Source organism: Euleptes europaea, chromosome 3, assembly GCF_029931775.1.
Source record: "Euleptes europaea isolate rEulEur1 chromosome 3, rEulEur1.hap1, whole genome shotgun sequence".
Classification (NCBI taxonomy): domain Eukaryota; kingdom Metazoa; phylum Chordata; class Lepidosauria; order Squamata; family Sphaerodactylidae; genus Euleptes; species Euleptes europaea.
In genome coordinates, this window is record NC_079314.1 from 6,945,564 (window position 1) to 7,074,402 (window position 128,839).

The following is a 128,839-nucleotide window of genomic DNA, read 5'->3' on the forward strand; positions in this document are numbered from 1 at the left end:
CACAATGAGCGTCCTCCTCCCATGGACAGCTATGGCGAAGTCTCTCCTACGACACTTGGGTGGAATACAAAAATCTGTCAGCTGGGGCCTTCATCCATCATTGGGGTTATCCTTTTCCAGGGTAAGACTGGGTTTCCAGCAAGGATGGACTTTGCCCCACAGTAAGCTCACGGCAAATAGACCCCACACATAAGCTGGAGACAGACTGTACAAGTTTTTTTTCCAGAGAGTCAGCAGTTATTTGACGGAGGATTCACAGCTCATAATGCCTGTATTCCTCCCGCTTGTAATACACTTTTTAAAAACATTGTTCCATCAGTCTGGAAAGTCTCTTTCACCAATGGGACAAAAGGAAGGCAGGAGGGCACCATGGTAAGCAGAGCCTCTGTCGAAGCACATTAGACTCTCTTATGAATCCTTTTCAGCCACATACTGGGAGCGCCCGCTTCCCATGATCCTCCTGATATGTGTGGTCACCATGTTGTGTGAACAGGGATGACAGTGTATTTACCATGTGGGTGTACAGCTTTGGGTCATGTGAACGTGAACCCTGAAAAATCCCAACGCCAGTTTGCGACGAGCAAGGCTGTACACCAGGGTGGGGAACCTTTTTTCTGCCAAGGGCCATTTGGATATTTATAACATTATTCGGGGGCCATACAAAATTATCAACTTAAAAATTAGCCTGCTATGTTTGGTCAAACATTTGGCCAAGAGGCATGACCGGAGACGGCTCCGAGTGTCTGCCACATAGAGCGACTCGCTTTTGAGCTCTGCTGTCCCCAGCTGGGCCCAAGAGATTGAGGCAGGGCAGCATCCTTCTGAGCTAGAGATCTACCAGGACCCATGAAGGGCCAGACCAAATGATTTTGAGGGCCTTATACGGCCCCCGGGCCTGACGTTCCCCACCCCTGCTGTACACGCATGGGAAAGATTTGCGTTGCCCTGTTCACACAACATGCCGACGACCGCACGTCTCAGCACGATTGTGGATAGCACCCGCTGCTGTTATGAAGATACCCAGGACTGCAATGTCTGGAAAGGGCTTCTGTTGCGTTTTGTTCTTGAAAGGTTGATCTGGCCAGGTCTGTCCCTTGTCCCAACACACAACAGCAGGGAAAGCGGCACGAAAATAAAAGTTTTGTCTTGCTTTGCTTGACGTTTGTCAGCTTTCTGCAGGACACACCTGGAGATCGGGGCTGGGGGAAACAGTCGAGCGCAGGAGATCTCAAAATAGGGGGAACCGAGATAATTAAGCAAGCACACCTTTAGGTTGGAGATAAGGTGTTAGTGCGGACCCCACCCCGCCAAGGCGTGTTGGCCCCGCCCACGTGGCGCTGGCCGGGCAGGCGGCAGAAACTGCCTCACAGTTAATGTTTAACGGGTTGCCGGCAAGCGTGTCCCAGTTTTGCGGATTAGCTCTGCCCTTGGGTGGAGGAGGTGGGAGAGGCCCGGCTGTTTCGGCAGGAGGGCGAAGAGTCTATCCTGGGGCCTGTATCTTGTGCACACACGCAGTGTTTGCCATGAGGGATTACCTCAGGGCTAGTCCCGCTCTGGGCCCGGCCCCCATAAAGGCACAGTTCAGACCTGCCCTTAAAGGGACAGGTGTGGAGCAGAACCTTCCGGAGAACTGGGACGTGCCGACGAGGTTGGCAACTGTCGGCATTAAGATATTTTTTTTAATTAAAAAAAATGGAAATAAACATTTCTCTTCGGGAGAGATGTCCGCTCAGGCCAAAAGTTAGTCACCTCAGGTTGCGAGCCAGCGTGGTGTAGTGATTAAGAGCGGTGGTTTGGAGCGGTGGATTCTGATCTGCAGAACCGGGTTTGTTCCCCCACTCCTCCACATGAAGCCAGCTGGGTGACCTTGGGCTAGTCACAGCTCTGCTGGAGCTCTCTCAGCCTCACCTACCTCACAGGGTGTCTGTTGTGGGGAAGGGAAGGTGATTGTAAGCCGATTTGATTCCCCCTAAGTGGTAGAGAAAGTCGGCATATAAAAGCCTCTTCTTCTTCTTCTTCTTCTTCTTCTTCTTCTTCTTCTTCTTCTTCTTCTTCTTCTTCTTCAGAAAATGCTGCATTATCAGTGATTGCATTCATCTTTTCACTGGTGCCGTTTTTGAACTTAGGTGTGCAAAGTTCTTGGGCCTGCTGGCAGTTGGGCCCTATATGATTGTCTTGCAAAATTGCAGCTTTTTTGGTCTTTGTTTAAAGGCCTGCTTGGCGCTTGCAATTCCCTCGCTCTTGAGGGAGGCCATTTTGTCTGAAGCAAACCCTGACAGAGCAATCCAGTTTGTGGGACGAGAGGGAACCTCTTTGACCTAAGTCACGTTTGTATTATTACATACACACTGTCCTCCCTTGTCTATGCGGTAACCTCACAACAACCCTGTGAAATAAAACGAGAGTCCAGTGGCACCTGAAAAACTAGCAGGTTATTTCGGCTCTTTCAGGGGCCACTGGACTTCCATTTCATTTCACAGGGTTGTTGTGAGGTTTTAATTCATAGGATTGCCATAAGTCGGAAGTGACTTCATGGCACGTAACACACATATACGGAGGAGAAAAGGGTGAAAGGGAGGTTAGGCTGAGAAAGAAAGAGAGAGCGTGGAACTGGTCCAGGGCTAGCCACCAGGCTTTTGTGGCTGGGAAGGGATTTGAACTCAAGACCTCCATCTCCCAAGTTTTCATCTATTTCACCACAGTGATTTCCCTGGCATTAACATACTAAACTTTGCCCAGGAAGGGATGAGGGAGGCAAAGTCAGTACTCCTTGCAGAGGTTTTAGGTATTCATTATGGCTGTTAACTCAGCAATACCTCAGAATTCTTGATAATTCTTTTGGTTCTGTTCTATTTTTGTTGAAGTCCCCGCAGCATCCGCAACTTCTGCATGCGCACAATGCCCAGTTTGGGCCCCACCCTTCATGGCTCCCTCATCACGATAAGAAAAAGGTTTTGCGATAAACGGCTTTTAGTCCAGTGTCGACGGCAGCTGCCAAGAGTGACCTGGAACCGAGCCAGCGTCTCATGTGGGGAGAAATCCAGAACGAAGCAGAAGAACAGAAGCTTCTGCCTGCCCTGGAAGCCACTCTTGGGACTGGGAAAGACTGTATATGTTTGCAGATTCTCCTTTTAAATGAAAAAAAACAAACCTGTTTTAGACAAACACAGCATCCCCAGTCTGAGTCGAGGGCTGCATCTACCACACCACGCAGTGTTGTTTCATCCGTCTGTAAATATACAGATCGGAAAGTTCTGCGTGAAAGGTGGTTTGGAAGGGGTGGGGAATCCTGTTCTTGAATTTTGCATACTGAACCAACAGGTCGAAAGGTCTTTTTGCTGGCAAGAGACAAGAAGGGGCCATTTGCACAGTGCTGATACCCTCTGAGCAGTCCCACTGGATCCGACCAAAGGGGCTGTCTGGTCCAGCATCCTGGATCACACTGTGGCCAATCAGACGCTCCTGAAAGCTTTCAAGTAGGTCATAGAGGTCATAGAGCCACCCCTTCCCCCAGGTAGTGGCTTTCCAGCACTGCTATTCAGAGATACTACTAAACAGGGAGGTTTCCTGCTCACTGTTCTTGATAACATTTGTGGGTGCCGGTGAGGGTGGCAGGGAGAGCACCTTTGGTATGGTTGACTCTCAAGAAAGAATTGGTTGCCAGCCTTCAGGTGGTGGCTGGAGCTCACCTGGAATTATAACTGATCTCCAGGTTACAGAGATCAGTTCCTCTGAAGAAAATGGCTGTTTTGGAAGGTGGACTGTATGGCATTATATCCTATTGAGGTCCCTCCCCAGGCTCCACCCCCAAATCGCCAGGAATTTCCCAGCCTGGAGTTGGTAACCCTATGCAGGGGCTAAAACGCTGAACTTAGAGCTGGGTACGAATCCCTGCTCAGAGCCCCCCCCCCCCAAGTTGATAAAGGTAGAATGACTCAAACTCGACTGACGCTGCCCTCAACCTCTTGGAAAGATGATGATGATGAGTATGTGCTGTCAAGTCACAACCAACCTATGGCAACCCCGTACGATTTTCAAGTCAAGAGATGAACAGAGGTGGGTTTGCCATTGCCTGGCTCTGTGTTACAACCCTAGACTTCCCTGGGGGTCTCTCATCCAAGTACTAACCAGGCCCAACCTTGCTTAGCTTCCGAGATCTGACCAGATCAGGCTAGCCTGGGCCATCCAGATCAGAGCAAGAGACAAACAGAGGTGGGTTTGCCATTGCCTGCCTGTGAGTCGCAAACCTGGACTTCCTTGGTGGTCTCCCATCCAAGTACTAACCAGGGCCCACCTTGCTTAGTTTCCAAACTTTGACAAGCTCTAGCTAGTCTGGGTTATTCAGGCAGCTTTTTGGAGGAAAGGCAGGATTAAAATATACTATTTGCAGGATGAGGCATTACTGTGATAGCAAGGCGTCAGAAGAGGCATGAAGAGTTCAAATCCTCGGTAACGAGGTAGGCAAAGCTCGATGAACAGCTTGGCTAAAACCTGCCAGGGAGATGCACAGCTGAGATCTGAACCGGGGATTCTCGCTGCGGTTGGCGTGTGTTTGCCCCACAGGCTCGCCACATCCTGCCTCCTACCAAATCCCCCGTCTCTAGGATCAAGCCCCCACCTCCCACCCTGCCGGCTCCTTGACACCGATTCTCCTGCCCCCTTTTCAAAATATTCATCTGAGAAGCTGCAGGATGGAACAGGTTAAGGATTGTAGCAGCGTGTTATCTGCGGGGTGGGTCCCCTCTGCAACTCCACCGCCACCGTCTGTTCCCTTATCTCCGTGCGTCCTTGGCCCACACCTGTCATCGTGGTGCCGTCCAGTTGATAATTAACCAGGACTTCCTGTTTGCTGCTGAAACATGGTCGAAAGACCCAGACTGGGGATGCCGGGGGAGAAGGACAGGAGGCAGGCAGAGGGCCCAGCTCTCCAGGAAGAGGCCTGTCTATCTGTTGCAGCAAAACAACAAACAAAAATTATGATGGCTTCTCATGGCACCTTCCAAGTTAGAAGTAAAACTGGGTGGTCTTTAAGGTGCCACAAAACTCTTGCTTATTGCCAAAAGAGTACCAATGTCAGCCCTACTTGCCAAAATCTTTCTGGACACCCTCATAGCTAGAAGACCGCACAATGTCTAACCCTGTGTGAATGCAGCCACTCTGCCTTTCCAGAAAATATAATGAGCAAAGGGATCGATCGACAGTATTGCCAGATGCCCACACTAAGGTTGCCAACCTCCAGGTACTAGCTGGAGATCTCCTGCCATTACAACTGATCTCCAGCCGATAGCGATCAGTTCCCCTGGAGGAAATGGTCGCTTTGGCAATTGGACTCTATGGCATTGAAGTTCCTTCCCTCCTCAAACCCTGCCCTTCTCAGGCTCCACCCTAAAAATCTCCAGGTATTTCCCAACCCAGAAGTGGCAACCCTGGCCCACATCAATATGCCTGCACCCACCTTTGGGGCAACATATCAGGGGAAGGGGAGGAATGGTGTACCCTTCGTTGAGGGTTTTACAAAATTGCAGCCCAACTTTCTTTTGTTTTCTCTGTACCAATGAGTGGGAGGGAAGGAGGCATGGTTTAACCCGATCTCATCAGATCTTGGATGCTAAGCTGGGTCAGTACTTGGATGGGAGACCATCGAGGAAGACAATGGCCAACCACCTCCATTTCTGTGTGAAGCCAGAGTGTGTAGTCAGTAAAAGGTTGGGATGCAAGAGTTTGGGAACAAGAGGGGAAGTAACCCTAGAGCGGGGGGTTCCCAGCCTTTTTGAGCCTGCAGGTACTTCTGTAATACTGATACAGCATATTGGGGGCAGCTACAAAATGGCTGCTGCAGGAGGCTGAGCCAGGTGCAATATGGCTGCTGCAGCACACCTTCAGGCATACAGGGCAGATCCTTGTGCTGTGGTGGCAGCTGCTGCCAAAGCAACATTTTTAAACATCTGCACAGCTGATCAAATTTCCATTGGCGAATCAGAAGACGTGCTGGGCAAAAGCCCCACCTGGCCCTGCTCACTTTCTATAAACACTCGACGGCCACAAGGAAAGGTGTCAGCAGGCATCGTGGTGCCCACAAGCACTATGCTGGGAACGCCCGGCCTAGAGGGTTTTCACAGCTCTGCTGGGAGCCCCTGACTTTGTTCTGCCCTCGGGAACTTCCTGTATTGTCTAGTGGGTCAAACCAGCCCCTCGCTAATGGTTTCACTCAAAGATGGAGCTTCCTTGGCCTTCCAGCAGAGGAGTTGGCCGCAGCTAGGGTTGTTAACCTCCAGGTACTAGCTGGAGATTTCCTGCTATTACATCTGATCTCCAGCTGATAGAGATCAGTTCACCTGGACAAAATGGCCACTTTGGCAATTAAACTCTTTGGTATTAAAGTCCCTCCCCTCCCCAAACCCCACCCTCCTCAGGCTCTGCCCCAAAAACCTCCTGCCGGTGGCGAAGAGGGACCTGGCAACCCTAGCTGCAGCTGAAGCATCTTGTGGCTCCTTAAAAGCCAATACGTTTCTTCTTGCTCACAAAATCTTCTCCCACACTGAATTTGTTAGCCATTAAGGTACCACAAGATTCTCGGCTTTCTCAATGGCAGAGAGTCAAGCTAGCCTGAGCTTAAACAAGCAACCCAGGATCCAAAGAACTCCTTCAGGAGAGACCTTTAGTGCCGGCCCCTTCAGAGCCTTTGAAGGGCACACCCGGCCTCGCCACATCATTAGCTGCTTTTCGAAACTCCCGTCAATTAAAAAAAAAAGCTTGCCATGAGGCATTGAGGGAGCCCCTGTTCCACAAGCCGATCCCCATCGCTCCCTGTGAGTGTGGAAGTGGTGGGTTAAAAAAAAAGTCTGCCACATCTTCAAATTACTTTAGATAATATGAATACAGCAGCAGCCATTGCTGAGAGCATTTGTGCAAAATGATCACCGAGGGCCGCATTAGGAAATGGAGAAAGTGTCCCGTCCCCCCGCAGGGTTTCAGATTGAATGCAATTGAATGCAATTATTCCTCTGCATACCAGTAGCTGTCTATTTATTTAGAAACATGACAAATGCTCTATAAAATACATTTTTGAGGGAAATTCCATCTTTAATATATCCAAGAGCCTCAAGAAGTGAATCCTGGTTGTGAATTTTGCTTTCCCTTTTACTGAAATAGCGCACCCCCAGAAAAAAAAAACCTTGCAAAACTCTAGACTGCTCTACTTTATGGTCTTCTCACTGTGCCGAACTTGCATGCCGTCTGGCAGAGGCATTCCACTCGCTTTTCTTGCCCGAATTGAGGACTTTGCACCTCGTTTTTTGAGAAGTTATGTGCATCTGTTTGTAACTCTCTGCCAGGGATTCCAGGTGATCCCCTTTTTGCAACATGTCCTACAGAATCTTTTCGGTGTGCCAACCAATGGAGAAACCATAGTGTGGTACCCATTTTGCTCTGACTTGGAAACCACAGCACCCAGGCAATTGGGGAAGCATCGCCCCCTGCTGGGCTTGGATGAGAATGTCCACCCAAGGCCGTGTTATGTTTATAAAAATCATGGAAAGCCCCCAGAATAACCTCTCTGCTGATACTCCTGCCAAATTTGGTCCCAGGAAGTCCAGGGCTTAGTCTATAGGTAAGAGAAGTGCTGGGGCACTGGGGATGCCAGCATCCAGGTTGGACTTCAAAATTACAGCTCATCTCCAGATTACAGGGATCAGTTCCCCTGGAAAAAGGGATACTTTGGAGGGTGGACTCTGTGGCATTGTACCCCACGGAGGTCCCTGTCGTCCCCAGGCTCCATCCCTAAATCACCAGGAGTTTCCCAACCTGGATCTGGCAACACCACCCCCCTAACCCTTCCAGTGGCCGGGGGGACCTGGCAACCCTATGGGACACTTTTGTACCTGGAAGTCACATACAATGTTCTGACGTTGTTCTGCTCACAATCTCAAAAGATGCAGGTTCATCAGAGATTTCTGTCTGTACCCAGGGACATCACCGTTTTCCGCTCCCTGTCTTCTGTAAATAATTAGTTTGAACTTCATGTTACCTGGGAGATCAGTGATCAGATCTACCAACTTTTTAAAAAGCAGGCACGGGGGCTGTTGTGAGAATAAAATGAGGTAGAGAGAGAACCAGATAGACCACCCTCAGCTCCTTAGAAGAAAGATTGCAATGGCCAGGCAATGATTTTTTGGGACTATTTTTAGCTGAAGAATTAATGTCCTCTTTGCTGTCGAATTTGTTGCAGAGCAGAGATCAGCCTGGAAGCAGAAAGCAGGCCGTGGCTGCAGTGGTTAAGAGTGTCAGATTGGGGAGGCCGGGGCTTCAAAGCCCTTCTTAGTCATGAACCTTTCTGAGTCATCATCTTCTAACCTACCATGCAGGGTTGTTTTGAGGACAGAAGTGGGCGGATACCACATATGCTGCTCTAAGCTCCCTGGAGAAAAGACAGTGAACATATACACACACAGATGAGATTAATTTTAATCCCATTTTACATGGAAGATTTTAATATATTAAAAATCACAAGAGGGTTGTTATTTTCATTTTTCGTAATGGGTAGGACTCACTTGCATTTGCTCAGAGGAATCTCAGAGGTTCCTTGTATTTTATTTTCTAAAGGTGGGCATTTCTACGCCCAGAAGAGATATTAGTAATTCCCCCTCCAGCCTTCTTCGGGCTGTTGCCCTACAATTCAACCGGTGTGCACTTTCTTTTCAAACGTCTTGTTCGGGATGGAGCCTTCAGGGCGCATGGGATACTCTCCAACATTTTGCCTAGCTCTTCTCACCATTGCCTTGCCTTTTTTTTTCTTCTGAACTTGCTCCTGTGGCTCATGCCTGAAACACAGGAACGGAGCAAGCAGAGTCCAAATGAAGTCCCAGGCAAGGAGTGCCTGCGATGCTCCTCTGCATGTTCAACTTCTGAACAGTCAGACACATACAGACCGGCTCTCATTGCCTGGATTCCTAGGTAGGCAATTGGGCTGGATACCTTCCTGCTTCCAAATCCAGACTTGGTTTCCTGGCACAACCAGCTTAATTTCCTTTGTGTTCTTGGGAGATGAGTCCCCTAGTCCCAAGAAGAGAAGACGCAGATGGGAATAGGGAAGACACCTTCCCCCCTTCCCCAATGCCCAAGCTGCTTAAGCATGGTAGACTTTAACCCAAGCAAGGAGGTCTTATTTGCCTTAACAAGGGAGGGGGCTGGGTGGGGGAGGTTCAGGCTGCTCTGTAGGGAAGGCCTGCCCACTAGAGCTCTGGAGCTCTTAGCATTGTGGGGCATGCCTCCAGAAAACATAGCGCTCGGAGCCAGAGTGCACCTTGTAAGCTGCCTTAAGCCTCAGGGAGAAAGGGGGGCTATAAAGAAGCTAATAAATAACATAGAGCGACACAGGGCCCCATCCAAATACTCTTAAGTACAGATCTTTCAAATCTGAAACATGTTATTTTGTCTGTGCTGTACATGAATCTTTATCTGACTGTTTGACTGAACCTCAACATTCTGTTTGAGCATCAACAGTTTAGGGGTTGGGTGAATCAGCATACAAAATTACCTTAATGTAACAAGAGCCCTGCGGGTTCAAGCCAAAGTCCCGTCTATGCCAGCATCCTTTCCTGCAGCTGCCAACCCTACAAGTAGAGCACCGAGGCCTTCCTCTATTGCTGCTCCACTCCCAGCAGGTAGACTGCCTCTGAACATGGAGGTTCCATGTAGCCACACAATAGCCACTGATGGCCCTCTCCTCCACGAATTTCTCTGGCCTTCTTTGTTAAAAAGGTCTAGTTCCCAGCTTTCACCCTATCATATCCTGAAGTATTTCTTATCCAGACATCTACATCTGCCGGGTACCTCTAATTTTGAATTTTCAGAAACAGAAAGGAGGGGGATGATGGTGGCTTTATCACCAGTGACCACAAGGGGGCAGTGGAGCAACAGAAGTTCTGGGCTGCAAATGCAGCTAAAGACACTATTCCCAGTGTTTTAAAGCAGGGGTCCCCAACGTGCTGCCTGTGGGCGCCATGGTGCCCACCAACACCTTTTCTGGCACCCAACTGTTCTTAAGAAGTGGGCAGGGACATGTGGGTCTTTAGCCCAGAATGTTACCCTTCGTGGGAATTGAACTATACACTTTGTAATTTATTATCAAGATGTGCAATATAAGAGGAAAATGCTTGAAGGACTGATGAAGAATTCAAATTGTCAAGAATTTGAAACGGCCGTATCCTCCATGAAGTTATTCCTCCTGAATTAATATTTATTACCTCTACTTACCTGCATGGGATGAATACTGAAGACTGTTGAGCATATCTTGAGAGAGACTGCAACTTTTTATTGAACTTTTTCCATTCACCACCATCCTAGAGATGATTTTGTGTATGTGTGTTACAACTGTATGAATGGTTCTTTTTGTATATTTATGAAGTGCGTATTGTATTAGACACGGTAGCATATAAATATTTGTTTGTACTTATAAGTATTCTTCGCTCCTGTACTGAACATAGCACAAGGAGCTTCACTGTGTTACTGAAGCTAAACTGTGGCCGCCATTTTGCGGCTGGCTCCGCCTCCTGCGGCAGCCATTTTGCGGCAGCCATTTTGTGACTATGCCCACCATGCCATGTCAGAATTCCAAACGTGCCTGCAGGCTCAAAAAGGCCTGTTTTAAAGTGTCAGACTGTGGAGACTGACTGCTTCAGATTTAAGTCCTGTTCCCCTTTGCTTTCAGCCTAGCCCAACTCACAGGTCTGTTGTAAGGGCCAAACACAGGAAGGGAGAACCATGTGCCGCCATCCTGAGCTCCCTAGAGGAAGGGCAGAGTAAAAACATAACAGAATAAACTTGAAAAGATCCTATTGGCTTTTCATAGCTCAATAACAATTTACAATTAATTTAATCCCCCTTTTCAAGAGAAATGGAATAAAAAATTAGGTTATGAGTTAGATGGAAAAAAATGGAACTTTATACTCACAAAAGGTCTAAATTTTACAATAAGTCTTGCATTCAGAGAAAATTTATTTATGAATGCACATAAGTGGCATCTTTCTCCAAGCAGAGTTCAAAAAATGTGTAACTTGGACAAAAATTCTAGTAAAGGTTGGTATTGTGATTCAGCTGGCGCAGATTTTCTACATATGTGGTGGAGCTGCAGTAGAGCCCAAACATACTGGATGAAAGTGATTGAAATCATATCCAGCGGCCTTGAAATTGTTATTCCAGTAAGACCAGAAACAATTTTATTAAATTATTTTCCACATAAACCAAAGGATATTCGAGTCATGTTTTTACACATATTAACAATGGCTAGAACAAGACTTGCAAGATATTGGAAAAGCAATAAATTCCCTGATTTAAATAATTGGTTTGATAAGGTTAAAGAAACCAATGCTTTAATTAAATTGACATATTATATTAATGAGAAAAATAAGGAAGAACTGGACGCTCGCTAGAATGTAACAATCTCAAGGATGGAAAAAACACTCCAGTGTGTAAATCGAAGAGAGGGAGTGATGTAATTATCATTGGATAACTAGAGAGTATATTGTTTGGCTCACTGGTATAGATATTTTAGTTATATTGCAGCACAGTTTTCGTTTATTTTCAAGAATTTGTAGTATGTGTATTTTAGTAATGTTGTATTTCCATTTTCTTTTATTGTTATATTCTCATTTTCTCGTAATAAAATAATTAAAAAAAACAATTTACAATTAATTTGGTGGAATGGGAGTATAATAATTCCCACACAACTGTTTCCCAGTCACATAATTTATTCTTAGCAGGTTAAGAGAGTTGTTTGCATTTAACAGCCCCTTGACAACGGGCCAGTGCCCAATCTCACATCTCGTGATACCCAGTGCTTATAAAAAGAGTCAGTCCACAGTTTCTGCTGCATGTTCTTTCCCTCAATCACCCAGCAGAATCCAGAGGGGTTATGGACACAGCCCGGACAATTCCAAGTTTGCTGGCTTTCCAGACTGCTGGACCGGCTCCCCGGAAGTCACCATTCCTGATCAGACAAGTCCAAGCTGGCTGGCTGACAACCCTGACCCGATCCCGGACCCTTCTGCCCAGTCTCCAGTCTTAGCGCCAACCCAAAGGGGACTGATCCTGCACAGGGTTCCCCTTTATGCCAACGGTGCACTTAGGCTGCTGCTTCAAGAAGTCCCGCCTTTCTCTGGCTCTCCGGTTTTGGAACCAGATTTTCACCTTGGAAGAAAAAGGAGAAATCATTTGCCATGGTCTGTTCCAGCCCTTGGAAGCTCCCCCCCCCCCATTTCTAGGGTGATGCAGAAAGGGGCTGATACAAAGGGGGAAACGAGGGCGATGCACCCTCCTGAGGTAAGAAAGGGGCAAAGGTGGGGTTCCAAACAAGGTCTACCTGGCAAGTCCTGTTCAGTTAGTAGTTTTGAGTCTCCCTCCTCCCAATAGGTAATGGTGGTATGGAGCTAAGCTTGGGTTGCCAACATCCAGGTGGTAGCTGGAGATCTCCCACTATTACAATTGATCTCCAGGTGACAGAGATCAGTTCCCCTGGAGAAAATGGCCACTTTGGAAGGTGGACTCTATGGCATTGAAGTCCCTCCCCAAATCCCGCTCTTTTCAGGCTCAACCTTCAAAATCTCCAGGTATTTACCAACCCAGGGCTGGCAACCCTAAGCTAAGCAAAGATTCAAGAGGCCAGTGTAGGAACAGGTCAGGGTCTCTGTGCCAAAGATAAGAGGTCACCAGAGGAATTCAGGAGGCAGGCAGCCAGTTCCCCCTTGCTTGGACAGGGGCTGCCCAGAGATCCACTGAAATTCCAGGAGATTTCCAGGCCCCACCTAGAGGTTGGCAACCCTAGACTGTGGCTGAGGTCTCCCTCCAGCTGGCATTGGTGGGGCCACCAGAGTAATTGCAGCAAGGGGCTAGCCACAGGGCTAGTACCAACCTCAAGCTGGGGCCTGGAGTTCTCCCAGAATTACAACTGACCTGCAGACACCAAAGGTCAGTTCCCCTGGAGAAAATGGGTGCTTTGGAGGGCGGCTTCTGTGGCATCACATTAGGGTTGCCAACCGCCAGGTAGAGGTGGAAGAAATCCTGGGTTTACAACCAGTCTCCAGGCGACAGAGATCGATTCAACTGGGAAAAGTGGCTGCTTTGGAAGGTGGACTCTATGGCATTATACCTCATTGAAGCCCCTCCCTTCCCCAAATCCCACCCTCCTTAGGCTCCACCCCCAAAATCTCCAGGAATTCCCCATACTGGAGTTGGCAGCCTGCCTCGGCGCCCTCCCACAGCTTCAGAAATACAGCTCTGGGGTAAATCCCTTTCCTGAGGAACCATCACCACCTCTTCAAAAGTAATTCTCTGTCTCTGCAGGAGGCGTTCCAGGTGGGCCAGCAAGCTCTCTCCCCCAGCCCACCCCCGGGGAAGGCTGCAGGGGGTCCCAATCCCTGCTGGAATGGGAGGAGAGGCTCTCTTACCCGGTTCTCGGTGAGCCCCAGAAGCAGCGCCACGTCCCTGACCTGCCCTGTGCTAAGGTAGCGGGTCTGTTGGAAGCTGCTCTCCAGAGTCCCCAGCTGAGCTGCAGAGAAGGGAACGCGGGGGCTGCGGGAGGCCGGCCGGGAGCTCCCCACCCGCTTTCTCTCTGCAGGGAAGACAAACAGGGAAAGACCGAGTCAGTGCCGAAGAGGCAGAGCTTCTGACGCCTCAGGGGAACAGGGAGGGCAACCTTTCAGGGAGGTGCGGCACCCAGGACGGGGGATTTGCCATCTGTCCAGGCAGGGTAGAGATCCACACCCCACCCCTGCCCCTTTCAACACATTCTGGTCTGGGACAAAGCTGACTGGGCAGGGGAGGGGGAAATGGGTGCCACAAATATACGGATGATGTAAATATTTCTCCTGGGTCTTCTAAGAGAAGCGACACCATATGATCATCAAAACCGGGTTCGAGACAGCAGCTCAAATGCGCATTGCTAATCACTGGCAGAATCCTAAGGATCTGAACATCCAGCTGGGGATGAATAAAGTTTGGCAAATCATTAACCCTTCCAGCCAACCCAACAGCTTCCCTTCCTCCCGCTGTGTTGCCAGCAAGCAAGGGGAGGTGTCAGGATGCCAAGGGCTGGCATCACAGGGCACCTGCCTAGGCCTATGCCTAGATGAGTCTCCACCTCACAGTGGCTTGCCTGCCCACTTTGAATGGGCAAGCAGTGCCAGGAGTGAAGGGGGGGGATCGGACCCAGAGGGTGGGGCTAATTCAAGGTACGTGGCTGCCTCAAGAAAGTCACGCCCACTTCCTTTCTCTACGTTCCCCCTCCCCCTCCCCAGCCAGGTCCAACATTAGCCCCTAACCAAAGCCACCGGTAGCGTGGAGCAGAGCTGGAGCCAGAAGGCCATGCCTGTCGCCTCCCACAATGGCCACGAATGAGATAAGTCCCCGTGGGGCACCAAAACCCTCATTTTTGTGACCCACCCCCCTCCAGTAGTTGCCTGAGCAGATTGGCCAGAGAATAGGGATGCCGGCTTCCAGGTGAAAGCTGCGCCCCCGCCCCCATTACAGCTCATCTCCAGACAACAGAGATCAGTTTCCCTGGAAAAAATGGATGCTTTGGAGGGTGGACTCTATGGCACTGCACCCTACTGTGGTCCCTGTCTTCCCCAAGCTCCACCCTCAAATCTCCAAGAGTTTCCCAACCTTGATCTGGAAACCCTATCTATCCCCCGTCGGTGTCCAGGTGGGACCCGGCAACCCTACCAGAGAACCAGCCATGCCCCCATCTGAATTAGCACTGCCAGCAGCTTAACCTCCTAATTTCACACATGCATGAGGGCTGCCAACCTCCAGGTAGGGCCCAGAGTTCTCCTGAAATTACAACTTATCTCCAGACCCCAAAGGCCAGTTCCTTTGGAGAAAATGGCTGCTTTGCATTCCATGGCATTACATTCTAGCGGAGGAGGCCCCTCCCCTCCCCAAACCATGCCCTCCATTCCCAAAACCTCCAGGAATTTCTCAACCCAGACTTGGCAACCATGGTGACCGGTGGGCACAGGCCCAGCCCAAGCGGCAGCCACAGGAAGGCCTGGCCCACCAGAACCAGCCTCTGCCTGCGCTGTCTCTCCTCTGCTTGGTTAAATGGGAATTGTTTGCTCCTGGGGGCAGAGATTCCGCCCTCCTTCTCTCTTTTGCACAGACGACGCTGCAAATATCCCCTGGCTGTGCTATGCCCTCTTCAAGCTGACCCGCTCCCCTTTGGGCTTCTCCAGCACTCACACCCAGAACGCTGTGCTGCAGAAGCCTTACTCGGCACAGCTGGCGGCTTGAAGCGGCTGCAGCGGACCCAGGCGTAGCCCTGAGGGGTCCCACCCCACTCCACGGTGCCCTCCGGCGGCTCCTCCTGGTTCTCTCTTCCCCCTTCAGAACCCTCCACGGCCAGGATGGACCGGATGGAGAAATCCACCACCCGCTGGGAAGGTTTTGTCCTCTTCAGGGCAGGGGGACCCCTCTGCTCCAGATGATCCAAGGGCTGCGTCCAGGAAGGGGGGGCGGGGAGCCCCTCTCTGCTGGGGAAGGGCCAAAAGGGAAGGATCCGGAGGCCGCTGAAACCACAGAGGCTGATGTTTGCCATCCCTTTGGAAGGCAGAAGGGAACGTTCCTGGCGTGATGCAGGCAAAAGGGTTGGGGGGAACAGGGGCCAGGACCCCAGCACCGGCTATTTATCCGCTAGTGGAGACTGAGGGAGATTTGCAAAGGATTTAGCGGGGCCAATCCACAGGGCTGCGCAGGAGCGATAACATCATCTGAGGCGGGCTGTGCCTGCTGGGGTCAGGGATGGGAGAGCCCCTCCTGCATGACAACCTCTCCTATTACGGGGAGAGGGCTTCAGACGGGACACCCAATCCCCCTGGGTCAAAGGAAGCTGGAGGCAATCAGAGACGAGGCCTCTCTCAGCTTGGCTTGGCACTTCAACAAAAGGTGCTGTGGCTCAAGAGCCTGTCTGGAAGTAAACAGGGGTTAACTTGGGGTTACTCGGAGGGAAAGGCACTCTGCACATGCTTTGAGTCACACACTTTGTTTTTCCGGGGGTCCCACGCCCAGGCTTCCAACCCTTGCTCTGGAACCAAGTGCTACTTTTGTGTAAAATCCTGCTTGTTCATGGATGCTGTGCAGGCCTTAGGAACCTGTGAGTGTCCAGTGGACTTCAGGGGCAAAAGATGACCCGGGAGGGGGGGAAGACGGGCCACAGCCACAAGGAAGATAATGCTGGGATGCTGTGACTAGAACTGTTGGGAGTATTGTGGCTAGGGTGTCAGACTAGGAATTGGGATGACCTGCCGCTCGCACTTTCATAGCCTAACCTACCTCGCAGGTGTGTTGTGTTGTGCGGCTAAGATGGTGGGAGGGACACAGTATACTGCTCATCCAATCCTCGGAGGAAGAACAGTATGACAAGCAGATACCTGGGGCTCTAACCATGCGAGTGGCACCCTCTTCCGAAGGCAATGGTGTCTTCCAGATGGTACCAGGCAAGCATGTTGCATGCAGGTTTCCTATGCCAGCTGCTTTAGGGTAGTGCCATCTTGTCTCAGATGGCACCACCTGAGAAGAGCCTCCTACAGATGGGGAGGGCAGATGAGTGAGGCCTTTTGCTGTAGATGGTGGGCAGCCCTTCCGGCATGGCTCCTTCCCTGCCAAGCCAAGCAGGGAGCTGCAGGCTCGCTCTGACTCTCACCCCAACAGCCAACCTTCACTTCCCCACGGACATTCCTGGGGTAGCAGCTCCTCTCCAGCCCTTTGCACCCACCCCCCTTGCAATATTCTCCTCCTCCCTCCGCACCATGTCCTTGTCACCCCGAATCATATTTCCCAAGAGGCTCCCATTACCTCTGCTGGTTCCCTGGTTCCCATGGTGTTGTCAGGAGAACGCCTGATCCAGCCACCGGTCCCAGGATTAAGGGCCCAGAAGAGGCACAAAAGAAACCCAGGAAGGGAGGTACAATTAACTAATTACCTCCTCCCCTTCTAATCCCTGGGAGTAACCCAATCTCAACTGCACCCCATTATACAATCAGGCTCCTAGGAAACCAGTTGGAAGCAAAGATGTGGATGGAACATCCACCAGGCAGGGCAGAAAACGACATTTGGAGGGTGAAGAACTTTTGCCAAGAGAAGTGAATCCCGGTTGCACCTGGACACAACCCCAGCTGTTTTGGAATCTAGAGAATAAGGGAGGGGTGCCCAACACGGTGCCCACCAACACCTCTCCTGGAGCCCACCACAGGGTTGCCAACCTCCAGGTGGGGGCTGATCTCTAGCTATTACAACTGATCTCCAGGAGACAGAGATCAGTTCACCAGGAGAAAATGGATGCCTTGGAAGGGGGACTCAATACCTTCTCAACGTCCTGCCCCTCCCCAAACTCCACCCTCCTCAGGCTCCAGCCCTAAAATCTCCAGGTATTTTCCAAACCAAAGCTGGCAATCCTAGCCTACCAAGTGTTTTTAGAAAGTGGGTGAGACCGGGTGGGGCTTTTGCCCATCAAGATTTCTATTTGGCCACTAGAGATTTGATTGACTATACAGATTTTTAAAAGTGCTTCTTTGGTGGCAGTTGCCTGCCACCATAGCACAAGGATCTTCACCATGGCACCCATTTTGGGGCTAGCTCCACCCCCTGTGGCAGCCATTTTGGGGCTAGCTCCACCCCCTGTGGCAGCCATTTTGGGGCTAGCTCCACCCCCTGTGGCAGCCATTTTGGGGCTGCACCCACCACACTGTGACAGAATTCCAAAGCTGCCCACAGGCTCAAAAAGGTTGGGGACCCCTAGAATAAGGCAGTGAGGGGCAGTGGTGGTGGATCTACATTTTTGGGGCCCTGAAGCTTGAACTGTTATGGGGGGCCCTTTGCAACCAACAACAATAGGACAACATCCAACAAGATCCAAAGGGCCTTGCTACCCTTGCAAGGACCTTGAGGCCCAAATGGTGGAGAACAGGTCGGCGGGCAGCCAGGTGGATTGGCGGGGATTTGCCCGCCACCACCTGGCACTTGGCAACCCTAATGAGGACCCAGGCAGAGTAACAAACAGTTTATTAAAGAGGTCTAATAATAATAACTCAAGCCGCAACAGGATGACAGAACCAGTCAAGACAGGCAATCAAACAAATAAAAACCCTAACGCGTCTATCTTTACTGTCCCTAGCCGTCTCCGGCCACGAGGCCTCAGGCTAACTCTCCCTTTCCTGGATGAGGGATCCCTCCATCTACAGTAGCCTCTCCCCAGCCCTGCTCCCTAGAAGTGAATCAGGCAAGGACTTTTATTCCTTCTCCCCAGGCATCACTCCCTTACCCCTAATTGGCTTCAAGAGTAAAGGCTTTTAGCGATCAATTTAAGCAAGGATGGAGAGAGATTGTAGAACGCATGTCCAGCCCTCATTGGAGACAAAAAGGGAGAGAGGAGAGTGACGGGAAGGAAGAGTAGAATTTTGGGTAACAAAAGTCTTTTATGCATGGCGGTTTCCCTCGCCGTCACCCCTCCAATGACTTTGGGTCTTTGTGTTGATTATGCACGGCTCTTCCAACTGTCAGAGGTTGCCTCGCTCTCCTCCTGTGTTTCCCCACATTTTGCCCACGTTTTCAAATTTGAGATAAAACAAGTGTCTGAAAACATGGGCAAAACATGGGGAAAGGCTCTTGCTGGATAATAACGAACGGCTGATCTCTAAGATATATAAACTCTTACTAGAAATCTACTGTGAGCAAGAACGAATTAAACCAACTATGATCAACTGGGCACAAATGCTAGGCCATGATATCCCTTTGAATAAGTGGGAAAGATTATGGACTCGAGATCTAAAAGGTATTTATGCCCAATCGTTGAGGGATAATATCTATAAAATGATGTATAGGTGGTATTTAACACCTAAAAAGATGGCGAGGATCTACAATACGATGTCTCCTAAGTGTTGGAAAAGTAATACAGAGATTGGCTCATTTTATCATATGTGGTGGACTTGTGATAAAGCTAAAGAATTTTGGGACATGATATACTATGAAATCAGATTGATATTACAGAAGAATATACCTAAATCACCAGAGTTGATGCTACTTAGTATAATACCAGACACTATTTTAACTCAAATAACTTTTTTGATTTATGCAACCACACCTGCAAGATTGCTGTACCATATATGCCATATATATGTACCATATCTATATGTATGTACATATGTACCATATATATATACCATATATATGTACCATAAACCATATCGGTTTATAAGCCGACCTGAGTATAAGCCGAGGTGCCTAATTTCTCCCCAAAAATGGGGAAAAATTAGGCACCCGCGTATAAGCCCAGGGTCGGTTTATAACCCCTCTCCCCCCCCCCCGCAGGCTTACCTGACTGGACTCCTGGCGGCGGGAAGCGGTGCGGGCCCAGCAGGGGCGGCGGTGCGGCCTCCATGCGGCCGCAGGAGCTCCTAGAGGCCGCTCCCGGCCGGGGAAAGGCGGCGGGGGTGGCGGTGCGGCCTCCATGTGGCCGCAGGAGGCTCCTGGAGGCTGCTTCCAGCCGGGGGAAAGCGGCGGCAGCGGTGCGGCCTCCATGTGGCCGCAGGAGGTTCCATGCGGCCGCTCACAGCCGGGGAAAGGCGGCGGGGGCTACGCGCGGCCTCCATGCAGCCGCAGGAGGCTCCTGGAGGCCGCTCCCGGCCGGGGAAAGGCGGCGGGGGCGGCAGCCTCCATGCGGCCGCAGGAGGCTCCTGGAGGCCGCTCCCAGCCGGGGGAAAGTGGCGGTGGCGGCGGTGCGGCCTCCATGCAGCCGCAGGAGGCACCTGGAGGCCGCTCCCAGCCGGGGGAAAGTGGCGGTGGCGGCGGTGCGGCCTCCATGCAGCCGCAGGAGGCTCCTGGAGGCCGCTCCCAGCCGGGGAAAAGCGGCGGCAGCACGGCCTCCATGCAGCCGCAGGAGGCTCCTGGAGGCCGCTCCCAGCCGGGGAAAAGCGGCGGCAGCGGTGCGGCCTCCATGTGGCCGCAGGAGGCTCCATGCGGCCGCTCACAGCCGGGGAAAGGCGGCGGGGGCTACGCGCGGCCTCCATGCGGCCGCAGGAGGCTCCTAGAGGCCGCTCCCGGCCGGGGAAAGGCGGCGGGGGCGGCAGCCTCCATGCGGCCGCAGGAGGCTCCTGGAGGCCGCTCCCAGCCGGGGGAAAGTGGCAGTGGCGGTGGTGCGGCCTCCATGCAGCCGCAGGAGGCTCCTGGAGGCCGCTCCCAGCCGGGGGAAAGCGGCGGCAGCACGGCCTCCATGCGGCCGCAGGAGACTCCTGGAGGCCGCTCCCAGCCGGGGGAAAGTGGCGGTGGCGGCGGCGGTGGTGCGGCCTCCATGCAGCCGCAGGAGGCTCCTGGAGGCCGCTCCCAGCCGGGGAAAAGCGGCGGCGGCACGGCCTCCATGCGGCCGCAGGAGACTCCTGGAGGCCGCTCCCGGCCGGGGGAAAGCAGCGGCAGCAGTAAGTTCCCCCTTCCCTCCTCCCCCCTCTACTGTATTGACCCGCGTATAAGCCGAGTTCGGCTTTTTCAGCCCTTTTTTTGGGCTGAAAAACACGAGTATATACGGTAAATGGAAAACGACGGACATTCCAGAAAAAAGAGACTGGATACTGAAAATGCTAGAATTAGTGGAAATGGCAAAATTAACTGCATTGATAAACCAAAGAGATAATGAACAGTTTATGGGAGAATGGGAGGTATGGAGAATTTATTGTGAACATGAATTACATTTAGGGAAATTAGAAGGTTACACACTGAATTGACCCATTAGGTATTCTCTGATGACTAGCTATTAGATTTTTGTTTAATATTAGGGTCAATACTATAAACGTAAGAAATACATTAATCTATTTTGAAGCAGAGGGAGGTGATGGGGAAGTCACTGTTTAATTCATTACTATGTATTTTTAACAACGCTACAGAGATATTCTTTTATGATTGTTATTACAACAGTTGTTAAATGGATGTTAAATTTACTTTAAAAAAAAAAATTATTAAAAAACAAAACATGGGGAAAGGCAGGGGGAGAGCCAGGTGACCTCTGATGGTTGGAAATGGCATGCATAACCAACACAAAGACCCAAAGTCGTTGGAGGGGTGAAGGCAAGGGAAACAGCCATGCATAAAAGTCCAAAGGGACAGCAGTAGGAGTGGACAAAAGGAAAGGTTAGGGAGCATACTATACTATCTCTCTACTGCCCTCCCCTGTAGGTTCAAGGCTGCACTAGCATTAAGCAACATTGCACAGTCCATTCCTTCCAACAGATTCATCGGAGACAATCAAGCTTGGGCTTAACAGAGACTAAGGGGAAGCAGACATTTGCCTTGAATTGTATTTCTGAAGAGACTCGATACCTCTGCCAGTTCCCGTGGTGTTGTCAGGAGACCTTTCTTAACTCAAACGTCCCAAGCAAGCAATTAAAAAATGATTTCATAATTGTTTCATTGCTTGCTTGGGACGTTTGAGTTAAGAAAGATCCCCCTGAAGAAGCTTATGTGAAATGTGTTGGGGCAATTCAAATGTTAAATACTTTTCCCTCACACCAATTGCTGTTTTTTGCCTTTGCTTGGTTTGGTGCGGCCCTCTTTCCTTTTGTTGTCAGGAGATTGCCTTATCCAGTCACCAGTTCCAGGATTAAGGACCAGAAGAGGCACAAAAGAAAGCCGGGAAAGGAGGTGCAATTAACTAATTACCTTCTAATCCCTAGGAGAGAAGAGGGAAAATGACAGTCTCTTTTTAGTGTTTATATACACCAGGGTGTCGAACTCAATTATTACAGGGGCCAGATATGACATAAATGTCTCTTGGTCGGGCCGGGCCATGCCTCACCAGCCCAGACTGGGACTGGGGGGTAGCTACCTTGGCTGGCTTGTGGGCCAGATAAGAGTACTCAAGGGGCTGGATCCAGCCCGCGGGCCTTATGTTTGACACCCCTGGTATACACTTTCCATCTAGTTCAACAAGCTGAGTGCTCTTATCTTATCTAGTGTTGAACTAGATCATTGAACACCCTGTATGATCGGGGTGTGTATTCCTTTGACCAGAATCTGCATTCACACACACTCCCATTGAATGGAGTGTAAGCACCTATTGCCTGGCTGGCCCCAGTTTGTAATGTCCTCTCCTCCATATTTCTTCCATCTGGGCTCACACACATATATATTTCTGCTAGCTGAAGGAAGTGTTGCATGTGTCTGGTTATAAGCTGCTCTGGCTGGCAAAAGCTTCTGCCACAATAAATAAGCATTAATCTTTAAGATGCCACAAAACTCTTCACTGTTTTAGTAGCTAGGCTGTTCTGCCCCCCTCACTGAATAGCTGTTGAACACAACCATCTGGGCAGATGGATTCTGTTACAGCTCACCCCCCCCCCTCTACTTGCAACTGCTAGCAATTAGATTGTCAGAGGGTGGCAGTTATAGCCACGTCCCTCCCCCCCACTCCACCATGCTCAGGTCCAGGTTAGCTGATTATCCCTTTCCCAAGTGCATTCCAGCGTAATTTGTATAGTTTTTAAAAAATTCTGATGAACTGTTTTGAGAGCCAAAGTTAGCTGAAAAGAAAGAAATTATACATACATCTGGACGCTGGCAACCCTACAACAAACACATAACAATGGTAGGTGCAGAAAAATCTTTCCTTTTGACCCCTGTTCCCTGCAGAGCTACCTCACATGACCCTTCTCTTTCTTATCAATTTGTTAATTTAAGCCATGCTAACACGACACATTCCCAAGCGTTTTGCAGATCTGAAGTGTGGGGCTAGCAGCCAGCTCCATATAGCCGGCCTCAAGCCTGGGACTTGCAATCCATTTGGTACATCTTTATTCCGCCACTCTTCAGTATAAGAACTCAGGACGGTTCTCAGTTCACACGGTTCTCACTTCATCTTAACCACAACCCAGCAGGGTAGGTTAGGCCAAAAGAGAATGACTGGACCAAGGGCACCCAGGAAATGTCATGAGGCAGCCTATAAATATTGCAAACAAATACGTAAATTAAATGTAATAAAATAAGTAAAATCAGGGTTTAAATGACCAACAGTCAGATTTTGATTCCCTCTGGTGAGTTAGAACCTTTAGTTTGAACTAGGGTTTCCAGATCCCTCCTGGCCACTGATGGGGGATGGGTTGGTGTACGGTTGCCAACTCCAGGTTGGGGAACTCCTGGAGATTTGGGGATAGAGCCAGGAGAGGACAGGGACCTCAGCGGGGCACAATGCCATAGAGTCCACCCTCCAAAGCATCCATTTTCTCCAGGGGAACTGATCTCTGTAGTCTGGAGACGAGCTGTAATTCTGGGAGATCCCCAGGTCCCACCTGGAGGCTGGCATCCCTTGTTTGAACTGAGGTCCAAGGTTAACAGGGCAATCAACCACAAGTCAAAGGTCGTATTTAAAGTGTGGAGGGGCGGTCAAAGAAACATGTGGGAGGAGGAGAAACCAGGCATAACTTATGTTGGCATAAATTAATTATTGGAAACCTACGCAAAGTAGATTTCCCCTTTCAGGTTCAGAGAAAAAAGACAGTAAAAAAAAAAAAATCCCCACCCTAGTTAGCGTTGTTAAAATACGAGGTCAAATGTCACAGAGCGATGAGATCACTGAGACCCCACAGAATTTAAATTCAAGCTCATTAAATTGCAGGCCAAATTGAGGCGCTCGTGGTTTTCGGAGACTCCGTTTCCCAGCATTCGTCGCAGTTGCCTGTAACTACGCAATTCCTCACAAGAAATATATTAAAACTAAAAAATAATTAAAAAATCCTTTTTTATGAAAATAAAGCTTATGATTATATATAGCCTATCAAAAAACGAGAATATCTAACAGACGTATTTCAACCACATATCTAAAACCTGAATAAAGATAAACGATCAATTTCTTTCTCTTTTTTTTAAGGAATTTATTAAAATTAGAAAACAGTAATAGACTCGCTTAAATGTTATGAAAATGATTTTGGTGATTAAATACAATATGTTAAAAAATGATGACTAAGCAAACTATGTTAGGGGTTAACAAAAGTATTTTCTTTATACTTCCCATACCCTTTTTCCTTTCCTGTATCCCCAGATAATTTTACAAATTAATAAAAATATCTTTAAAAAAAAAAAGAGAGAGAAACTCGAAGGGAAAATTTACAAAAAACAAAAACAAAAAACAAATAACATTAACTGTGCCTCCCGGAACTAACTCCATTATCCAAGACGGCTTCCGGTTAAGAAAAAGTAATACGCTCCAGACTTACCCAGCGTCCACTGCGCGACACGCCCGAGCTCTTCATCTTTAATGACTGACTGGCCAAAGGCGAGCAGCGCTGCCTATGGAGGGCATAAAAACTACAATACCCAAAATCCTCCGCTCCATGCGCACGCGCAGTAGTTAATACCGTTTTTAAAAAAAAAGAAATTTGGGTTTTCCAACATGGCGGCTTCCTGGAGTGCTGGTTTTAAAAAACGGGGAAGAAAGTAGACGGGTTCTGTGCGCGGAGGAGAGGAAGCATTCTCTCATTGGGCCAGCTGGTAAACCGGGTGCCGGCTTTGGCCTAGCGGTTGTTATGACAACGGAGAGATTGGGTGGGATGGAGAGCCATGAGGGGTGGGATGGAGAGCCATGGGGGGGGGGTTGAGGGCAAGTGGGGGGACGTTGCGGGTGTCGTTTAAAATAAACGTTTTCAGAAGTATATAAATAGTTGGAGATGATCCTGGCTGGGGGAAGGAAACTGAGGCCGGCAGGTTCACGGGGTGCCCCCGCACCTGGCGAAGGGATTCAGCAGCAGCCCAGGAAAGCTGCTTCTGCAATAAAAACCGGCTGGTCTTTCAGGAGCCACCATCTCCCTGCTCCGTTTTGGTCCTTCCTAAGGACCAACGTAGCATCCGCAGGTCGCCCTTTCCCATTTTTCATCTTCACAACAGCCCTGTAGGAAGGCTACCTAGTTTGCTTCAAGGCTCAATGGGGATTTGAACCCAGCCCCCTACTCCACACTCGGGGTTGCCGATTCTGGGTTGGGAAATTGCTGGAGATTCGGGGGGGCAGAGCCTGGGAAGGGCGCTAAGCAGGAATGGGATGCCATAGAAGCCACCCTCCAAAGCTGCCACTTTCTCCAGGGGAACAGATCTCTGTGGCCTGGAGATCAGCTGTAATTCTGGGTGAACTCCAGGCCCCACCTGGAGATTAGCAACCCAATCCATTCTCCAACCACCACACCAGCTCTGATATCTGGCTGTTGTGGTTTTTATCTTCCTCCCTTCCTCTGAGAAACCCAGACAACAAACATTCTCCTCTTCCATTTAATCTTCCCCTTGTTAAGTAGGTGAGGCCAAAAGAGAGTGACTCACCCCAAAGTCACTTAGTAAGCTCTGAGGCTGAATGGGGAACGAACCCTGTCTTCTGAGTTCCACACTCTAACTACTACATCACACTACACTAGCTTTAACCCAGGATATCTCTCCTGGGGCTCCTTACTGTAAGGATGCTGGAGGCAACAATGGGGTGTAGGACAGAGACACAAGACCATGTCAGAGTCTGTCAAGCGAGAAGAGGCCTGCCAGTAGCACGCGGGAAGCCTCCCGCATGATGCTGTGGCCTGAGAATTTTGGAGAGGGTGTCTTGGGTTTCGATCCCTCTTGTGGGCTGTAATGGTCACCAAGTGTCTGTTTCTCAGCCCATCCGTACTTCCAGAGCTGTTGTGATGGGGCAGGAATGGGATCTACATGTGCTGCGTTAAGCTGGTAAAGAGTGAATTGCTTTTGGCAACACCGATCCCCAAGCAAGCATAGATTCTTCAGTGCAGGCAACCTGTCTTTTACTGTTTAAAGCACCCTTGGATGTGGGCTCTATTAATAACAGTAAGACCTTTGCCGAGTCAAAGAGCTTGCAAGCCTTTAAGTTATGCAGCGTTCTTCAAGCAGAAAGGGAGGCTCCCTTGTGCAAATAGATCTAGCTCTTTGTGATAAGTTGTGTTCTAAAGCACAGAGCTGTGAGACCATCTGATATATTAAGAAGAGAATACTAGAACCTAAGGAGGGTTAAATGCTTAGTATTAGCTACTGTGGACGCGCCATTCAGGGGTATTCACTGACACCTTGCTGGTTCTTCTCTGCCTCCTTTATTGCAAATAACTCCAGCTGCAAGGGGTCAAATAAGAGTTGCTGCTACTACATGAGTGGGGAAATAGGTCTCAAAATACTGGTGTTTGGAAGGGGCCAGAGGAAGAGTCTCGGGTTGGAATGCACCAGTCCCTGGTGACTCCAGTTTAAAGGACGAGGCAGCAAGATGATGAGGCAGCAAGACCTCCCTAAACATTAGGAAGAACTTTCTGACAGTGAGGGTGGTTTGATGGTGGAATGCCCTGCCTTGGAGGGTGGTGGAGTCCCCGTCTTTGTAGGTCTTTAAGCAGAGGTTGGATGGCCATCTTGTCAGGAGCGCTTTGATTTTGGGATCCTGCATGGCAGGGGGTTGGACTGGCTGGCCCTTGTGGTCTCTTCCAACCTTGTGTGATTTTGTGGGTTTGATTGAGTATAAGGCAGCTTTATGTGTGTTAGGAAGAGCAAGTCATTTCCCGATGCAGCTTTACTAGGAAAGACTTTCCCTTTGGACATCTGAGCCTTGTTCTAACCACCATACATGCTCCTTTCCTAGGCCCTGCTCTGATCAACTAGATTCCATCCGCTGAACAGATTGAGCTTTGGCAGCCATGGCAAGCAGCAGCAGCAGCATGCGAGACCCTGGCCTCTCTCGCATGAGCATCGCCTCCCAGTTTTTTAGTGGTGAGGAGGCTGCAGGGATAGACACTATGACAACCTCCGAGAGGGTAAGAGTCCTGAAGGCCTCTGAACTAAGGATCTGGGACTTGTCAGCATGGTTGAAAACTTTCCTAGTGCCCAGTACTAGAGCCGTTTGCCCATATATGTTTACAAGTTAGGCTTGCCAGAAAATGCCTGTGTTATATCTAACATAGACTTTTTTCCTGTTTAACACCAAAACAGGTAGTGGATTTGCTCAATCAGGCTGCCTTAATCAGCAATGACTCTAAAATCACTATCCTCAAGCAGGTGAGTGGCATCACTGCCTCTATACTGTGTTGATAGGGTTTGAGCCCTGCTGTCTCCAGTTCATTGATCCTCTGCAGCAGAGCTAAGATCTGCATCCGCTTAACTAGCCATTGTGCTGGATGGGAGCTTTATTTGCCATGATCAGGCTCCTTTTGCAGCTACTGTGTTAACTGTGTTTTGTACTAATGGTGATGTCTGAAACCACAAGTCACATTTTGCTGAGTAGCATTGTTTCTTGCTGTTGCCCAGGCCCCAGTGTAGGCATGAAGCAGACGAATCAGGGTTTCTGCGTAAACAAAGATCTGTTTCTTATGTTTGGTAGACTGACCAGAATTTGCACAGCCATGGTCTAAGGTAAACACGGTTCATCAATCCAAAGGGGAAGCTGTGTCAAGTCAGTCGCAGCAAAAATAAACTGGAGTCTTGTGCACCTTAGTGGAACCAAATTTTGTGTTCTATCTTATATGTAGGAATAAAATATTGTTTGTCTTGATGGTCTACAAGACTGTGGTTTATCATGACACCTGAACGCAGATGGTTCAGAACTCTGGTACCAGAGCAAGTTGGTGAGCTGACTGGTGAAGCTCAAAAGCTGGAGTGCTCTCCTGCAAGTCAGAGGATGGTGCATAGCCTGCTGATAAGCCATTAGTGTTCTTCTGAGTTTTGCTTCCCTTTTTTTCCTTTCTTTCCTCTCTTAGGTCCAGGAGTTGATAATAAACAAGGACCCCACGTTGCTAGATAACTTCCTAGATGTGAGTATCGCCAGGTTTTGCTTGGAGGGGATGGGTGTGCCCATGTTAGAAATAACCTAATTGGCCTAGGTGTGAAACATTACTAAAGAGGGCAGCGTTCAGAACAACCGCTAGTCTCGGCCCGTTCCTGCCAGATTCTGTTCCTTGTGTTTGGCCCAGTTCAGAAATGAATGGGACTTCTCTGCCTCGTCATGGCAGGCTTGAGAGCTCACAGGGGTGCAGCTGGCCTTGACTTTCCCGCTCTTCTTGTGTTGCAGGAGATCATAGCCTTCCAGGCAGACAAATCTGTTGAAGTGCGGAAGTTTGTGATTGGGTTCATTGAAGAAGCCTGGTAAGGCCAAGGCCCTTCCTCAGAATCAGTTCTCCCTCGCTGCTTTGGGGCCTCAGTGATGACACATGAAGCTGCCTTCTACTGAATCAGACCCTCGGTCCATCAAAGTCAGTCTTGTCTACTCAGACCGGCAGCGGCTCTCCAGGGTCTCAGGCAGAGGTCTTTCACATCACCTACTTGCCTAATTCCTTTAACTGGAGATGCTGGGGTTTGAAGCTGGGACCTTCTGCATGCCAAGCAGATGCTCTATCACTGAGCCACGGCCCCTCCCCACACTATGACATACTAGGTGGTCCCAGGGGCTGGGCAGCCAGTGGGGCTAGACTGCCTTGTTTCCATCGCTACAGGAGGGCAAAATACGTGTCCATTTTCCACTTGGTGTTCTGCAAGGGACGAATTGTGGGGAGGGGCTGTGTGAGAAGGGAAAAGGTGAAATGTGAATGTCCCATAGTGTAGCCCTGTCAGTGAAGGTCAAGTAAAGAACTGAGGGAACGTTTGACCGAGTGCTGATCCAGATAACAGATAAGCTGGATCGGCACTCGGTCAAACGTTCCCTTCCATTCTTTACTTGGCCTTCACTGAACGGGCTACACTATGGCTCATTCACATTTCACCTTTTCTCTTTGTGTGTTTTTGCAGCAAGCCCTCCCTTCCAACCCAAAATTGGACATGCCAGTCTGATGTATTCTGGCACACTCTGCCTCTACATATTTGTGGCATTTAACCCCACCCCCTTGGTGGTGGAATATGTTAGAGGCTTTTCCCTTTAGAGGCTTGCTGACCAGAATTAAATGGACTGTCACTGGTGAGTGTGTTTGTGAACCCCGGATGGTTCACAACGCCACTTCATTCTCCGCCCCTCCCCATTCTGCCCTCTCACTACCAGCAAGCGGGACACCGAGCTGCTGCTCAAGCTCATTGCCAACCTGAACATGCTTCTGCGGGACGAGAACGTCAACGTGGTGAAGAAGGCCATCCTGGCCATGACCCAGCTGTACAAGGTGGCACTGCAGGTGAGCCGCTTCTGGGCAGCTGTGGTGGCGTGTGAGCGACCCTTGTGGCCTCCGTCCTTGCAAAGGGCATTTTCTGCATGCAACTCGGGTTGAGTGAAATGGCTTTTCCAAGGGCTTAATCTGAAGAAAAGTACTGGAAAGCTGCAAAGATAACACTATTATGCAACATATTCCACACATTTCATCACTTATTTTAAAGAAAGCTGAAATCGTAGGTTTGCTGCCTGTCTTGATCCTGCCCTCCCAAATCCCTCCCTTTCCTTGCCCTGCAGTGGATGGTGAAGTCCAGAGGGATCAACGACATGCAGGAGGCCTGCTGGGAGATGGTGTCTGCCATGGCCAGCGAAATCATCCTGCTGCTGGACTCCGACAACGACGGGATCCGCACCCACGCCATCAAGTTTGTGGAGGGGCTGATCATCACCCTCTCACCCCGCATGCCCGACTCGGAGGTGCCCAAGCGTCACGAGAATGACATCAGCCTCGACCGGGTCCCCAAAGATCACCCCTACATCAAATACAGTGAGGAGGCGGAGAGCGGCGGGGGAGGGGTGAATCTAGGGAGCAGCACTTGTAGCCCACTGCCCTGGTGTCCAGGCTGAATTAATCTGAATTAAACTAGGGCAGGGGTCCCCAACATGGTGCCCAAGGGCGCCATGGCACCTGCCAAATGTTTTTTAAAAGTGGGGGGGCAGGTGGAGCTCCTGCCCAACAGGGCTTCTGATTGGCCAAATGAGATCTGATTGGCTGTGCAGATTAAATCAACATTGCCATCCTATAGTGTTGGTTTTATTTTCTCACGCATTCCTTTTTCACAGTGCAATTTTTCCAAAGTCCTGCTCTTTTCCTCTGTATTTGGGCTTCTTTTGTTTGTGTCCCGGGGCAGCCGTTTTGCAGTTGCACCCACGCCCCTTGTGTCAGAATTTCAAGGTGCCTACAGGATCAAAAAAGTTGGGGACCCCTGCATTAGAGTATGGGTACTATAGAGCTGGTGGGGGAGAACACCAATTTTGTCTTAGGCAGGAACTATACAACTGGAAGAGACCAGTGTGCCTGCCAGCCTCAAGCTCTTGCTCAGGGATTGTCTGTCCAGTACCCCCCCTTTACCTTCTGGCAACCCCCTATAACCAGCTTTCCCCAATGTGGTGCCAGCATGTGTGCCTTCATGTGGCCATTTGTTGCTTGGTTCTAAAATCCAAAGCGTCTTAAATGAAACAGAAAAACCCGGGAGCCTCAGATTGCACTGCCTGACTAGCAAAGCACCAACCTCATCCTGGGCAGGCCCAGCATCATAGTGGCGGCCACAGAGACCACCTTTCTTGTGTTTCTGGGCTTGGCAGCCTCTTTATTCAGCCTTGCCCTTTGTTTGGAAATGGAAACCAAACAGCATCTCTTCCCACAAAGCAAACAGCCCGTCTCTTTTTGTGATCGGTCCTCCCGTTGTGTGGTGGCGCCTGTTGCTCTTTCTCGAAATTCCAAAAGTGCCCACAAGCTCAACAGAGTTGGGGATCCATGCCTTATGTGCTCAGCCTTGAAGAGTAAGCGCAGAAAGGCCAAAGGCATAATTCAAGCAATCCAAGCCACGTGGGCCAGGCAAAAGCAAAAAGCCCCTCCTCTCTTGTGAAGAAACAGAGCTGTCAGGAAGCAACAGGGGGAGAGATGGTGGTGTGCGTAGGGAGAAGGCATCCTGCTGGCACAGCAGGCACTGTTTGGTACTGCTTCTGCACACTTCTGCATGCAGAAGATGCCGGGTGGGGGGGCTCTGCTGCTAGCTGCATGGCTCAGAAGGTAGCTCTTCTTCCTTTTCACGTGACAGCTAACAAGATACTTAGCACAGGGAGAGAGCCTGTAACAAGCCCTGCCTAGAGCACGAGCAGTCTGAACCAACCGTGTAATAGGCCACTGGCATTGCTACCTGTAATGGGTGACGATCACTCCCTATCCATGAAGCTTTTCACTAACCGATTCTCTCTTACAACTCCCCCCTTTCCGGGAAGGCCACAGATGACTAATGTGGATGGGCTCCAGGCTAGGAAACCTTCTGCAAGTCTAGTAATGTCTGTAGACTTTATTTACGAGGACGGCCCAGTCCATTGTCTTGATTTCTTTCCTCCACCTCTTCTGTGGTGTCCTTCAGACTTCCTGTGGGAAGAGGGAAAGATGGCGCTGGAGCAGCTCCTAAAGTTCATGGTGCACCCGGCCATCTCTAGCATCAACCTGACGGCGGCGCTGGGCTCCCTGGCCTCCATCGCCCGCCAGCGGCCCATGTTTATGTCGGAAGTGATCCAGGCCTACGAGACTCTGCACGGTAAGCAAATGGCCCTTGCTGTGGCTGGAATCTGGACGGATGTCTGATTTTTAGTTTAATTTCTGGAGAGCAAGCAAATATTACAGCGTGAAGTAATAACTGAAAAAAGAGTAACCATTACAGCAGGACGCCATGGCACTCACCAATAACTTTCCTGGTGCTTGCCAAGTGCTTTTAGGAAGTGGACGGGGCTAGGTTGGGCTTTTGTCCAGCAGGGCTTATGATTGGCTCTGCAGATTAAAAGGCAACCTGTCAAACAGAGCTTCTGCCTGAAATGTTGAAGAGATACTATTAAGTAAGTAAAGGTCCCCTGTGCAAGCACCGGGTCATTCCTGACCCACGGGGTGATGTCACATCCCAACATTTACTAGGCAGACTTTGTTTTATGGGGTGGTTTGCTAGTGCCTTCCCCAGTTGTCTTTCCTTTACCACCAGCAAGCTGGGTACTCATTCTACCAACCGCAGAAGGATGGAAGGCTGAGTCAACCTTGAGCCGGCTACCTGAAACTGACTCCCGTCGGGATTGAACTCAGGTCGTGAGCAGAGCTTGGACTGCAGTACTGCAGCTTACCGTTCTGCGCCACGGGGCTCAGAGATACTATTAGAGAGAGAGATAATTGTGCTCCCTGAGATTTTGTGGTTGGCTCCACCTTCTGTGGCAGCCATTTAGTGATTGCGTCCACCACCCTGCGTCAGAGTTCCAGAGGTGCCCACAGGCTCAAAAAGGTTGGGGACCCCTGCTTTTTACATTGTTCTAAATGATTCTCAAATATGCTTAATTCACCCTGCACCATATCTCTATGCTATACATTTACAATCAGACCTGACTGAGTAAATTTTAGCTCTGTATTTATATATTCAACCCCGGAGCTACCGAGGGCCACAAAAAATGTCCTCGGGGGCTGCATACAGCCCCCGGGCCTGAGGTTCCCCATCCCTGAGTTAAAAGGACAAGGTGGTAGGTGATACGAAAGACCTCTGCCTGAGACCCTGGAGAGCCACTTCCAGTCTGACTAGACAACCCTGACCTTGATGGGCCAAGGGTCTGAGTCAGTATAAGGCTTTGTGTGTGTGAGATGACTTCATAAGAACATAAGAAAGGCCCTGCTGGATCAGACCAAGGTCCATCTAGTCCAGCAGTCTGTTCACACAGTAGCCAACCAGGTGCCTCTAGGAAGCCACTAACAAGACGACTGCAGCAGCACCATCCTGCCTGTGTTCCACAGCACCTAATATAATAGGCCTGCTCCTCTGATACTAGAGAGAATAGGTATGCAGCATGACTAGTATCCATTTTAACTAATAGCCATGAATACCCCTTTCCTCCATGAATATGTCCACTCCCCTCTTAAAGTCTTCCAAGTTGACTTCGATAAAGCACTCCTGGGGAAGTGGGTTCTAATCCACAAAAGCTTCTGCTGCAGTGAGCCTGTTAAGTCTTTAAGGTGTATGTTGTGGCAACAAATTATTGTGGCTACCCCTTCTGGAACAAGAATGAGCAGCTTCTGAGTTGGGCGTTGTGAACACATGAAGCCGCTGTATACTGAATCAGACCATTCGTCATTCAAGGTCAGTATTGTCTACTCTGACTGGCAGTGGCTTTCCGGAGTCTCAGGCAGGTCTTTCACATCACCTTCCATCTCATCCTATAAAATGGAGATGCCAGGGATTGAACCTGCACAGCAAATGCTCTGCCCCTGAGCCACGGCTCCTCCTGAATTTTCACTGCTTTGGGATGGCTTGCAGTGCCTTTTGTGCTGTCCTTTCCTAACAGCCAATCTCCCTCCGACACTGGCCAAGTCCCAGGTCAGCAGCGTGCGGAAGAACCTCAAGCTCCACCTGCTGAGTGTTCTGAAGCACCCGGCCTCCGTGGAGTTCCAGGCCCAGATCACCACTTTGCTGATGGACCTGGGCACGCAGCAGGCCGAGATCGCCCGCAACATGCCCAACCTGAAGGAGCTTCGCAAGCGTCCACGGGACGATAGTGACCCAGCCTCCAAGAAGATGAAGACTGGTGAGGAGGCGAGGGAAGGGTATTTGGGATTTGTGTTTGGGTGACAAGGGATTGCTCACGAAGCAATCATAAGCCCCTGGTGCACCCTGCTGCCTCTCATCCTTCTGCAGAGCCACCTCTCGGGGAGGATGACGAGGATAAGGACCTGGAGCAAGTGGCGGTCCCAGCCCAGAAGCCCTCCATCCAAACCAGCGCACAGTCGGACACTGACATAACAGCGGAGTTTCTGCAGCCCCTTCTGACTCCGGATAACGTGGCTAACCTGGTGAGTATCCGGCAGCTGGGAGAGCAGCTTGCCATTGTCTTTGCTCAGGGATTCTGCTGGAAGCAGAAATGGTCTGGAATTCTGAAGGTGGAGGAGAGAATCTTCCTGTTTGATCTGAGGGGGCTCTTGGGCAAGCCTGGTCCTTCCGAGCGATGCTGTCCCGCGCCCTCCCAACTCCTCTTCCTTGCTGCCCACAGGTGCTCATCAGCATGGTTTACCTGCCAGAGAACATGCCCGCTTCTTTCCAAGCTACCTATACTCCGGTGGAGTCAGCTGGCACAGAGGTCCAGATCAAGCACCTTGCCCGGCTCATGGCCACTCAGATGACCGCTGCTGGGTTGGGGCCAGGTACGTCTGCGACTGGCACTCCGGGAAAGTTGCCACGGGCTTCTGCTGGTAGCCCCAACCTCTGGTTTTATGCATCTTGCTTGCTAGTTTTTCTTTGTCACTGGCCAGTGAAAAAACGTTTGACACTGGTGACGCTGTGTCGGGGGGGGGGGTTAAAAACTATTCCATAAACACAGGTGGATGGCTATTTTTCTCCCATGCTGGTGACTGTGTGGGGGTTTCTCTTGGCAAAGAAGAACTCTTTTCCTGTCCTATAGGTGTGGAGCAGATCAAACAGGCCAAGGAAGAGCTCAAGGAAGAAAAATTCTTGAAGCCAGAAAGTGTGTTGATCAAGAGGCGCTTGTCTGCTATCAACCGAGGCCAGGCCATCTCGGTGGTGGGGGCCCAGGGCTCTGCTGCCTCCAGTCTCATAGAGTTGGGGGCGCCACAGGCCAAAAGGCGTCCGGAACCAATCATCCCCACCACCCAGCCCAGGTGAGAGTCTGTCCTTTGAGAGGGGAAGGTGAGTTCCGTTAGTACAGCCTCAGGCTTGAAGCCCCCAGCGGGGCTGCATAAGTGTAAGGTCTGAGTCCACCTGTCAAATCCCAAACAACAGAACATCCAAACAGAGTTGTCTAAGAAGCCATTTATTTGGGAAGGATAAGATGAAAGGCAGCAACTTACAGCAAAAGGGACGAGGACTCAAGTGGGGAAAGGCGGGCAGATTGAAACATATACATCCGTTATACATCAGAAAGGCACCGTTAGACACCAGGCTGACTCTGGTTCCCATGAAAGATTACAGCTATCGGCCGGGCCATCATAACAAACTGCTGAGCTACTCAACCTTGACTCCGGCTGCGCTCCCAGCTTGGAGCTCACAATAAGGGCAATTGCTAGGAGCAGTCAAATGTGGGCGGGATTCCTGATTTCATCACCCCCCCCCCCAAGTATCCATATACCTTCTGCTCCCACTGGGCAGAAGTTCTCTGGACTTGTTAGGTCAGGGGTCCCCAATCTTGTTGAGCCCGTGGGCACCTTTGGAATTCTGACACACAGCGTGGCAGGCACAGCCACAAGATGGCCGCTGCAGCTGACCTCCAACCACACAGGGCAGGTCCTCGTGCTATGATGGCAACTGCTGCCAAAGCAATTTTTAAAAAATCTGCACAGACAAATCTCCAATGACCAATCAGAAGCCTTGCTGGGCCAGAGCCCCACACGGCCCCGCCCACTTTCTAAAAACTTGGCTGGTGCCAGGAGAGGTGTTGGTGGGTGCCAGAGGCACCATGTTAGGGGCCTACGTATTAGGCTGTGTCCTTTGCTATTTCCGCTTTCTTGGCAGTACTAGTCAGTCTTCAGAGGCTGACCTTTCTGCTGCCTTCTTTTCAGACTGGCGGGTGCTAGTGGCCGCAAGAAAATTTTCCGCCTGAGTGATGTGATCAAGCCTCTGGCGGATGCACAGATGGAAAATCTGAAGCTGGCAGCTGTGAAGCGGATCCTGCGCTCTGAGAAGGCCGTGGCCTGCAGCGGTGCAGCCCATGTAAGCAATCTGAAACGTCCCTTTTTGCGGGCACCTGGTTGGGATTGCTGTAGCCACTTCCTTGCTCCTCTCCTCTTCCTGCAGGCACGAGTGAAGATCCTCTCGTCCCTGGTGACCCAGTTCGAGGTTCCCCTGAAGAGCGAGGTGCTCTCCTTCATCCTGGACGACATCCGCAACCGGCTAGACCTGGCCTTCGCCTGGCTGTACCAGGAGTACAACGCCTACCTTACGAACTACCCCTCCGGCTCCCTCAACAACTATGACGAGTGTCTCATCGGCCTGCTCTCTGGGCTGCAGGAGAAGCCAGACCAAAAGGATGGGTGGGCATGGCACTGTGTGGGGAGGAGAGGGGTTGGGGTAGGAAGGTTCCCATTGGTCTTTCTTTTCTAACCTCCCTTTTGCTTGGTGGATAGAAGCTGCCCTAGGAAAATATGGGAGCGTATGACTCTGCTTTATAGCTCATGAAACCCACCGGTCCCTCTAGGCCACTACTGTCTGCTCTGATTGGCAGAAGCCCTTCAAAGTCTTTACCTACACCTATAGCTGGGCTTGACAGGCAAAATCATAGCAAGAACTGAGGCCCTCCCCTGAAATGAAATATAGGAAGACGCCTAACACATGAAGCTGCCTTGGACTTAATCAGACCCTTGGTCCATCAAGGTCTGTATTGTCTGCTCTGACTGACAGCTGCTCGCCAGGGTTTCAGGCAGAAGAGGATCTTTCACATCCCCTCCTTCCTGAGCCTTGTAAAACTGGAGATGTCGAGGATTGAACCTACCTTCCACGTTCAAAGGCTCTACCACTGAGCCGCAGCCTCCTATGAAGTTGGACTGTTGGTCTCTCTAGTTCCATATAGAGTATTCTGGCAGCAGCAACTCCAGGTTGTCTGGCAGAGAAAGCTCTTTCCCAATGCCTGCTACTCAATCTCATTTAAGTGGGACTAGATGTAGGACCGTCAGTATACAAAACGTGAGCTGAACTACAGCCCTTCCTCTGGATCCGAAAATATGCAGTTGCCTGATACCTGCTAAGCCGCAGTCCCTCCAAAAATAGAATCCAGGCTAAGGCTCAGCACTGCCACCCCCCCCCCCCAAATAAATTAGCTAGCACTGACAATCATTCCAGGGACTGGAAAGAACACAGAACTGCAGTCTCTGCCTAGAGATCATACAGGCCAGGCCTATGGGCAGAAATTCTACTTGCACTAGGGGGTGAAGGGCACGCTGGAGCAAGGCATGAGAAATGTCATGAACCCAAATGTGCAAAAAAATTAAATAAAATTTAAATTGGCGCTGATGCCCCATTGATTAATTTTAGTTTAAAGTGAGAACACTTGCATGTGAAGAAGACTAACAATTCTGAAGAAAAAAGCATGCTAACGTTTTTTAGACAAAACACCTGCTTTGCAGCAGACTCTCTCTTAGAAGAGGCACTCCTTCCCCTGTTTAAGAAAGAAGGAGAAATGTCTCTTCCAAGATGGAAGCATGTGTGTTTCTATAAGCATGTGTGCTTAAAAAAAAAAGTAAATAAAAGTTTACTGTTCAGTTGGCTTTAAAAAGTTGATCCCACTTGGTCAAAGATTTTGACCTCCTGTCCCAACTGTTTCAAATTGTTGCTATGTGTTTTCATTCCTGCCTCTTTGGTTTTACACCTCACAGGATATTCACCAAAGTGGTCCTGGAGGCCCCGCTGATCACGGAGAGTGCCCTGGAGGTGATCCGGAAATACTGCGAAGATGAGGTCTGTCCCTGAGAAGGCGGTGTGTTGGGGTTCTGCATTAGAATGACTGCTGCAGTCCTGGGAGTTTGCAGGGAAGCAGAGACTAAGTGCTGCTGCAGTGAAATCGAGGCATTTCAGGGTGACCAGGCCCGGCACACACCCCTGGCACATTAGATATTTATGATTTTGTGGAAGGCCCTTTGTTCTGCTACAGGTTGAATTTAATCTGTGGCTCCCTCAGAGCCTGCAGCTTCCATGGGAACATTATTTGATTGCAAAGCCCTGCATGTGGTCAGAGGTTCTTGTGATTCCCTTGCAGAGCCGGACATACCTGGGCATGTCAACTCTTCGAGACCTGATCTTTAAGCGCCCATCTCGACAGTTCCAGTATCTGCACGTCCTTTTAGACCTCAGCTCTCATGAGAAGGACAAGGTGAGGCTTTAAACCTACCTGTCTCGTGCCGCAGCGTGCCATGGCTTCAGGGCCCAAGCGAGGTCGTTTGCCGCATAACCTGGTAGATGTGTCACAAACTAGTTTGACTGACCAACACTGTGCGAATCGCTTCTTGACGTTTTGCTGTTAAGGGGGGCTACAGTCTGATTTCATCATATGCTGGATTGCTGCATCCCTATTCAGTTGGGTGGCAGTAAAGAATTTGGACGCATATTGTGCATTTATTTATTTATTTGGATTTATAGCCTACCCTCATTCCCAGCCAGGCCAGGCTCAGGGGGGTGGGGGTAACAACATTTAAAACAATATAAAACCATAAAACTTCAACTAAAACAACAGTAATCCTAAAACAGCTATAAATATCAAGATGATATTTGCATAGAAGACCCGGTCGAGCAGCTAAAGCCCCATAAGTAAGCAGAAGTTGCGGGGGAGGCCAGCCCCAGTGTAAAAACTTTGCGGCTGTCCTCAGTTGTAGGCCTGGTGTAAAAGTTCTGTTTTGCAGGCTCTGCAGAACTCTTTAAGGCCCCACAGGGCCCTGATGTTACTCAGAAGGGAATTCCACCAGGCTGGGGCCAGAGGCAAAAAAGCCCTGTCCCTTGGCAAGGACAGCCGCGCACTCCTCGGGCCGGGGACCACCAGCAAGTTATTATTCATAGAGCGTAAAGCTCTCTGGGGGGTATACCAGGAGAGACGGTCCTGTAGATATGAAGCTGCCTTGGACTGACTTGGACGGATGCTCCATTGAGCCTGTACTGTCATTCAGACTGGCAAAAGGGGTCTTCTGCAGCCTGTTCCTAGAGATCTCCTTCTAAAGTGCAGATGCTGGGATTGAACTGAGGAACTTTTGCACTGACAAATATGGGCTCTTGAGCTTCAGCCCCTCCACTTGAGACTTGACATAAATCCTTTGATCTCTATATTTATTCTTCTGGCTTTTCTGGGAAGTTATTCCCTTCCAATTCTGTTGTTTTCTTTTCTCTGTTGCTTCTTCTCCCGCTCCTATCGATATTCACCAATGGAATACAGGGGAGGGGCCATGGCTCAGTGGTACAGTACCTGCTTGCATTGCAGAAAGTCCTAGATTCAATCCCTGGCATCTCCAGGTGAAAGGACTGGGTAGTAGGTGATGTGAGAGATCTTTACCTGAGACCCTGGAGAGCCGCTGCTAGTCTGAGTAGTCAGTATTAACCTTGATGGACCGATGATCTGATTCTAAGGCAGCTTTGTGTGTTCAATATGCTCACGGTGAGAAGTAAACCAAATTTAGATCTCCCCCTTCCATTCTGGGATTTTCCTTTAAACTTTCTCCTGCACTGTAAAACACCCTGATGAAAGCCGTCTCTGCCTGAATCTCAGGTCCGCCAGCAGGCGCTGCTCTTCATCAAGCGGATGTACGAGAAGGACCAGCTGCGGGAGTATGTGGAGAAGTTTGCACTGAATTATTTGCAGCTCCTGGTGCATCCCAACCCTCCCTCGGTCCTTTTTGGAGCGGACAAAGACACAGGTGACTATCGAGGCTGGTGGTTTGGGGGACCCTGGCCAGAAATAATTGTGGGATGCTCCAAAGTTCAACCATCCCTCCTCTACTGTTGGGGCAGAAAACTTCACACATGACATTGCTCCCTACATTGAGACACTGTAAGTGATTACGTATACTTCCCCCCCGTCCTCCCACGTAGGTACAAAACTGTCCTTCCTTAGACTTCTCTTCTGCTCTGCTCGAGTTCATTCATGGAGCCAGACTGAAGGACTTGTTAGTTTAAGAAGTCTTAATTCTGTTTGTTTGTGATGTCTGAAGTTAGGATTGATTTAGCGTCCCAGTTTGTGAGCAAAAATCAAACCTCAGTTTCTTAAGATGTCTGAATTTGTGGGTGGGTTGAAGATCTAAACTTAGGGTATCTTCAATCATGGCTTCATGAAGAGATTGGAGGGGAGAGAGCTCAAATGCTCGTTCATGATATTGGAATCGCTGATTAAATGTCCAGCTATCTTCCTTGCTTTCTTCCAAATGTGCAAGAACTAATAGACTAGCATTGCATGCTTGTTTCTTTCTGCTGCTGGGAGATGAAGCTTTTTCTTCAGTCTCCTGCAAGCGTGGATCGGCTTAAATGGGATGGAAATACTAGCAGGTGTTTTAAAATTGGGGTGGGGCTGTGTGGGTTCTGCCCCAGGAATGCTTTCCTCCTTTCTTCTGAGCTCTCGGTTGCCTGGTTGCCACCATCCTTCCCAACCTTCTGTTGCCTTGCAGAGGTGGCTGCCCCTTGGACAGAGGAGACCATCAAGCAATGTCTCTATCTCTACCTGGCCCTCCTCCCCCAGAATCACAAGCTGATACACGAACTGGCATCTGTATACACCGAGGCCATCGCCGACATAAAGCGCACCGTCCTCAGGGTTATCGAGCAGCCGGTGAGTTGTGTGTGTGTGTGTGTGTGGGGGGGTGTCCTACTTCCCTGTGGCTCCCCGTTCTCCAGGTTCTGTCCAGCTGGGTCTGTGTTTTACCCCACCCACCCCTTTCTCATTGACTTTCTTGGCTCCTCTCTCCCAAATGGCCTCCAGATCCGTGGGATGGGAATGAATTCCCCAGAGCTGCTGCTTCTGGTTGAAAATTGCCCCAAGGGGGCAGAGACCCTGGTGACCCGCTGCCTGCACAGCCTAACCGATAAAGGTAGGAGGAGCCTCTCTGTGTCTCCTTCGTAGCGCTTCCCATGGGGTGGCAGCCCCGTGGAAGCCCTCTTTTTTGGAAGAGACCGCAGGGCTTTGGGTCTGGGGCTGCACTGGGGCTTCACTGAATTCTTGGGAGCTGCCTGAGCCGAGCAGTGGGAATTCTATAGTGCAGAGAAAGTGGCTAGAAAGAGACCTTTAAAAAACAAAAACTAGAATTTGGAGGCACCCAGTGGTGGCTGAGGTTCTAACCGTGTAGTCTCATCTGTTTTTCCTTACCCAGTTCCCCCATCTCCGGAGCTGGTGAAGCGTGTTCGCGACCTGTACCACAAGAGGCTCCCAGATGTCCGATTCCTTATCCCTGTCCTCAATGGCTTGGAAAAGGTACCCATTTTGGAGGGCCAGCAATAAGGCTGGCTTCTGATCTGCAGCCCTTTAGCTTTTGTTCAGCTGGTTATCACTTCCAAACACGCAAGTGTGTTGAACTCCTCCACATTACAAAGAAACATTTGTATGTATGGATCTCACAGTTCCCCACCAGAAGATCTCAAAACGCATCGGGGATTTATACTCTTTTTTTTAAAAAAAAGTTACTTATTTTCCTCTGCATGTTTTTAGGCTTTGCCTGCCTTTGCTCTCTGTTTTGGGGTAGCCTCATACCCTCCCACACCAAAAAAAAAACACCGTGTTGGTCTGTAAAGTGCTCCTGGACTCAAATCTAGCTCCTCTACAGCAGACCAGCACGGCCACCATCTGAAACAAACAAATCTGAGTTCCTTCTCTGCTTCCCCCTTGCAGAAAGAGGTGATCCAGGCTCTGCCGAAGCTCATCAAGCTGAATCCCATTGTCGTGAAAGAGGTTTTCAACCGCTTGTTGGGAACCCAGCATGGTAGGGGGCCCAGCTGCAACCGGACCCTGGGTTGTGCAAGGTGGTGGCTGGCGGATCTGCCAGGGAAGGGATCGCCAGGTGGGGAGGAGAGGAGGGGGAAGAGACTGTCAAGTGGTTTTGGAGGTGATCAGCCGAACAGTTGGGCCGGCCTCCTAAGAGGGTAGGTGCCTGGCGGTTGCCCACAGTGATGGTTCTCCCTTGCCAACAGGTGAAGGCAACTCGGCGGTTTCTCCGCTGAATCCTGGAGAGTTGTTGATCGCCCTCCACAACATAGACTCCACCAAGTGTGACATGAAGTCCATCATCAAAGGTAAGGCTGCCTTTAAAGGAGGTGCGCCCCTCACTTGGCTGCCTTTAAAGGAGGTGCACCCCTCACTTGGCTGGCAGACACAGACGCTACAAAGCGTTCCAGAGATGAAGGCTGGAATTGTCCTCCACAGAATGGAATCAACTGGCCCGTTCCAAGGCCTGTTGTTTTGTATATCCAACATTTCTGTATTCCGTGGCTGCAAAGAGAAACTCCACATATTGTATTCTGCCACCGGTATTGTCCCCAAAGCTACATCCATGGAAGAAATTCTCATTTCTCGGTTGGCAGTTGGTTGTCGTTTGGGGATGGCACAGGGGTTAGAGTTCCTACATTCACTTAGTGTAAGGACTTCAGAATCCTTTTTCTCCCTAATTGGCTGGCGAAATGGAGATTAATCTCTGGCATCTCTTTCCCACCTTGTGGCTGTTGTTTTTAGCCCCCTCGTCTTGTCCAGCGACCAACCTTGCCCGTTCCCCTTTCCACAGCCACCAACCTGTGCTTTGCTGAGCGCAACGTCTACACATCGGAGGTGCTGGCCGTGGTGATGCAGCAGTTGATGGAGCAGAACCCTCTGCCCATGCTCCTCATGCGGACGGTGATCCAGTCGCTGACCATGTACCCGCGCCTCGGCGGCTTCGTCATGAACATCCTTTCCCGCCTCATCTTGAAGCAGGTGGGGGAGGGGGCTGGGTGGGGCCCTGTTTCTTGCAGCCGTTGCTGCCTGCCCACCCAGCACAGGCTCTCTCACACAGCAGAGATGAGCCCTCCTGAGCAACACTGACAGTCTTCCAGAAGGGAATGTTTTGCGAGATAGAACAGGCTTGTGTCTCGCTTGTCTTCAGAGAGTGGCAGGTGGGGATCGCTGCCCAAGAAGCGGTGGGCGCTGAGTTTCAGTAGCTTTTAAAAAACAGTTGGACAAAGCCTGTATCACATTTTAATCTCGTCCTTCCTCTGAGGCATCACTAGTTCGCCTTTGCTCCACTTTATCTGCACAGCAGCCCTGGTAGGTTGAAAGTGTGTGGCTGGCCCATGGACAAAAACTGGCAAGCTTCATGGTTGGGTGGGCATTTAAGTTGGGTCTCCCGTGTTCACAGTCTCCACGCTAACTGCTCTGGCTTCATATCAGTGGCTATTAGCCTCAACGAGAAAGGCAGATGATAAATGAAATAAAAATAGCTTTGACAGCTGACTGGAACCTCCATGTTCAGAGACTGCCTACCTTTGAGTACCAAACACAAGGAAGTGCTGTTTCCTTGGCTGTCCGCTGCTGGAAAGGTATGCATGGACTAGACAGGCTTTGGACTAATCGTGCAAGGCAGTTTTTATACGAGGGGGGGGTTTTGGGATGGGCTGGAAAGGGGGAGGCTCTGAGCAGGGATACAATGTTTCACCTCTCTGCTTCCCTCTCCAGGTGTGGAAGTACCCCAAGGTGTGGGAGGGCTTCATCAAGTGCTGCCAGCGGACCAAGCCCCAGTCCTTCCAGGTCATCCTCCAGTTGCCGCCTCAGCAGCTCAATGCCGTCTTTGAGAAATGCCCGGAGCTGCGGGAGCCTCTGCTGGCTCACGTCCGCTCCTTCACCCCGCACCAGGTACAGGCCAAGATGCTGCGGAAACCACAGAGAGGGTAGTCTTCCAGGGTGCAGAGTGTAAAGGCACTTAAAGCAAAATGAAACCAGGATTGTCCACAAAGGTGTAGACCATGGCAGACTTGGAGCAGCATCTGCTCTTAGCATTCAACTTGGGAGTAGTTCATCCCTGGCCACCACCTTCTGCGGATGATATCAGGGAAATACCCTCCCAGGATAGTTTTTAGGGGCTTGAGGAGGCCAGTTGCCTCATCTCCTTTTCCAGGAGCAGGTCGCAGCTTTGTCTGTAACTTGGCCTCATAATGCTGCTTTTGTGATTGGCACAAGCCCCTCCCTCTCTTTACGATTTAACTATACGAATAGTGCTAAAAGCCTGTTCCCCAAATTCTGTCTCATTCTGTTGTGGCCAAGACACACAGTCCAGGACACGACTCTGCAGGTGAAAGGGCTGTGCTGTGCAAACAGGAACAATCAGTGGGATCACCAGGGAGCCCCCATCCCAACAATGTCACTGAGCACTTTGCTTTCTCCCATATAAACAAGTGGTTGCCATTCATTCACTTCTGCGGAGACTAGTAAAGGACCGGTGCAGACAGTCGCTGAGACAACGGCACCTGCTCACCACCCTTGATTCCTCAGTCTGGCTCCTGTAGGAGCTGCAATATGTCTGTGCACAGAAGACCCCATAGGTCCTTGTCATGTACAAATTCCCACTTAGCAGCCCCATAATAGCAAACATGTTCCTGGCTAGGAATGGAAGATTGATTGATTCTCAGGGTTATGAAAATCATCCTGTATCAAGACCACAGGTAACCCTCTTTTGTTTTTGTAATGGAAGAGTTGTCAAATCACATGAACTCAGACTCACTCATGTTAACTCTTATTTTGGGAACTTGCTCTGGCCGATTCAGAAACTAAGCAGGGTCAGCCCTGGTTACTACTTAGATGGGAGACCGCCAAGGAAGTCCAGGGTCAAGGCAGGCAATGGCAAACTACCTCTGGACCTCTCTTGCCTTGAAAACCCTAAGGGGTAGCCCTAAGTCAGCTGCAGCTTGATGGCACTTGCTGCCACCACCACTCAAGCACAGTGTCCAGAGTGGAACGGAGGGAGGGATTTAAGAGGGAGAGGAAATGCCACTCAGATCGCAACCATTACTTGGTGCCTCCTTGCCCAGCGGGAGTAGGTGCCTTTTGTGGCAGTGCTGATCTCAACATCTGTAATGAGGCTGGCGCTCTCAGCCCTCTGCTTTTCCTCCCCCAGCAAGCCCACGTCCCCAACTCCACGATGGCCATCCTGGAAGCCAGCGGCAAACAAGACCTGGAAGGGAAAGACCCACAGCTGCTGGAGGAAGTGAGGGGCACTGCCCCACCCAGGAGCAGCAAGGGGCTGAGGAGAGAGAGAGAGGTTGGAGTACCGCAGGGGGCCTCTGGCATCATTGCAATAAAGGCATGCACATTTTGTGTGTTAGGGGGAGAGTGCTGGAAAGACAAGTGGGGGAAAGATTGCTGTGAGGGTCCAGGGGTCTTATAACCCGGAATTTGCAAATGGGAGTTTTTGTAAAGAAAATGCAGTTGAATCTTAGTTTTTGTAAACCTGCAGCATCTGCTTCATTTCAGAATGTGGTGGGTGGGCAGGGCTAGGCCAGACTCGGAGACCTGGTATTGCTGGCAGTTGTAGAAGATGCCATTTCTTTGCAATCTCCGTAAGTCCTGGGAAACTTCACAAAGGAAGGAGTGACGGTTATCTTACTGGAGATGGAAATGGAGGACCAGTAAAAGGGGAGAGGGGAGAAGCATCTTTCAAACTGGGGACACGTGAATCTGCCTGATACTGAATCAGACCCTTGGTCCATTTTGTTTACTCTGACTGACAGTGGCTCTCCAAGGCTCTCAGGCAGAGGTCTTTCACATTACCTACCACCTGATCCTTTTGCTGGAGATGCTGGGGATTGAACCTGGGATTTTCGGCATGCCAAGCAGGTGCTCTACCACTGGGCCACAGACATTCATAGTTGGGCATTGGGCCTCAATATGCCTGAACAAGCCACAACATGCGGGAGGGGCTTTACACAGAATCTGAATGTGTCCCTTATTCCCCCACAGGAGGAAACAGAGCCCCTTCCCCTCCTGCCTCGAGTGTCTCAGGATATGATTGCTCTGCGCTTGGCCCAGGAAAAGGCCCTCAAGCGCCAGCTGGAAGAGGAGCAGAAGCTGAAGCAGCAGCAGCAGCCCCCCCGCCCAGCGGCCCCACCCACTCCGCTTCCGGCCGAGGAGGCCGTGGACTTCCGCGAGGAAGTGCCTGAGGTGGAGACTCCCACCATCTTCATCAGCATGCAGGAGGAAGAGGAGAGTTTCGGGGCAGATAGTTCTCTGCTGGATTCAAGTCTGGAGGGGCCTTCGCCTGCAAAGGTAACGGCTCTGGTGCTCCTGGAGATGCTGGGAGTCAAGGGGCCAGTCAAGGGGCATCAACCCTCTCCCTGCCCAGCTGCAGAAGTATCAGGCTTCTGTCTTTGATTTCAAGTGTTCCCTGCTGGTAGGAGTGGGTGATATTGTGCATACTTGGTTCAAATGGGTTGGCTTGGAAAGTCAGGTAAATACCTGGGCTAGTTTCCTTGTGGCCAGAGCCGACTATGCATAGAGCTTGAAACGCAGAGTATAAGAATAATTGTGGCCTGGTGGTTACAGGAGCAGGGAAATCCACATGCCATGGAACTTGGGTGGGCCAGTTTATGTGTGTGAGTGAGCCAGTGTGGTGTCATGGTTAAGAGTGGTGGTCTCTGGAGAACCGGGTTGGCTTCCCCACTCCTACACATGAAGTCAGCTGGGTGGCCTTGGGCTGCTCACAGTTCTCTTAGAGCTCTCTCAGCCCCACCTACCTCACAAGGTGTTGTGGGGGGAGGAAGGTAAGGTGATTGTAAGATGGTTTGATTCTCCTTAAAAGGTAGAGAAAATTGGCATATAAAAGCCAACTCTTCTTCTTCTTGTACACATGAGCTCTTCCAAACTCTCTCAGCCTAACCTACCTCACAGACTTATTTTGAGGATAAAATAGGCACGAGGAAGAGCACAGTGTGTGCTGGCCATAATCTCCTTAGAGGAAAGGAGATTTTAAACTATTTGCCTGTCTCCTAGAGGCTAACAGATGGTCTATGAAAATGGACCCTCCATGCCCTGTTGCTAAAAGACTTATATTACAACATCGGAGAACTAAATGCCCACCTCCTGTAATCCAGTGGATTGAGGCCCTGACAACCTTATCAATATTTGAACATATGATATATAGACAACAATTATGCGTGGACATATTTTTAGATATTTACAGTCCAGTAGCTCCTTAGAGACCAGCAAGATTTTTGGGATGTGACCTTTGACTCTTAAAAGCTCATACCCCAAAAATCTTGTTTTCTAAGGTGCTACTGGACTTTAATGTAGCTGTTTTAGATATTTGGAAAGCTTTTTATGGATGCTCATATGTAGACTTGCTACCATTGTTATATTTTCTTTCTTTCTTTTGAAAAATAATTTAAAAAATATATCCTTGGAGGAAGGGAGGCATAAAACCCCAGACAGGTAAACACATCTTGGTCCAGTGTTGCCTGGTTTGAAGGTGGTTGTGTTTGGGCTGGGAGTTTTTAGCCTCCTGACGCTTCCTGGTTTCTCCCTAGGAGATACAGAGCAAGGAAGGAGGAGGTAGCAGCAGCAGCTCAGATGAGGGATCTGCCAGTAAGCCAACCACTGCCAAGCAAGGAGCCCTTTCTCCAGAGGAGCCAGCAAAGGACACGCAGACTTCTGACCCAAGCTCACCTACGCCAGAGGAGGAGCAGCCAAAACCCACCATAGAGCAAGAGAAGAAAGCAGAGAGCTGATGCTTCAGAGATGTAGAAGCCCCAAAGAAGTCTGGAGCAGAGAGAGACTTTGGAAGAGGGGGGAAGAGGTTGGGCCAGAAAGAGAAATTGCAGTGGGAAGAAAAAAATTAAGTTTTAGGTTTCTAAATAAAGAATTTCAGAGCCTCTCAGCTGGTTCTTCTGTTCAGGGTCTTTTCTTGCTCCCCCCTGGTTTGTGAGCAGGGCTCAATTATAGAGCACAGCATTAAATTGGCCTTACAGCTAGCTCAGAGGTGCTAAATCAGCCCATGCAGAGGCATCTGTACTTAAGAACATTAGAAGAGCCCTGCTTGATCACGCTCATGATCCATCTATTCCTTTCCTTTTATCCCTTAGAAGCTCCTTGATCAATTGATCTTGAGCAGCATATATCTAGTGTTGGAGAGATATAAGGACTGAAACAAATCTTGCCACTGACAATGTAGCCTTGGGGTCCCTGTCGCTTAGTAAAAAAGGCATTATGTCAGTCACAGAGGCATTGGATTTGTATATTAAAAGGGGGGAAATATAGTGATCCATCTAGTCCAGCATCCTGTCTCATACAGTGGCCAACCAGTTGCCCTAGAAGGCCAAACAGGGCATACAGGCCAAGGCCGCCTGCTGATGCCGCCTCCTGCCGTTGGTATTCAGAGGTTGCCGCCTTTGAATGTGGAGGTTCCCTTTAGTCACTCTGGCTAGTAGCCACTGACAGACCTGTCCTCTATGAAACTGTCTGATCCCCATCTATGCCTGGGGCCATCACTACATCCTCTGGCAGCAAGTTCCACATTTTAATCACTATGCAAAAAAGTATTTCATTTTGTCCATCCTGGATCTACTGTCCATCAGTTTCATTGGAAGTCCTCGAGTTAACTTACTCTGCTGTACAAATATGTGAATTGCTGTTGTATGTTCTCATTGCAGTTGATGGAAGTATTTTTAATGTGACAGGCTTGGTTTAGTAGCATGGACATAAGAAATACTTATGGGGTGTGGTGGTGGGGACAGATTATGCAAATACTTTGAATCAACAAAGAAGCTGCAATTCATTCTGACATAGCCTACCTCCTTTTTAGTCTCAAGCTCTGATGCTTCATTAGGAAGAACTTCCTGACAGAGCGATTCCTCAGTGGAACAAACAGGCTTCCTTGGGAGGTGTTGGGCTCTCCTTCTTTGGAGATTTTTAAGCAGAGGCTAGATGGCCTACAGTCACCCAGGAGCATTGACTACAATGCTGATTCTTAACTTAGGCAGATCACGGGAGGGAGGGAGGAGTCAATGCTTGGCTCTCATGGCCCTTTCTTACAAGCCCAGGGCAAACGCTACTTTCGGGTCAGGATAGAATTTTCCTCCATGCCAAATTGACCAGGGTTCCTTAAGATTTTTTGCCTTCCTCTGTGAATACAGCAGGAGTCACTGGGGGGGTGGGGGAGTTGTGAATATCCTGCGTTGTGCATGGGGTTGGACTAGATGTCCCTTGAGGTCCCTTCCAGCTGTGTGTCCCTATGTTTCTGCAAGGCCTCGCAATCCGGAAAGAGCTGAGCACTGCATGTGGAGAACCACCCTTTAGTGGCTTCCTGTGAAACTGGTAAGCAGCCCTCTTACCCTCTGTGCCCTTCTCCCTTAATACCTCACTTGGTTTGCTTTGGTGGAAGCCCCTCATGCTGTCCCATTCCCCCGCAATCATCCATTCATCCTGCCCTTCTTGCGAAAAAGCATTTACAATTCTCCATCCCTCCATTGTATCCAGTATAGTGGTTAAGTGTGTCAGACTAGCATCTGGGGGATGCGGGTGGAAGCTTGCTGGGTGACCTTGGGCCAGTCACACACACTCGTTCTAATCTACCTGACAGGATTGTTGTGAGGATAAAAGAAGAGAACAATGTAAGCCACTCTGGGTCCTCACTGGGGAGAAAGGCGGGTTACAAATGAATGAAATAAAATTATCCTCAGAGCTCAGTGAGAGGGCTTGGGATGAGAGAGCAACTGGACCAAGGGCACTCGGTGAACATCCTTGTGGAGGGGGGATTTGAACCTGGGACCCCCCTGATCCCATTCTGATTCTCTCATAGGGTGGCAAGAGGTTCACTTTTCCAGAGGCCCGTCCTCCGTGGGCTGGGTTCTGCTTTTGTCGGGTAAAACCAGTTGATGTGGCTATGGCAGCCGGGATTCCTGAGCCGCCGCAGGGTGCCCAGAGCCCCCTTACCAGTTGGAAAGCGACCTGCTCAGGCTGCCTGAGCTGTGTGGGGAGAATTAAACGCGAACTGTTAGACAGGCGAGAGCACAAGGTCCCCCCTCCACAGTTTGCACAAGGCTGCATTCCTGTTAGGTGCGAATTTAGAGACAATGATAAACTGAAAATCATCATGTGCACATTTTGTCCCTCCACCCACTTTTATTTCCTGGGGGTGGGGGGTCATCTGAAGGTGGCCCCACTGGCTTTTGATAGGGTTCTCAGCCTTGTAGGGGGCGGCCTGGGATCCAAATCCCCACTGGGTGTGTCCTGGGTCTAGTCTTTTTCTCTCCAACTGGCCTTCCTCGTAGGGCTGTTGCAAGGGTACAGTGGAAGCAGGGAGCCACGCAGGTGCCCCAGGTGTGGAAGCAGGCAGCCACCCAGACGTGTCCTTGAAGGAAATGCGAGATAACGACAGGCTCTTCGGCCCAGTCTGCAACCACCACACCCTCCCTAGACCCGTTGCTAAGGGCCCCTTCCCCCTCAGGGCCGCCTGGCCTGGCCTACTTCACAGAGTTGTTGTGAGGCGAAAAGGGCGGAGCCACTAGAGCGGCTCCGAAGTCCTCGCAGGAAGGGCGGGACTGGGCTCCCTTCTGGGCCCAGTCCGGAGAGGCCCCGCCTCCCGTTGCTAAGGGCCCGGCAGGCTTCCCACGCGCGTCGCTAAGGGCCGCACCCTCCCTCCAGGTCTCCTCCCGTTGCTTGGCAACGCAGCTTCCGGGTCATCGCCCGGCCCGGCTTCCGGCGGCGGCAGCAGCAGGAGGAGGCGGCGGCGGCCCCGGCCCGGCGGGAAGATGGCGGCGGCCCCGGCGGCGGCGGCGGGCGCGGCGCTGGCTCCCCCGGCCCCGGTCGCGGCGCCGGGCCCCGAGGCCGGCCCGTCCCCCCCGCCGCCGCCCCACGAGATCAAGAGCCAGTTCCGCACCCGCGAGGGCGCCTACCGCCTGCTGGGCGCGCCCGAGCCCCGCGCCAGGCCCGGCCCGCCCGCGCCCCCCGCCGCCCCCGCCCCCGCCGCGCCGCTCCCGCCCCCCGGCGCCGCCGCCGCCGCCGCGGCCCCCGCCCTGCCGCCTGTCCGCCTCTCGCTCGTCCGCCTCAGCCCGCCCGCGCCAGACCCCGCCTGCCCCGAGGCAGAGCCCGGCGCCGGGCTGGCCGGCGAGCGCAGCCGCGTCTGCTTCAACCTCGGCAGGGAGCTCTACTTCTACTCGGGCGCCGGCGGAGCGCCTGGCCGGGGAAGGAGGGTGAGGCCGGGGGCTTTGTGGGGCTCAGAAGGGAGAGTCGGGGGCTTTTAGGGCTGCGGGGGTTGTCGGTCGCCCTGCTTCTCTGCTGGAACAGGGGGGCGGGGGGGCATTGGATAAGGGAAGGAACCTCAAGGATGGGGCGGGGGGGGCATTGGATAAGGGAAGGAACCTCAGGGATGGGGCGGGGGGGGCATTGGATAAGGGAAGGAACCTCAGGGATGGGGCGGGGGGGCATTGGATAAGGGAAGGAACCTCAAGGATGGGGCGGGGGGGCATTGGATAAGGGAAGGAACCTCAAGGATGGGGCGGGGGGGCAGTGGATAAGGGAAGGAACCTCAAGGATGGGGCGGGGGGGCAGTGGATAAGGGAAGGAACCTCAAGGATGGGGCGGGGGGCATTGGATAAGGGAAGGAACCTCAAGGATAGGGCGGGGGGGCATTGGATAAGGGAAGGAACCTCAAGGATGGAACAGGGGGGCAGGGGGGAGCCTTGGGGGTGAGGTTTGGGTGGTGGTCAATGGGGGTGGGGAGCCAAGAGGAGAACTGGAGAGGCTCCTGGGTGATGGGAGAATTTGGGGCGGGGTAGGAAATGATGAAGACACCCCTTGATAAGTGAGTAGAGGTTGGAAAGGCCAGCATGCAGAGCAGCAATGGGGGTCAGATAGGGTTGCCAACTCGGGTTGGGAATGCCTGGAGGTTTGAGGGTGGAGCCTGGGAGAGTGGGGTTTAGGGTGGGGCGATAGGATATAATGCCATGCAGTCCACCTTCCAAAGCAGCCATTTTCTCCAGGGGAAGTGGAATACATGTTTTAAATAAGCACTGTATGTAGTCTGGAGATCAGTTGTAATTCTGGGGGATCTCCAGCCCCCACCTGGAGGCTGGCAACCGTACAGTCTGAGAAAGAAACAAGAGGTAGGCAGAGTCAGTGAGTTGGGGGCAAGGTGGTGAAGGACCCAGTTGGGACCTGGGCAACTGGTAGGGCTAAACTTAGAAGTATAGTTTGGAAGGGACAGATGGTTGGATCTCCCTGCAGCTGAGTAGGAAGCAGAAGCAATGGTACAAAATCCCCACACCCACCTGTGAAAAAGTAACCTCTTTGCCTGATTTGTGACTTGTGGTCACCTGGGGGTGAGTTAGGCTAGCTTCCAAGGGACCAGGCTAGCAAGTTCTACTGGGGGAGGGGGGGTCGTTTGATTGCCTTTGAAGCCACCCATGATGATGTAGCTGTGTCCAAGCGCGGAGGAAGCGTCATGGGTACCTTTTGTATCCTCATTTAGCAAGGCCTGTGCAGTCTGCTGCAATGGGTGCACGATTAGGGTTGCGTCTAGCACAGGGGTGAAGGACTGCAGATCCTGAAAGCCAAGGAGCCTGGATTCATTACCCAGCTCTGAGGTGGATGGGCTGAGCTCCAACGGCAGTTGCTGGCGCAGGTAGCAGAGTGAGGGGGCAGCTTTGCCCCCTGCTGTATCTGCCAGGATTCCTGCCTAGCTCTCTTAATTCCTGGCTTCTGACTTCTCCTTTCCACCCTCTCCCCCCTTTGATTGCCGGTTTTGTTTCTAGTCCATCGACCTGAAGAAACCCATCGACAAGCGGATCTATAAGGGGACGCAACCCACCTGCCACGACTTCAACCAGTTCACTGCGGCTTCCGAAAGCATCTCCCTGCTGGTCGGCTTCTCAGCCGGGCAGGTGCAGTACCTGGATCTCATCAAGAAGGATACCAGCAAGCTCTTCAATGAGGAGGTGAGTAGCAGGTCTGGCCAAGGCACTTGTTCAAAATGCTCTTTGTGGTTCAGAGATGGAGCAATATGTCGGAATGAGTTTCTCTTCCTTTCCCTGGCCTGTGAATAGGGCAGAGGTTGCAGTTGTAGACCCTGGCTGATCACCTCCCCTTTAGAGGTCTGTGGTGGGTGCTTTGTGAGAGCCAGCGTGGTGTAGTGGTTAAGAGCAGTGGACTCTAATCTGGAGAATCGGGTTTGATTCTTCCACTCCTCCACACAGCGGCGGACTCTAATCTGGAGAACCGGGTTGGTTTCCCCACTCCTACATATGAAGCCAGCTGGGTGGCTAGTTGCAGTTCTCTCACAACTCTCTCGGCTCCGCCTACCTCACAGGGTGTCTGTTGTGGAGATTGTAAGCCGCTTTGAGACTCCTTAAAAGGTAGAGAAAAACAGGTTATAAAACCAACTCTTCTTCTTCTGGTTTGAACTTCATAGAACCTTTAAAACCTTTAACAGCAGTGCAGGAGAAGCAGGTGTTGGCTGTGGTGAATATTACAGGACTGCCCACATTGCGTAGTCCTGTTGCTCTCTCTTGCCCCCGCTTGGGATTCTTTGGTGCCTTCTCATGCTGCCTTCCTTCCTTCTTTCTTTGCTAACCCTCCCCCCACAGAGGCTGATTGATAAGACCAAGGTGACCTTCGTGAAATGGATTCCAGAGACAGAGTCTCTCTTCCTGGCCTCCCACGCCAGTGGCCACCTGTACCTGTACAACGTGGAGCACCCCTGCGGCTCAGCCTCCCCCCAGTACACGCTTCTCAAGCAAGGGGAGGGCTTCACGGTCTATGCCTGCAAGAGCAAAAGCGCTCGCAACCCGTTGCTAAAGTGGGCGGTGGGCGAAGGAGCCTTGAACGAGTTCGCCTTCTCCCCCGATGGTCGCTACCTAGCTTGCGTCAGCCAAGACGGCTGCCTGCGTGTCTTCCACTTTGATTCCATGCTCCTGCAGGGGATGATGAAGAGCTACTTCGGGGGCCTGCTGTGCGTCTGCTGGAGTCCCGATGGGCGCTACATTGTGACGGGGGGTGAGGACGACCTCGTGACCGTCTGGTCCTTTGCCGAGGGCCGGGTCATCGCCAGAGGCCATGGCCACAAGTCATGGGTCAACGCAGTGGCTTTCGACCCCTTTACCACCAGCACAGAGGAGGACGAGGCCAGCGAGTTCAGCGGGAGCGACGAAGACATCCAAGACTCTTTGAATTTTGGCAGGGTGCGGACAAGCAGCACCCTGTCCCATCTCTCCAAGCACAGCACCAAAAGTACCCCTTCCGTGACCTACCGCTTTGGGTCTGCTGGCCAGGACACACAGTTCTGCCTCTGGGACCTGACGGAAGATGTCCTCTACCCTCACCATCCGCTTTCCCGGGCCCGAACACTCACAAACACATTTAGCGCCGGTATCCCACCTTCAGGGAGCGGTGGGAGCAACCTGGCCGCCGAATCAGGAGGGGGTGCCCTGCCTCGCTCGCTATCCCGCTCCAACAGCCTGCCCCACCCTGCTGTCACCAGTGCCGCCAAGAGCCACGTGGCAGATGGGGCGGTGCCCTTCAGCATTGGCAAGTTTGCCACCCTCACTCTGCAAGAGCGGAAGGACAAGAACGCCGAGAGAGAGCACAAGCGCTATCACAGCCTGGGAAACATCAGCAAGAGCAACGACAAGCTCAATGTGGTGCCCAAGAGCAAGCTGGACACCGCCAAGGTCCTGGGCACCGCCCTGTGCCCCCGGATCAACGAAGTCCCCCTCCTGGAGCCCCTGATCTGCAAAAAGATCGCCCACGAGAGGCTGACGGTGTTGCTCTTCCTGGAGGACTGTATCATTACTGCTTGCCAGGAGGGGCTCATCTGCACATGGGCTAGGCCAGGGAAAGCGGTAAGTAGCACAGCGTTTGCTGCTGGCAGGAGGGCCGCAGTGTGATTTTGGAGCTTGAGACTTCCATTGGGTCTACGTCACTGGGGAGCTTGGCAGGGTTCTCTGTTCATGCTGTATCCCACCATGCTGGATCTTTCCTTCCTGTGCAGGGCTTTCCGTGTTCTCTTGTCGCTTCTTGATACACGATACAGATATTTGGCCCACTTTATTCGTGTGCTTAGAAGGGACCAACACATTGCAGGCTCGCTTCCCTAAGGGGTGGAGGGGGGAGCATTCCACGTGTTTTCTTTTACAGTATTTGTAGAAGGGGCATAATGATAGGAGCTGGTGCAAAGTGGGTGTGGATAAAGCAGGAGTGGATAGAGCTATGAAGACGAGTTGCAAGAAGGGTGTGTCCCCAATTTACCGCCCCCTAGTTTTGTTTGGATGCAGTGGCAGCTTGGTGGTTGACCAGATGTCCATGTGAATTTTCGCAGCAGTCCTTGTGCTACCCTTTTTCAGCACTTCCCGTTGCCATGCTGAGGGAGGCTGGTACAGTCCTGCTGCTAGTTATAGGGTAGCTGGGCCATCCCCACCTTATCATTGTTTCTCTTCACCTTGTGAAAGAGAAAGCTAGTTGATAAAATGAACAAAAAAGTCAAGTGCTAAAGCATTTGTGCATGTGTGTGTGTTTTCAAAAAACTATGTGCGCACAGAAAAGAGGGAAATGGGGGGATAAATGAGATAATTCCAGTTATGCATGCTTAGGTTTGGTTTTAGTAAGAAAGGGGGGAGACTAAAGGCTTTGCAGAAGAGGTCGGCTTGGGGAAATGCTGGAAGGAAGCAGTCTCAGCATCTCTAGCTTCACACTCCATGTTATCGGGATCCCTGGTACTTTGGTTCATCCGCCAATGTTGTCTTTTCAGACCGTGAACTCCCAAAACGGCGGCTCGCCAAGTGGCACAGTGGTATAACCAGGCGTTACCACTCAGCTGGCCAGTCTCCTGGCAGGTGTCTCCAGCTCCTCGCTCAGCCGAGCCCGTCCTGCTCAGACGGCGCAGCTCTTCTGCTCCTAATATCTGCTGTATGTACAGGTTGTTTTCTCCCTCCTCGCCTGCGACACTAACTGTATGGAAAGAGAGACGCTAACAGAGTTAATATATTGAGACCTATGTAGCACAGGAACCCGTTGCACTCCTCCGCTAGTTAAAAGTATTAATTAACGAACCATATTTAAAGCAAAAATCCTAGCACAGGCCGCTGGAGGGGGGCAGATTTTGCACAAGGGTGAACTGAGCTTGCGCCCCTTTTCTTCCCTCTCCCCACACACAACAGGGATTCCTAACTGCCTTTCAGTTGTGCTGCCCTATGACTTGACGGAGTTTTGTTGTGATCCTTGTCTGCCTCTGTGAAGAAAGCAAACAGAATCCCTTTTATTGTACAGGGGGAACTTCTCTGTACCTTCCCCACTTCATTTAAAAAAACTTTTTTTTTTTGTATTTTGCACAAAATGTCCACTTCGTCTGCTGACATGAGGGAACAGAAATATGCCCATCTAGCTCTCAATCTCTGCAGTCTTGAGCCATGGGAACCAGCCCCATGAATCCTCCAAGAGTGACTCACTGATCCCCAAAGAGCTACTGTTCAGCGCTTAAGATCCAGCACACGACTGCCTGGGACTTCCCATCCTCCCATTTGCGAGTGTTGTTTCTCGACATTGGGGTCAGAGCTTAGATGTCTGTCTGTCTACTCTGTTGTCTGCATCCTCTCACCATCATCTGACGGCTTCTATATCATCCTCTCAGAAACTAAATGGGACTTCCTTTGAACTGGCTTGTCCTTGAACTGGAAGACAGCTTGCAGGCAACTAATTCTTCAATTTACCAGCCATTCTCCCTCCCTCCCCCAAGTCTGTCTTTCTGCTCCCCCCATTGATTCTCTTTGCTGAGCCCACTAGATGCGCTCCAGCCTAAACAACCCATATTTTTCTATCCGTACCCAAGGATGCGTTATCAGTAGTCGACTGGAAGACATGGAGACAAGGCTGGAAAGCCCTAGACTGGAGTAACAAAATTGGTTTGCCACTTCTGCCACCCATAAACCAATACTTCACGTCCTTGACCAGGAAGAAGTGGTCTCTAGTGTTTCATCTTTTGAACTACTGGAGCAGCCGCTTAGCCCCTCCATCCCTTTTTGTTAGAAACAAGGTAGTATTCGGACACTAGAGAAGGATATCACACATTTCAAGTTAAAATAGCTGTTGTCAGAGGATGTGGAAGTAGAACTATACATGTGGATGGCTAATTTAGCTATTCTTATAGAAGATAGCTTAAATTGCCTATCTGTGTCCACTGTGAATGTAGTCAGTGGTTGCAGGTGTGATGGAGTGCAGCAGAATGGCTCTTGTTTAAGTTGCTAGAATGCCATTCGGACTCTGCAGTGCATCGGGCAACTTTCAGCATCCTAGTGACTTGCAGAGGCCAGCAGGTTTGGTTTGTCTGTATACAGTGAGGTTTTTCAGGACTGTTTCCCATTGGGGACAGATTCTGACTAGCCTCTGGTTTAGAAGATTAGCTCTTCAGAGCCTCACTTCCTTCCTCACTTCAGAAGCACATTACTGTGAAAAGAGGTAGCTGCCGTGAAGAGTGAGTCAGAGCTATCTAAATCTTGTAAATATGTGCCCATTTAATCCAATATAAAGCCATTTAAAATGTCCATGAGATTTTGACGTGTTTTCAGGCCAGTCATATAGCATTTTATGCTAACAATGAACATTAATGGCACCAAACATGATACATGTAGTTTTACTGCTGTATATTTTATTTACTGGCATACGTGGATTAAATGCACATACCCAGATGAGATTTGGAGGGCTTTGGTTTCCACGGCTGCATTGGTGTGCAGCATGGCATTGGCTAGGCAGCTAGTTTTGAACCCTTTTGATTACCTCGTAGGAGCTTGGTGTGTGAGAGCTTCATTATCCCTCCCCATTAAAGCCTTTGTCTAAAGATGCTGAGGAAAGTGAGAGGCTCAGGGCTGCTACGTATTGCTAGCTTGTGCAGGGTTTGTGTCTGGTGCTGCAGAGGCAGTGGCACAGGGCTTGATGGGCAAAAGTTCTTCAATCGTACAGGCTGAAGACCACCATCAGGGTTTTTGAGAGGAGTGCGAAGCCAGTTTCTGCTTTTGCTTGGCAAATCCTTATGGGGGCAAAGAGCCAAGGGTTTGGCCCCCACAGGTCTGCTCTGTGAACCAATGGTGCTTCCTTTCAGTACAAGTAGCCTTGCCCTGATGATGCCAGGGTTGAGGGGAAGGCTTTTTGCACTGGGAGGGAAGGGTTGTAGTTCACAGAACAGGTCCCCATGATGCATCCTTGTGTGTGCTGTGAAAAGCAGCAGTCCACGGGGCGTGATGGGCAAGAGGCCCAGCGTCATTCCCCAGTTCACCTGCTCGTGCTTCCCTGTGGGACTCTCAGTGTCTTGCCCTGTAGGTTGGTGCTCTCGGCCAAAGGGAATGGGGAAGTCATGCTGTGCTGGATCCTGCTCAGGGTGGTTATGTTCCTGGAATGGTCAGCTGACAGGAAGTGTTGAGGCCTAGCAGAGGCCCAGTGCATTTGAGCAGTGGTTGTGCCGTATCGTGTACGGCACCTGGTTGAGGCATTGCCGAAGGAGACTGACCTGCAGGCTAACAGGGGTTTGCCCATGGCTAACAGTCCACAACCCTGCAGACTGGAAGCCCTCTCCCGTAATCAGGGACAAGTTTGGCCATGGTTCTGTGGTGTTAGAGAAGGTGTGCTTTCCAAGCTTCTCCAGAGTTGCACACTCATTGGTTATAGCTTTGCATGTTCAGGGCTGAGTCCTGCTATCCAAATGTGTTCCACAGTTTGGCTTGGAGATGATTCCTGGCTCCAACTGAGCCCTGAATGCCCACTTTCCTTATAGGGTGGTCTGTACCTCATCATCGTCTGCCTAGCAAAGGCACAGAGACAGACTCGTAGTTGATGTGGGTCCTGTCTGTGCATCGCTCTGGTTTTGCAAAATTCAATCCAGCTACCAGAGAGATCCTTTCCTTTCAGGGCACATTGGGAACTTCTCGTAGATGCGGACTTCATGCCATGGAACTGGCTCCCCTCCCCCAGGAAAAAAAAGCCATACTGAGTCCAGTACCTCTCAACACGACTTGCATCTGTTTCATCCCAGTCTGGTAAGAGCAACTAGTGGGGGAGCAGGGGGAGGAACCAGCTTTACTTCCACTCGGAATCAATCTCGCAATGGGACTCGAGGACTCTGGAGGACAGTATTACTTCTGCTCCTTGCCGTTCCCCCTCCCTGCCTCCCGATCCACGTCACCCTTGTGCGCTGTCTGGCTCCCTGCGGCCTTCACCTGCCAGCTGGTGTCTGGCAGTCCAGCCCTGCCCCGGTCCGCGGAAGATCACGCCCAGAAGCTGCCGAGGCCCCCCGTGCCTTTGTCACTTTACTACCTGCTCTAAACGTTTGCTACTGTTGTGTCCGAAAAGTGTTTAAATTATAGAATCGTGAACTCCTTATTTATACTAAAGAGACAGTTTTCACATTGCGGCCTCCCCTGCTAAATGTTAATGGGTGGAGGGGTGAGGTGTGTGTGTGTGGGAACAGTGCTTGTAGAGCTCTGCAAGAATCACATCGTGAGACAACTAAAATTTCAGTAGTGATTTCTGTGTCACTTGTGCAAATGCTGTCTATGTCCCTTCTATCACATCCCCTCCCAACACACACACACACGCTGGCAGTTCCTTTTTCTCAGTGGTCGTCTTGCACGCTCCCCAAATTGCAGATATATGTTTATCTTTTATTTCGTCTAACAAGGACGCATCCCAAACTCACATTATCATGAAATGTACAGTGTTTTCATGCAGCCAATCCACAAGGGCGGGGGGGAAGGAAAATGGGAAGGAATAATAAATACGGTGTGGGGAGGCCAAGGGAGCATAGTGCAAAACCTCAAACTAGCAGTATTATCTTCCCCCTCGAGCGAAGTCTCGTTCTGTCTACTCCCCATTTTAGGAAGAAGAAAAAAACACCTGGCCCACACCTTGTTTTGTTCAGGGTTTGGAAGGAGGGGAGCAAAGGCACCTCGTGCTCAAGAAGGAGTCAAGAAGATACTCTGAAAACTAACCACCACACTTCCAAATAAATTACAAAGAACCTTGTGTGTGTTGCACTGTGGAGCGAGAAAGGGCTGGTGTTGCTACTGACTGTGAAAGCGCAGGTAAAAGTCAGCCGTGGCAGCGCCACAACCATGAAATGGGCTGTGAGCCACGCCTGGGCCTTAGAGCAGAAGTACAGAGGCCAGGGCTCCCCCCCACCCGGGTCATAGCAGCCTCCGTCTACAGCCAAAGTGTTGCAGGAGCCCTGTGGAAGTAGCCACCCTACCCCCCCCCCCCCCGTACACACACACACCCTTGCCGGTTTCCTGTCCCCCTTTCTGGTCGGGGAAACTCCTTGGATAGTAGCTGCGCTTTGCAGGGTAGGCAGCTAACAGGCTGGTGGTGGGTGGGGATATCGTCCTCTTCTGCTGGAGTATTTTATTACACCGAACCCAAGGGAGAAGCAGTCATGGGGGGGGGGGGGGTTTCCCACAGAGATTCACTCTTCCTACCAGCTCTCCATGCAGAACTGGGGGTTTGCAGTACCAGAAACTCTCCTCTGCCAAAAATGATATGAGCTTCGAAGAAGCCTGTTAAAAAGGGTCAACCTGCACCTCTCACGAACCAGCCAGGGGTCACTTGGAAAGTCAACCTGTGCTTAAAGTGCTGGAAGCTGATTAGTCATGGTTGTATGGAAGGCATTGAAAAGCAGAACCTTCTGGGTTCTTTTCCTGCTTGGCCAAAGGAGAATTAGGGAGTAACACATTAAGCCTCTCCTGATTAGGGAAGAAATCTAGCAGCCAGAGCTCTGGGGGTTGAAGGATGGGGCCTTTTACCCTCCAGTCTAGGCAGGGTACCGTCTTAAGGGCAAAAGGGGAGCGAGGTGACGGGGCAGGTCTTCTCAGAGTCTCTGTGGGATTCCCTTGCCAGTAAGCCCTAGGAAATTCTTCCACTGGGTCCATTTAGCTGACAACGAATAAGAGCTCTTGGACGCTGCTACGGGGCAGCCACATCAGTCTCATACAAAGCAAGGGAAACCAAGAGTGAAAAAGAAGAAGACTCAGGAACAGGAATACTGACAGGTAGGCAAGTTGAGGCCCAGCCGAGCCATTCAGTCTGCTGCCGGGGCAAGACGGGCCCCTCTAGTGCCACGGCGCTGAGATCTCGGTGTCCCGTCTCTGATCCCGCAATACCTTTGGTGGCCAGCAGGGCTGCATCAAAACGGCAGCCACAGAAGTTTCAGGCAAACCCCACGGCCTCACTGGCGCCCTTTCAAACCACTTCCACCAGGCTGCGGGTGGAGGCCTCCAGTACAAACCCACCAGTACACAGGAGCAGGTATCCCACCTTGACGATGCAGGGCCTATGTACCTGTGAAGCAGAAACAAGCCTGGTCATGGCAGATATAGCTGGGGTGTGTGTCTGAGGAAGAGGGTTCAGCAGCCCAGACCACCACTGGGCAAGAAGCAAGGGGGCAGAGCGTTGTGGGGCAAGTGCTGGTTTCAGTCCCCTCCAGCTAAAAAGGATGGCAGGTAGAAAAGGTGAGCACTTTCTCTGGAGAGCTCCTGCCCATCCAAAGAGACTTTCAAAAATGGGGGGGGGGGCACAGGTTTTCTTGTGCTGTATACATCCGGACTGGATATGTGCCACCCCCCACAAACAAATGGGGTGGGTGGAGATTCCTCTGCAAGTGGATAATTATACTTCACAAGTGGCACGACCAAAACCTCCCAATTCACAGCCCAAAGTAGGGCTACTTCTGGGACCTTGAAGAAGGTATGCAGGAGTGTGCCTGATTGGGGGGAGGGGGGGCAGAGAATGTCCACTCATTTTAAAAACAGCATATCAGGGAGAACATTCAAGCCCACCCCACCCCCGGTGCTAATATGCTGAGTGCAAAGATCAATAATATTTGGGCGCAGTGACGGCAGAATTATCTACCTCTGCAGAGGGTGAGTGGGAGGAGGCGCAACCACGGCAGGGTTGGGGAGACTGTGCAGCAGGCAGCTGCGTGGTGGGGACTTTGGGCCAATAGGAGACTTAGCGGTTATATTACTTAGCAGGGTGAGATGCTAGGCCCTGGCTGGCCCAAGTTAACCCTGATCTCCGAAGCTAAGCAGGGTCAGCCCTGGTTAGTACTTGGATGGGAGACCACCAAGGAAGTCCAGGGTCACTACGCAGAGGCAGGCGGTGGCAAACCACCTCTGAACCTCTCTTGCCTGAAAACCCCATGAGGGGTCACCTGAAGTAGGCTGTAACTTGATGGCACTTTCCACCACCAAGATACTTAGAGCTTCCTCATTACTAAGTCAAAACACTGGCCTGTTGAGCACAGTCCTTCCCAAACTCTGTGCCACAAAAGACCAAAAATGAAACGGTCATGTGAGCCTCATTGTGCACAGACACACCGCCAGTGGAGGTTGCCTGCTGCTTTGGTTTGGCTCCTGGCAATTTTATCCTGCTGGGGACAGCTAGATCTGCCCCCAACTCTGCATGGAGTGTGCCTGTTGCCCTAGATGAAATCAGGGCAGCCAATGGGGGAGGAAAGGACTGAAAAAGGGAGCACGAGTACCAGCCAAAGCAAGCGCTGACTCCAAGTGGGTGGGGCCAGAGAAGAGAAGGGGGGCTGTGCACAGCTGACATACCCTCGAAAAGAGGAGCAAGTGCCGGTACAGAGGTACCACAAGCGGGTATTCACAGAGCCGAGATGCCATGGTGCCGCCTTGCTGGAAAGAGAAACCAGAGGTCAGCAAGGCAGAGTGCTAGGCGGAGGGGGTGGGGAGAGAGAGCACAAGACAGCCGTGTGTATTCCAGGGACCCACCAAGAATACTCTTTCCTGCCATTTGGTGCAGGTTTTATATCCAGCCCTCATCTTTTATGAAACAAGATTCTAGTCCTCTTTGTCAAAAAAAACCCTTTCCACTCTCTTTCCCAGCCTTCTGTTCCCACCTGTCACTTTGTTTTTTTCTTTCTACAGTAAGGGTCCCCAACGTGGTGCCCACAGGCACCATGGCACCCACCAAATGTTTTTAGAAAGTGGGTAAAGCCGGGTGGGTCTCCCGCCCAGCAGGGCTTCTGATTGGCCATTGGAGATCTGATTGGCTGTGCAGATTAAAATTAAGTTGTTTTGGCAGCAGCTTCCGCATTATTCGATGTATTCTCTCACTCCTCTTTCCCAGTGTATTTTAAAATCTTGTCCCCTGCACTTGGGCTTCCTCTGTGTGTGTTGCTCTGCCTCCAGCAGCCATTCTGTGGTCGCTTCCACCATCCTGTGTCAGAATTCCAAAGGTACCCGCAGGCTCAAAAAGGTTGGGGACCCCTGAATGCAAAGTCATTGGAAAATCTGAATTGTGACAGCAAAGTTAACACAGATGTATCCAAATATTATGCAATCTGCATGATTTAGTAAAATGCATAACAGGGGGGGGGGGGAAGGTTGGTGCAGAATTCCCAGAGCCTTTGTACGTAGGGTAACAGAAGTTTTCCCCTGGGAGAAAAGCCCCGTCTAATTGAGGAAGGGATGGCCCAGGCCAGCTTGAGCTCCCCCGATCTCAGAAGCTAAGCAGGGTCGGCCCTGGTTAGTACTTGGATGGGAGACCACAGAGGAAGTCCAGTGTTGCTACACAGAGGCAGGCAATGACAGACCACCTCTGCACGGGCCTTGAAAACCCCACGGGGGGGTTACCATAAAGTCGGCTGCAGCTTGACAGCACTTCCCACCACCAAACGGGGAAGAAGGGGGCTTTCATTGTCACTAGGGGAGCCCTACCCTACCCTGGGTCCCCCCCACACGTGTTGTCTGGCAACCTGCAGACTGAGGCTTACATCAGCAGAGCGCTCCACGCAGCACAAGAAAGGGTGGGGGCGAGGGCTCCACCCCAGAGCAGCTGCAAGGAAAAGAGAAATGTAGGACCAGTTTTCCTTTTAGGGAGGGGGTGGGGGGAGAAGAGGACACAAGTCTCCAAAGCATGCAGAAATTAGGGGCACATCACCCAGCGGTTGCATCAGGCAAGAAAGCACACCTCTGCGCCATGCTGCAACCACCACCTGCTATGTTACTCTGGCAGGGAGAGGCTCCCCTCCTCTAACACCAACCACATTTCCATACGGTATCCCGGCTCATCTAGACCAGCTAAATGCATCTTCTCCTTATATAACGGGGCATTTTATTTTTATGTTGGTAACTTATGCTGGAGAGGGAAGGCGGCATGGTATGGCCTGATCTCATCAGATCGGCGAAGCTAAGCAGGGCTGATACTTGGGAAGGGAGCCCAGCAAGGAAGACTAGATGATCCTGGTGGTCCCGTCCAACTCTATGATTCTACTCTGCAGAGGAAGGCAATGGCAAACCCCCTCTGCTTCTCACTTGCCTTGAAAGCCCCTTGCTGGGGTCACCAGAAGTTGGCTTCAACTTGACAGCACTTTACGCACACACAACTTATGACGGTCTTGACCTGGACGGCCCAGGCTAATCTAATCTCATCAGATCTCAGAAGCCATGCAGGGTGGGCCCTGGTTACCACTTGGATGGAGACCAAGGAAGTCTAAGGTTGCTATGCAGAGGCAGGAAAAGGCAAACCTCCTCTGTGTGTCTCTTGCCTTGAGACCCTACAGGGTCGCCATAGGTTGGCTGTGACTTGACAGCATGTCCCACCACCGACTTAGGATGGCCTGATGGTGCTTTTATTTAAGAGTGGTACTCCAAAGAGGTGGCATAAAAATGTCCTAAATAAATTTATCTAGCTAAGCAGCTGCTGCCAAGGGGCGGGAAGCAGGGAGGCTGCTGGATCACCAAGTAGGACAAGTGAGGCATGTTCCAGCCCAGCTTTTCCTCCTTCCCACTTCACCCACGCCCAGCAAGAATCAGGGGACAGGCCATGGCTCAGTGGTAGAGCCCCGGCTTAGCACTCTGATTCATCTCCCATTACAGATGCAAAAGACGCTTCCTCTGCCTGAGATCCTGGGAGAGCTGCTGCCAGTTGGAGGAGAGATGAATGAGCCAGGTAGATAAAGGCAATGAGAGGGAGGGCATCTTGGCCATCTTCTGGGCATGGAGTAGGGGTCACTGGGGTGTGGGGGGAAGGTAGTTTGGAATGTCCTGCGTTGTGCAGGGGGTTGGACTAGATGACCCCTATGGTCCCTTCCAACTGATTCTATGATCTGATGTGGGATAAAGGAAGGGTTGCCAGGTCCCCCCTCTCCCCTGGCAGGAGGTTTTTGGGGCAGGGCGACAATCCCCTGCGTGCGATACTAGTACGTTTCTTTTGGGTTTACCTCGGAAGTGCCGCATCACGACAGGATGCTTTAGTGCTCAAACCATGGGGTTTGCGTGCTAAAGTGTCCCGTTGCGATGCGGTGCTTCCAGGGTAAACCCGAAAGTGACGTAATTGCATTGTGCACATGTGATCCCCTCTGAGCCAGCCAATCCAAGCAACCTGAGGAAGGTAATTTCCATGTGCCACTGGGGAAGGTCCATAGCTCAGTGCATATGTGTGCGGCCTCCTGTGCCAAAATGCCCCCAGGGTTAATTTCTGCTGCAAAAAAGGCACCTTAGACAGCAGGTTTGGGAAAGATCTTCCTCCACACGAGATCCCCAAAAGCCGCTGCTTAAATGGACTTAAGAGCCCTGTGGCGCAGAGTGTTAAGCTGCAATACTGAAGTCCAAAGCTCTGCTCATGACCTGAGTTCGATCCCGACGGGAGTCGGTTTCAGGTAGCTGGCTCAAGGTTGACTCAGCCTTCCATCCTTCCAAGGTCGGTGAAATGAGTACCCAGCTTGCTGGGGGTAAAGGGAAGATGACTGGGGAAGGCACTGGCAAACCACCCCGCAAACAATGGCTGTTACCACACTAGGTATTCCCAGCGATGTATCAAGAGTTTGAAAATGTTATAAAAAACATCGCTTTAAAATGGTTTTTGGATGCCACAGCTAAAAAATGGTTGGAAGTCGTCTTCACAGCTAAAGAGGCCAAACAAAGGCTGTTACCACACTAGGTATTCCCAGCGATGTATTAAGATATTGTCGAAGGCTTTCACGGTCAGAGTTCATTGGTTCTTGTAGGTTATCCGGGCTGTGTAACCGTGGTCTTGGAATTTTCTTTCCTGATGTTTCACCAGCAACTGTGGCAGGCATCTTCAGAGGAGTAACACTGAAGGAGAGACACTGTCCTTCAGTGTTACTCCTCTGAAGATGCTGGCCACAGTTGCTGGCGAAACGTCAGGAAAGAAAATTCCAAGACCACGGTTACACAGCCCGGATAACCTACAAGAACCAATGTATTAAGAGTTTGAAAATGTTATAAAAAACATCGCTTTGATGTTTTTTATAACATTTTCAAACTCTTAATACATCGCTGGGAATAACTAGTGTGGTAGCAGCCGAAGTGCGAACAGTATTTTTTATAACAGTTTCAAACTCTTAATACATCGGTGGGAATGCATTGAAAGTGCGAACAGAATTTTTTATAACATTTCCAAACTCTTGATACATTGCTGGGAATACCTAGTGCGGTAACAGCCAGTGTCTGCCTTGGAAACATCGGGATGTGACGTCACCCCATGGGTCAGGAATGACCCGGTGCTTGCACAGGGGACCTTTACCTTTTAAAGGGATTGGTGCTTTGACTTGGTATCAGTAGAAGGCAGCCCGTGAAAGGAAACAAAGAGATCTGTTTCCTTCCCTGCACAATCTGGTTTTTGTTTCCTTTTTTCCCAAGGCCTGGCCGTGATCCAATAGATCCCAGGGCATTCGAATTATGGGCTGAAGGAGGAGGGGACGAGGGAGTGGGGTTGCCAGTTTTGGGTTGGAAAATACTTGGAGATTTTGGAAGTGGAGCCTGAGGAGGGTGGGGCTGGGGGAAAGGAAGGGCTTCAATGGGGCACGGTGCCATGCAGTCCACCTTCCAAAGCAGCCATTTTCTCCAAGTGAACTAATTTCTGTCGCCTGAAGATCTCTAGCCAGCCACCACCTGGATCTTGGCAACCCTGGGGGTCAGTCCAGGCTGACGACAGGGTTGCCAACTCCAGGTCGGGAAATTCCTGGAGATCTGGGGGCAGTGCCCATGGAAGGCGGAGTTTGGAGATGGGAGGAATCTCACTGGGGTCTAATGCCACAGAGCCCGCCCTCCAAAGCAGCCATTTTTCCCAGCCCCAGGGGAACCGAACTCTTTTGTCTGGGGATCACTTGTAATTTCGGGAAATCTCCAGGCCCCACCTGGAGGATGTCAACCCTATAGTGAATCTGGATAAGCCCGAACAACGAGGTCAGTCACTTTCTTCTGCTTTCCATTGCAGGGTCTTCAATTGTGACCCCGACAGGTGGGCACACTGTCCTTTTCTGCCCAGTTGCCTGGGGACAAACTCTCTTCCACACTGGGGAGGAGGGGAAGGGAGGATAAAATGGAGAGAACTGGGAGGGGGCAGAGAAGAAATGCACATGTCGAGAGGAAGGAAAGGGGGGGGGGGTCCTGCAGGCACAGGCGACACTTGCCTTCCTCTCTCGCTGTTTTCATCCCTTCGATCTGCTCCTCCAAACGCTTGATCTGCGCTTCCAGTTCCGAGTTGCGGTTCTCGGCTTCCTTTAGTTGGCTAATTGGGAGCAGACAAGAGGATCAGTCTTGGCCGGAAAGGGGGGAAGAGGAGCCCCTACCCAGTCCTTCACTCTTTCGAGATGACAGGGGAACCGGCTGCGCCTCAGGCCTGCCTGTGAGCCTAAATCTTTGCTCCAAATCATCGAACCATGGCCTGGGTTTCACTGAACACAGTGGCCATTTATGCATGGCTGTTTTGTTGCGGTCACCCTCCTGACTACTTCAGGGCTTTGCTTTGATTATGCTTGCATTTTCCAACTATCAGAGGTCATCTTGCTCTCCCCATGCATTTGTGTGTTCCCCCCACAATTTCTGGATGCTGGCTAAACACAAATCCAGAAAACGTGGGCAAAATGCGCGGAAACGTGCAGGGGGAGCGAGGCGACCTCTGACGGTTGGAAAATGCAAGCAGACTCAAAACAAAGCCTCGAAGTAGTCGGCGGGGTGACCGCGACAAAACAGCCATGCATAAATGGCCAGTGTGATACTTTCAGAGGGCAGCCGTGTTGGTCTGCAGTAGAAGAGATAGATTTGAGTCCAGCAGCACCTTAGAGACCAACAAGATTTTCGGGGTCTTGAGTTTCTGGGAGCCAGGGCTCCCTTCGTCACTGTTAACCTGAGGACGGAGAGGCCGACTCCCTGCACCTCCCCTCACACTGCTGCAAAGTTTAAAGTGATTCATTTGACAGCTTCAGTGAACCAGTTGGCAGCGCCCAACTTTAATGGGTGAAACTGCAAGTTCAGGGCTCCCTTTTGTTCATTTCTGGAGGCCACTTTGATTCTGGCATATTAAGAGGATGAAAAACATTAATGACGCCCTTCTAGAAATTAATGCTTAGTAAACTGCAAAATACCCTACGCTGCCCTACCCTTGGAGAGGGGTCCATGGCTCAGTGGGAGAGCCTACGCTTGGCCTGCAGAAGGCCCCAGGTTCAATCCCTGGCACATCCAGCTGAAAGGACCAGACAGTAGGCGATGTGGAAGAGCTTTCTCTGCCGGAGACCCTGGAGAGCCGCTGCCAGTCTGAGCAGACAATACTGACGTTGATGGACCAGAGGGGGTCTGATTCAGCATGAGTCAGCTTCATGTGGCCCTTCGGGTGTCAAGAAGGCCTCCATGACATTGTGAGTCTGGCAATTTGCAGTTACGTCAATCGAATTGCTCGAGTCAGTACTAGAATCAGGCAATGCCACCAGGATTCTCCTTGTGGACTGCTCTCCCAGGAAGTGTGCCACCGAGCTCCCTTTCATCAGTCACCCTGAGACTATTTGCAGACCAACGTACCTGCTTTCAGCTTGGTGACGTGCTGCAGGTCTGGACCGGTTGTGGGTGAAGCAGGGTGAAAGCCAAAAGAAATCCTCTTTGCCCCTTCCAGATTGATTACTCTCAAGCATCCACATAGCTCCTTTCTAGTTCCTTGGCCACTTGTCAGAGGTGGGGGCTGCCCAAGGAGACGGGGGGAAGGTTCCAAATTGCCCTCCGCACCTTCCGTTCCACTTTACCTGGCAAAGGTCTGGTTGGCCACCTTGACGACGCTCAGCTCCTGACACAGCATCTCCCGGCTCCTCAGCTCTTCTTCCAGCGCCGTCTGCAGCTCCAGAAACGTGGCAAGATCCAGCTTCTGCCCATCTGGCAGCTTGCACGCCTGGCAGGGAAGAGAAAGGGTGCCTGTGTAGCCCGGAGGCACCCAACCTTTTCAAGGCTGCAGGCACCTTTGGAATTTTGAGAAGGGAGGGGGGGTGAACGCCACCCAAAATGGCTACCACAGGAGGTGGAGCCAAACTCAATATGGCAGGCTCCAGAGGCGGAGCCAAATGGAATGCCTCACACCTCCTGGGGGCAGGGTAATCCTGAAGGGGTCGTGGAATGATGCGCTGACTAAGGAAAGCCCAATGGCTTAACGGTCCTCCGGATGAGGAGGACCAGTAAGCCACTGGGCTTTCCTTAGTCAGCGCGTCATTCCACGACCCCTTCAGGATTACCCTGCCTTACAATGACCCTGCCCACTTTCTGAAAGGTGGGCACCAATGGAAGTACTGGCAGGCAGCATGGCACCCACAGGCACCAGGTTGGGGAATCCTGGTGTACTCAAATGCCAGAGAGCACAGGAAGAATGAAACTCCTATGCTGGGGGGTGGGGGCTCCTGAGGCCCGACCCCTCCACTACCCCACCTACCAGCTCCTCAGTGGGGTGTTTTGGCGTCTGCTCCCCCGATGGGGTCCTCCTGGTACAGTCGATCTCCATGCTGATCTCGCCGCAGCCTCTTTCCTCAGGCTCATTCTGTCTGAGAAAGAGGGAGATTCTCGCAGGCTCTTCCACCGGAGCAAAGGAGACCCCCCCCCCAACCTGCAGTTTTGACCTCCTCTATGGCAGCGTTGGGCTGAAGTTAAACTGCGGTCCACTGGTGGACTGCCGGGCAATTCCTAGTGGGCCCGTGGCGAGTGGGGTTCTTGCCAAGAAGGTGAGGCTAGGCTTGGTCTAATTCAACTCCTTAATTCAAGCAAAAAGAAACATACAGGCTGGAGCTACACATGAAGTGTAGTTCCATGATTCTTATTTATTGATGTCCTACTTTTTAAAAAAGAAGACAAAAACAGCACAAATTTCCAATGCAATTAAATATATTAAGTGCAAAAGGTGTACAGTGAAAACACATACAACAAACAATACACAAAATACAAAGGATCAAAAAGATAAGGTAAGTACTAAATGTTGTTGCTTATCAATAACTTGACAATTTCTTTTGTAGAGTTCAAACTTCCAGGTAAGTGCAATTGTCCAAAGGTTTTGAGGACATATGAACAACTAGAACAGCTGGAAAAGATGAAGATGGACGTGTTGTCTAGATCATTATTCACGTTTCGCCAAGGCTTCATCAGCTGATCAATTTCTCAATAAGAATTCTATACAAATATATGACCATAATAGGTGCAATTCCAACTGCCCACAGACTTAATGATGAATCAATGTATTTTGTATTTTGTGTATTGTTTGTTGTGTGTGTTTTCACTGTACACCTTTTGCACTTAATATATTTAATTGCATTGGAAATTGGTGCTGTTTTTGTCTTCTTTATACTACACAGCACAGAGCCTTCTTTTTCTGGTTCTACTTTTTAAAAAAAGCATCTTGGGCCGATTACAAAAAGAACAGAATAGTGTCAACTAAATAAAAATGGTTTGTGCAGCCAAAATAAAAACAGGCTAATGAAATAATCAAGACAAACAACAGTAAAATAGCAAGCAGTTAAAAGCCTCAGCACCCTGGGAGCATTAGAATTGGCCACAGTAAAAAGTCATGAAAAATAGTAGGCGCTAAGGAAAGAGGGTATCGCAGCAGCGCCCTTTGGTGTGTGGGGTTCCGCAAGGGGCAATCCTCTCCCCTATGTTGTTTAACATCTATATGCAACCCCTCGCCCAGCTTGTCCAGAGTTTCGGGCTGGGGTGTCATCAGTATGCATCAGTATGCCGGCTTTGCCTCAACCATTCAGCCCCAGCATCCAAGCACCTGGCCCGTGCGTCTGGGACGCACAGGCCAGGTGCTTGGATGGGCTGAATGGTTGAGGCAAAGCTGGCTGAAACTGAATCCATCGAAGACGGAGCTCCTGTGGCTCAGCCGGGGCAGCTCTGGGGTGTGGTGCTGACTCTCAGCTCTTGACGGCGTGCCGTTGACACCTACGCCCACCGTCAGGAGCCTGGGGGTGACCCTCGATGCATCCTTGTCAATGGCGGGACAGGTCACAGCCGCGGCCTGAACGGCTTTTTACCAGCTCCACCGTGCCCGGCAGTTGGTACCTTACCTCTCTTGCCCCGACTTAGCTACAGTGATCCACGCGACGGTCACCTCCAGGCTAGATTACTGCAACTTGCTCTACGTAGGGCTGCCCTTGAGATTGACCCAGATACTCCAGCTGGTACAGAACACTGCGGCGAGGCTTCTTACAGGAACCTCGCTGCGGGCACATATTACACCAGTGCTCTACCATCTGCACTGGCTCCAGCTGGAGCATCGGATCAGATTTAAGGTGCTGGTTATGACCTTTAAAGGCTTATATGGTCTGGGACCCTCGTATCTATGGGACCGCCTCTCCTGGTATGTTCCCTAGAGAACTTTACAGTCATCTAATACTAACTTGCTGGTAGCCCCCAGCCCAAAGATCGTCCAGCTGGCCTCGACCAGGGCCAGGGCTTTCTCTGCCCTGGCCCCTGCCTGGTGGAATAGCCTCTCCAATGAGACCAGGGCCCTGTGGGACCTTAAGGAGTTCCGCAGGGCCTGCAAGGCAGAGCTATTCTGCCAGGCCTATGGTTGAGGCCAGCTACAGTTTCTATCCATCAGTGCTGGCCTCCCCACCCTACCCTGCTCACCCCCTTACTCTATCTTATGGGGATTCCTCTACCTGCTCTACACAAAGTCCTGAGATGTCACCCTCTCGTGTTTCATTTACGCAGAGGACAGCCTCCCTCCCCCTGACCCAGCCATGCCTAAGAGAACAGATTTTATCATCCCAAGATGGCACAAGGGTCAAGACTGACGCTTGCCCAAAGACACCCATCCCTGCCTCCCACATCCCAGCAATGGCTTCTGGATTCTTGGGGGACAGCGGTTCTGTGTGTGTCATTATTAAGCGATGATGGGAAGGCACTCTGCACATGCACAGAGCAATCCCCCTCTCTGAAAAGCCTGCAGGCACAGTGCAAGAACAGCCCAGGAAACATGGGACAAGAACCCGCTCAGTATCCTGGGATACGTGATCAACCTCTGACACCACTGCTGGGGTTCCTGGAGGAAGCACTGTTTGGCACCCAAACGGCTTCTTACTTCATGGCCGTGTAGGTGTAGGAATATCCCACGAAGGGCAGGTTCACTCCAAGCGGAGAGCTCTCGATCACGTCTGACAGGGTCTCCTAGGAAAGGGGGATACAAGGACACAGAATGGGGGGAACCGTTCTACCTGGAGAAGGAAGAGGCAGGGCATAACACCCTCCGTTGGCATGGTTGCCAGCTTTTAATCCTGGCAAGGCTCTTGTGCCTTCCAGAGCTGCATAACACACAAAGCAGACCCCCGTCTCAACCTCTCAGCGCTTGGCTGGAGAGGGGAACTACATTGGTTGAATTTCTGCCTGTCGTGGAAGCTATTAAAGGCACAGGCACCCTGTTAGAAAAAAGGAAGAAAATAACCCTGCCTCCAGGTCCACAGGCCGCGGCATCCCGCCCTGAACCCTCAATTAGGGGCCCTGCTGGCCAGAACCCAGCCACAGATCCCCAGCCTTTCAGCCCCGTCGATCACGTTCAGTCTTTGCTCCTGGGATTTTGCCTCCCAGGAGCCCCTCCTCCCACCAAGCCTCTGGTTCTTCTGAACCACTTGGCGGGCACCAGTAAAGGTGTCGTCGGGTGCTGTGGCACTCTTGGGCACCACATTGGGGACCCCTGTTCTGAAAAGTACTGACATCCTGTTTCCTTTACAGGCAGGTGTGGGAAGCTGTCATTTTCAAATTGCTTTTTGGAGAACCCCGGAGAATCCTCAGAAGCTTATTGTCATGGGCCCTGCCTTGGGAGCTGAGGACTCGGAGGACTCTGAAGCTGAAGTGGAGGAACAGGTTGCCTCTGGTCCTTCAGTACCTCCATTGCAGTCAGTAGCCCAGGAGCCTGAAACAACTCAGCAGGAACCACAGCTAAGCAGAGAGGGAACAAGGGCAGACAGATGCTACTCTTCTCCCAACCTCTGCAGCGGAAGCTGAGAACGGCAGCCCTCCAAGCTCACCTGAACCTGCTAGGCATATCAGGACTCGGCAGCGTGTGAGTTTGCAGGGTAAAAGGAGAAGTGCTCGCTTGGAGAGGCTAAGCAGACAGAGAACTGGTGCTGAGTCATTTCAGGATGAAGCCTAGCTTGGAAGTGCACTGACTGATAAAGGCAGTGCAGGCATGCTTTCACTTTGCGGAAGCAACCATGCAATTTCTCTGTGTTCCTGCTACTGCTCATGATTGATCTTTCCGGCCATGGACTCCTGCCTGCTTTGACGACGCCTCTGACTTCTGACCTTGGTAAGATAGCATAATCTTTGTTGCCTACTCCGAAAGGGGCTAGATACCTCCTGCACGTCTGAGGACTGCGGGCACAGCCCAGCCCTTGGCCTACGCCGGCACACTTATCGGGGTGGGGGGGCTCAATGAGAGGATCAGTAGGGGCAGTGAGGGCAGCCACGACACCCTGATACTTTCCAAATGTTTCCAGTTTGGAAACCACTGCTGTGTAGAAGTTCCTGAGTCATCATCAAAAAGGTGCAGGGGTAAAAAGGGGGGGAAATAAAAGGTCACGTACCCCTCCCCCGCTCACCATGTCAGTGAGACAATCGTCCACCACATCGAAGTTGCACGTGTCCGTGGCATTGGCGAATTCAGGCACAAACGGTGGCGTGCAGTTCCGCAGGTTCTCCCAGTCCACACCCACAAAGAAAGGGTGCTCCTGGAAGTCCCGTATCCCATTCTTCCCCAGCCGCACCTCTCGAGGACAGATCAGCCCTTCGATTAAGGCCCGGGCTTCTGGAGGGACTTCCGGTGCGGACAGCGGGAACTGGAAATGCTCCTTGGAAATAAAAACGAAATGCGGTGAAGTGAATGATGGCCCCGTGAGTGGTGGGAAATGAAACGCACAACAGAAACATTTGGGTGCATTAAATCTATCTGGTCTGTGTTGCTTCAACCACAGGTGGGGGCTCCCATGATAGATTTCCCTGGGCGTAGAAACCTAGTATGTCAGGGGAAAACATTCTAGGAAGGACACACTGGGATTCCCTTCTGCAGAACATGCTAAAACTGACATACACAAGGAAGCTACCCTGAAAGCGGGGTCCCTTCCCTATTTATTAAAATATGTATACCCCGGATCTTCTTGTGACTGAAGGCAGCTTACAAATAATGTCCTTCAATATGTCCCTGTGCGTCAACTATGGTCATCAATCGGGTTCCCAACTGTGGGGGGCAGTTGCCCAACAATCAACCGGGCTGCCTGCCAACCAGCTAATGGTTGATGGGCAGAAGCAGGAAGGGAAGAGTGATCCCCGCGCGCACCTGTGCTCCCAGCGCAATACCGTCACTTCCGGTTTTACCCCAAAAGTGCTGGCATTGTGCAGGATGCTGTAGCCATTTCCTCCAAAAACTCTTATGGTAAACCCGGGAGTGATGGTATCACACTGGGAGTGCCCGCGAATTACTCCCCCCAAAAGAAACATCCGCCAGTAGGAAGAGGGGACCTGGCAGCCCTAGTCATCAAGCAGCCATCTGTTGGCTTTCCCACCACTCAGGGTGGCCCACCTGGCATTGACCAGAGCCCGGGCCTTTTCCATCGTGGCCCCAGCTCTTTGGAGTGGGCTCCCTAACGAAGTGGGGGTGGGGCCCCCTCCTCAGAGATCTCCAGGAGGCGCTGCAAGGCCAGCCTGTTTGCCAGGGCATTTGAGGGGGTTTGAATGGCAGGTATCTTTTAAGGGGGGAAAGGGGGAAGGGATTTGGGGTCTGCTATTTCATCTTCGATTTTAGATAGGGATGTTTTAACTACTGTTGTAAGCTGCCTTGAACCAAGAGGACAGGCGGGATATAAATGTTTTCCTAAATGAATTAATTTAAAACATCTCCATTTAAAACCAACAAAACAAAGCCCCAAATCTCCCCGAGCCCTGCAAGTTAGACAAAGGAGTTACAAAAGAACGCCAGACTTTTCAGAGAGACAATCGGAAAAATGGACATGTGTCTTTTTCAGCACAAAAGAGAAACACGCCTCCATAACACAAGTGCACCAGACACCCAGAAACTGAGAAACACCAGTATCAATGTTATTCACGGCACCGTGAAACTCCTTCTGGAAACTTCTCCCCGCTTTCACGTACTTTGAAATGGATGATCTTGCCATAAGTTTCCACAACCGAGTCAGCAAAGAAGGGTGTGTGACCGAAGAACATTTCATAGGCAAACACCCCTAGGGACCACCAGTCACATTCTGTGCCGTAGGAATGAGCTCCATCTTCTACGGCCTGCAGGATCTCAGGGGAGAGGTAATCCGGGGTGCCCACTGCAATGGTCGAGCAGATCTGCCATAAGAATAGAGAAACAGAAAGCAGGGGCAAGATTCCTGTTAAAGAAGTACCCACTTAAAATAACAACAACCACAACAAAACCCTTTTGTGTTGAGGAGTTAAAAGAGTGAGAGTGGTCTTTTATGGATGGCTGTTTCACTCGCCATCACTCCGACGACGACTTCAGGTCTTTGTTTGGATTATGCACGCCGTTTCCGACTGTCAAAAGTCGCCTCGCTCTTCCCCCGGTGTTTTGCCTGCGTTTTCAAATTCAAGAAAAAACAGGTCACTGAAAATGCGGGCAAAGTGCGGGGAAACACAGGGGGAAGAGCGAGGCGACCTCTGACTGTCGGAAACGGCGTGCATAATCAACACAAAGACCCAAAGTCGTCGGAGGGGTGACAGTGAGTGAAACAGCCATGCATAAAAGACCAGTGACTAGTACTGGGCTTGGAACCCAGATTTAAACTTCCAATCAGCTGTGAGCTTCAGGGCCAAACTGCAGAGTACTGGAGACGCAGGACGGCCACAAAACGCCACCCCTGCGCCAGATTCTCTCCTCCAGGGTCCTGCTTACCCTGTGGTGCGACATTGTCCACCAGTGACGCTCCATCAGTGACAGCCAATGAAATGCTGCTGCCTGCAAGGCTGGGGAAACCCACCAAATCACAACATCGTGTAGTCAATTAGGGTAGCGAAGCACCACTCTCCTGGGGGAGAATGGGCACGAGGCGAAGGTGCCATCTTTGGCAGCAGCTCTGTGCCTGTCGCAGTCCGGCCCTCCATGGATGCCTCCACTCCTACTCAGAGGTGTCTGTCACTGTGGGTTGTGGGAGAATATCACTCTGCACATGCTCAGAAGCACTTTTCACTGTTATTATTGTAACCCAGAGGCAAGATTCCGCCTCCATGAGGGAAAACAAATTCAGGACCCGCGACCCCACTGGCGTCTCACCGTTCCATCTTCGCGGAGCTTGAGACAGGAACCAAAGTCCCCCAGCCGGATGTGTCCACATCGGTCAAGTAAGATGTTGTCCGGTTTAATGTCCCTGTTGGGGAAGGGAAAGATGCAAGGCCGGTTGGAGAACAGCTGCCTCAACTGCTGAGACCAGAGGAGTCGGAACCGAAACCTCCTGCCCTAGAAGTGGCTCTCCACTGGCACCTGAACGGCTCTTGGGTGCACGTGCTCAGAGACAATTCCTTCACTGGCTCTGCATCTGCCTCAGAGCAGAACCTGGACAGTAAGCCAACTACGGTAATCAGGCATCCATCTGTTGACTATCCCCCTTTTCTCTAGCTTTAAGGAGTCTCAAAGCGGCTTACAATCGCCTTCCCTTCCCCTCTCCACAACAGACACCTTGTGAGGTAGGTGAGGCTGAGAGTTCAGAGAGAACTGTGACTAGCCCAAGGTCACCCAGCAGGCTGCATGTGGAGGAGTAGGGAAACAAATCCAGTTTACCAGATTAGAGTCCATCGCTCATGTGGAGGAGCAGGGAATCAAACCCGGTTCTCCAGATTAGAGTCCACTGCTCTTAACCACTACACCACGCTGGCCCGTCTGGCATCGACCAGGACCTGGGCCTTTTCCATCGTGGCCCCGGCTCTGTGGACTGGGCTCCCTGAAGAGGTGAGGGGACCCCTCCTTGGAGATCTTCAGGAGGCGCTGCAAGGCCTGCCTGTTTGCCAGGGCTTGTGAGGAGGTTTGAACGGCAGGCACCTTTTAAGATGGGAGAGATTTGGTGTTTGCGGCTTTATTTTTTGTTCGTAACTGAAAATGTTCTTAACTATTATTGTAAGCCACCTTGAACTACAAGGAAAGGTGGGATATGAACATTTAAATAAATACATAAATAAATATAAGGCCTCCTGTTTTGTTCTCCTGCTCCAAAGCACTGCTTGAAACCATTCACCCAGATGTGGCAAAGTAGGGCAGAGAGGGTCGCCATGGGTCGGAAGCGACTTGACGGCACTTAACACACACACACACAGGGCAGAGAGAGTGAGAGAGAAGGACAGGCACCCCACCAAGATCCTGGGGGTGGGGGGTGAGTTGACAACACTGCAGGGCGGCACTGCGCCATCTGACCAGGCCTCGAGTCTAGACATTGGTGGAGTCCTGGAGATGCTTCGGATATACATTCATGTATGTTTTACACATTCAAACAGTTCAGGGTGGCAAATGTTAAATTGTGGAACTCCCTGCCCCAGGATGGGGTGATGGCTGCCAACTTGGAAGGCTTTAAGAGGGGAGGGGACATGTTCATGGAGGAGAGGGCTATCCATGGATACTAGTCAAAATGAATACTAGTCATGATGCATGCCTACTCTCTCCAGGATCAGAGGAGCACGCCTATTATATTAGGTGCTGTGGAACGCAGCATGCTGCTTCAGTTGTCTTGTTTGTGGGCTTCCTAGAGGCCCCTGGCAGGTGACTGTGTGAACAGACTGCTAGACTTGATGGGCCTTAGTCTGATCCAGCAGGGATTTTCTTATGTTCTTATGTTAAATGCAAGGCTATCTTAGACTTCCTGGAATGGACGGGGCAGATCAAATTAAGTGCAAGACATGGGCTCAGCCTCTGTCGTGATTCTGGAGGGACACAGGATAAAACATGCAGTATTAACGGCCAGTGTGATGGACTATGGGAGACCTAAGTTCAAATCCCCACAGCCCTGGACCAGCTACTCCCTCTCCGCCTGTCCTACCTCACTGGGTTGTTGTGAAGATAAAATAAGGAAGGGAGAACCATTCTCCCGCTATTTTGAGTTCCTTGGAGAAACTGTGGGATAAAAACGTGATCACATAGATACTGGGGAAAACATTCAACTTCTTGAGAATCTCTGATTTTATTTTTTAAATGCATATTTCTAGCCATTGAAAGTGTGTTAGGGATTCCTCCCAAAATCTCAGAAGCCGGGGGGGGGGGATAAGACTCCCTGTGGTTGAAGGGGGCTTCAGGGCACAATTCTTTGCTCTTCCTCATGCCTAACAAAGTCAGAATGCAAAGTAGCTTTAAAAAAAGGCAAAAACTTTTTATGCAAAGTAAGAACAGCTCTGCATCATTTATCAGGAATGAAAATTTCATCCCAGTTGCCTAGGTGAAGAATATTAATTAAGCCTGGAGTGGGGGGACAAAGCAATCTGCAGTTTCCCTGACTGGCTTCCAGAGACCCCCAGAAGGTTACTGGAGGTGCTTTGATGAGAAGATCGGTAAGGGCAGACGAGTTTCCTGGAAAAGTCGTCTAGCTGCCATGTCAGGCTAGCCCTGTCTCATCAGATCTGGGAAGCTAAGCAGGGTCAGCCCTGATTAGTACTTGGATAAAAGACTCCCAAGGAAGCCCAGGGTCGCTAAGCGAAGGAGGAGGAGGAGAAGGGGAAGGGGAAGAAGAAGAAGAAGAGTTGGTTTTTATATGTCAACTTTCTCTACCACTTAAGGAAGAATCAAACCGGCTTACAATCGCCTTCCTCTCCCCACAAAAGACACCCTGTGAGGTAGGTGAGGCTGAGGGAGCTCTAACAGAGCTGTGACTCGCCCAAGGTCACCCAGCTGGCTTCATGTGTAGGAGTGGGGAAACCAACCCGGTTCACCAGCAGCGTCTGCTGCTCGTGTGGAGGAGTGGGGAATCGAACCTGGTTCTCCAGATCAGAGTCCACCCGCTCCAAACCATGACACCACGCAGGCAATGGCAAGCCACCTTGAGATCCCTACGGGGTCGCCATAAATTGGCTGCGACTTGATGGCGCTGGGCACATGCATGTTTTTGGTGAGGCCAGGCTGAGGCCCCGCACCCCTGGGGCCCACGCTCCCCCAAGCACAACCTCCAGCAAATGAGGCCATGCGGAAAGGGCTCCCCGAAGGAGCAGGCTTTGGAAACTGCTGCTCTCGGCCACCCTCCTGCTCCAGGCCCTGGTGTACCCCACTCCTCCCATCTCATCTTCCCCCTTCCCCGAATCCCTTTTCCTCCCTCCACAGGAGTTCCCCCCCCCTTGGATCCCCCTTCTGCATTCCCAAGCTCATGTGGTTTGGAGGGCAGCCCAGCCTGTTTTGCTCGGCCTGAGATGAATTAGGCAATTATGAATCTAGGACAACGTTTATGGGTGTTTTGGCTCGGGAAAGCGGGTTGTGCACACGCAGGCTGAGGCCAAGAAGTTAGGAGTGTGTGTGGGGGGGGGGAACACACCAAGGCAAGTCACGAACGCTGAGAAATTCTCTCGTCCTCTTCATTCACCTCCCCCCTTTTCATAACCTCCTCTGGTTTATGAAGGCTCCGCCGACGATTCCTGCCCCGGGCCCAGGATCCAGCTAGAACTGAAGGAACAGGGACTTGGGGGGAAACCTCAACTCCATGTCTTATCCATTCTGTAAACCAGGCAGTCCAAAGGGTCAGCTTGCAAGAAGATTCGTACTGGAATTCCAGAGGCTAAGGGTGAATTCCAAAATGCTATTCTGGACACAGGGAAAGGCAAAAGAGAGGCAGACCGGGAAGGGCTTGGACGCAAACTTTGCAGCCACAAATGCCGGGCCCAGGCGCTGCCCCTTTGGGAGTCAGAGCTTAGGATAGCAGAGTGGAAAAGAAGGTAGGGCTGAAGGAGAAGCGATGTGGGCAGGGGAGGGAATCAACCAACTGGTGATAACATGAGGCGCTGCCTGGAATTTCTAGTCTGCAAAGACAGGGAGCTGCTTGTGTTAACTCAGAAGTGAAATGGAGAGAGATGGTGCTCTACACATGACCAGAGGCCCTCTTTTCATTGCGGTCCCCATATTCCAGAGATGGAGGACTAGTCTTTGAAACAGACGTGTCTTTGGGCTCAGCCTTGATAAGTCAATCGGAAGGGGGCCGAGACCACGCAACCTGCAGGGCGGGAAGCTCACGGCCATCTCAGGTCTGGCCCTCGGACACATAAAGAGACCAGACGCCAAGGTGATGTGCCCCCCCCCCATTAACATAGAGTCCAATGGAGTAATGAGGGCAAGGAGGCTGGTGTGAGCTTATGGCTTGCTTTATTGGCCAAGAAGTCATAACTGGGTGATCCAGGACCCAGACAAAGCTCCGCGATCCTGTCACACCGAGGGAGGGGCAATGCAAGAGGTTTTATAGACATTTGACATTCCAATAACATTCGATGTTAGCTTGTCAATGCAACGTCATTAGTTTCTACAGCGCCTGCGTGAGCTTTGCTACATTAATGAATAGAACTCTTATTGTTCCCTTGCAGGGTGAAGCGAAACTTAAAGGACGAATAGGTGGGAGGAAGGCTGTTCCCTTATGTGAGAGGAAAGATTCCAGCCTTTGGCACGTGTGTGTGTGCCTACTTGCTGAAGAAAAGGGGGGATGAGGCCACTGACAAGCGGCTTCTGTGGGTATGCGTGTAGCTTGCGTGTCTGAATGTGGTTAGGTCAGCACAACAAAGGTGGCGTTGTCCCAGGAGAGCACATCTTAGAGCAGGGTTCCTCAACGTGGTGCACACGGGTTCCCACCGACACCTTTCCTGGGGCCCAACAAGTGTTTTTCAGAAAGTGCGCCAGGCCCAGTGGGCTTTTTACCTGGCACCGTTTCTGACTGGCCCCTGAAGATCTAACTGGCTATGCAGATTAAAATAATGTTACTTTGGTGGCAACTCTGTCTCTCACTCCTGTTTCCCAGGGCATTGATTAAACTGATCCTCTTCTTCCCTGCATTTGGATTTTTGTTAGGGATGCGTGTGGCTCTGCCTCCTGCAGCAGCTGTTTTGTGATTGCGCCCACCACACTGTGTCAGAATCCCATACACAGACTCATAGAATCATAGAGCTGGAAGGGACCATCAGGGTCATCTAGTCCAACCCCCTGCCCAATGCAGGAAATTCACAACTGCCTCCTCCACACACACCCAGTGACCCCTACTCCATGCCCAGAAGATGCCCAAGATGCCCTTCCTCTCATGAGCTGCCTGAGGTCATAGAATCAGCATTGCTGACAGATGCCCACGGGCTCAGAAAGGTTGGGGACCCCTGCCCTAGATCATTACTGCATGGGGTGTTCTCTGTTAGTGCTGAACTTAATTAAGCCCCCACCCTCACCGTCATGAGTTTTGCTCATCACCATTCATTTATCCCTTATTTAAAAAAAAAACAGATCTTAAAAGCTGGGGGAAGTTGAGCCCCCTCTACGAAATGTCCTTAGAACGCATCTGGCCCATCCAGCTTAGCTTTCTGTGGCAGGTGGTGTCTCTCCAGGGTCTTGGACAGAGGAGGGGGTCTTTCCCAACCCCTTTCTACTTGTTATCCTTTAACTGGAGATATTGGGGGTCAAACATGGGACCTTCTGCGTGCCGAACTGGTGCTTTGCCCATGAGGAACGGCCCCCTTGAAGTCAGTAGGCTTAAAAGAGTGAAACCCACTCTGGATTGCCCCCCCCCGGTCTGCTGCCTGCCAGAGGCATGACAGCTGCCCAGCCCCACCCACTCGCTCACCTGTGCACGTAGCCCATGCGGTGTATGGAGTCTATGGCCATCACCATCTCAGCCAAGTAGAATCGAGCCATCTCCATGGGGATGCGGTCCCCAAATTTGCTCAGCAGTGTCAGAAGGTCACCCCCAACATAGTAGTCCATCACCAGATACTACAGGGGAAGCAAGAGACAAGGAAAGATGGAGCCGTCTCTCGGAAGCACCACTGCTGTCCGTACAACGTGCTCCTCACCACACCAACCCACATTTCTGAGCCCTGATAACTAGGGCTTCCAGCTCTGTGTTGGGAAATACCTGGGGATTTGGGGGGTGGAGCCTGAGGGGGGGTTTGGGGAGGGGAGGGACTTCAGTGGGATATAGTGCCATAGAGTCCAGCTTCCAAAGTGGCCATTTTCACCAGGGTAACTGATCTGTGTCTCCTGGAGATCAGTTGTAATAGCAGATCTCCAGACCCCACCTGGAGGTTGGTAACCCTACTGATAGTTCATTTTGGAGAGACACCTAATTTGTTTGACCATTGTCCACATAAGAGCCCTGCTGGATCAGACCAGTGAGGTCCCATCCAGTCCAGCATATGCCATCTCACCCAGTGACCGGCCGCTTTCTCTCGAAGGCCAACAACAGGGCACAGAGGCTGAGGCCTTCCCCAGTGTTGCCTTCTGGCACTGGGATTCGGAGATCGACTGCCTCTGAACATGGAGGTTCCTTTTAGTTATCATGACTAACAGTCACTGATAGACCTCCATGAACCTTCTCTATCCCCTTTTAAAGTCATCTATCACTACGTCCTGTGGCAGCGAGTTCCACATTTTAAGCACTCGTTGTGTAACGCAGGTATTTCCTTTTGTCCGCCCATCAGTTTTGTTGAATGCCCCTGAGACACAGTATTTTGGGAAACAGAGAAAAAATTCTCTTTGTCAGCTCTCTCTCCACCTCATGCATAATTTTATAAACCTCCATCATGTCCCCTCTTTGTTGTCACAGGAAAGGTGCGTAGGCAGTCAGGAAATAATTTCCTCCAGGATCTTTGTTTTGTTTTATATAATAACAACTGCAAATTATCCTCACTGCTAGGGTATTCAGAAAGTCACACAAACTAGCCTAGCAGTTCTCACGACAACCCTGTAAGGCAAGCCAGTAGAATCTTGCAGAAGGGGGAGGGAGAAGCTGAAAGGCGAGCGGCAGACCCAAGGCCGAAACAGGGGTGGGATTTGAACTGGAGACTTCCCACCTCAAACACTCTCAGCTGCTACAGCAAACCAAATTTCTGCTAAACTTTAGCTCTATATGACCCCAAGAAATCAGGGTGGGTTATGGTTTTAAACAATTGAAAATACATCTGTCTTCAAAGCGCACCACTTCAACTATTCAGCCTGCCGTAATCCTCCTACCATGCTCTCTTTCATCCTTCCTATTTAAAAAAAAATCACCCAAACAAACTCTGTCACATTCCAACCTTGAGAATTTTTGGATCATCCCGAAACCACATAATGCAAACTCCCCCTAATTCATACTCCTCTGCTCCCTGGACAAAAGGGGCATTGGTTTCTGTCCGACCCGGAGGACCTTCCACTTAATCTCAGATGTGTGTGCATGCGTGGGTGGAGAATGTTGCAGTTGGCAGGCAAACAGGAGGAGGAAAAGGGGCTCTGCAGTTCCCTCTCTCCTTGTAACTTCCTCACAAGTCTGAGGACACAGTAAGAGCTCTGAAAATAGTTGAATCCTTGATACCACCTGTCTTTCTAGCTTCACCCGGATCACTGTCAGAGACAGATCACTGGGGTAGGCAGTGTTGTGTTTTTTAGGGCTGTCTCAGCACAGCTGTCCCTTCAGTTCTAACGCCAAGCCGTTTGCCCCACACTCACCAGGTAGTTCTCATCCTGGAAAGCGAAATGCAGCTGGGTGATCCATCGCTTGTCTCCGTTCACCAGGACGTCCCTCTCTTCCCGGAAACAGGAAACCTGGAGGGAGCAGCAGCGAGGTTTCAGACAGACAGGAACAATTTGTGCACTCTTTAAAATGCCTAACAATTAGTTATTATCAGAGGGAAACAGGAGTGGCAGACCAGAAAGCGATCCCTGAGAAATATACCAACCTCCCCTCGCAAGGCTGTTGTGCAGAGAAATGAAATGAGGACCATTGGTCGGATCCAACAGGGCTCCTCTCATGGTTCTTATGAGAGAGCTGCCTTCTCAAGCTGGCATCACTAGAGCAAGGGTCCCTAACATGGTGCCCATGGGTACCATGGTGCCTGCCAACATCTTTCCTGACAAGTGTTTTTAGAAAGTGGGCAGAGCCAGGTGGGGCTTTTGCTCAGCAAGGCTTCTGATTGGCCATTAGAGATCAAATTGGCTATGCAGATTTTAAAAAAAACATTGTTTCAGCAGCAGCTGCCACCACAGCACAGGCATGTTCACTGGGGTTGCCAACCTCCAGGTAATTGTCAATTACAAGAAAACAGCACGAAAGCTCATATTTGAACAGTCTATTAATAAATCAATATAAATTCTAACCAATACAATATAACATACATATATAATACACAAATTATAACAGAAATATCAAACAAATACCAACAAGTTTACAATATATTCAAAGTCCGTCCAAAGTTGCAGAAATCCAAGGATAATTCATACATAGACTCTCAGAATGACGATGTACACACAGATTTCCTCTGCTAGTTTCTGTCTCTTTAAATCTTGTTGTTAGAGCTTGCTTGTCAATTTCATGTATTGCACCTGTAGGCTATTTCAGCATTGATACAGTAGCGTCTTCTATTAGACTTCTTGGAAGATGGTTATCAGAACCCTCAGTGGTGAGTTGTAAAATGCGGTTAGAAGGTATGGCTTTTTTGTTATTAATTCTTGTGATTAAAACAGTAGTTAATATTTATTCCCTTTTCCTGTAGAGTATAGTCAATGACCAAGGTATTATTGTTTATGACAGGCTGGTGAAGCCTTATTTTTTGCAAAAACGTTGAACTGAAACCGGTAGACACATTTCCTGTGGTATCATTAGTCTGTCAACTAGGCTTTCCAGCTTCTGAAGGAAATTGAAGGAAATTTAAAATAGACTATATGTGTATGGACTATGTATGAATATCCTTGGATTTCTGCAACTTTGGAGGGACTTTGAATATACTGTAAACTTATTGGTATTTGTGTGATGTTTCTGTTATAATTTGTGTATTATATATGTATGTTATATTGTATTGGTTAGAATTTATATTGATTTATTAATAGACTCTTCAAATATGAGCCTTTGTGCTGTTTTCTTGTATTTGACAATATTCATTACAGCATAGGTTTCTTTGTTTATGGTTTAACCTCCAGGTAATAGCTGGAGATCTCCAGCTATTACCTGGAGGTTGGAGATCAGTTGTAATAGCAGGACATCGCCAGCTAGTAACTGGAGGTTGGCAACCCTATCCTCCAGCCGAGCCTCAGGAGCCGGGAGGAAGCGAGTGTTTGCATTATCAGGTACCAACTTAGCTGCACTTGCATGGGCTCCACTGAAATACATTACAGCACAATAACAGTTGCAAAGAAAATGTAGAAAGGATTTTCCATCAGGTCACTTGGCCCAGATAGACTACTCTGGCACTAGATTGACAGCCCCCACTGTGGAATAATGGTCCCAGGAAATAGAATCTGTGCTCTGGGACTGGAATGACAGCTCCCAGAGTGTAATGACAGTGCACTCTGGGGTCTGTCAATCCAGTGCCAGAGTAGTCTATCTGGGCCGAGTGGAAAATCCATTCCGTATTTTCTTTGCAACTGTTTTTGTGCTGTAATGTATTTCAGTGGAGTCCATGCAAGTCAATTGGCAATCCTGGCTCCCATGATCTTCAATGGGCCTTCCAGCCTCTCCCATTGTTTCCAGTGGGCAATCCTGTCATTCCTTTTAATACATCCCTTTGCAGATTACAGCCAATTACAAAGCAGCATTTTCAAGGGGGAGGGACTCAGAAGCTCTGGATTTGTGCTGGTGATACTGCATTACAAAAACTTACTGCTGATACTCCAGGACTCTCTTCAGGGCAAACAACCACCATGCACAGGATTTTGAGAATTCAGATCAGAAAAGTGTGGGTCAAGAGAGCATTGAACCCAAGGTAAAATTCCTATGCATAAAAGACTGCTCTCTCAAGCTCAGACCCTGTGGGACATGAACACACATGAAGCTGCTGTAGACGGAATCAGACCATCAAGGTCAGTATTGCCTACTCAGACAGGCAGCAGCTCTCTGGGGTCTCAGACTGAGGTCTGTTCCATCATCTACTACCTGGACCTCCTTAACTGGAGATGCCGGGGACAGAAACTGGGACCTTCGGCATGCCAAGCAGATGCTCTACTGAACCCCAGCCCTTCCCCAACATCCTCCTCTTTGTGCGGCTTCAAGCAATCGCTTAGGCAGCTTGACTGGGGGGGAGGCCTGCCCTGGTGTCCCCCCGCCTTATCATGGTGACCATGCGTCACAACCCGCTTGTCACAATACCACCCCCCAGCCACCAGGAGAGACTGGAACAGCCACGAGAGACTCGGTCTTCACTCCTACCTCGCCCCGTTTCAACATGTCCCATTTATTCAATATTTTCATGGCGTACACCTGAGAAGTCCTCTTCATCTTCACCACCGCCACCTATGCAAACCAAACACAGGCAGCTGACCAGAAATCACCTGACTTGAGTTTTCCACCACAATGCAACAGACCAAGTTTACCTCTTTGTTCCCAAATGTTAAAACAATGCAAAGGGGATTTCCCTCCCCACACACACACACACACATTTTTTTTGTTAAGCACTATGCTTTGGTCACGTCATGAGACGACAAGAGTCACTGGAAAAGACAGTCATGCTAGAAAAAGTTGAGGGCAGCAGGAAAAGAGGAAGACCCAACAAGAGATGGATTGACTCAATAAAGGAAGCCACAGCCTTCAATTTGCAAGATCTGAGCAAGGCTGTCAAAGATAGGACATTTTGGAGGACTTTCATTAATAGGGTCGCCATGAGTCGGAAGCGACTTGACGGCACTTAACACACACACACACATGCTTTAGACCAGTGTGAGGAACAGCACAGATCAAGTAATTGGTGGCTAGAGGTGACATCATCTAGAAAGGCCATAGTTTGGGGGCTGCATGCTTAAAGTATGTAAAGGATTCCCCCCCACACACACATAGATTTACACCACATGTGGTGGCAGTTTCCTTGCAGAGGCAAAATAAAAAGTCTCTAAATAAATATTCTAACTAAAGTGGGTTCGAAGCCCTTCTGTCCCTGTCCAGCAGACCTGGAAACTGGGGTTGTGTGAAAGCACCCTGGTCAAACTACAATTCCCACAATTCTTTTGGGGGAGGCCATTGCAGTCAAACTGGTGTATCACTGGTATACAATTGCAGTATAGATCTACACCAGTGGTTCCCAAAGTGGGCAGTACCACCACCTGGGGGGGATTACCTAGGGGGGCACTAAGAGGCAATGGGGCAGCAGGGGGACACTAGAGATGGGCCCTTTCAACTGTGTTGTTCACTAATTTACAATAGATCAAGCTGCTGGCAAATTTGGTGGAAACTATCAGAATTTTTTTCCAGGCTTTGAAAAGCTGGTACCACTGGATCAAGTTCATCAGTTTTGTTGAATAAATTTCAACTAAAAAGTTTTAATTTGATTTTGAATTGCTGTGCAATTAATTGTTACTGTTTTGAAATTTTATTAGTATTATCTTCTTTAGCGAGTCATGCAAACCCATATTTTGAATAACGCTTTTTATAGGGTAGGGTAGGGGGCACTGAGGTTGAGTTTGTGGAACCAAGAGGGCAGTGGCCCGAAAAGTTTGGGAAGCACTGATCTACACAAAAGATGAACTTTGCCTGGATTTTCTTCAAGAAAACATCTTTGCTTAAATTAATGGCAACTGACAGCCAGTGTGACAAACAAGTATGCTGGGGCGGCGGGGGGAGGGGGGCAAGAAGGGGCCAGCTCCAGGTTGGGAAATACCTGGAGATTTTGGGGATGGAGCCTGAGTAAAGCAGGGTTTGGGGAGGGGAGGGACTTCAATGCCATAGACTCCAATTGCCAAAGCGGTCATTTTCTCCAGGGGAACTGGTCTCTGTCGCCTGGAGATCAGCTGTAATATCAGGAGATCTCCCGCCACCACCTGAAGATTGACAACCCTAGGGCCATGGCTACCCCCTAGAAAACAGGAGCCAGGGGGAATTTCAAGGCCCCTATGCTAGGTGTAGAGATTTTGGGGTCCCTTTCCAGTTTCATATACAACGGTTATGATATATCATTTCTACATCAATTTATCATGGCCTCCCCACGTCCCCCCAAAAAAGAATCCTGCAAATTACAGGTTTGGTGAAGATGCTGTAAATAATGTTAGTGGTCATTAGCTCCTTCACAGGACTACAATTGCCAAAGTCAGCTGTCCAACAACTTTGCAGTGTGGACACACCTGTACCAAAATGTTCAGTAAAACAGAATTGTTTATCGGATGTGTTTGACCATTTGTGTTTCAGTATTTCTCTAATTTTGTAACCCTGTTTCGTTGTACATATTATACTGGTCTTTGCTGCATCTATCGGTATATATATCTAATAGCGAAGTTGGCATATCTTTGGATACTTAAATCTGGTAACTGGGCCTGTGAACGGGCAAGACAAATCTTTCTACAAACCTGAAAAGAGCCCCAGGTGTGCAGAAAAATCTGAAATCTAAAATAGTAAATAGAGTGGAGAGTTTTAAAAAGCCAAAAATGATAAAAGGAGGGCTAGACCAGGGCCCTGCGGGACCGAATGGAGTTCCGCAGGGCCTGTAAGACAGAGCTGTGCGACCAGGCTTACAGTTGAGGGCAGCTACGGTTTTCTCCATTAATGCTGGCCTCCCTATCTTATGCCACCCTGCTAGGGTTGCCAGGTGGGTGGTAAACCCAGAAGTGAGGTGATCGCGTCCCGCACGGCCGTGCGTGCGTGTGATCCCTGCACTTGAGCAGCTGGGTGGATTGGTGTCCACCAATCCACCCAGCTGCAAAAGTGCAGGGATCACACGCACGCACGGCCGTGCGGGACGCGATCACCTCACTTCTGGGTTTACCCCCAATCACGACCAGCTCTCTGGCCAAGATAGGGTTGCCAACCTCCAGGTACTAGCTGCCGATCTCCTGCTATTACAACTGATCTCCAGCCGACAGAGATCAGTTCCCCTGGAGAAAATGGCCTCTGGCAATCGGACTCTATGGCATTGAAGTCCCTCCCCTCTCCAAACCCCACCCTCCTCAGGCTCCACCCCTAAAAACCTCCCGCCAGTGGTGAAGAGGGTCCTGGCAACCCTAGCAATAGAGTCAACCCTCCAAAGCAGCCATTTTCTCCAGGAGAACAGATCGCTGCTGTCTGGAGTTCAGTTGTAATTCTGGGGGATCTTCAGGTCCCACTTGGAGGCTGGCAACCCTAGGCCTGGAAGCAACCTCTGGGTGACTTGATGCCACCCGACTCCCATGACTCAACTGGTAGGGTTGCCAACCTCCGGGTGGTGGCTGGAGATCACCCGCTATTACAACTGATCCCCAGGCAATAGAAATCAGTTCCCCTGGAGAAAATCTCCAGGTATTTCCCAACCCAGAGCTGGCAACCCTATCCACTAGGCCTGGCTGCTTGTTACTGTTCAACAGCAGCCACCCTATGAAAATTAATGTGGTATAGCAGTTAGAGCTTCAGTACCGGGTTTGCAAGACCCATGTTCAAATCCCCACCTTGCTGTGGAAGCTCATTGGGTGGTTTTGGACCAGTCACATACTTTCAGCCTAACCTACCTCATAGGGTTGTTGTGCAGATAAATAGGAGATGAGACTAACATAAGCTGCTTTGGTCCCCACTTGGAGAAAGACTACGTTTTCCAAGGTAGAGGCTGCAGGGGTGGGGGGAGATGGAAAACTTAAGACAGAGGGGCAGATAAAGTCGGCTGTTGGGTGGGAAGGAGATAGGGTTGCCAACTCCAGGTTAGGAAATTCCTGGAGATTTGAGAGGTGGAGCCTGGGATTTGAAGATGGGAGGGACCTCAGAAGTATATAATGCCAGAGACTCCACCCTCCAAAGCAGCCATTTCCTCCAGGTGAGGGCTGGAGAGCACCTGGAATTACAACTGATCTCCAGATGACAGGGATCAGTTCCCCTAAGGGGGATTGGTTGCTGTAGTTGGGAGATCCGTTGTGATTCCAGGAGAGCCGCTGCCGCCACCGCTGCTGCTGGGAGGGAGGGGGAAGCAGTTGACAACTGGGAAGGTGATGGGGGCAGAAAGAGAGGGGGGGCAGAAAGAGAAAGAGCACTAGGGTGGGGGCAGAAAGAGAGAAATGACAAGCGATTGAATGAATGAATGAAAAGAGATTGTAAGAAAAGGGGTGGCAGGAGGGAGAAAGAGTGAGGGACTGAGAGAAGGAGAGGGGAGGAAGCCAAGGAATGGGATAGCTGCTCCTGCAAGTTTCTTGCAGGTCTCCACTTATTGTTTTCTGTAATCCGCCTTGGTGCTCAAGGAGAAAGGTGGACTATAAATGAAGTGCCTAACCAAACAAACCACTCAAAAATATACCCTCTGTTGAGTTACAGGGAATTTTGCTTAGCTCTTTAGTGTGCTGCGTCTGCCCAATCCAATCTCACACAAATAGCTGTGTCCATTTAAGCGGGACCTTTGCCCTTGGCCTGTACGTGCTTCACGTTAAGACTGACTCTGCCTCTTGGCCTCACAAAAATTTCCGGCAGTCCGGCGGTCGGATTGCGCTGACCTCCGACAGCAGGTGCCCATCAGCTTAGCTCTGTGTCCCTTCTTCTCACCTCGCTGAAGGCACCTCGGCCGATCACTTTCAGGATCTCAAAATCGTCTCGTTGCAACTGAAGTTCTTTCAATCTAGTGGTCACTGGTTCCGCTGAAGGAAAAGAAAAGAGGATTGGGGGGGGGAAATAAAGAAAATATGCTGAACTTAAATAAGAATCTAACCAATTGTCAAGACAAGCTGGAAAAGAGGAGCTCAGAATGGAGAAATTTTCCCTCACTCATATTACTAGAAACATAGAAACACAGAGATGGAAGGCACCCCAAGGATCATCTAGTCCAACCCCCTGCACAATGCAGGAAAACCTGGGGTTCACCCAGTGAGCCTGATTTGTAACAGGTTCAGGACTTATAAGTAATTCCTCATAGAATACCAAACTAACTGATGGACTGAGTTAGATGGCTTTAAAAAAAGGATTAGACAAATTTGGGAGATGGTGTAGTGGTTATAATGTCAGACTAGGAGAACCAGGTTCAAATCCCACTCTGCCAGGGAAGCTTGTTGGGTGACCTTGGGCCAATAATACACTCTAACCCTCACAGGGTTGTTGTTGTGAGGATAAAACGGAGGATGAGAGAAAGTTTAAAGCTAGTATATGGGGTCTCCAACGGGGAGAAAAGTGGGGTATAAATGAAGTAAGTAAATAAATAAACCCATAGAGTAGGAGAGGTCTATCAACAGCTATTAGTTGTGCCTTTTTTACACATTAAAATGATTTATATTGGCTAAAGTTGTAGTGGAAATGGTGTGTGTGTGGGGGGGAGGATACAAGAATTAATAATAATTGTTATTGTGAGAGGCCAGAAAATTTGGGATGATTTCAGCATGCCGTCCCGTAAGCCAGACGACTCGCTTTTTGTTCCATGCTCTAATTACTCTGTGATGGATGGTCCTTTGGTATATGAGCAAGAGATTAGAAATGTCTTCTCTGCCCCACCTGCTGGGGCCTCTGCCCCATGGGCAACGGCCCGGCTCACTTGACCAAATATTAATAGCTGCTGATAGCTCCCCTTATACAGCAATGCCAACTCCGAAAGCGGGTAGCGTGACTCAGATATTTCTTGGAGAAGGCCCTCCCCGCCCAAGGGCTTGAGTAAATATCTCTTAAAATAAACATGTGGCCAATTGGGATGGGGGCAAGGAAGGAGAAGTCACGTGACTCACAGCTGGTAAGCGGGTCAGGTGACTCCAGCCGCCGGCGTCAAGCAAGTGACTCAGCCGCAGAGGCAGCAATTTATTTGGTGTGACGGTGTTAGGGGGAGAAACTGGAAAACAAAAGCTATCCCGGGGATCTAAATTATTCCCTCACATGGTGACCGAATGATAAAGGCAAGCAGCTCTGGACGCGAGATGCGCTCGGCTGCTTGGCAGCAAAACAGCTGAACGGGAGAGACGTGGTTTATAAATAGCTGGAGGATGTGACCCAAGGAGGTTGGAACGTGGTTTGTTTGGGAAGATCGCAACAGGCTGGGTGACCACACAGGATGGGGGGGGGGGACCCAGGGGGAAGGTTCCCGCTCAGATGCAATGGGATTATTTAATAGTGGTCTGATACGACAGTGATACGACACCCATGAAGCCTTGGCCATCACTTTGTTATGGATCAAGCTGCTGTTAAAGCAGTGTTGGGGAGGGGAACAGCAACCAGGTACAATAGTAGGGTTGCCAGGTCCCTCTTCGCCACCAGCAGGTTTTGGGCGCAAAGCCTGAGGAGGGCAAAGCCACAACGGAAGGTCTCTGGAAGGTTTCTGGGTTCCAAAATAAGAGACCAAAAGAATGAGTATTTAAACAGCTTTAATCTAAGGAGCAACTCCAACATGTCCATGCAAGCACTTTCATCTAACTGAAATGTCTATGGGATAGGGTTGCCAGGTCCCTCTTTGCCACTGCCAGGAGGTTTTTTGGGCGGACCCTGAAGAGGGCAGGGTTTGGGGAGGGGAGGGACTTCAGTGCCACAGAGTCCAATTGCCAAAGTGACCATTTTCTCCAGGGGAACTGATCTCTATCGGCTGGAGATCAGTTGTAATAGTGGGAGATCTCCAGCTAGTACCTGGACTTTGGCAACCCTATAAAACAGGGGTCCCCAATGCGGTGCCCCTGGGCACCATGCTGCCCACCAAGTGTTTTTAGAAAGCGTGGTCAAATGGGGCTCTTGCCCAGCAAGGCTTCTGATTGGCCACCGGAGATCTGATTGGCTGTGCAGATTAAAATCTAGGTTTTCCAGTGGTAGCTGCTACCCCAGTGTTGGTTTTATTGTCCCTCATTCCTCTTTCCCAATGTATTTTTTAAATTATTCCCTCTTCTCCCCTGCGCTTGGGCTTCCCCTGGGTGTGTGGCTCCGCCCTATGAGAGCCATTCTGTGGTTGGCTCCACCCCCTTTGGCAGCCATTTTGTGGTTGAACCCACCACTCTGCATCAGGATTCCAAAGGTTCCCACAGGCTCAAAAAGGCTGGGTACCCCTGAGATACCCAATTCCAGCTGAAACAGTGATCCATGCCTCCGTGTCCTTTGCAGTTGGGTTGCATTTCAATAGGTGCAGCCTGTCATGCCATGGAGATGAGATCCGCGACCATCATCTTAGGGGGTGAATCTGATCTTTGGTGTCAAGATCACCAAATGCTGACAGAATTTCCTCTTGCTATAAGGAGCCCCGTGGCGAAGAGTGGTAAGCTGCAGTACTGCAGTCAAAAGCTCTGCTCACGACCTGAGTTCGATCCCGACAGAAGTTGGTTTCAGGTATCTGGCTCAAGGCTGACTCAGCTTTCCATCCTCCGAGGTCGGTAAAATGAGTACCCAGCTTGTGGGGGTAAAGTGTAGATGACTGGGGAAAGTAATGGCAAACCACCCCATAAACATTGTCTGCCTAGTCAACGTTGGGATGTGACATCACTAATGACCCGGTGCTTTACCTTTACCTAAAAGGTGCACAAGCCAATCTAACTGGACGGGGGTCACCACCTATGACTCATAGACTCCTAGGGCTGCAAATGCCAACCTCCAGGTAGTGGCTGGAGTTGTCCTGGAATTACAACTCGTCTCCAGGCGACAGAGACCCGTTCCCCTGGAGAAAATGGCTAATTTGGAAGGTGGACTCTACGATATTATGATATTGGTCCCTCCTCTTCTCAAACCCTCTCCTCAGGCTCCACCCTCAAAATTTTCAGGTATTTCCCATCCCCGAGATGGCATCCCTACAGACTCCTCTCCCCTTTTGGCAAACCCTGGCAAAAATTGGAGGTTTACTTGAATATCTGGGCATGACACAATATTATGGCAGACAGAGGGTGGTGGGTTTGAAGGGTCACAAGGAAACTGAAGCTCAAGGCAGACACTCTGGGCTGGGAGGGGGGCTACTACCCATTCTCAGTGGGGTAGCACTTCCCTTAAAGGCCAGGCTCGCAGCTTGGGGGGTGCTTTGAGATTCAATGCTGTCTTTGGATGCCAACGTGACTTCCACGCTCAAAATGCCTTTTGCCTGTTTCAACCAGGGCACCAGCTCAGCCCTGTCCTGGAAAGGCGTCACCTATCTACAGCTGTCCCAGCATCACACCTCCCGGCACTCTCTGCGGCGCAGCTGCCAAAGACCTCTTGGAAACCTCAGCGTGGCCAAAAACGCTGCAGCCAGGGAGTTGGCGGGGGCAGGCGGCAGGGATCATCTTACCCTGCGCTGGGACAGCTACGGAGGTTACCAGTTTGTTTTTGGGCACCATTCAGAGTGTTAGTTTCGACCCTTTATAGCCCTGGAAGACTTTCTACCTCCCATGTGAACTTAAGATCTTCTGAAGGGGTCCTTCCCCAGGTGCCCCCTCCTCCCTTTCTACGTGGGTGGTGTCCCAGGATAAGAGACCTTCTCCATTTGGCGTGGCAACTATGGAATTCTCCACCACCACCACCACCCCCGAGATTTGCCCTGCATTCTCTTGTTTTGTGTGCTGGGTGAAAAATTCATTTGTGTGTGCCAGGTGAAAAATTGGTTGTTTTAAAGAAGACTTGGCTGCCATCTTTCTTTGTTTTTAAGTGCCGCGTTTCCTTTTAATTACTATTACTTTAAGGTATAAGTTCCATGCTACTTGCTATACTGCCAAATGCTTTTAATTGAAATCAGTTAAGTGGCACAGTCCTGCCCTAGAGGCTAGTTTGCAGGCTTCTGGAAAAGAAGAAGACGGGTTGGTTTTTATATGCCGACTTTCTCTACCAGTTAAGGAAGAGTCAAACTGGTTTACAATCAATCACCTTCCCTTCCCCTCCCCACAACAGACACCTTGTGAGGTAGGTGAGGCTGAGAGATTTGGGAGAGAACTATGCCTGGCCCAAGGTCACCCAGCTGGCTTGATGTGTAGGAGTGGGGAAACCAACCCGGTTCACCAGATTAGAGTCTGCCGCTCATGTGGAGGAGTGGGGAATCAAACCCGGTTCTCCAGATCAGAGTCCACCGCTCCAAACCACCACTCTTAACCACATCACGCGGTTGCCATCTTTGGAACCAGCTCTACTCCGGCTCCTTTGCCTGTAGCCTGACATGCAGAAAACCGGCAAGCTTGTATTTCACACCGCTGGCAAAAGAAATGTGGCTAGTAAAACCACTCAAGATGGCAATCCAAAATGGAGCCAGGTGGGGGGATCAAAGAAGCACTTTGTGGTTGCCTAGCAACAGCAGAAGACCTTTCCAAACAACCCAGTAGGACCTGATGCTCGGGCACCAGATGTTGGTAGGCAACTACAAAATACTCATGCTTGGTCAGCTTGGCTGACAAGGGACACTGACAAAACAGAGCAGGCCCAAGAAAAAGGAGGAAAAGATCCAAGGATACAGAGAAAAACATACTTTGTAAAGTATCTCAAATGTCCAAAGTCTCAACATTTCAAACCACAGGATGTGTTTTTGAAGGTACAAAATGGATAACAGACATTGGCCTTTTATGCATAGGCTGTTTCTGTCACCGCCACCCCCCGGACTACTTCTGGGCTTTGTTTTCATTATGCACGTTTACTCCGACCTTTAGAAGTTGCCTCACTCTCCCCTCATGTTTTCCCTGCATTTTCTGTATGCTGTTTTAGCCTGAGTTTAAAGTCTGCCTTGATCCCAAATCGAAAGCTGGTCTTGTGCATACTTGTCAATTCAGGTTTTTCTCCCCTTGCCCATTCTCGCTTCTCCCTCCCACTTTCCCCCTCTTCCAACCCTTCCCCTCCAAGCTGGAATACTACCAGGCTGCTTATTTGGTCAGTTTCACAGCGAGTCTTGGTCAGTTTCAGACCTGGGCTGGACTGAACAGAGGTTTTTGTTTGTGAGGCAGGATGAGCGATATAATAATGGAATAATAACAAAGGACCTATGCGGCTGTATATTTGGTCAGTTTCACAGCAAGTATTGGTCAGTTTCAGACCTCGGCCGGATTGAGCAGAGCCAGGCTGATTTGTCGCCCTCCTCTTATATGCATCTTCTTTAGGATAGGCATGAAAGCCATTTTTGTTTGTGACTGCAAGACGAGCGATATAACTGGAATAATAACAAATGCCCTGTGCAGATGCTTATTTCTTCAGTCTCCATTTAATGTCCTCTTCAACCCCCTTCCCCTCCAGACGGGGGGCTACTTGGCTACTCAGCTCAGTTAAAATGAAAGAATCATACTGCAGGGCTGGTGATAATATTAAAAAAAAACACACTACAGCCAATTACAAAGCAGTATTTGTGTGTGGGGGGGTGTTTCTCACACGTAAGTGCCTTTTCCCCGCCTGCGATCTATTGCAAGATCAATCTATCACTAGAGCGCATACATGATAAAAAGGAGGGTTGGCGAGCCACATAACAACAATGATATCGGTGACCACTCCCCCCTTGGTCCAGATGCTCCACATTTTCACTGGTGCATGCAGAAATTTATTCCAAGTAATCCCAAGTACTCCTGGAATGTATTCAGGGGTAAAAGCCCCTGAGCAGAGTGATTTGAGAATTCAACTACAAATACTGTCCATCAAGAGAGCAGCATATCCAACAGAAACAGCCCGTGCATAAAAGGCCATTTTATTCCAGTGTACCATTAATAGCATTGAAACAATTGTCCAATTTAACAAAATAATGTAACTATTATAGAATCAGGCTAATCCTCTACACTCTTGTTTGATCTCCTCTGGGCCAGCTAAGGATCCCCCTTCTTTTCCAGTTCCGCCCCACTGGGCCCCCTGATCTCCTTTCAGTGTCATCTGTTTCACCATCAGAAGACTTAAACCCCTTTGGCCTCCATGGGACTTTACTTCCAAGGAAAATGGCTAGGTTTGGGCTGCAAGACTCCATATTTTTGATGCTTTAAAGCACCTCTTCTACAGATGGACCAACCATATCTGATTTCTCTCTTCCCTTTAGACAAACACATTAATGTCTGCATTAATGTGCATAATGTCCTGCATTAAGTCTCATTACCTCTCTAAATGCATGCGGAAATTTTAAAAGATGTTTCATACATTAAGGCAGAATATTAGGTTTATGACTTTGACTCTCTCCTGTTTAGAATGGGGTCCCCCGCCGTGGTGTCCATGGGTGCCGTAGCACCCGCCAACACCTTTCCTAGCACCCACCAAATGTTTTTGGAAAGTGGGCAGGGCCAGGTGGGGCTTTTGCCCAGCAAGGCTTCTGATTGGTCACTGGAAAGTTGACTGGCTATGCAGGTTTTTAAAAACGTTGCTTTGGCAGCAGCTGCCACCACATCACAAGGGTCTTCACTGTGTAACTGAAGGTAAGCTGCAGAAGCCATATTTGTGGCTGGCTCCACCTCCTGTGGCTGCCATTTTGTGGCTGCACCCACCACACTGTGTTAGAATTCCAAAGGTTCAAAAAGTTTTGGGTCCCCTAGTTTAGAAGGTCTAATCCAGGCATTACCTGCTTCTAGTTTGTTGGTAGAAGAAGAAGAAAAGGTCTTGTAAATTCTGCTAGCAAGACAGCTTTGTTATTTATCAGCTCAGTTTTAGCGAAGTTTGTCTAACCATTTGCAAAGCGCTTTGCTTGGATTTAGCCTGCTCAGCTCTAAGGCAACTGACTTTCACTGTCAATAACGTCAGTAAAGATTACATCAAGGGGAAATCAGAGTATATACAGAAGTGAAATGGAAATGAATCCTTAGCTGGTCCCCAGGAGATGACAATCAGGCAGATGAGATATGATGGGGATGGGTTCAGGAGAGATCTTTCCCGCTCACACCAGTGCCCTAATTCCACTCTGCTATCCTATGAAACAACAGACCAGTCCATTTTTCCAAGGCAAGATGGCTTGCCAACAGGTTCTCTTCTAAGTACAAGTACATTCTTTTTAACGCAAAGAAAAAAAAATAGCCTCATGGAAAATCTGCCAGAGCCAGCCGTGTCTCTTGAGGACAACCTGTTTGTGTTGCCAAGTCTTCTTTTGAACAAGATGGTGAGAACTACAACTTCCACTGGGAGAAGGAGAATATTGAAAATGGCCCATAAAAAGGAATGTGCAAGTGAGCAAACTCTAGCTGCTTTGCCCACTGTCCTTCTAGACATGTTGGTGTGGTGTAGTAACAGTGTTGGACTAGGATCTGGGAGCCCCAGGTTTGAATCCCCATTCTGTAGGGTTGCCAGCCCTGGTGGCTGGAGATCTCCTGCTATTACAACTGATCTCCGGCTGATAGAGATCAGTTCACCTGAAGAAAAATGGCCACTTTGGCAATTGGACTCTATGGCATTGAAGTCCCTCCCCTCCCCAAACCCCACCCTCCTCAGGCTCCGCCCCAAAAACCTCCTGCCAATGGCGAAGAGAGACCTGGCAACCCTACCATTCTGCCATGCAAGCTGGCTGGGTAGGGTTGCCAGCTCCGGATTGGGAAATACCTGGAGATTTGGGGGAGGTGGAACCTGAGGAGGGGGGGTTGGGGAGGGGAGGGATTTCAGTGGGGTATAATGCCATAGAACCCACCTTCCAAAACAGCCATTTTCTCCAGGGGAACTGATCTCTGTCACTTGGAAATCAGTTGTAATAGAGGGAGATCTCCAGACACCACCTGGAGGTTGGCAACCCTATTGCTGGGTGACCTGGGGCAAATCACTCTCTCTCAGACTAACCTACCTCACAGGGTTGTTGTGAGGATAAAATGCAAGAGGACAGGACCATCTATGGTTGCCCTCTTTACAGGAAGGGCAAAGTTAAGTAGACAGAACCCGGAAGGTCTCTGGAAGGTTTCTGGGTTCCAAAATAAGAGACCAAAAGAATGAGTATTTAAACAGCTTTAATCTAAGGAGCAACTCCAACATGTCCATGCAAGCCCTTTCATCTAGCTGAAATGTCTATGGGATAGGGTTGCCAGGTCCCACTGCCAGGAGGTTTTTTGGGTGGAGCCTGAGGAAGGTGGGGTTTGGGGAGGGAAGGGACTTCAGTGCCACAGAGTCCAATTGCCAAAGTGACCATTTTCTCCAGGGGAACTGATCTCTATTGGCTGGAGATCAGTTGTAATAGTGGGAGATCTCCAGCTAGTACCTGGATGTTGGCAACCCTATAAAACAGGGGTCCCCAATGTTGTGCCCCTGGGCACCATGCCGCCCACCAAGTGTTTTTTAGAAAGCGTGGTCAAATGGGGCTTTTGCCCAGCAAGGCTTACTATGGGAACATGTGGCCTTAGGGAAGGTCTTAAAATGAACACACTTGACTAATATAAGGGAACATCTTGGAATTATAAATTCTATCACAGCAGTCTCTGGGCAAAAACGCACGGTCGCTTTAGCTTCCTTTATTCCCTGTTTCAGCCAGGATTCAGCCAGGATTGAACGCATGCATTTTGCCGAATGTGCATTCAATCCTGCCTGAATCCTGGCTGAAACAGGGAATAAAGGAGGCTAAAGCGACCATGCGTTTTCGCTCTCTGTCTCGCCTCTGCAATTGTACCATCGGCACCTGACTCTACCATGTCTTGGGGGCACAATGCATTCATCTCAGCTTCCAGGCCTATTAATGACCACCAAGGGTGATCCAAAAGCAGCGCTGTCCTTCACACAAAGGCTAATTTCATTTCAATGTGATCTTCTGTACTGTAGTCAGAAGGTATTTTATCCCCCTAAGGCAGGGGGTCCCCAACCTTTTTGAGCTTGTGGGCATTTCTGGAATTCTGACACAGGATGGCTGCCGCAGGCGGTGGAGCCAGGCCACAAAAAGGGCCATCGCAGCTTGTTCAATCACACAATGAAGATCTTTGTCCTATGGTGACAGCATTGTGTTTAAAAGTCTGCGAAGCCAATCAATTCTCCGATGGCCAATCAAAATAGTTGCTTGGTAAAAGCCCTATCTGGCCCTGCCCACTTTCTAAAAACACATGGTGGACACCGGGAAAGGTGTTGGCGGGTGCCAGGGCACCCATGGGCACCATTTTGGGCACCCCGACCCTAAGGGAAGTACATCCAATTATTTCTTCTGCTGGCTCCAGCCAAGCTTGGCTTCAACCTTTTTATGCCATTAAAGGTTTTGGTATTGGATCTATCGGACTGGCTTCAACCTGACCAGCAGCAGCACATGTCCAAGAGGCAATGCCCCCCTCCAATGCCCCCAACACCCAGGAGGGAGCCAACCCCCTCCTTACTGCACTGTTCCAAGCAGATGCAGAAGTGTCTTGGCCAGAGAGCAGGTCATGACCGCAAACAAGTTATGATGCATCTGTCAAGCCCAGCAAGAGGCCGTTCACTCTCAAAAGAAGCTCTCAGACGTCACTGGGAATGGTCGCCCAGGCAGAAGGGGATGCCAGTTGGCATCTTGGCTCTGTGCCGTTCAGCGGTTAACCCTCTGTGGTATGGCCTTTTGCAATAATTCTTGCAACCTGCAGAGCTAGAAAAGGGTGTTCAGTGCCAGGGAGTTCAGTGGGGGGTTGGTCAGGACAGATGATTTGGGTGCTTTTTTTCTCTCTCCAAAATGTAGTCACCAGCAAGATTATCTAGAGCCGGGTTTCCCTGGCCTTTTTGAGCCCGGGGGCACCTTTGGATCTCTGACACAGGGTGGTGGGCGCAACCCCAAAATAGCTGCTGCAGGAGGCGGAGCCGATCACAAATATTAAGGAGCGATGTTATGCATAATTCTAATATTAACTCTTCAGCATTTCAGGCCAAAGCTCTTTTTAACACAACACATTCCAAAGCGAACGTATTAACAATATTTTGTTGCATATATATACACACTGAGCTCATCAGCCATCACGCGGTGAAAATCCCTGTGCTGTGGTGGCAGCTAATGCCAAAGCAACTTCTAAAAAATCTGCACAGCCAATCAGATCTCCAATGGCCAATCAGAAGCCCTGCTGAGAAAAAGCTCTACCCACTTTCTTAAAAACACTTGGGAGGGCTCCAGGAAAGGTGTTGGCAGACACCAGGGGCCCCACAAGCACCACCTCGGGAGAGCCCTAATCAAGAGGGCTCATTCGCACAGGGTTAATTTGGTGCCTAAATTACTCAACACCCCTAGGAGAATATCTGAACTGGTTTGGGATTGTGGCATTTGACTTGGAATGGCCCCATTCACACAAGCAAGTCATCGCTTGATCTGGCAGCAAACAAGTGTGTGTTTCCAGACCAGGCCAAAGCCCTCTCCAGTTTGGGCCATCCTCGGAATGGTGCTGGATTCAAGCTTTCATTGACTGAAGACTGATCTTTCCGTTTCAGATTAACATTTGGTTCCCTAGCAGTGGAAAAGACCCAGAGTCCAGTAGCACCTTAAAGACTAACACAATTTCTGGCAGGGTAGGAGCTTTCATGAGCCGCAGTATCTGAAGAAGTGAGCTGTGGCTCACAAAAGCTCCTACCCTGCCAGAAATGTTGATAACCTTTAAGGTGCTACTGGACTCTTGCTCTTTTCTATGTGTAAGTAGAGAAGAGTGAATTAGACACACAATGGCAATGTAAATGTCAAAAGCAAGTAAATGACATTCACAGGCATGACTGGATTAGGTGTGATATGTAAAGGGGTAGTAGACGTGGAGAAATTAGCATTGGTAATGAGAATCCCAGATCTCTATTCAATCCAGGAGAATTTCTAGTCTTGAGTTTCATTATAAATTGTAATTCAGCAATGTCTCTTTCTAATCTCCCTTTGAAATCCCTTTCTAAGGGAACTGCTGCTAGATGGGATGGAGGTCAATAACAAGGAAAAAATATTGGTGTCTGAATCGAGAAGGGAAAGTTGGGGAACAGATCTACTGCAAGAAGGAAGTCTGTTTTCCTCACTGCCTCTGTCCACACACCCTTCTTTTCCTTCAGGCAGTTCATAGCTGACAGCTTCTGGGGCTCACAGCCGAAGCATTCGACCAGCCCAGATGCAAGGCTCACCCGCCACTGGGCATCTCCCTGCTTTTGCACCCCTGCTCGGTTTAGCTAAACAGACGCAAAGACTTCAGTCGGCTTCAATGGAAAGCACGACACGTGCCCATCCAATTGCTCAGGAAACAAGGATATTTTGGGCCACTAAGAAAATAAATAAAAATAAAACCATCCCAACTTCACAACTAGGAACAGGGAGGCTCTGGAGAGACATCTTTCCAAGCCGGCCTGGGGCGCTCGCCAGATTCTGCCGAAACCAATTACTTTGCTCTCTTTCGGTGAGTTTCCTATTTCGGGCACCAGGCGGATTGGGAATCTGGACTTGCTGCGATTCTCAGATTCCAGCGAAGGCCCTCAGAGACCGCATGCTCTTATTCTTAGGGAAGGAGGAGGTGTGGAATGCTTGCTCCGCAAATGGAAACTTTTTTTGTTCACAAGCTGCAAAAGCAACACTGGTGTGGCTAGAAACCTTTTCAGTGCTAGATCTCAACCCCTGGGATCTTTAGAATACGTACAGGTGCCCTGGAGCATGGGCAGAGTGTCTATCACCACTAAGAGCCAGTGAGAGCCAGTGTGGTGTGGTGGTTAGAGTGTCAGACTAGGATTTGGAAGACCAGGTTCGAATCCCCTCTCTGCCATGGAAGCATGCTTGGGTGACCTTGGGCGAGCCACACACTCTCAGCCTAATCTCCTCACAAGGTTGTTGTGAGGATAAAGTGCAGGAGAGGAAATGGATGCAAACCACTTTGGGTCCCCATTGGGGAGAAAGGTGGGATATAAATGAATTAAATCAATTAATCAATAAGTAATAACAATGGAGGCCAGGGATAAAGACATCTGGAGCAGAAGACGGGAATCCATTTTTTATTGTAAAACTGTGCAGTGGGCTGTTCCTTCCACCACTCTTCCACCAGATTATCCCATAATTGTGCTTCTCTGGTGCCCTTAATTTGAACTCGTGCTAGCCCCGACACCTGCTTTCAGTGTTAAAATTCAGAGAGGTCCCTTCTCCAGGGCTGAACAGGCACAGAGTGGTTTTCCCTGGGTAACCAAAACCTGCCTGACACAAGTGAAACCAGGTGGGTGGGCCACGTCCTCCCAAGCAGAGCTTCTCCGCCTCTTGTTGCTGCCTGGCAAGAAGAAGTTCAACAGTTGAAACTTTTTCTATCAATGCCTCTGCCTGCTGGGGGAAAGGCTTGACCTGTTGGGATTTCCACCTACAACACCATGGCTAGAGGTGCACCAGCTCTGCTAGATAAAAAGAGAAAACCCCTACAGGGCTCGGCTTGGGCAGAAGCACTTCTTATTTTAAGAATTAAAACTCTGGATTTCGCACATTCTCATTTCTGCCCTTTCAGTCACCTCAGATAAACTGAGGCAGGTCTCAGATCTCCCTTCTCTCAATAACTGAAAATGGAATAGGCCAGCCCAGCCCTGGGATTTGTTTCTAGTGTCAGGAGAACCCAATGTGTAAAGCAGTCATTTTAAAAAGAGCTCCTCTGAACATGTGTGGAAAGCTCCTTGTATAGACGGTGCCGTGCGCGGTCCATTCAGTTTCAGCAAGAGGGGGTTCGCAGAGACAAGAAAGCAGATTGTTGCCTTTTATGCATGGTTGTTTCACTCGCCATCACCCCTCCCACGACCTCAGGTCTTTGTGTTGATTATGTGTGCCCTTGTGCATTAAAACAGGGGGAGAGCGAGGGGACCTCTGACAGGTCGTCAGACAGTGAGTGAAACAGCCATGCATAAAACATCTGGGCTCTCTTTCAGATACCTTGAAGGCTGACAGATGCTCAAACCTGACCCCAGGCAGGTGGGTTACTGTCCTGCCCTGCAGCCTCTAGAAAACTGGAAATGAGACCTGGCCATCCGAAAGCAAGAACTGTCAGGATTGTTTTTGCTTTGAAATGGGTCTGTTCCTTGTCTTTGCTGTGCAGCTCTCTCATACACACACACACAACTGACCAAAAAAACCCCAAATGCTCTCCTTTTGATCAGGTCTGATAAAATCTGTGAAGCTTCCGGACTCCTCTTGCAATTCCACCACCACCCTTGAGCAATTTAATCTTGAAATTGCCTACAATCATGGAAGTGATTTCTTAAATGCATTTAAAGTTTCTTCTGCTTCATAACAAGCCAGCAGAGTAGTCAATACAGAATCATAAGACATAGCCTGCAGAGGAGAAGACTGAGAGGGGATATGATAACCATCTTCAAGTACTTGGTTGGTATTCCTGCCCACCTTGCTGGCAATGGCCCATCAGTCCCATTCACCTAATGGACAACTCATAACCACAACAGGCAGAAATTCAACAGGTCAAACCTTTCCTAGACAGGAAGGTGTAGTTATAGGGGGAAGGTTTTACCTGTTGAAATTCTGCTTGTCCGGCAACTATGAGAGGAACGGAAGCCCTGCTTGGGAGGAGGACAGAATTGGCCAGTGTATATTAACAGATGTGGCAACACTTGAACCCGGATCCAAGTCTAACCACTTGTCTGCCAGTCAGACGACCTAACATGTTTCAAGGCCGAAGTAAGAAAATACAGAATAGCATAAGAAACCAAGCAATTTACAAATATCAGGTCTGCCTGCCCTCAAATCAGGATCGATTTGCAGCAAGCATCTTATGAACTGCATCTTCAGGGCAGCATGTTCAGCCTGGAAACAGAGCCCCTGGTAAATAGCATGGGGAGGGGGGAGAAGGAGGGAGAAGGGGGAAGAGAATGGGCATGCTGTGTCCAAAGCAGACAGCCTTTTATGGCATTTCACAGAAGTTCCAGCAACCCAGCAATGTATCACACAAGTCTGGTAACACACACAGCCGGCTCTCCCTGGGAAGGGGTTGTGATTTGGGGGGGGGTGCCATCTTATCCACAAAAGGCAGTGCGCGCCACCAAGGGGTGGGATCCTGCCTGTGTGCTTTGTTGTGATGGCAGCGTTGAAGGGAAGCCACCAGAACAATCTGCACACTCTCATTTTCTCTCTCTGTCTTTCATCGCACGGCTACAGAGAGCTTGCTAGAGGAAGTATTTAAAAGTCCTAACACAGTGCAAATTTGCCAAGTTTACAAATTTGCCAAATTTACAAATTTACAGTCTCCAGACAGGCTCTCTTTACAGTCTCCGGACAGGCTCTCTTTACAAAAAGTATGTATGACCTTTTAAAAAAATGTCTCGCCAGCACCTGGTGCTGTGACCTTTCCTTATAACAGTGCCCCACCCAAAGGATACAGGGACAAGCCTGCAAAACCCTCCAAGGGCTTGGTCCCGAGACTCGGCTTCAACGCCAGGGCTTAGCCCCAGAACAAACAATAAAAAGCACTCTAGAACACATGCAGAACGACCTCTCCTCTCTTTCTCTCTCATAGTTCAGTCGTTAGGGACACATGCCCATCCAGGGCTGGGCAAGAGAGAATCTGGGTCAGGATGTTTGATTTCCAGGCCTGCTCAAAACTCCCCCCCCCTTAAATAAAGCACTGGTTAGCTGGAATGCTTTCAGGCCTCATATGTATGTACTTACAAGCAGAAGGGGGGGGGCTAGTTACCTCCTGCCGGATTACAGATATTTCCCATCCTCTACCCCTTCATAAGGATCTCCCCCTAATCCCGAATACAGAATAGCTAGATTTGCATCCAGTAGCACCTTAGAGGCCAACAAGATTTCCCTGATACACGATTCTGGGAGTCAAAGTTCCCTTCATCACAAAAGCTCTCAAAAGCTCACGTCCTGAAAATCTTGTTGGTCTCTAAGATGCTACAGGACTCGAATCTAGCTGCTCTGCTGTAGATCAACAGGGCCACCCTCTGAAACTAACACACAGAATGCCCATAGTAGAGATCTATACTAAACCAAGGAGGGAAAGTGGCAAGGTATAGCCCGACCTCATCAGATCTTGGAAGCTAAGCTGAGTCTGTACTTGGAAGGGAGACCACACCTTGCTGAGTGGGACTGAGGCAGAGAAACATAGGTTAAAGAGGTAAAGGACTGGGTCATTCCTGACCCGTGGGATGACGTCACATCCCGACGTTTACAAGACAGACTATGTTTACAGGGTGGTTTGCCAGTGCCTTCCCCAGTCGTCTTCCCTTTACCCCCAGCAAGCTGGGTGCTCATTTCATTGACCTCAGAAGGATGGAAGGCTGAGTCAACCTTGAGCCGGCTGCCTGAAACCGACTTCTGTTGGGATCGAACTCAGGTCGTGAGCAGAGCTTTTGACTGCAGTACTGCAACTTAACACTCTGCGCCTCGGGGCTCCTTAAGGGCCCTTTACACACACACATTTTAAAAAGAGGCTGTTTCTATTTGGCTTCCTCTTTAAAAAAAATTAAATAAATCACATCCTCCACCATCACACCTCCCCCCCAAACACACCTCTTCAAAAGTGTGTGTGTGTGTGTGTGTGTTAAGTACCGTCAAGTCGCTTCCAACTCATGGCGACCCTATGAATCAATGTCCTCCAAAATGTCCTTTCTTTGACATCCTTGCTCAGATCTTGCAAACTGAGGGCTGTGGCTTCCTTTATTCATTGAGTCAATCCATCTCTTGCTGGGTCTTCCTCTTTTCCTGCTGCCCTCAACTTTTCCTAGCATGACTGTCTTTTCTAGTGACTCTTGCCTTCTCATAGTGTGACCAAAATACAATAGCCTCAGTTTAGTCATTTTAACTTTTAGGGTCAGTTCAGGCTTGATTTGATCTATAACCCACTGGTTTGTTTTTTTGGCAGTCCACAGAATCCGTAATGCTCTCCTCCAATACCACATTTCAAAGGAGTCTACTTTCTTCCTGTCAGCTTTCAAAAGTAAATCTCTTCAAAAAATGTTGTATTATTCAGAGCCGTTCAAGACCCTGTTATGCCTCATTCAAGCAACAGCTATTTCTTGGAAACAATGCTCTGCCAAACTGTATAAAATGTCTGTGTCTCTTGGTGCCCAGGAAAACTCAGGCTGTACTGAGGCCACTGGATAGCTGATCCGGAGTGGCTGCATAGCTTCAAAACAAGTCCACTGGCACCTTAAAGACGAACCGTATCAAAAGTGCCACTGGATTTCTATTTTTGATTTGCTCCAATAGGTTAACAGGGCTACCCCTCTAGAATTGCAAAGATTAACTCAGGCATTTGGTCCTGGATAACTGTTGTGATTTATTTTTTAGCTTCTCTTTATGTTTCTCTATAGAAGAGCCCCATGGCGCAGAGCGATAAGCTGCAGTACTGCAGTCAAAAGCTCTGCTCACGACCTGAGTTCGATCCTGATGGAAGTTGGTTTCAGATAGCCGGCTCAAGGTTGACTCATCCTTCCATCCTTCCAAGGTCAGTCAAATGAGTACCCAGCTTTCTGGGGGTAAAGGGAAGACGACTGGGGAAGGCACTGGCAAACCACCCCGTAAACATGTCTTGTAAACGTCGGGATGTGACATCACCCCACGGGTCAGGAATGACCCAGTCCTTTACCTTTTTAACCTATGTTTCTCTGCCTCAGTCCCACTCAGCAAGGTGGCCAAGGTTATAGGGAAGCGAGGGGTTATCACCACTAAATTAATGATTGTGTAAGTAGGGCCAATATGCTTGGCCACTGGGAAGAACCAGCTAGCAACACAATATTACGGGACTGTTGTCAAAAGGATAAGGGGAGCAGCCCAGAGCAAGTTCAGTTTCTAGGCTTCACTGTTGAAACATAAAGACTTTTCAACTGCATTTCAATATCCTTATGAATAGAGGCCAAAAACCATCTCTTTGCATGCATTCTCGTCACTAACAACCCCCCATCAAACCAGACCTATGCATGTGTGCACACAAAAAACATGTATGCATTTCCTACACAAACTGAAGAGGACAGAGAAAGCTTCTCCTACCCCTTTACAGCAAAAGATTATTCTGTGGTAGTAAATTACAATCCTATAATGCATTTTAAATGTAGCAGTGCTGAAAGTATTTCTCAGGAGAATTGGAGGATTTCCTGCAGGATTTCCTGAACAAACTGGGGAGGGGGGGGGAGATGCATGCTGTTAAACTGATAATCACTGGGGGTGAGAAAGCATTACCTCCAGGTGATCACCAGGCAGGAAATTGCTGGCTACACTCTCCCCCCCCCCTCCAAGGCTCTGTATATACATAAGGGAGGAGGAGGAAGGGTTTTGCATAGCAGAGATTCCTCAAAGAATAGACTATGACCCCACTGAAGGCATAAACATTTGTCAGCTACAAACCAAGTCATGGAGTGCTGGAAAGGAGAGGGGGGGCACTGGGAGAAGGGGGGCCACAGAAAAAACAGAAGCACGCGGCAAAAGAGGGAAAGGCCATAGTCTTTTTTTATATATCATTGTGGAAATAAAATTTTGTTCCATGGATCATGAAATTTATATCTATGGGAAAAACCGGGGTGGGGGTGGGTGGGGATTCTACTAGCTTGTTTTAGGTCCAGAAAATTAAGGCTTCCGGGGCCCTGTCTGCGGGCAACAAAGAAGGAAAGGGCAGCGCCGAGGACCATCAGGTCTCGAAAATGGGCAGGGGTGCAAAAAATCAGCCCAGTTTATGAAGAGACATGCCGTTGCATCACAGAAGTTTAGGAAACACAGTCGTACTTCATGAATAGGCCTGCTTCCTTGGAAGAGAATCTCCCTGTGCACAGGATGAATTTCCCACAAAAGTGTGCACAAGATTGAACTTTTAAATCACCCCAAACCATGCATTTTATTTAGATTGTTGATGGTAGCTCCAGTTTTTCAAGGAGGAACGCCAGCCTCCAGTTGGGACCTGGGGATCCCCTAGAATTACAGTTCATCCTCAGACTACAGAGATCAGTTCCCCTGGAGAAAACGGATGTTTTGGAGGGTGGACTCTGTGGCATTGTGCCCCACTGAAGTTCCTTCCCAGGCTCTATCCCCATCTCAACCTGGATCTGGCAACCCTCCCCTCCCCCCATCCCCTGCCGGCAGCCAGCTCCCCCCCCCCCCCCCGGCCAATCCTAGCATTTGGTCAGCTCATACCTATGAAATTAATTTTAAGGTAATTTCCGCAAGGGAGATGGGATCTGCCTTTCCTTTCTGGGCCTGGCCACTGGGTAAACTTCATGAAATAATAATCTTCCACAACAATAGGAGGTACTGAGACACCATTTGTACTTTGATTAGTCAATTTAAGGCAATTAAGTAACTTAAAAAAACATTTTCCAGTCATTTAACTAAAATTGAGCATACTCTTTCAGGGCTGCTTCAAAACATTTTCATATTTATATACCCAATATTAAAACTGAATCTTTACAATCTTTAACATCCCAATCTGAAAATGATAATTTTTTTTGGGGGGGGGGCTTTAATTCCTGACAGTGAGTTTAAGCAGGGTCTGCTGGACAGAGGATCCACCGGAAAGGGCTTGCTAAAATAAAGGGTGGAGAATTATATGGTCTACTTTACAGGATTGCTGTAATGATTACACAGTTCAGGTATGTAGATTGCTTTGAACACTAAAGAAATGCTATACACAGGGGGTGTCAAACATAAGGCCCGGGAGCTGGATCCGGCCCCTTGAGAGCTCTTATCTGGCCCTGGAGCCAGCGAGGCAGCCACACACACACACACATGCCTGAGGTGTCAATGACCAAAGACTGTTAAATAAGAGAAACTACTGTACCAGTAGGGGGAGGGAGTAGCAAACCACCCCGTAAACATAGTCTGCCTAGAAAACGTCGGGATGGGACGTCACCCCATGGGTCAGTCATTGACCCGGTGCTTGCACAGGGGACTGGCTACCTTTACCTTTTTACTGTACTAGTGTGATTGCATTAAGCATGTTTGTATTTTAAGTAAAAATAAAGTTCAACATAATTAACTGGTATCTGAAGAAGTGAGCTGTGGCTCACAAAAGCTCCTACCCTGCCAGAAATTGTGTTAGTCTTTAAGGGGCTACTGGACTCCTACACTTTTCTATAATTAATTGGCTTTGCCTGTGTCTTCTATAAAGTTTGTTATCTCCAGTACCTAGCATTAAATTTGATGGCACACATGGCCCGGCCCGACCAAGTGACGTTTCTGTCCTATCTGGCCCTGGCAGCAAATGAGTTCAACACCCCTGATATACATTATCAGCGTATTATTGTTATCACCATCATCATCATTATCATGTCATTGTATTATTTTTTGCCAACCGCTCAGCATATCTTCTCTCGCCCCGACCTTCTTAAAAAAGCAGGCAGAATGATAACGGAGAACAGGAGAGCAGCTCCACTAAAGTGGCGAGCACCTGCCTGCTTCCCGCTCGGGAAAGCACCCCTGGCCTCGTGCTGGGGGTCCCGGCGGGGTGGGGCCAGGGCTGCGAGGGGGGCCGTGCGGCGCAGACGCCTCCGTCCCGGCGCGCCCCTTGGACGGCGGGTCCGCAGCCCCGCCGGGCGGCGCGGGCCGCGAGCGACTCACCCCACTGCAAGAACTGGCGGACGTGCTGGTGGGCGGCCAGGGGCGAGGCGCGGAGCTCGCGGTGCACGCACAGCAGGAGGTCGAGCAGGGTCTCCAAGCCCACGACGCGGCGGTCCAGCGCCAGCTCCGCCAGCTGCTTCAGCCGCACCTCGGCCGCCATGGCGGGGGCGGGGGCCGCCGCGCCCCCGGCCGCATCCAGCGAGGGCCGGCGGGGCGCGGCGGGGCCTAGGGCGGGAGGCAGCCCCCCGGCCCCCCCGCGGGGGCCCCGCTCATCGCCCGCCGGGGCGCTCAGCCCGCCCGCTTGGAGCCCCCCGGCTGCTCCAGAGTGGCGCCCAGGGGGGAGCCGCGAGTGTGGCGCTGGCGGGCAGGGGGCAAAAGCTCACGCGCAGCCTGCCTGCCCGACCCCCGACCCTAACTTCGGCCCGGCGCGGCCCTTGCCCTCTGCTGCCCGAGCGGGCGCTCCCCTTCGCGCGCGCCCACCCAGCCGCTGCCCGGCCCGCCCGGCCCGCCTTGCCAGGCAGGGCTCCCTCCGCTCGGCCGGCCCGCGCCCCGGACGGGCTGTCCAGTGCGCCCCGGACCCCCCTGGCCAGCAGCCCCCGGCCCCTTCCCTCGCTCCGAGCCGTCCTTGGGGCGCGCGGCCGTCTCGCTCTGGCGGCCACGGGGCAGCCGCGCCCCCTCCCCGCTGCCTTGGCCTCGGCGGGCCCCCGCCTCAGCCCAGCCCAGCCCCCCCTTGGGACCGCCCCCGGGCCTCCTCCGCCTGCCCTCCTCTGCCCCGCCCGGGCCAGCTGGCCGGACAGCCGCAGGCAGGCAGGCAGGCGCACACAGCCCGGGGCCCGGGTCAAGGTCCCGGGAATGGAGCCCGGGACCTTCTTGGAAGTTGGCAACCCTAGTTCCAAGGGTCATCTAGTCCAACCCTCTGCACAATGCATGAAATTCAACAGCTGGCCGCGGGCTTGCCCGCGGCCAGCTGTTGGCCCTACAACCCACCGGGGCCGAGGTCCCGGGTTTTAATCAAACCCTTTAGAGCAGTGGTTCCCAACCTTTTTTTGACCCGGGGCCACTAGGACTTTTTTGTTCGGTGCAGGGACCCCAAGGTTCAAAATAAAAACTCTGAGAATTTGAAAATAAACTTTAATCATAACTGTTAGTTAAACATTAAACTTAGAATAATATTTGAATATATATTTTTATCATAGAAAACTTTTAATTGAAAATATTAATTTGTTATGGGTTTATAACTTTGTTTCGCGGACCTTAATTTAGTTCTCGCGGACCCCTGGGGGTCCATGGACCCCTGGTTGGGAACCAGTGCTTTAGAGGCACCACAGAACAGGCGCCGCACAGCTGAGGGCGCAGCCCTACATCTCCTGGCTCTGCACCCAGAACCGTGAACGCCGAAGAGCGTCCCCCTCCTCACCCGTTAGCGTACTTCGAAAGGGCGAGGGAGAGTCTTGCAGCCCAACCCCCTTTCCCCCAGGCACAAGGCCCACTGATTTCTTTGGGACGGACTTCCAAAATAAGTAAGGTTGAATACAGCAATCTTTAAACTAAACAGTTACTAATCCGTATTTGAGTACTCTTCACTAGGCCTGTTCTAAATAAAAGGGATTACTTTGAATTCATACCGAAAACTAGCGAGTAGTCCAAGTCACTAAGAGGATGAATCAGGGCCCGAAAACCTGGGCATAGAGCAGGGGTCACTGGGGGAGTGGACGGGGGGAGCTGTGAATTTCATGCATTGTGCAGAGGGTTGGACTAGATGACCCTTGGAACTAGGGTTGCCAACTTCCAAGAACTAGCTGGAGATCTCCTGCTATTACAACTGATCTCCAACCAATAGAGATCAGTTCACCCAGAGAAAATGGCCACTTTGGCCATTGGACTCTATGGCATTGAAGTCCCTTCCCTCCCCAAACCCGCCCTACTCAGGCTCTGCCCCAAAAACCTCCTGCCGGTGGCAACCCTACTTGGAACCCCTTCCAGCTCTGTGTTTCTGTTTCTAATGCCATCCCCTTCAGAGGAGAGGCACACGAAGGGCCAAACCTCTGAACTGACTGCTTGGAATGTATTTATTTCCTTCATTTCTTTTCTTTTTTTCTCGTCTCCATTTTAACTTACGATCTGAGAGACTTGGGTTCAAATCCCCACTCGGCCATGGAAGTTCGCTGGGTGACCTTGGGCTAGTCACACACTCTCAGACTAACCTACCTCACAGGGTTGCTGTGAAGATAAAATGGAGGAGAGCAATGTAAGATGTAAGCCCCCTTTTGGAGAAAGGCAGGACAAAAACAAATTAAACAGATAAATTTTTTAATGCATGCCACATGCCAAGGAAGTTCGGGGCTGACTTCATGAAGGCTGAGTCCGCGTGGTGCTTCCTAAAATGTACAGAAGCATCAGCAAGGAGCCTCAGGTTACCAACCTCCAGGTAGGGCCTGGAGATCTCCCAGAATTACGACTGTTCCCCAGACTAGAGAGATCACTTCTCCTGGAGAAAATGGCTGTTTTGGAGGGCGGACTCCATGGCTGAGTCCTGTCCCCATATCTCCATGAATTTCCCAACCCAAAGTTGGCAACCCTAAAGGAGCCCCATCTGCTCCAGCTGGGGCCACTGCTTGGCTGCCTGGAGCATACCCATCCCCCGCCTCTTCCAGCTGGCTCCTCTCCATCGAACTAAGTTTAGAACAACAGAGACATTCCTGGAGCCGAAAGGGAGGCATGGGGCAGCCAGGATTTTTGTCTGCCTGGGGACAGCTTGTGCTCACTCCCTCTCTTGTCTGTTTAAATTTATATCCCTGGCCTTCTGGCTAGTGGGGGGGGGGGCAGGCCGGGCCGGACTCCTTCAAACTCTCAAGCTTTGCTGAGAACCTGTCCCAGGCATCAGCTTGACTGTGGATGAACGTCTGCACATCTGCAATGGAACACCGGCATGTTATGGTCAGCGTAGGGTTGCCAGCTCCAGGTTAGGAGATTTTGAGGTTGGAGACTCAGGAGGGCGAGGTTTGGGGTATAATGCCATAGAGTCCACCCTCCAAAGCGGCCATTTTCTCCAGGTGAACTGATCTCTGTCACCTGGAGATCAGTTGAAATAGCAGGAGATCTCCAGTCACCACCTGGAGGTTGGCAACCCTAGGTCAGGGTTGGGAGCGAGGCTGAGCCTTCACTGGAGAGTAAAAACATAAAGACAGGTGTGCTGGAAGACCCAGGTTTGAAGCTCCACTCTGCCATGGAAGGCCACTGGGTGACCTTGGGCCCATCACACACACTCTCAGCCTAGCCTACCTCACAGGGTTGTTGTGAGCATCAAATAGAGGAGAGGAGAACGATGTAAGCTATTTTGGGTTCCGGTTGAAGAAGAAGAAGGGGAGGAGGAGGAGGAGTTGTTGGTTTTTATATGCCAACTTTCTGTACCACTTCTGGGAGAATCAAACCAGCTTACAATCACCTTCCCTCCCCCTCCCCACACAGACACCCTGTGAGGTAGGTGGGGCTGAGATGGCTCTAAGAGAGCTGTGACTAGCCCAAGGTCATGCAGCAGGCTTCATGTGTAGGAGTGGGGAAACCAACCCGGTTCTCCAGATTAGCGTCCACTGCTCCAAACCATCACAACCACTACACCGTTCTATAGTGGGAGGAAGGTGGGATATAAAAGAAGAAAATAAAGTTGCAGCCAACTTATGGTGACCCCCGTAGGTACAGTTGCCAACCTCCAGGCACTAGCTGGAGATCTTCTGCTATTACAACTGATCTCCAGCCGATAGAGATCACCTGGAGAAAATGGTCGCTTTGGCAAGTAGACTCTATGGTATTGAAGCCCCTCCCCTGCCCAAACCCTGCCCTCCAAAATTCTCCAGGTATTTCCCAACCCGGGACTGGCATCCCTACCCATAGGGTTTTCAAGGCAAGAGGCAGTCAGAGGTGGTTTGCCATTGCCTGCCTCTGTGCAGAAACCCTGCTCTGCCATCCAAGTACTCACCAGAGCCAACCCTGCTTAGCTTCCAAGATCTGATTAAATTGGGCCTGCCTGGGCCATCCAGGACAAGGTCAAGTATGCCCTATACTCTGATATTTCACAGGTAAAAACAGGGACTCGATTGCTGCAACCCTCTGCTCATACCAAACATCACTTCGGAAGGCCTTTTTCCTCCACTGCTGAAAGCTCTACCCCGTCTGCTGTAGCCAGGGTTGCCAGCCTCCAGGTGGGGCCTGGAGATCTCCCGGGATTAAAACTAATCTCCAGACAAGAAAGATCAGGTGACCTGGAGAAAATGGCAGCTTTGTAGGGGGGATTCTATGGCGATATACCCTGCTGAGTTCCCGTACTTGCCCAAACCTTGCCCTCCCCAGGCTCTGCCCCCAAAATCTCCAGGAACTTCCCAACCCAGAGTTGGCAACTCTGTTGCCTTTACACTGCAATGCCCTGTTCTCTATGGGCTTAGAAGCCAAACAACAGATGTTTGTCCTTTCAGTTAAAGATATGCTACAAAAAAGCACAAATGCTTTACAAAGTGCTGCTAACATCCACAAGTACCTGCGGTGTGTGATGGGACTAGGGTTGCCAACCTCCAGGTAGTAGCTGGAGATCTCCTGCTATTACAACTCATCTCCAGCCAATAGAGATCAGTTCACCTGGAGAAAATGGCCACTTTGACAATTGGACTCTATGGCATTGAAGTCCCTCCCCAGACCCCACCTCCGCCCCAAATATCTCCAGGTATTTCCCAACTCGGAGCTGCCAACCCTAGATGGGACCTTAGCATTCATGGGGCTTTAGCACACACCCACACGAATTCACTTGTATGCGCACTAGAAACAAAAAGAATCCGTAGAAATTTAATTTCTAGGAGTTAAATCGCGAAAAAATGACAGATACCAGAAACTCACACTAAAAAATGGCAACAAGGGTGAATCAGGCCCTCGGTTAACCAGGGACATAAATGAGGGATGGTTTCTGGTCAACAGGTTGCTACTGGTACAAAAGTAGGGTTGCCAACCTCCAGGTGGGGCCTGGAGAATTCCAAGAGTTACAACTGATCTTCAGATGACAGAGGTCAGTTCCCCTAGAGAAAGCGGCAGTTTTGGAGGGTGGACTCTGTGCCGTTGTACCCCTCTTGAGCTGCCTCTCATATCCAAACTCTGCCCTCCCCAGGCTCTGCCCCCAAATCTTCAGGAATTTTCCATGCTGGAGTTGGCGACCCTATGTAAATGTGAACAGTGATTCCGTGCAAACACATCCTTACAGAGGCCTAGATCAAACACAGCTTTTTTCTGGGCTTGGTACAAACCCAGCACTGCTTCTCCCCAGTTCCTTCCTGTCCATACACTCTGATGGATCATGAAAGAAAAATGTCAATTTTATTACTGAAATAGACTCTATCATGGTCATCAGGCTTCGAGATAACACAGGGACTTGGCTGGCCACCTGAATGGCAAACTCTGGCTACCCCTTTCTTGCCCTCTCCATATTTGCGCTCTGGGTTGGCCTACTATGAGACCTACTTGGGCAGGTGATAAATAGCATGGGTGAATCAGAGGCTAAAGTGGATTGAAAAGAAGTCAACGTTGCCAGGCAAGATCAGGGGCTTTTATTATCCTGCTCTTTCATCCCAAGGTATGTGATTTTGCAGGGGGGGGGGGAATTAGCAAGGTTTTTTACTTACAGTCACTACCGCTTATAGCTTCATAGCAAACACACACCATTTTGCAAACGATCCCAGTCATAGTCACCAAGCAGCTATCACAGAAACACACCTGGTATACAATCAATATCAATGTCAAAACCTTTACTGGCATCACAACAACATTGCCCGAGAACCTAATTGTCCAGTTTCACTCAACAAAGTTCACCTGTTCCTGTTTACAATAGCATTCATGAATCCTCATTGCTTGCTGCAAAAACTTGGCTACGTAGTCATTTGTGGCCACATCCTGGGTGGACATAAGAAAGGCTACCTTACGCTCATCTGGTTGCCACTTATACTTACCTAGCAGGGGAGACACCTTGATCACACCTGGAACACCTCATCTGTGCAAGCTGGGATTATTACAACAGGATTAGGGATGCCAGCCTCCAGGTGAGACCTGGGGATCCCCTGGAATTACAGCTCATCTCCAGACTACAGAGATCAGTTCCCCTGGAGAAAATGGATGCTTTGGAGGATGGACTCTATGGCATTGTACCCCACAGAGGTCTCTGTCCTCCCCAGGCTCCACCCCCAAATCTCCAGGAGTTTCCCAGCCTGGATATGGCAACCCTACTCCCCCCCCCAATCCTTGCTGTGGTCAGGGGGGAACCTGGGAACCCTACCCCATATAAAGCCACTTGGAAAATAACTCCTTGGTTAGATTTTGCAGATCAGCTCCAAAAGGTTTTGACCCTACAACAGCTTCCGTGTGCAGCAGCAGCACCTTGTGCCAGTTCTGGAAATTGCAGTCTACCTGAAAATTACAGGAAGGGGCAAGAAATTAGGGATTCATCATTTACATAGCACTTCTTAGCTACCACACTTACATTAAAAAAATTATTTATTTATAATTTCAACTTACTATCCCGCTCTCCCCGGCTCAATGTTGGGCTCAGAGGGGCTCATTTTTGCATGAATCCTTATTAACGTCCCTGCAAGTTAGGCTAGTATTAATTTAGAGAATTTATACGCCTTTCTAGAGACTACTTTTGTTATTGGGCGGACACAGAGATTTATTGAGGTATTGGTTGGTAGAGACAAAAAAGAGAGACTTGCTTAAGGCCACCCGCTGAATTAAAAACAGAAGTGAGTTTAAATGGGGATTTACTGGCTTGCAAGTCCAGTTTTTAGCAGAACTGCTACCAAAGTGCTACAAATTTGATCCATAGCTGTGAGGCAATTGCAAGCTTTTTTGATGATAAAGTCTTGTCACTCTGCCATGACCTCCCTGCCAACTTTGATACAGTAAGGGAAGTAGAAGCCCCTTGCCCATCTTCCGGTCCATTTTTGGACCAGTTCAGCTGCCTTTCAGAAGCCAGTGTTGACAGGATCCTGCTAGCTGTGAGGCCTACCACTTGGCTCTTGGACCCATGTCCATCCTGGCTGGTGAAAGCCAGTCGGGATGAGGTGTGGGCTTCCCTGATGGAGATTGTCAATCTCTCCTTTAGCACGGGTGTCTTCTCAGGGAGTTTGAAAGAGGCAGTTGTACAACCGCTCTTAAAGAAACCATCTTTGGATCTGAGAGATCTGTCCAACGACAGCCCAGAGTTTTTGTACCTGGGTAAAAAATTCCAATTCCCAAGAAAGGAGACATCAAAGATTGCAACAACTATCGGACCATTGCATTAATTTCTCATGCAAGTAAAGTGATGCTCAAAATCTTACAGCAAAGGCTGTTACCATATATGGAACGAGAAATGCCTGATGTTCAAGCTGGTTTCAGAAAAGGAAGAGGCACTAGAGATCATATTGCAAATATACGCTGGTTACTGGAGCGTACGAGAGAATTTCAGAAGAAAATCAGCTTGTGTTTCATAGATTACAGCAAAGCTTTTGACTGTGTGGATCATGAAAAGCTATGGCTGGTTTTAAAGGAAATGGGTGTGCCACTACATCTGATCGTTTCGATGCGCAACCTGTACTCTGGACAAGAGGCCTCAGTTAGAACAGAATATGGAGAAACGGAATGGTTTCCAATTGGCAAAGGTGTCAGACAAGGATGTATTTTATCTCCCTATCTCTTCAATCTATATGCAGAACATATAATTAGGAAAGCTGGATTAGATTTAGATGAAGGTGGAGTGAAAATTGGAGGGAGGAACATTAATAATTTGAGATATGCTGATGACACTACATTATTGGCAGAAAATAGTGAAGATTTGAAACAACTATTGCTGAAAGTTAAAAGAGAAAGTGCCAAAGCAGGACTACAGCTGAACATCAAGAAAACAAAAGTAATGACTACAGGAGAATTACACAACTTTAAGGTTGACAATGAGGAAATTGAAATTGTTCAAGACTTTCTATTCCTTGGCTCCACCATTAACCAAAAGGGAGACTGCAGCCAAGAAATTAGAAGGAGACTGAGACTGGGAAGGGCAGCCATGAAGGAGCTAGAAAAGATTTTGAAGTGTAAGGATGTGACTCTGGCCACCAAGACTAGATTAATTCATGCCATCATATTCCCTATTACTATGTATGGGTGTGAAAGCTGGACAGTGAAGAAAGCTGATAGGAAGAAAATAGATTCCTTTGAAATGTGGTGTTGGAGGAGAGTGTTACGGATTCCGTGGACTGCCAAAAAAACAAATCAGTGGGTTATAGATCAAATCAAGCCTGAACTGACCCTAGAAGCTAAAATGACTAAACTGAGGCTGTCGTATTTTGGTCACGTCATGAGACGACAAGAGTCACTGGAAAAGACCGTCATGATAGGAAAGGTTGAGGGCAGCAGGAAAAGAGGAAGACCCAACAAGAGATGGATTGACTCAATAAAGGAAGCCACAGCCTTCAATTTGCAAGATCTGAGCAAGGCTGTCAAAGATAGGACATTTTGGAGGACTTTCATTCATAGGGTCGCCATGAGTCGGAAGCGACTTGATGGCACTTAGCACACACAAGGTAGCTGAGAGAACAGTCGCTGAGCAGCTGCAGTGTTTCCTGGATGATACATCGGCTTGGGCTCATTTCAGTCAGGTTTCCGCCCTAGCCGTGGGACTGAGACGGCTCTGGTCGCCCTCACGGACGACCTCCGTCGTCAGCTGGATCGAGGCGGGTCAGGGCTGCTGCTGATATTTTTAGATCTGTCAGCAGCCTTTGACATGGTCAACCATGCTCTATTAGACCACCACCTCACCGATGTGGGGATATGGGGCACAGCCCTCCAAAGGCTGCACTCCTTTCTTCAAGGTCATGACTGAATGGCTGAAGAAAAGCTGTGTGTGTGTGTGTGTGTGTGTGCGTGTGTTAAGTGCCGTCAAATCAATGTCCTCCAAAGTGTCCTATCCTTAACAGCCTTGCTCAGATCTTGCAGATTGAGGGCTGTGGCTTCCTTTATAGAGAAGAAAGGCTGGCTGAAGTTAAATCCAATGAAGACGGAGATCCTGTGGCTCGGTTGGGGCGGCTCGGGGGTGGGGTGCCGGCTCCCAGCTCTTGATGGCGTGCAATTAACACCTGTATCCACCATCAAGAGTCTGGGTGTGATCCTGGATGCCTCCCTGTCAATGGAGGCCCAGGTCACAGCTGTGGTCAAGGCGGCTTTTTTCCATCTCCGCTGGGCCCAGCAGTTGGTGCCTTACCTCTCCCGCCCTGATCTGGCCACTGTGATCCATGCGGCGGTCACCTCTAGGCTGGATTACTGTAACTTGCTCTACATGGGGCTGCCCTTGAGACTGATCCGAAGGCTCCAGCTGGTACAGAATGCCGCGGCAAGACTCCTTCTGGGGACCTTGCTGAGGGAGCATATTCAGCCAGTGCTCCGTCAACTGCGCTAGCTCCAGCTGGAGTATTGGATCAGGTTCAAGATGCTAGTTTTGACCTTTAAAGCAGGGGCGTCAAACATAAGGCCCGGGGGTCGGATCAGGCCCCTTGAGAGCTCTTATCAGGCCCGTGAGCCAGCCGAGGCAGCCACCCCCCACCCACTGCTCCTGAGGTATCAATTATCAAAGACTGTTAAAGAAAAGGAAATACTGTAAGAGTGTTATTGTTTTAAGCCGGTTTGTATTTTAAGTAAACAATAAAGTTTAAAAAATATCATTAATGGGCTTTGTCTGTGTCTTCTATCAAGTTTGCATCTTCGATATTTAGCATTAAATTTTATGGTGCACATGGCCCGGCCAAGTGACATTTATGTCATATCTGGCCGTCGTAACAAATGAGTTTGACACTCCTGCTTTAAAACCTTACACAGTCTGGGACCCTCATATCTTCGGGACCAGCTCTTCTGATACACCCCCCAAAGAACACTACGTTCTGCAGATACTAACTTACTGGTGGTCCCTGGCCCTAAGAGTGTGTAATTGTCCTCGGCAAGAGCCAGGGCCTTTTGGGCCCTGGCTCCAGCCCGGTGGAACTCCCTCCCGAGCAACATCAGAGCCCTGCGGGACTTGAAAGCTTTCCGCAGGGCTTGTAAAACGGAGCTGTTCCACCAGGCCTACAACTGAGGGCAGCCACAGATGTCATCTGACCTCCCTACCCTTCTCCCCCATCCCTCCATCTTTATGTGAGCTATGCTGTAATTCTTGGGCGGGAGGGGGAATGTCTGGCAGCATGACTTCATTGGAACCTACTTTTATCGCACCATCTATTGTTGTTTTAGTATAAGTTATGATAGTTTTATTGTTTTAATTTGGATTGAACTATTGTTATGCCTGTGGGCTGATTTTAAATGTTGTTACTCGCCCTGAGCCTGGCCTCAGCTGGGGAGGGTGGGATATAAGTCTAAATAAATAAATAAAGCTTGATAGTGAAGGAGCCAGTAGGGGGTAGTGGTTAGAAAGTTGGAATAGGATCTGGCAGAACCAGGTTTGGATCCCTGCTCTGCCATGGAAACTCACTGGGTAACCCTGGGAGAGTCACACACCCCAGCATGGAGTATGGGTTAAGAGTGGTGGTCTGGAGTATGGGACTCTAAACTGGAGAACTGGGTTTGATTCCCCACTCCTCCACATGAGCAGCGGATGCTAATCTGGTTTGATTCCCCACTCCTACATATGAAGCCAGCGGGGTGACCTGGGCTAGTCACAGCTTTCTCAGCCCCACCTACCTCACAGACTGTCTGTTGTAGGAAGGGGAAGAGAAGGTGATTGTAAGCCAGTTTTATTCTTCCTTAAGCGGTAGAGAAAGTCGACATATAAAAACCAATTCTTCTTCTCCTCAGTTTAACCTACCTCACAGGGTTGTTGTGAGGATAAAATGGAGGAGAGGAGAAGGGTCCCCATTGGGGGGAATGGTGGGATACAAATAAAAACAAATAAGGACCAGCAGTCTCAGAGGGTTTGTATTACCTACATTCAATATTTACATTCACCAAACTTCAAATTAAATTTTGCATCTGAAACTCTGTTCCATAACACCGTGCAAGATCAAAAAGAGTTAAGTCTTAATTGCTGCTATTTTATTCTACCCTTTAATAAGAAGCAAATATGCCACATCCCTATTGCACCAGATGGAGGACCATGTTTAAAACACTATGGTACCACTAGGGTTGCCAACCTTTAGGTGGTAAACCACAAGAAAAGAAGGCTCAGTGCTGTAAGGATAATTGGAGCAACCCAAAACAGCACTATAACACTATAAAGCAAATAAGTGAATTTTATAAAGTGCAAAGTGAATAAATATATACAGCATATACAAAGGGAGTACAAACAGATACAAAATTTACAATAACAATCCAATAAGTATGACTTATCAAGAGGATGCCAAGGATCCTGATTCAACAGGTAAGTTCAAGTAATCAACCAATTAAGGTATCATTTGATATTAGAATTTTTTGAATCATTCAAATTCTTTTTAGGTTGCAGTTATTGGAACAAAGCCACAGGAAAAAGATGTCAGACGTGTTGTCTAGATCGGGACCACGTTTCGCATATGGCTTCTTCGGTGACCTGTATCAATAATAGATATAAGTATAAGTGCCTTAGTAGGTGTTGTCTCATAGGGACCGCAAAGATTTGTATCCAGGTCTCCAAAAGGACAGAATCATTCTGTCCTTTTGCAAAACCTTTAGGTGGTAGCTGGAGATCTCCTGCTATTACAACTGATCTCCAGGCAACAGAAATCAGTTCCCCTGGAGAAAATGGCCACTTTGGCAATTGGACTCTAAGGCATTGAAGTCCCTCCCCTCTCCAAACCCCGCCCTCCTCAGGCTCCACCCACAAAATCTCCAGGTATTGCCTAACTCAGAGCTGGCAACCCTAGGTACCACCCCTACTCGGTAAACAGAGAGAGGAATTAATACTGGCGTAACTTAAATTGTTGCAAGCTTTAGTTAGATCATGTGCCTGACACTATTTGGATACCCCCGCATGCACACACAGCCATGTTATTCTACCGCATACCAAGTGGCCACAATCCGCTTCTTTATAGGGGGTTGGGTGGCCTTTTTTTTTTTTTTAGCTGTCAAGTCCCAGCTGACTTATGGTGACTCAGTAGGGTTTTCAAGGCAAGAGAGGTTCGGAGGTGGTTTGCCATTGCCTGCCTCTCTGTCAAGACCCTGGTATTCCTTGGAGGTCCCCCAATCAAATACTTGCCCGGGGCCAACCTTGCTTAGCTTCTTAGATCTAATGAAATCAGGCTAGCCTGGGCCATCCAAGGGCAGGGCAGTTGGCTGTCGGCAACCCTGTAACAGCACTTCCATTTTCATGACAAAAATCACTGCATGAGCTTCCCTCCCCTCCCCTCCCCTCCGCCAATACTGCATTATCAAGCGTGGCAGAGGGCTCCACTCTGCCTACTGCCATTAGCTTACTCTTCCTTCCACAGTTTTAAGAGCCAAAAAATACCTTACCATGCCACCTTGCGTGGTGTAGAGGTTAAGAGCTGCGGACTCTAATCTGGAGAACCGGGTTTGATTCCCCACACCTCCACATGAAGCCTGCTGGGTGACCTTGGGCTAGTCACAGTTCTCTCTGAACTCTCTCAGCCCCACCTACCTCACAAGGTGTCTGTTATGCGGAGAGGAAAGGAAGGTGATTGTAAGCAACTCTGAGACTCTTTTAATAACTAGAGAAAATCTGGGTTATAAAAGTCTACTACTACTACTCTTCTAACAGCTACTTTCTAAAGAAGCACTGCAGAGGCAGTCCTTAAGGAGAGTTCCCTTTCCCCTCTCTTGCCCTCTCCAGGATCTTCCACCCATGAGTACCTTCTGGCAAACAAAGCATGGAGATTCAATTATGGGGAGAACCACACCTGTTCAATCAATCAAGGAGCCTTACTAGGGCAAAAAGGGTGGGTGGGGGGAGCAAGAGTATAGCCCACCATTTAAGACCCTCTTCCAAAGCCACTGCCTGCAGAGGGGAGGCAGCTGGGGACCTAAGACAGGCTTTTTCTGGTGGTGGCTCCTCTCCTAGGGATGCCAGTTGCCCGCTTATAGTGGAAGATCTCCTGAAGTTTGGGCCCTTCCACCATAAATGATGTCCTGGGACATGTATAACATCACGTACCTAAAAATCCAAATGTGACATCATTGCATTGGGCAACGCTCTGGCCACCCATGAAAACTCCATGGTAGTTTTGGGGGGCAGCCAGAGCTTCACATGATGAGCTGATGTCACACCTGGGTTTCATCATGTGTCATCATTTCTGCCCACCACCCTTCTTCAAAAGCTTCCAGGGCTACCAGACAGCACCCCGTCATCCCTAGGCTCACCTGAACTTACTCGCCTTCAGGCACCAGGCCAAAGAATTTCCCTTTACTGGGGCCTTTAATTGTCCTCTCTTTTAAAGCTGTTTTTATGGTCTGCTTCTAGCCCGAGGGTTGTTTTACAGATACTATTTTAGGCTACTGAACTTTGTTTTATGCTGCTATTTTTTTAATGTTACTGAACTGTTTTGAGTTTGTGAAGCACGTAAAGCAGCTCTTTAGAGAGACAGTGTACACATTTTTTAAACAAACAATCTTAGTAGTAACATTCAAGAAAACCTTGGCAATTCGGGTACCAGAGAAGCTGTGGCAAGCATCCCTTTTCCCGATTATAAAATGTAAGCAGATCCATAGAGCTCCCCAGCACATTTGAGCAAGTGGCCAGGAGATACATGAGAAAAAAGAATCTGACTAAGGGAGCTTTGACTCGAAAGCTTCTACCCCGAAAATCTTGTTAGTCTCTAGGGTGCTGCTGGACTGGAATCTAGTACCTCTTCTACTGCAAACCAACAAGGCTACCCTCTAAAACCTTGAGAAAAATATAATTATAACAACTGCCACTATTAACACTTGTTTGTGAGTACACTAAAATGTGTTCTCCCGAAGGGCTTAAAGTCCCACTATAGTTTACAACTAGTACTGGAAGGTGAAAAAAATCCTGTGACTTTTAATAAAATAGATCAACTAGAAATTAAACAGGCACTTTATTTCGTTAATCAGTTGCACCAACCCAATTTGTTCCTGGCCGAGGGTTCCCAACCACCAGGTGGTGGCTGGAGATCTCCTGCAATTACAGCTGATCTCCAGACGGCAGAGATCAGTTCACCTGGGGAAAATGGCTGCTTTGGAAGGTGGAGTCTATGGCATTCTACCCCTTTGAAGTCCCTCCCCTCCTCAAACCCCGACCTCCCCAGGCTCCACCCCCAATATCTCCAAGTATTTCCCAACACGGAGCTGGCAACCCTATCCTGGTCACCAGAGTCCCATCAGGAAATGTATTTATTTATTTTCTTCTCACCAATGGAGGAACAACCCAATGTGGCTTACATCATTTCCCTCTCCTCTGTTTAATCCAGGGGTGGGGAACCCTTTTTCCGCCAAGGGCCACTTGGATATTTATAACATCATTCGCAGGCCATACAAAATTATCAACTTAAAAATTAGCCAACCATTACGTTTCTCCATGGCCTGGGTGGGAAAGGGTTAACACAGTTTCTTGGGCAGTCTTAGCAGCTCCATAGCTAACAACTCTTCTGCAAGGGGGGGAAAAGGTTCCTTTTCTTGGCAAAACGAACTCACATCTGCCTTAAATAGAGGCTATTACTGCCCGCGGGAGGGGGCAAATCACCAGTCTTAGATCCTTCTGAGCTAGAGATCTGCCAGGACCCACAAAGGCCAGACCACATGATTTCGTGGGCCTTAAACGGCCCCCGGGCCTGATGTTCCCCACCCCTGGTTTAATCCCAAAGGGCCAATCCACTCCTGCTCTGCATGGCCTACTATTAGGGATTTTGACACATTATCATCACAACAACCCTGTGAGGCTAGTTAGGCTGAGAGGAAGGCTCAAAGTCACCCCAGCAAGCTTCATGATTGGTCAACACGTAGGGTTGCCAGCTCCAGATTGGGAAATAACTGGAGATTTTGGGGTGGAGAATGAGGAGGACAGGGTTTGGGGAGGGGAGGGACTTCAATGGGGTATAATGCCATCAAGTCCAGCTTCCAGACCAGCCATTTTCTCCAGGGGAACTGATCTCTGTCACCTGGAGATCAGTTGTAATAGCAGGAGATCTCCAGCTACCACCTGGAGGTTACGAGAAAAAAGAACCAGTACCACTCAATGTTATACAAATTCTATTAAATACTAAGTGCAAACATGAAACAACTTATCAAAAAACAACAAAGTTACAACTATAAACACATTATATACAAAGTGAATCAATAAGCAGTAAACTGTGACCAATATAATACAAGCATAGTAGCTGTCTCCAAAGAACCAAACGGCAGTCCAATGTACAAAAGGAAGAAGAACACGGTCTTCTCATCCAAAAGTAGACGATTGCTCCAAAGTAGGTAGCAAGAAAGTCCAAAGTGGACAGCAAAAAGGAAATGCTATTCCGGATATTCTGTAGCGCTTTCACCAAAGCATAGCTTCATCAGACTAAACAATACATATGAATTGGTTCTTGTAGGTTATCCGGGCTGTGTAACCGTGGTCTTGGAATTTTCTTTCCTGACGTTTCGCCAGCAACTGTGGCAGGCATCTTCAGAGTAGTAACACTGAAGGACAGTGTCCTTCAGTGTTACTACTCTGAAGATGCCTGCCACAGTTGCTGGCGAAACGTCAGGAAAGAAAATTCCAAGACCACGGTTACACAGCCCGGATAACCTACAAGAACCAATGAACTCTGACCGTGAAAGCCTTCGACAATACATATGAATATTTTTAAGAATTTTTCAAGAATAATTTTAAGAATAATTTTATGACTGTTTTTAAAGTTGTTTTTAAAGATATCATGACTGTTTGTAAAGATATCATGAGTTGCCTCTATTAGAGTAATCTGAAAATAAAGTTATAATAATAGCTTAACTCAGCTTTACCTTATAAATAAGCTTACCTTATAACTTTATTTTCAGATTGCATCTTGTTGCGTCCATGTTGCATCTTGTAAAACTCTTCCTTCTCCCATTTTCTGTAAACTGTTTCTCAAACCTGCTTTAACCTTTTGGGAAAGTCATGGTATCACTTTACTCTGCTCTGGTTAGACCTCACCTAGAGTATTGTATTCAGTGTTGGGCACCACAATTTAAGAAGGATCCTCGAGGGGTTTTTTTTGTTTTTGTTTTTTGCCTTCTTCTGGACATGGAATAAGGGTCACTGGGTGTGTGGGGCGGTAGTTGTGAATTTCCTGTTGGATTAGATAATCCTGGTGGTCCCTTCCAACTCTATGATTCTATGAAAGAACACAGCCCAAAACACGTTAGCACATCATCTAGAAGGAACACTGTGCATTTTCCTGTCCTGCAAAAATCCCACCCACATTGATACCGTGTTCCCACTGTCACCCCCTCATGGGTGCCATTTTCCCTGAGGCACGACTGGAGGACTTTGCTAGGGCTTAAAAAAACCTCCTGTAGTTACTATAATGATCCATTGCCGCTTAAGCGTTTCCATTCCAAATATTGAAGAAGGAGAAGGTTGGTTTTTATATGCCGACTTTCTCTGCCACTTAAGGGAGCCAGCTTACAATCACCTTCCCTTCCCCTCCCCACAACAGACACCCTGTGAGATAGGTGGGGCTGAGAGAGTGTGATTAGCCTAAGGTCACCCAGATGGCTTCATGTGTAGGAGTGGGGAAACAAATCCAGTTCACCAGATTAGCCTCCGCCGCTCATGTGGAGGAGAGGGGTATCAAACCCAGCTCTGCAGATCAGACTCCAACACTCCAAACCACTGCTCTTAACCACACCATGCTGGCTCTCTACAATTAAGAGAGCTATTCTAGTGTTACAGTGCATGTGTGAAGGAAAACAAAAAGGGCATATAGATGGGAGACCACCAAGGAAGACCAGGGGCTACACAGAGGCAGGCAATGGCAAACCATCTGTCTCAGCTCTGACCTGGATGGTCCAGGTTAGCCAGGTCTCAGAAGCTAAGCAGGGTCATCCTTGGTTAGTACTTGGATGGGAGACCAACAGGGAAGTCCAGGGCTGCTTTGGAGAGGCAGGCAATAGCAAACCAGTTCTGTTAATCTCTTGCTTTGGAAATCCTAAGGGGTCGCAGTAAGTCAGCTGTGACTTGATGGCACTTTACAAACACACACACACACTACAACAGCCGCGACACCCACCCCCAAGCCAATACAGAGGTGGGTGTCGCAGCTGTTGTAGTGTGTGTGTGTGTGTGTGTTTGTAAAGTGCCATCAAGTCACAGCTGACTTACTGCGACCCCTTAGGATTTCCAAAGCAAGAGATTAACAGAACTGCAAAGTAGCTATGAAAGGGAACTTTTTGAGAAAAAGGCAAAGGATAGTGCACAGAAGATTCTCCCATGTAGTTTAACAATGGTTAGTGTGATTGTGTGAATGCGGGCTATTCCACTAGCTATGGTTAGGAAGGATCCAGCCATCCAGGATCTGACGTTGGTGCATTAACCCCAGTCCAGTCTTGTCTGTCTTAACTATGGTTTTGTCAGCTGTCTAAATGTAGACATCCTGGCTGGTCTTTCAGCAATGCCCTCCCAGAGAGAAGGAAGAAAATGAAACTGGAATTTGTCAAGGAAAAACTAGATTTGAGTGATGGTCCGCGAGGCAAATTCTGGTTTCACAAACTAACCACCGTTAGTAGAGCCACCTGCATTTACACAACCGCACTAACCACACAAGTAATTTTGCATGGTATCTAGGCTTGCCAACTCCAGGTTAGGAAATTCCTGGAGATTTAGGGGTGAAGCCTGGGGAAGGTGGGGTTTGAGGACGGGAAGGACCCCAGAGGGCATAATACCAAAGAGTCCACCCTCCAGAGCAGCAATTTTCTCCAGAGGAACTGATCTTGGTTGTCTGGAGATACGCTGTAATTTCGGGAGAAAGCAAGGCCTCACCTGGAGGTTGGCAACTATAATGGTATCTCAGCTGAGCCTCTCTCTGCCTCCTGCTCCTTCCTTTGGGGTACGTTTTAGAGTGTAAGCTTTTGAAAGTCGAAGTCCCTTCCTCAGACACAGTAGAAGTGGAGGTGAGTCCTTTCATCCTAGTCAGAAGGATAAGCTGATTACAATATGCACTGCACCTTTGCATCCTTTACAAGCATTCTTTACAAATTTCCACCTTCTGACTAGGATAAAGACTCAGAGATCTCAATTTCTACTCTACTTGTATCTGATGAAGGGAGCTGTGACTCAAAAGCTTACACCCTGAAACTCATTAGTCTCTAAGGCAGAGGTCTCAAACATAAGGCCCGCAGGCCTGATCAGGCCCCTTGAGAGCTCTTATCCAGCCCGCGAGGCAGCCACACGCACCCTCCTGATCTGGGCTGGCAAGGCATTGCCCAGCCCAAGCAAGTGGCATTTATGTTATATCTGGCCTTCATCACAAATGAGTTCAACACCCCTGCTCTAAGGGGTAAAATGGACTCCAATCTAACTATTCTACTGCAAACCAACACGGCTGCCTCCTGAAACTTTGGGGTTGGTCTGGCTCCTGAAGGATTCCTGCTGAGAACATGATGCGACTCTATTCCAGGACGGAAAACCTGGGTGGGTGCATACATGTACACATAGGAGATGGAGATTGTGTATGTTTAGCAAGAGTTGGCCTGCCTAGTTTTTGCACATTTCAAGTCTGCTTTGGGTGGTGGCGTGGCTCTCCACAGGATTCAGAAAATAAGCGGACACAACCTACATTTATGCCGCAAACAAACCTGTTTATGATTCCACAAGATTTTGTGGTGTAATTTTTTTACACATTTCACAGAGGTAGGCTGAGTTATTATTATTTGGGTATTTGCCTGTCTCACTGAGCCTCAAAATGGATTACAATAGGATGGGACATCCACTGAACATTACCATGGGGGTTGG

At 49.8% G+C, this 128,839-nt stretch overlaps 3 protein-coding genes across 3 annotated transcripts; 2 read left to right on the forward strand and 1 right to left on the reverse strand.

Moving 5' to 3' along the window:
* The first annotated feature begins 26,702 nt into the window (after positions 1 to 26,702).
* SYMPK (symplekin scaffold protein) lies at positions 26,703 to 47,121 on the forward strand. Its single transcript, XM_056847026.1, has 26 exons — positions 26,703 to 26,807; positions 26,983 to 27,048; positions 27,747 to 27,800; positions 28,058 to 28,131; positions 29,018 to 29,144; positions 29,417 to 29,666; positions 31,282 to 31,452; positions 33,227 to 33,466; positions 33,577 to 33,731; positions 33,929 to 34,079; positions 34,337 to 34,553; positions 35,451 to 35,601; positions 35,686 to 35,921; positions 37,260 to 37,341; positions 37,640 to 37,753; positions 39,134 to 39,281; positions 40,026 to 40,186; positions 40,337 to 40,445; positions 40,725 to 40,825; positions 41,240 to 41,330; positions 41,539 to 41,640; positions 42,126 to 42,313; positions 43,052 to 43,228; positions 44,487 to 44,630; positions 45,329 to 45,634; positions 46,891 to 47,121. The coding sequence occupies exons 1-26, from the start codon at positions 26,712 to 26,714 to the stop codon at positions 47,089 to 47,091; spliced, it is 3,912 nt and encodes a 1,303-aa protein (XP_056703004.1). The 5' UTR covers positions 26,703 to 26,711; the 3' UTR covers positions 47,092 to 47,121.
* Positions 47,122 to 50,101: 2,980 nt separating this feature from the next.
* On the forward strand, positions 50,102 to 55,175 carry DMWD (DM1 locus, WD repeat containing). Its single transcript, XM_056847021.1, has 4 exons — positions 50,102 to 50,553; positions 52,114 to 52,296; positions 52,945 to 54,198; positions 55,104 to 55,175. Exons 1-4 carry the CDS (start codon positions 50,113 to 50,115, stop codon positions 55,149 to 55,151), a joined length of 1,926 nt encoding a protein of 641 aa, XP_056702999.1. The 5' UTR covers positions 50,102 to 50,112; the 3' UTR covers positions 55,152 to 55,175.
* Positions 55,176 to 60,518: 5,343 nt separating this feature from the next.
* DMPK (DM1 protein kinase) lies at positions 60,519 to 110,098 on the reverse strand. Its single transcript, XM_056847030.1, has 15 exons — positions 109,939 to 110,098; positions 90,231 to 90,322; positions 85,962 to 86,045; positions 83,270 to 83,365; positions 81,408 to 81,556; positions 75,911 to 76,004; positions 74,770 to 74,970; positions 73,209 to 73,472; positions 71,708 to 71,793; positions 69,065 to 69,173; positions 68,391 to 68,533; positions 66,789 to 66,886; positions 63,126 to 63,187; positions 61,945 to 62,025; positions 60,519 to 60,670 (listed from the first exon to the last, which is right to left on the reverse strand). Exons 1-15 carry the CDS (start codon positions 110,096 to 110,098, stop codon positions 60,572 to 60,574), a joined length of 1,818 nt encoding a protein of 605 aa, XP_056703008.1. The 3' UTR covers positions 60,519 to 60,571.
* Between the last annotated feature and the right edge of the window lie 18,741 nt (positions 110,099 to 128,839).

What these genes read in the sequence shown, in the direction of transcription:
- SYMPK (XM_056847026.1), top strand. Translation starts at nt 26,712, where the DNA reads ATGCGAGACCCTGGCCTCTCTCGCATGAGCATCGCCTCCCAGTTTTTT. An exon ending in GGGTTCATTGAAGAAGCCTG is followed by an intron (nt 28,132 to 29,017) that starts GTAAGGCCAAGG and finishes TCTCACTACCAG; the next exon opens with CAAGCGGGACACCGAGCTGC. An exon ending in TCCTCAATGGCTTGGAAAAG is followed by an intron (nt 40,826 to 41,239) that starts GTACCCATTTTG and finishes TCCCCCTTGCAG; the next exon opens with AAAGAGGTGATCCAGGCTCT.
- DMWD (XM_056847021.1), top strand. Translation starts at nt 50,113, where the DNA reads ATGGCGGCGGCCCCGGCGGCGGCGGCGGGCGCGGCGCTGGCTCCCCCG. An exon ending in CGCCTGGCCGGGGAAGGAGG is followed by an intron (nt 50,554 to 52,113) that starts GTGAGGCCGGGG and finishes TTTTGTTTCTAG; the next exon opens with TCCATCGACCTGAAGAAACC. An exon ending in GCAAGCTCTTCAATGAGGAG is followed by an intron (nt 52,297 to 52,944) that starts GTGAGTAGCAGG and finishes CTCCCCCCACAG; the next exon opens with AGGCTGATTGATAAGACCAA.
- DMPK (XM_056847030.1), bottom strand. Translation starts at nt 110,098, where the DNA reads ATGGCGGCCGAGGTGCGGCTGAAGCAGCTGGCGGAGCTGGCGCTGGAC. An exon ending in TCCAGGATGAGAACTACCTG is followed by an intron (nt 81,557 to 83,269) that starts GTGAGTGTGGGG and finishes CTTCCCCTGTAG; the next exon opens with TATCTGGTGATGGACTACTA. An exon ending in ACATGGTGAGCGGGGGAGGG is followed by an intron (nt 71,794 to 73,208) that starts GTACGTGACCTT and finishes CCCCTTTCCTAG; the next exon opens with GAGACCCTGTCAGACGTGAT.